The sequence below is a fragment of the Akebia trifoliata genome, chromosome 3 (genome assembly GCF_017979445.1).
Source record: "Akebia trifoliata isolate Shusen 1 chromosome 3, ASM1797944v1, whole genome shotgun sequence".
Taxonomy (NCBI): Eukaryota; Viridiplantae; Streptophyta; class Magnoliopsida; order Ranunculales; family Lardizabalaceae; genus Akebia; species Akebia trifoliata.
The window spans coordinates 36,935,188-37,079,366 of record NC_141377.1 but is presented as its reverse complement, the minus strand read 5'-3'; the positions used below and the strand labels follow the sequence as shown (position 1 = coordinate 37,079,366).

Here is a 144,179-nt window from a genome sequence, read left to right as displayed (position 1 = left end):
ATATTGTCACATCTGGATTATCATTATGCTCATTAATTTCCTTTTTACCATAGGAAATTTTCCTAATAATTACAGGCATTTTTGTTTATTTCAAAAGTGTTACAAGTGTTTATTTATTTTATTTTTTTTTATAAACATGTATCCCGGTAGAGAGTGGATCGGGCCGTATCTAGGCTTTGCCCAGTCCATAGACCATGATCTTGTCCAAGGACTAGTCCCGAGGCACGTGCAACGACCGTACATCACATGCACCTAGTAAGTGAGGGTGTGCTTAAGGAATTAATTCTCATATTGGATATCAAACTCACGACCTACAGGCATTAACCACTAATCAGTTTGGAATTGCCATTGAACCAACCCCTTGGGGTTGTTACAAATGTTGATACTTTGAGAATAATTTGTCAATTGTATGTGGTAACTCTGTCAACACTTGTAACACTTCCAGTATTTTTGAAAAAATCAGTAATTATTTAGAAAATTTTATGTTTATCATTTCTTCAATTTTTTTATTAGTGGCATGAATTTCTTGACTCAATTCAATATTTTGTTTGTCTCTTCATTCAATGTATCTGGAGGTAAATATTTACTAATTAAGAAAGAACCACCAAAAGAATTTGGTGCCTTAACTTAGCATAGACATCATGGTCACATCTTCTCTTTATTAGAAAATTTTGTTCACAAAATTATAGGCATGAAGTTGGAAAGATGGTCTATCTACATTAGCATTGAGGCTATGCACACATGCATCTACATCTAGAGGTCCTTAAAGTTGGGAAAAATGACAATCTATTAAAAAAATTTAGGCTGCCTCTCCACTTGATTGTTATTTATGGGCATATATGTTTGTACTGATATTTTCTATATATGTGCTTGGGGCAAATTGACTTAATATATGTTTTTTTAACAAATTCGTCGTAGGTGATGTTCGTCATCGAAACATCGATGATCCTCAGTTTGCCACCTTTATATATTGACAGGATTTTCCTTTGTAACTGATCTAACAAAGTGACAACATATACAATAATGGAACGAGGGCATTTTCATAATAAAAGTATAACTAAAATGACAACATTGGATCAATCACGTTAGTGTCAAGGAGAACACACTCCATTGCCCAAGCATAATGCTATGACATAGTAGTGATATGCACTACTTTATGATGTAAAGGGAGCTACATGGCGCATCAGGGGTGTGGCTTAGTGGTAAGGCGTAGCAACAAGACTATGCTCCTCTTAGTCGTGAGTTCGAAGTCGAGTGCAGCCTCTGAATAACCTACTTAGCAGGGGTGGGCTCCCCTCTATCCAAGGAGACTTAGTCTCACCAATGTAGGGATACTCCATGGGTTACCAAAAAAAAAAGGGGGAGGGGAGGGGAGGGGAGGGGGGGGGGGGACTACACGCTGAGGCGGGGCCAGGATTTTCTTGTAGGGGGGCAAACTATTCTTAATTGATAATCATATTGAAGAGTTTAAAAATGATTGGTTTTGGGGAGATAATTCATGGGTTTTTGTTAAAAGTTGAAAAAAGGGCATTTAGGTAATTTCTCATTAATCTATGAAAGAATACCTAAGTCGAGGGGTAATGCCATCGATTTAAAAACTACCGTATCTCAAATATTCATCAAAACTCCTAAATGCCCCCTTGATCTTAATATTCTTTAACATATTAATCTAAAATGACTTCATTACCCTCGTCTTCAATCTGAAACAAAAATTCCTTTGATTTCTCTTTTTGAAGCCAATCATCTTCAACTTATTTGGTAACTTTTACCCTAATCTTCAATCTTAGGATTAACATATTTAAACCTTCAAACCCAAAGAAGAATAAAAGATTTTAGAAGTAGAAAATGATGTAGTTTTCTAATAAAAAATATTAGGATTTTCTACTAGGAATGGATTGAAGCTAGATTAAAATTAATTTACTAGAGGTTGAAAAGCTTGAAGATAACTTGTTTAGAAAGAAAATTTAAAAAAAAAATCGTTAGATAATTAAGGTTAGCCTAGAAAATAAGAACTAGGTTAAAGGGAACTGCCACTCCCACCATTGCACCCTTGGCTACACTAAGTCTAAGATGCTAAGATATCGTATTGATGCTTTGGTATGAAGAAAGCATAAAATGAAAAGGCATAAACACCACAGTAACAATTAATTAATATAAAAAGAACAAGTTTCCTTCTTATGTTTTACGATATTATCGTGTTTGCGCCTCTATATTGTATTATTGCGCTACCATATCATAATGTTTTTTTTTTTAAACATGTCTTTTGGTAGTTCATCGTAATACCGTATTTACTTCTTTCTTGTTATCATATTTTTCTACTACAACATATGCCTCAACTATTTTGTATCTTATACTAAAGATAATATGAATAGAAGGCAATAAAACATTATAGACTTGTGGTATTTTATTGTGTTGAAAAAATTATAAAAAAGAAATATAACCTAAGAAACTAATAAAATTAAAAAATAAAACTAACAAAACTTATTGTAGACATGAGATGTTCATTGTTGAACTTCAATGTTACGTTGTTTGGAGTCGTCATCATTCTTTTTTGAAAATGGGTGTAAATGGACATCCAAATCAATTTTTTAGAAAAGTCATTTTTCATTGCATTATAGTGACTTTCGTTCATGAAAAAGATATGATCTACATAAGATCTAAGTAGAGAGGTCCGGTTAGAAGATGAAGAAGGTGTTAAGCATTTCATCATCTCCATTAAAGGTAGTTACCTTGAAACTTGGCCAATTTGTTTTTAAAGAAACTTAATAAAATAAAAAGTGCATGAAAATGCACTCTTGGAGGTGGTATGTGCAATAAGTGAAGATGTTCTCTTTAAAAAAATGTTTTGATGTCAATGTGAGACATTCGGGACATCATATGAAAAATGATGACCCATATAGCTAACATTATTTTTATAAGTAGAAATGTTGGTTTAGAATTTTTAGAGAGATTCCATGATGAAGTTTCATTAATGTCACAATCTTAATGCATGTATGCAAAGCTACAAATCTAGTATTTCAACTCCAATAAAAAGGTAACACATTTCTTCATCATTACTAAGTATATGTAAGTAATTGCATGGTGTACAATATGATGCATAAGATATATTATAAGGGAAAGAAGGCTTCAACCCTTATCATTTCGGCCAAACCAAAGACCAACCAACCGGAGGTGGGAGAGGGTGTGTATTATATCTTAAAGAATTTTTAAAACATAAAAATAAATAGATGGTTAAGAGTAAAAGATGCAAGTACTTAAATGAGAAATCCTAACTTATACCCACCTTGTCCCTTGAAATTCTTGAATGATCTTGAGTTTCGAAAAAAGTAACTTAAGGGTTGAAAACTTTAGTTGAGGATAGATGACTAGAGAAGATGAAGGTTATTGATTTAGAGTTGAGAAATGGATAGGAGTTCTAGAGTTAAGGGTTGGGTTGAGAGAGGATTAAAAAAATAGAGTATAAATTTTTGTAGAGTTTTAAATCGAGAGATGGGGGCTTGAAAGTATGATTTGCTCATAAAAAATTGGGTTATTTATAGAGTTTTTAAAGAATTTTATAAGATAAAGTGATCAAACCCTAAAAACAAATAGAAAAAACATGAGATTTATATTATTTATTTTTAGATTTTTTATTTTTATGAGAATGAGGGTGAAATTTATGAGAAGAAACCCTAAAAGTAATTTTAGTCCTTAATTTTAAAATAAATAAATATGAGAGAACAAAAGTACTTTCGGGAGGGTGAGTAGAAGAGTAACATGTAAATGTAAAGTGGTAAGTAAAAAATAGACATTGGTTCATTTGTAAATAACTTATACAGTAATGGTGGATGTATATTTTTGAAATGACTAATGTGAAAGTTTCATGTATGTATTTGAAAATTCTCACCTTTTGGATATAGGATTGGAAGTTTTCTCAACTTTAGAAATTTTTACCAAAGATCAAAATGTCTTTTTGGTTTGACTACACTTTTTTATAAGGGTATTCTTAAGTTTTCACAATGTTAGAGCATTGAGTATTGGGGCTTATGGGAGACCACCATGTGTCCTCTTTTGGGAGAAAGTATAAAACCATGTGCTTAGAATAAGTTTAGGATGGACTTGGCTTTGAATTTTGATTTTGGGGTTATGATAGTTTAGGTTTGGGTATTTGGACTAAGTTTGAATGTTGACTTGGTATTATGTTAAGATATATATATATATATATATATATATATATATATATATATATATATATATATATATATAATGAATTGATTAATAGAGAGTGGGTTTGGATTAGAGAGTAAGTATGAAATCAGGTTAGTCCATGGATTCGGAGACATAGGCTAGGGAAGTGGATATGAAATTGGATTGGATTGGATTATGGAAGTGGGTATGAAATTATATTAGATTAAGGACAAAGTTTGGACAAGTAAAATAATATGAGATGATGCATGTGTGTATGTATGCATGAAAAATGTGCCAAGTGGCAATGTGGACCAGTCGAAGGGCTTTAAACTCTTAATTCAAATCGACTTGAGAAATTTTGGATTTTTTTAATGAATTCATGCAAATTGGGGTGTCTACATTTGTCATTGTTGAAGATAATGAAAATTTAATTATATGACGGATACATATGAGAGAAATAGAAAAGATATAAAGAGAAGAATAACCAAAGGTGAAAGGAAATGAAATGATGGTAAAAAGTTATTTTTAGGGAACATGATAAAAATTTCTCTGATAATAAATAATAATAAAAAATTGATCCGAAGAATCCGAGGAATCAAGAGAAAAAAAAGGTTACATACAACTCAAGGTGAAAAATCACTTTTTCATATTATTTATGTCTTTTTATAAGAGCAATTGATAAAATCCTTAAATTGGTTGGATGGCAATGGGTGTTCATGTGCATATAATAAAGGATGAGTGAGGATTCTATGAAGTCAAATCCAAAGCCAACTCCTTTATTGAAGTCTACCATGGATGACTACCCACATCTTTTTCTATCTTTTTTAATTAAACTACCACAACATTAAATTTAAAGACTAATGATAATTTGACGCTCTATTTTCAAACTCCCCCATACACTCCCTAACCTAACAATTACAGAGTCATAAATCTTTTTCTTATGTATCCCGAAGCAAAGGATCCATGGTTATGTGATGGGGGCATTTAAAAAAAAAAGTGTTAGATTATCACGACTCAAATTTAAAAGTTGGTTTGCTATAAATTCCACAATGAACAATTTCCTTAGTAAATATCTTTATTTAATAGCATATATTAGTATTTATTTTTAATATAAAATTCATATTATGTATTTTAATTTTGAAAATTTATTATAAAAAACACTTTTTTTTATGAATAAGAAAACAAAGAAATATATCTTAAGTGATGTAGGAAATTGAGCACTTGAGAAGTAGATTCTTAACAAACTTCATTTGGTGGGCCCAACACACATCATCATTTCCAAAGGTCCATCCTCTCTTCTCTTTTCTATCATCAGTTTTAAATGAATGGGCACTGAAATTTGGAGAGAAATTGGTGATGATGATGATTGTCATAATGGAATAGAAGTAAAGAAACGAATCTAAGAAGAGCCCCACTATCTGAGATTGACACGTGCCCTACTTATTAATATAATAAGTCATCCAGTACACGTGGAATAATCTGATTGGTATAATGATTTCTTTGACCAATCATGTCAAGCTACCTCTATTATACAAGAGTAATATATATTAGAGAGACTCCTTAATAATAATAATAGTATTACTGTCTCTTGCTAACATGCACATGGGAGTGATGGATTGCATTGATCAAAGTCTCTAAGGTTACAAAAAGAAGGAAAGAAACGGAAAAGAACATCACACGTGTGCACACACGCTCAAACAACATAATTGGAAAGAGATAGAAGTGGACTTGTGGGTCCCATTTCTTAAAACATTGGTTGGGAAGATGGAGGACAATGGAGACTGATGGAGGACCCCCCAAAGAGAAGGTGTGGTGCGTAGGATAAGAGAGACTGATGAAGGGACCAACAGAGGTTGTGGTGCGTTGGATAACAGAGATATAGAGAGAGAGAGAGAGAGTCCATGGGATAAGAAAAATAAAAAATTATATATATAAAGAGTTTAATTTTGTAGGTATGTTGGGTGGGACGGACCCATCACTTTTTGGTCTTATCAGGGGAAGTACAAAAAAAATTTAAAAATAAAAACGGGAAAGGATTGCAAATCAATGCCACGTGTGATGCAACCTCTCCCCCCCTCAAAAAAATTATTTGAATGTAATCGTAAAGTTTTAAAAATAAATAATAATAATAATAATAATGATGATGATAACGATTTAAAGATGCTTACATTTCGACAAAATCTTCAATTCACGGTAACAGTAACACCAATTTAAACTTGTCTTTTGATCCTGATTCTATTTATTGAGCTAGATAAGGAATTTGTTGAGGAGTGCTTTTTGGAAGTAGATCCTCTGTAGCATAAGTTTCTTGTAACATTTTGTAACAATGTTTTGACGGTTGAAAGAGTGCCACATCAGTAATACGGTAAAATCCCATTTTTGAAAAATTGAGGTTTCACTAGCCATTTATTTTCATACTATGACTCTCTCTCATCCATCCAAACATTGTTACAAGGTGCTACATGAAACTTATGCTACAAAGGATCCGCTTTGGTGCCTCTTACAATAATCAATACCAATTCAACGTAGGGATATCAACAGGTCAGTTCTGATTCTTATAACCACTAATTTTTTTCAATTTCGATTCTGGTTCTGAAAATCAATAAATTCATAATCTTGAATTCATCACAAAAATTCCACTTAAAATAGTTTCAATTCTCGATTTTTTTATGTTCCTAAGGGGTTTGATTCTCAATCGGTTCAATTTCAAAAGATCCAATTCTAATTGGTTCTTCAATTCGATTTTCATTAAATGGGTATTTTACCGACAACCCTAATGCGATCACCAAAACCAAAAAATAAAAGAAGGAAAAGACTTGGAAAAAAGATGAAAAGACCTTGAAGATAAATTGGTCGACTGTTCATCCATCTATTCATACTTGTAAGTAGAGTATGTAGGGCATCTGGTAAGGAATGCCATACCACAATTGTTGAGTCACTCCATTGGATTGGATTGATATATGTAAAAGCATGCCATGCCAAGATGGTGGATAGTTTGACATCAAAGTTTTAGCGGGTTAAATGTAATGTCGTCACCTACTCGTCCAACTTTTAGTGGGATACTTTCAGAGTCATTCTTTGTCAAATTAGGGACGACACATGATGATATTTCTCCTCATGACCTAAATTCGTTTGAACCCTCTTTTAGAGGTATGCTACTCGTAAAGTAATAGGACATGTTAGATGCCAAATATGTTTGTTGGCTTGGTGAATGTTAGTCGCGTCAAGTGTTAGCGAAATGATTTTGTTACCAAGTGGTGTTTGGTGTACGAGGTCCACTTTGTATGTTCAAAATAATTTGGATATGGAGGAAAATATGGATGCAGAGAAAGAAGTAGAAAAATTGATGAAGAAATTGTTAGGTTTCTAGGATTGAATAAGTAAGATTTCTTCAAAATAAATGCACAAAAGGGGCTAGTAAAATCCAAACATAGTACACATGGTGACCCAGTTCTGCATAAGGAGAAGCTCTTTTTTTTTTTTCCCCCAATGGACAATGAAACCCTCATCATACTTAAAATCATGATGTTTGTCGATTCGATGATAGCCAAAAGGACATAAAGATCTGTATGATTGGCATGGAAAATGGGCGGGAAAATAATTTCGCCAAGAACATGGATTTTCATGTGTATGATTGCACATTTTCCTCGGAATTCAATTTCCTACCCACAGCAATTTTCCAAAGTGGGAGGAAAAATGTTGTCCCATTCCTAGGTGCAATCAAATGAATTTGCCAAGCAATTTCAAATTTCCTTGAAAACAAATTCCTTGCAATCATTGATACCCTGAATTTCAACAAAGTCATCCATATATCTCTGTTTTCTTGCCTGCAATCATACATAAAGTAAGCTATATCTCTTTGTTTTCTTGCTAAGCTATTGCTATGCTTTCCTTTCTTTGGTGATTTTTATTTTTTATTTTTTATGAGGTTTTCCTTAACCCAATTTATGAGATCCACTTCTTTTCAGTGGATTTATCATCTCTTTTTTTTTTTTTGAAAGGTGTGGATTTATCATCTTATGCTCTTAAGAGTTCCATATGATTTCCACATTAACAGATTCTTTAGTGAAGTATGAATCCACCTTTCCATCGTCGGACTTACAACCAAGATTCATTGACTATAAGACTCTAATTTTGTTGTTGAACTTCAAATCCATCTTTAACCATTCCTTTGTTAAAAACTTCTTTTCTGAATTCAAACAATGATGGTATTTGTTCAAACATTAGATAGTAAATTGACATCAGTTAAGTACACATGACAAGACTAATTGGAGAACCTTTATTGATAGTATTTTTTCTTGTATTAAAAACATCCCAAGGCCTTCCTGGTACATCTCCTATGTATTCCTCAGTGAGATTTGGTGTTCCAAGTATAAAAAAATCAATATATTGGGCTCTTCCTATTTGGACCCTTATTTTCCACTATTGGATTCTTGTGTCTTCTGAAAGATCTTTCACAATACTAGATCTTTAGGATCACTTCATAGCTATAAGCATTCTTAATCTTCTGTGAGTGATCTTCCAATCTCATTAAAACACTCCCATTTTTTTTTCCTGCCAAAATGAGGTATTGTAAAACTTGGGTATAAGTGGTCGGTATTTCTGACACATATTGGTATTACTATGTGTATTTCATGTTGGAAAAATTAGGGATTCATCCCAATTATTTGAATGGAAGTGAAAGTGGAACTGGTTTTTTGAAAGTGGTGTTGTAAATGTTTTTATCCCACATCAGATAGAAACAAATAAAGTGGAACTCATATATGCAAGTTTTCACATAGTGTAGTGAGAGAAATCGATAAAGCCCACGAGCGCACGAGGGCCCTTGAGTTCAAAGGGATTTGGATCCTTTGGTCCGAAAAAACCTTAGTGCATGTGTGCTCATGTGATGCACGGGTAGGGAGACCATGTGCCCTACGAATAGCCACTTCTAATAGACATTTTTACCAGTCTTGGTGTCTGTCCAGAAAAACCCTTCTGATTCTATAAATTCTCTTTTATTCTCTGTTTTGCATTCATTCAATTTTCAAGTTTTTTACTTGTATAGTGTCTTCTATTTTCAAGAGATTTTTCGTGTCTTTGAGAGTACAAACCACATTACAAGTTCTATTGAACATGTAAACTAGGAGTGATACTTTTGTACATGTGGGGAGCGTTGTGTCCTGGAAGACAAACGTCAAAACACTATTAGCACATAGCAAAGGCGAAATCTGTCTTTAAGGCTATTGTGTCCCATATTAGCCTCGTTCTGTTCAAAAGTTATAATTACATATTTTCGGTATTTATAATTTATTTTTGTAATTTTATTTTGTATTCTTTTATGTTTATCTTCTCTAATCTTACACCATAAGAATAACCCTTCATAATGTATTACAGGGATGCACATAAATACCAATAGTTAGATTTTGTATTTACATGGTAAGGATCATGTGTTTTTAAATGAATATTTTCGTAACCCACCCCTATGTATGAGAAATAACTAGACAGACTTAATCTTATGTCTCCATACTTCCCTTGTCCACGAAGATATCTTCAGTCTCTCCTGGAATATTTTTTCAGTGGCTTTTGAAAATATGAAAACTTAATAATTTCAGTTTAATTAACATGGCACGCACTTGACTTTGATTTTTATATAGTAGTTTTATTTTATTATTTCAATATATGATAGCAAAACCAAGAAAAGAATTCTCTCCTTCTGACTTTACAATGACAAAAGAAAACCTTATCTAGTTAAATTCAAGATGTACTTATGGGTCCCACTCCCACCTCAGAGATGTATAGAAAAACAAAATGATCACAAGTTCACAATCAGTTACCCTATGGAAGCTGAAAATATATGTCCAAAAAGGCTTCAAAAATGAAAATGTTTATAAAACATGAAAAATTCTAAAACTCAAAATAAACATACAATAAATTAGGTTCTGGATTGAGGATTTGGATTGTTTAGATCAATCGGGACTCAATTTGATAAGATGTGAAAAAATATATAAAATTTATTACATATTTTGTTTAAATAAGTTAGAAGTAATTTTACTGTTAACTTATTTTATTTTCTATTTCGGCAGATGAAGTAATTTTTATTAATCCATAGAAATCAATGCCTCAGTCAGTTAAAACAACATTTACTGGTCCAAATCAGAGCAAGATAATGACGAGACAAATCAAAGACAAAGCTCCTCCTAAAATTTCATCTCAATCAACCTGAGATCAGAACATACCAAGTGAAACTTTGAACCATATGTATTGGGCAAGAACAAATTTGACGCTTACATCAAACAATTCATCGGAGCGAACTAGAATTCTATCTCTGCTCCTATTAATTAAATAATAATAATATTTCTTGTTGTCCCCGTGAAAATCATGTGTGGCTCTCTTTTTGTTCTCTTGGCTGATGGGAAAATTTTATCTGACTCAAGTCCACTTGGCGAGTTGGTCAGACAAGTCAAAATATTCAATCAAAGCTCAACTCATTCAAGTTCTAAAACATAGGTTTGAAGTGCATACATTATGTTTAAACGTGGATCTACTTGTTGGAACCAGTATTTTTAAAGTCATATGAAACTTGTACCTCTGAGGCATGCCTCAAGTTAAAAAAAAAATTTAAATGCCCTAAAATGCAAGGAAGACAACATAAATATAGAGCCATTCGTATCAGACCAAGAGGAATCCAAAAGGTGTGTATGCGTTTGTGTGGCTTGAATTTGATTTGATTCATAAATAATTTTTCGCTGTATTTAGTATTATGCAAAAATAATAATAATTGAAAATTATTATTTAATAATATTTTTGTATCTTAGAGACTTTTAAGCATCCAAATATAGAATATTTCTTTTCTGTTAAAATATAGAATAATAGTATTTTATATTATTACTAATGTAGGAGATTAAACCATGAAATTCGGTTACGTGAATTTCAAACTTAAAATTTTTGACTATGTGATTGTTGCTACCCTATTTTTATACTCACGTGAAGCTTACACCTAATGCCTGACTAGTCGGGCATTTGGAAATGATGGTTGAAACTACAAAGAATGTGAAACTGAATAGAGCTACGAAATAAGGATTCTCCTATGATAAATCCAACTACAATGTATCAAAATATACTATTCGAGAATATTTTTTTAATATTGTCATGGACTACTTTTCCAACCTTCAATCAAAAACCTATCCATAATGGGAGGTCACGAGAAAGAAGCTTGGAGAGAGGAACAAATGTGTTAAAAATGTGGAAGAAATAAATTACTATAACTCATAATTGTGAAACATAAGGATTTTCTGGGAATATACAGCCTACCTAGCAGTGTTCATTCCCTTGAAGAAATTGAAGATCATGAAATGAAGATCAGATTGTAATGAAAAGAATTAGAAGAGAAGGTTGTATGTTAACCTTTGATGTTAAAAGATCTTGGAATCAGCAAATCATCTATCTTTGCATAAAGTTTAGGCCTTCCCATCAATTTCATCGGACTCAGACAATCCGCCATGTTTTTGAGGTCTGGTGGTGATTGGGATAGAATGGCTGCGACGCTCTTTCCCACCTGGCTTAGATGAGGCATTTCCATACCAGATCATTCCTACAACTGCTATGATCATACCAAGAACTACGTGTAGATTGAGACCCTCTTTTCCAAAGAAGAAGAATCCCAAGATCAGGACAAGGATAGTCTTCATGTGGCCGAGGACTTGAAAAGACACAGCTGTGAATCTGCCAATGCAGATGAATTGGCTCAGGTTGGTCCCCACTGCAATGGTGCATGACACGATGATAAACAACTGCAGACAACAAGAACCATACAGAATCATTAGTAGTGAGTGCTGCTAACAATACAGATCTACGTGCAAGGAAATGTCTTAAAGTGCCTGAGATGTTGAAGGTCCACTGGGACTGACAAAGATAAAAGCTAATGGACTGGAAACTTCCATACAGTTTGTTAGGGGAGGGAGAGGAGCATATGTTGCGTGATCGATGATGCACAGGACTAACCTCTGGTGCTTACAGTATTACATCATACACAAACACGTGCTCACATAAATGTATATACATGTAGTAGTGGGGGCATACTGCATACATTCAAGTAGGACTGAATCAAGAGCATTTGCCAAGCATTCGAGCCCACATTCAAATAGGTGTAGTACCTTAACTATTCTAATGAGAGAAGGCAGAGTAGGAGTTTGTTAACAACAAAATTTTCTTCCAAAACTGCCACCACAATATATATCAACTTACAAATTATTAGGGTCTTTATGGTCAAAATAAAAAAAATTGCAAATGGACAACTCCTATAACCATGTTAGTTAATTTGTTGAAATTACAGAAGAGTTGTGATAATCTGACGCTCTTTGTATGCTCCCTTCATAGAACCGTAGATCCTGTACTTCAGGATACTCAAGGACAAAGATTTCTGGTTCTCTGAACTGCCGGGTCAGAGAGCATACAAAACAGAGCATCAGTTTATCATGATTCATTACAAAATGTCCTTTTAACCCTCAATATCATAATGAGATAAGGTTTTGATGCAAATTATCCAAACTAATATTTTAAATTACAAAAATATTCTTGCAATATATTAAATTATAAACTATGATATAAATTAGATTATCTACTAAAAAATTTAAAATCAATTATAAAAAATTTATATCCGAACTTTTGTAATAACTGTGCGTTTGCACATGCCACCTACTAGTAGAAAGAAATCATGTGTGAAGCAAAAATGTCATACATTCTATAGTATCACATGGTTGGAAGCTTATCAACCATGGGATTTTGGATCAAATTAGAGATACCCCACCCCCCCTCCCGGCTTTCAAACTAGTGACATGCCCCCCCCCCCCCCCCTCCACCCAAGCCCTTCATAATGTTCTTCCTCAAGGAACTAACAAAAATGGCTGAAATGCCCTCGTCAGCCCTCGTCTTCAACTTCTTGTTATAGACCCTGGATTTTTCTCTCAAAGAACATTGTCTTCGACCTCTGGCCAAAAACCTTTGATCCTTCTTCCAAAATCCCATCATCTTCAAATGCCCCAAAGACTCATCTTGTTATTGAGCTTTGAAGGTTGAAGGAGATAGAATCTTGAGGTCAAAGATGAGAAGTAAAAAAATTAACCTTAGAGGTTGAAGACAAGCATTTTGGTCATTTTTGTTAGTCACTCCTTGAAGACTGAAGTCAAGAGTGGTCTGAAATCAGTTTGAAAACCTGGGGAGTATCTCTAATTTTCACCAAAACCCATAAAGGAATCTCAAGATTACCCAAAGAAAAATCTTGAGTTGATTTACCCATGTACAAACCACAGAAGCATGTGAAATAAACATCGCCATTTAATATCAAACAGCACGTAACCACTTCTGAAAATTAAAATTTACTAGGTACTTATGGTGCTTACCACAGATATAACAGTATAGTTAAAGGTGTCAACTCTTTTGTTTGTCATCCAGAAATCCAGAAAGGGACCTAATAACAGAAGCGATGCTGCCTGGACAGGTGCAGTATGGCCCAATAGGTTGAAAGACCCAAGTGAATACTTCCGTTGAAGGTAATGTACATACTACATGGACAAAATTAGCAGAAACAATAATCAGATCAACTTCGATAGAATTGGGATAAACTGAGAGCTGTCACTTGAGCAAATTTAGAAAGAAATTCAGCAAACAGAACACTTAAGTCCCCAGTTCAAGAGCTTGGATAGATATAAAAGATCTTATGAGCATCAACGGATGACTTACATACTGTTGTAGAGAAGTGCTCCAAACTGCCACTAGGGCAGCAACGAAGCCTTTAGTATTGACACTCACATCAGTAACAGTGCATACAGCAACACCAAGAAGAACCACTACTATGCTAAGTTTTGTGTCTCTGGAGTATCGGATCTTATCCAAGATAACTTCCAGAAAGCAGGATACAGGGATCATACTCAACTTCGCAATCTGGAAAATTAAATTAAAGAAAGCATTTTACTCTGTAACCACTGGTGTGTACTACAATAAAGGAAAGCCAATAACTATCTATGAAATTTCTTATTTTTGCCTGAAAAAAAAAATAACGAACAAAGAGAAAAGATAACCCACAAAACTTACCTGATAGAATCCCACAGAGTTCCACATTAGACTCACATTCATTCCAACAATAGAAAAGTTCGCAAAGATCACAAACTTCAGAAGATCAGATAAAGGTAGATGTGAGGGTTGGATATATCCCAGCCATCTAAGAATATAAGTCATCAAGGTTGTGGTGGCAAAATGTAGACCAGTTAACGTTGTAGCTGCAGGAAATCACAATGACTGAGCATGAGCTCCAGATTAAAAACAGGAATATTACTTCGGAAGTACAATATATAAGAACATATTACTTGACTGGCAAAAATAAAAAAGTAATAGAATGCCCCTATAGCTTGAGTAGTTTCTGATTCCGAGAAGCACACCAATAAGGCAATAACCTTATTTAGAAAAGAGAAGTGGCAGCAGTACAGAACATCTCTTGGAAGAGAAATAATTATCGAAAGAAAGTTATATTCTGATGAAAGATTGTTGGTAACCATTAATTAGGGATCTCAAAACAGCTGTAAATGAATTAGACAAATTGTTATGTAAAAAAAAGGAAAACAAAATTGAATAATAAGAAATAATAGAAACATTTGACACAGCTGATGGTGAATGTAACCACTAATTCAGGATCTTGACACATGTGACGGTTATTAACCTTATTGGCAGGGGTAGGGTTGTCAGCACATCAAAGCATTCATCATAAGAGAAATTAAAACTTGATAGAAAAATAATAATATATCATAATGAGAAAGTGCAGCCACCAGTAATTTACGATCTCAAAACGCAAAAAAGCACGGAGGATATTACAGTATACAAATGACTTGACACGCACTGCTGAAGTAAAACCAAGAAAGAGAAACCAGTTTAAATTTGCATGTGCTACTAATAACATATGGCAAGAATCCCGGTGACGTCCATATTTATCAGTTCTAACTAATTGATAATAGTCTGTTCGAAAAAATTATGTCCACACGAACAGTTTGGTTCCAGAAATGTGTACACTATAAACAAAGTTCTATTTTAAAATAACCTTGTCTTTTTCTTTCTTTATATAAATGAAGTTCATTACTAAATCTTTGCAATTTTGATGGTAAGAATCATTACCCTCTTGCCAGAGCCCCAATTCTGACACTGAATCAAATAAAATCTACCTTCGTATACCAGTCTCAATTTGCATGTGAGACTAACAAGAAACTCCATGACATACACAAATTTATCAGTTTTAATTAAACACAGAGACACTTTGAAAAAAATAACGATGTTCAAGTAAGAACAGGTCAATCTCTTGGATGAGACATTCCAAGACTGAAATTTTAAACCGTGGTTAAAACTTTATCTAGATGGGAAAAACATATTCAAACTGCTTAATCATCTCAAGTTCCACTAAAAGGTGAAATGTCAACCAATTTCCCTATTTGGCTTAAGCACATTCTCTCATATTACAACAGTGAAAGTCCACAATGCAATGAAAGCTGCATTCATATCCTTTGAGTCAATGCTGCCACCTAATTTTTCTGGTAGCTTAAAGACAATCGTGCACATCTTCCTGCTAAATAATCCATATAGTCGAATCTTCTTCTCTTTCTCAAACAAGTGCTGCATCATTGTTATTTGTTAGGAACTTCAATTGCTTCAATCAACTATGGCGCGGCCAGTCCCAGGTGCACACAATATAGTTGTTTATGCTTTAAATGCACTAGTAGCCTTGTGAAGCACCACATAGGAACATTATTGTATTGGAAACAAGCATTATTATAAGCAAGGTTCAGTGGCCCGACATACACACAAATGATGTCACATGGCTAAGCTAACTCCTGCATAATTAACTTGATAGAAGCAAATCAAGTGATATTCCTATATCCTACTAACATGATTTTCATGCCCGACTGTCCATTACACCCATTACATATTTCCATACATCCATACAGCTAAAACATTTTCAATGGTTTTACCTTTACACCTACTACTTTTGTTATATGCAAGTATGATATGCTTGTATGACTTGGCTCATTTGAAGGTGTTAGCTTCACACTCCATAATAGTTTGCCGGTTGATCCCATTAGTGTGGGGAACCTTTAAACAAGTTCATTTTAACCTAAATAAATAAGAAAAATACATAAAATCTTATATATATATATATATAAATACAAATTTTGGCACACTTGAAACTAAAGATGAGAAAATTCCAGCAACCTGGATTTTCAACACACAGATAGATGGAAATCACTATGAAAGCCAGACCAGATTAAATCCAAATGATAAACTATTTTATTGGGATAAACTAGACTTCAAGGGGATTCTTTTAAAAAAAAATTCAATCCAGTTGGAGTTCTAGTTTAGGAGATATGGCCCTCGGGAATTTATAATATTTAAGTTTTTGTTGGCACAGACATGTGTGTTCTCCAAGTTATATCTCCTAAACGAAACTATATTTAGAATTGATATTTGGTGGGTAGAAAATTAACTTCCAAATAGTTCTTCTCCAATTGAAATCTGCTCAAAGGCTTTTCTAAAGAGGGAGAACCATCCATCCTAAGTTGACCCACCATTTTTTCTTTACCCACTATTTTTTAAGACATAATCTCATTGATGTGAGAAATATTCTATGTAGTGATAATTCAAGGAAGAAAAAAAAAAAACAGAAATATTTTGAAAATGACATCAACACCTACACTTTCGATTGAACCAAAGTCCAATCTACCGAGAGTCAGGGAGGGTGTTTATTACATCCTAAGGCCTTCTAAATCGAAATTAAAGAAAGGAAATGAAAAAATAGGAGAGGAAGATTGAGAGGGGAGAGCAAGGGAAACAAAATCAAAATCCTACTCTAACCCACCTTGAAGCTTGAATTCTTCCTCTTCTTTCTTTCTTCTTCTTCTTCTTTAGACTTTGAATAAATGTTTATAAGAGTGAGAGAGAAATGAGATTTGAGTTAGAAAATGACTAGAGCTGAAGGTTTTTAGGGGACTTGAGAGCATAAGTTGTGTTGTGGAAGATGGATTTTATGTAGAATTTGAGAATGATTTTTAAGGGTAAAATGATCCAACCCTAAAAACAAATGAAAATGACATGAGTTTTGTTTTATTTCTTTTTTGGATTTTTCAGTTGTATGAGGGTAAAGATGGAATTTTTCTAGGATTTTTTGGAGGGTGAATGTGTGAGTGACATGCGAAATTTTGAACAAATGAAGACATGATATGATGATATTTGAAATAAAAAACATGGAATGATAGAAAATTGAATTATTGGCGTGGAGGCATGTGGAAGTGATAAAGAATATTTGAAATGGGAGACATGAAATGATGGAAAGTTGAATTATTGGTACGGAGACATGATTTGGGAATGAATTTGGATTTTGGATCTTGGGGTAGGATTTGAATATAAATTTGGAATTGGAGTTGGATTTTTTACTTGGACCACTTTAGGATTGGGTTTAGAATTGGATTGGACTAAGCATTGCATGATTGCATGAGGGAACTTGCCACGTGGCATTTACTATGGACCCATGGGCTAATTAGTAGCCATTAGTCATTTCATTTTAAGGCCCTTTGATGATTTTTGGATTAAAATGCATTTTTGGGGCCTTTCTCAATCGGGCTAGTGCAAAATTGGGGTGTCTACAACTGTCGCTCTTTGCAAGAGTTGTTTGCAATGAGCTGCAAAGAATACGACTAAACCCGCATTTGAAAATTACGCTAACGGTTTTTAGCAATCGTCAATCGGACATTTCTTAGGACACCCTGATGCATCGACAAGTCGTGGAATCAATCTCAACAAGCCAACCACATCAGTTGATCAAGTCCCCGATCAGAATCTCGAGGATGATCCAACATGGCTCGATCGCACTGCAAATCCATTTGATCAGACTGTTTATGAAAGAATCTCTGCAAACCTCAAAAGATGTCACAAAACATATTTGCGACTCGAGAGAAAAACCCAAGTGATTGAATCACAAAACGATGAGACTATGCAATAAACGTGAACTGTTAGAACATTTTCAAATAAAGTAGGAACATGACACAACTCAGGATTGAATTGTTGTCTTATGCTCTTTTTAGCATTTTGATCGTTTCTCATTTATGTGTTCAATTTTCTCGGTTTCATTCGTTTTTAATATGTGTACATGACTTATCATTAAAATCTTGCTTGTGTGACTCCCCTTTTCTGCTAAAAAAAAAATATCAAAACTGCATTTTAAATCCAATTTGTCGAAATACAATTAAAAAACACCAGAATTTCAAAAAGAGCATCCAACTTTCATTAAAATCAAAGATTTTAAAAAAGCTCCTTGCCACGAGATCAAGGAATTTTAAAAGCCAACTCTATCAAACCCCGATGCTTGGGTAGCTACTTTTTACAAAATCCATCAATTCATCCGGTGTTTTTAAGTCATGTTTTGACAAATTCTTTTGGACTCACACAAATAAGGATTTAGTCTATTCTTTGCAGCTCATTGTAAGCAACTCCTGCAAAGAGGGATAGTTGTAGACACCCCAATTTTGAACAAGATTCAAAAAAGACCCCAAAAATGCATTTTAATTCAAATATCATCAAAGGGCCAAAATATTCAAAAATTATTATCTTGCTTAAAATAAAATGACTAGGGGCTATTAATTAGCCCATGGGTCCATAGTAAATGCCATGTGGTAAGTTCCCTCGTGCAATCATGCAATGCTTAACCCGATCCTAAAGTGGTCCAAGTCAAAATTCAAATCCAATTCCAAACCCATATTCAAATCCTACTCAAAATCCAAAATCCAAATCCATTCCCAAATCACGTCTCCATATCAATAATTCAACTTTCCATCATTCCATGTCTCCCATTTCAAATATTCTTTATCACTTCCACATGCCTCCACCCCAATAATTCAATTTTCTATCATTTCATGTCTCCGATTTCAAATATCATCATATCATGTCTCCATTTGATCAAAATTTCACATGTTACTCACACATTTAGCCTCCCAAATATCTTAGAAAAATTATATCTTTACCCTCATACAATTGAAAAATCCAAAAAATAAATAAAATAAAACCCATGTCATTTCCATTTGTTTTTAGGGTTGAACCATTTTACCCTTAAAAATCATTCTCAAACTCTATATAAAACCCCTCTTCCCATAACACAACTCATGCTCTCTAGCTCCCTAAAAAACCTTTAGCTCTAGCCATTTTCTAACTCAAATTTCATTTCTCTCAGTCACTCTTATAAACATTTCATCAAAGTCTTAAGAAGAAGAAAAAAAAAGAGGAAGAATTCAAGCTTCAGGGTGGGTTAGAGTAGGATTTTGATTTTGTTTCCCCCCTCTCTCCCTTTCCTATATCTCTCTTTCCCATCTTTAATTTCGGTTTAGGAGGCCTTAGGATGTAATAAACACCCTCCCCTACTACCGATAGATTGGACTTTGGTTAGATCGAAAGTATAGGTGTTGAAGCCATTTTCAAAACAAACAAAAAAATTCTTGAATTTTCACCACATAGAACATTTCTCACATCAATGAGATTATGTTACAAAACGGTGGTTCAACTTAAGATGGATGGTGTTCCCTCTTTAAAAAAGCCTTTGAGCTGATTCCAATTAGAGAAGAACTATCTGAAAGTTAACTTTCTACCCACCAAATATTAATACCAAATATGGATTCATTTAGGAGATATAAATTAGAGAGCACACTTGTCTGTGCTAACAAAAACTTAAATATTATAAATACCCGAGGCCATATCTCCCAAACCAAAACTCCAATTGGATTGAACTTTGTTTCAAAAGAATCCCTTGAACTCTAGTTTATCCCAGTAAAACAGTTTTTCAATTAGATTTAATTTAGTCAGGTTTTGATAGTGATTTCCATATGTGTGATGAAAATCCAGGTTATTAGAATTTTCTCATCTTTAGCTTCAAGTGTGCCAAAATGTGAATTTATATCAAAAAATAGATTTTATGTATTTTTCTTATTTATTTAGGTTAAAATGAACTTGTTTAAAGGTTCCCCGCACTAACAGGATCAACCTGCCTGATACTTTATTTTTCTTAAATAAGCTTATATGAAAACAAAGGCTATCAAGCCAATACGAACTTGATACATCTTATAAAGAAGATATATGGAGGAAGGTATGGTGTGAGTGGGTGAGTGGTTTCTGGGTGATGGCAACAATAGAGACCCTTTAATAATGTCAGAACTAAATGCACTTGTAATCGTGTTAACCTTTTTTTTTTTTTTTTTTTACAGAGAAGTCAGGCAAGAAGATCCTAAGTTAGGCACCTTTTATATGCTATGGTTGTCGAATGTAAATGAATCATTGAATGAAAAAAAACATCCTCCACCGAATAGGGATTCATATGCTTTGGTTTATGAGTAACCTTTGGTTTATGCGCAATACAAAATTTCTCGTGGCATGCTACCAAAATACGTGTGCACCATGCAAATGCAAGCTAGCACACCCAGGATCAGATGGCTGAAGGATCGAGAGGAGTACTAAATTTTTCATTGCATGGATAATGCCAGGAGATGTGAACAGGAATTTAATATCTAAGGAAAACGAGTTAATATCTGAGGAAGACATAATCAGGGAATAAGTTTTATTTCAGCACGTATACTGAACAGTACAACTACACGCCTCAGCTTAAATGTTTGGAGTTTGACAGTATTAGTTAAGAAGACAACTCTTAGCTAAAGAACCTATAAATGAGAGGATAGTGAAAAGATTAAGGATTTAGAAGGAGATAAATCTCTAGATCCAGGGGCTTTCTTGTTAGCTTTTTAAATGTTAGAAGGTATTAGGCAGGACCTTATGGAAGTAGGCTAACATGATGAATACTTATAATTCCATTCTTATATAAATTTCATTACCTTGAACCCCAAGAACGAGGGAGATTAATGCATTATTGTTACAATGGTCCACACCAAGGTTACCCAATTTGTTAAGGAGGCACCAAACCATGAACCGATTCAATTCAAACCAGTTCGCAGTACAATTAGTAGATTGCGTTGAAGGAAGATGGACTCAACAGGCATGTTCTTAGATGAACTAATAACTATGTTGTCAAACTTACGTCAACATGCCACTCTTGGGCATATTTCACATTGCTCATGGCCATATTATAAAAGAAAACAAAGAAGACAGGCAATTACGTGATTAATGGTATGAAGAGCTCAGGCAACAAAACTTATGCAACAAGTAAAATTGTCGTAGACAATATAAATCGGAGTGCTCGAACTGGGATAATGAAGCATATGGGATCAAAGTCCATGCGTCTAAACTCAAGAAGAGTAATGAAGAAATCGATAAGCCTGATTTAAACGAGAGTGAGATTGACGAGTATGAGACATCATTATTGGTTCTTGAAGAAGAATCTAAACAATTGGAACAGGAAATTGTGGAGCCACTACATCCTTAGCTTTTAACACCGATTTTATTCTATGGAAAATAAAATATAGATAATATTTGGGATAAACTAATGCGTTACATTATTCATGGAGAATTTCAGAGTACCAACTTCAATTCTTGCCAGAAAATTAGAGTCCAATGATTATTTACTTGGTTTGATGATATCTATTGGAGTGTGGAGGATGCATTGATTGAGGAGCAAGCCAAGATCATATTGCACATGGATTACAAGGACCTGATTTGCTGGGGAATTATCACAATTTTATTTTACCAGTGGCGAAATCTTCCCAGACGTGGAGAATTGATGGGGACGTCTCAAAGCTTGAAGAGTAGGGACGCAACAAATGATGAGAAGGGATTACAGAACAACCTCATAAGTTTTCTTCCTGATGATTACAAACACGACAATTTGGTTCTCTAAACTTGTTCAAACCTTGATAATTCAGTTGGTTAAAAAGCAAGTTCAAGCTTGTAAGCTCTTTTACATGGATATACATGTCAATCTATGGCATATGGGAGAATGCATGGTACCAAAGGGATACATGTGGTCGGGAATAAAACTTGAGAAGGATCAAGGTCAAATAAAAGAAGTGACTATAAAAAAAAAATCACCACGATTCATGGCTAAGAAAGGGAGTTCAAATCAAAAGATATTCATGGTTAGTAGGTCACCTAACTTTGTTAAGGTCCAACAACTAGTAATAAACAATAATCATTAGTTGAATCCAAAAACAACAAATCAAAGGAATAGAGAAAACATAAATAGTGGGAGAACAAAGGGTGGAAAGATGCAATAATAATAGGCAAACAAAAAAAGGAAAGAGAAGTGCAAACTATGAACACCAAGACGAATAGAAAGACTTAGTTGCACTAAAAGTGAACAAGGAAGTAGGACCTAGGAAGGTTTCCACAATTAAGAAAAAGAATGAATAACAAGATCGATTGCTATATTTGATCTAGGGAAAAAAGAACCTAAAGGCACCATGTAAAGAATAAGAGGAGAATAATTATTGACCATTCACAAAAAATTAAAAAAAATATATGAAAAGACAACCTGAAAAAAAAATTACGTAATGACAACATGACATTTTTAGGGTTGCTGGTTGTGCCGATATGTGTCAAACACTGACACATGTCAATACAACCAGAGCAAAGCATGACATTGGACAGTTGTGGGCTCATGGCCAAATAATTCACAAAAAAATAAAAAGGAAAATTAGCGATTGAAGAAATTTAAATTCAAAGAAAGAAAAAGATGAAGTAATATGCATTCATTAACAAAATCATGTGTTTTATATTGCGTGTTACCAAAAAAAATTGAACAACAATGACAAAATATCCACATGTCAAATTTCATGTTAGAACTTGGAAACAAACATGTTTTGCTAGCACTCCAGAAAAAGTTCACAATTATACCAATGGAAATGTGTCCAAATCTTTCAAAATTGTACTGCAAGTGTGAACATGCATGACAATGTGATGTAGGGTAGAACACACAAACCCATAATTTATGTTAAAAATCTGGTTGTAGGGTGAAATCCCAAAAACTAAGAGCAATGAAGAATCTCTATGTCAAGCAAAACAGACTAGAAACTTCAATCTAGGTTTGAGATTGATGGAAATCAATCGCAAACACTAAAAAATTAAGAACCAATATTGGGTCTTATGCTCAAAATAAAAATAAAAAAACAAAGAAGGGAAGAAGTCTCTTCTTTTTCTTTTGTTAATCAATCTTCAAAAAATCTAACTTCACTAAATTTGTTTATTAGAGCTCCTTATATGGATAACTCCATTACAACTTAGAAACATTTTATAACACTAAAAAGTAACTTCCTAATCTATCTATAACATATTACTAACCTTCGTCTAATCCTATTAGAACTCAATTTGGACGTTTAAAAAGACTTCTAATTATAACCTAAAGAATAAAAACGAATTTTAAACATAAAACAAATTAAAAACTAACTAAGAAAAAAACTGTCTAAAATTGAAATAGAAACTAAATAGGACTACTTAAGTAACTTAAAAAATAGAAACTCAATAAAAGAAAGATTCCTAAGAGAAGTTGGACTAGGTCTTGTAGACCAGTCAAAGCTTGGGTCGAGTTGCCTCGGTTAATGCTGTTGATTTCATTCTTCGATGCATCTTAACTCGATCATTGGTATTAAGATAAGTGTTCGCAATCCTATCTACATCACAATGTCATTCTATTAGACATTTGGCCATCCACAGTTCTTATGTGTTGGGTAAATTATAAAATTTATGAAAGAACTTTACAAGCACCTCATATAGGTTAAGACTACGAAGCTACACTAAACCATATTGCAAATTCAAGGCACCCCAAATTTGTAGAAGATAAAATAAGATTTAATTTTACAAAACACCATGAGTCTATAACTCGCGCTTAATTTTAGTAGGCAACCAGCCAAATAGTAAAATGAAAACGCAAGAGGAACCCTTCCCAAGTGAGTGGAGTGCCATAATAATCATTCATTGGAAGTTCACTTGAAACCTGAACCCACAGCTTATGTGACATAAACCCAACACAAACATTTGCAGCAGTATAGACCGTTAAGTAGCATAAAATCGTCAACTTAACCTAGATCATTCAACTTTTAAAGCAACCAAAAAATGCAATGTATTAAATAATAAAAAATCAAGAATTGATAAGAGGAAATGGACAAGAGATCTATAAGGCATTTACCAAAACTGAAGCCATATGTTGCCATTAAGGCTTTATTCACAATGATGATTCCAACAGAAGTGACGACATTGAACATCCATGAAGCCGCATCTCCAGCAGCCTTCTTATCAGCCTTGCTTGCTGGAGCCATTTTCATCACTTTATCTCAGGAATTTTTACCTCCCAAACTCCATAAATAAACCTTACGCTTCTACATCAAACAACAATCATTTTATCTGTTAGTTTCCAAGAAGCACAAAAATATAAAGCAAATTAAAAAAGAATTACTCATCTACCATTCTATCCAATAAATTCATCACCATAAGCCTTATCCCCAAGGTTTGGGGTCGGAAAAAATATCTGTGGTCGAATTATAAACCCAAAATTCAAGATCTTCTTACCGACAATTTCTTATTATAGTTAACCTAACAATTTAAATTGAAATTCCCAACATAGTTCTAGTACCTTTAATCACAATTTTCCAAGAACAATTAAAAACTCTGGATGTTCAGCATGTTTGTCCAAAAACTTTGCCGATTTACCACTGAGCTTCAAATACTGGAATGCAAAGAAAATTCATAACGACATAAAAACCAAATACATACAATAATGAAAACTAAAAAGGTATATATATTTCAAAAGTCTTTAGTCATTTCAAATGATAAACTGATGAAAGTACCATAACAAAAAAAAATACCATTGAATAGATCAAAGCTAAATTTTTCACACTAATTTTGGGATTTTCCTAACAATATTTATGATCCATGGGTATTAATAGTTAGTTAAATTCATGAATTGAATGCTAAAAACAAATCTTATCAAAACCAGAAAAAGAGTTGTATGTTAGAGTTTTGTTTATATCCATCATCAACAATGTGATCCAAGCCCTATCCCAACTATTTCGGGGTACTAGGTTTCCATTATATTAGGGGTTATACCTCATGTTAAAGCCAGCCTTCAAATTGTTCCCTGGTAGTCTTATCTACATCATTTTTCCCTTTCATAATCTTTTTAAGGTCTTAGAAGTACACCAATACAATCCTTTTTTCCTATGAAATAAAGTATATTAGTTGAAAAAGACAGATCGAGAGACCTACCTACAAAAGAGCAATAAGGAAAAGGAAAAAAGAAAATGAAGCCCCCCCTTTGTGGAAGTACTTGATCTGCAAGCTATTTAAGTTTGACCATATTTCAGTATTGGAATTCTTTCCTTGAAAATCAAGTCGTTTATTTGCCTCCATCATAACTTTCCCACTCCATCTGGTATGGAAATGCTTGCATCTGACTATCCAACTAATTTTGGCTTGTATCAGTAATCTTGACAACGTTTTCCAACACTTTGTGCATAATTTATGGAGTATAGACCATTGACATCAGAAGAAAGAGTCATATATGTATGAGATTCCTAGATTTGAAGATTTGTGTCAGAGATTAATCAAGAATAGAGAGAATATTTCTAATTGCCTCGTGATTCTTCCCTTTTTACCATTTTAGACATTAGTAACTAAGAAACTGACACAGGATACTACTAGGGGCTATAGCCCCCACTCACCCCTATTCCAGTATTTTTGTTTAGATGTATCATTTAGAGACAATTTTTGCTTAATTCATTTATTTTATTTTATTTTTTATTGCTACTTTTGCTTGAATTCTTACTCGTGAAGACAGAAATTTACCCTGAGTGATCGGTAACCTAATGTTCACATGTAATTAAGTTACACAACCACTGAAAATAACACCAGTAGCGAGAGAAATCGAATTTCTCAATATCTGCAAATCAAAAATCAGATTCAAACTCGCTAAAAAGATTTGGAGATTTTCAGATCAGGCACAAAAGCTAGCTCTGAACCTCCGAATTGCAATGAATCCAAGTAGATCTACATCCATCAACGCCTTTTCCACAACGAGATCTACTTCAAACTCGCAAATCGCAGCAACAAAGACTCTAAATCGCCCAAACTCATGAGAATTCAAGTCAAACAAAAAGAATAATCAAAATTCAAGCAAAGGTAACACAGATCTACTACGTAAACTATCCAAAATCCACATAAATCCCCGCAAAATATAACAAAATGTTTAGATTCACCCTCCAATTTTGATTATTTTAAAGGTTGTGGAGGTGTACCTTACGAGCAGCCGCGCACTACTACAGTAGAAGATCCAGAAATCGACTCAATCGAAGAAGAATCTCTCGCCTTTAAAAAGGAGATCGAAGAGAATGTTACACTTTGACCAGAAATTCTGCACTTGGAGGGTTTCGTTTTCGCCATTTAAGAGAGAGAAGTTACTAAATATTTCACTTTCTCTCTCACCCTTTTTTAGTCTTCTTCACTTCTTAGTTTCACGTTGTTGGATACAAGCGCATCTGCGCATGTTACGGATCGGAAAAGGAAACTAATAATATTCCTCCACGAAGGACACGTGTAACAAACTCATCCAAGATCTAGACCGTGAACTAACCATCGACGTTGAATGTGAATCTGGAGGATAATTCGATCAGGATCTTAGGATGACGTTTACGTATAATATCCTCGCGTGGATGCTAACATTCCTCGTCTGTTACAAAATGTGTCCTGCGTGGTATATATAATATCCTCGGGGGGAATGCTAGTATTACTCCTAATACACTTTTTATGGGAGAAGTGCGATGTGTATTAGAGAGTATAGATTTATGATTCTCAGACTTATCTAGTCAGGGTAGTCGATTGAGTTTGCCACGTGGGATAGTTGGATTACCACGATTCATTATTTAAACATTATATGACAATAACAAGAGAACAGAGAGACCCTTTTCTTACTAAGATAGTGAGGAAGAAGATCTTGTTAGCCTCATCCATCATAAAAAAAAAAAAAAAAAAAAAACTTCAAGATGCATGAAACAAGACTTTTAGATTTGTTATAAATCTTGAGAATTGTTTTACTAATCTCAATGTTCTTTTGATGGTGGATGAGGTTTAGTAAGGACTTTTTTTCTCGCTACCATAGTAACATAGTAAGGCTAGTTGGACTCAAAAAAATGGTGAAGAGAAATCTTCAATTGTGATTTACACGGATCCCAAAGTTATATTTATAGAGAGATTATACATTCAGATCCAAAATTTGATATTTTAAGGTTTATTATTGTGCACGTGGCCATAATGAGTCAAGAAATGATTGTGGACCCGTCTGTATCATGGGTCAACAATGACCTTTTTTGTGGCCTGATTTTAGGAAAAATTACTTAAAGATTCTGATAGGGGGATATTTTTTAATTAATTCTTAAATTTTAAGACTCTTCTTAATAATATATTTAGTAAATTTTAAAACTCTTCTTTCTAATTAGTCTTTTAATCTCACTCTCCACACTTTGCACCATTGAAACTTTGAATGTGTCTCAAGTCCTAACCATTTGACTTCATCGTTTTCATAAATTAAATAAAAAAATTAGATTCTTGACATCTCAATCGAGTTTTTGAGTTTTCATTTGGACGTAAAGGGTTTGTGAAGGAATAAAGAGTTGTTTTCAAAAAAATTAAGCATTTTAAAAATATATGTAACAAATTATGATTTTTTTTTTTTTCATTTTTTGGATGAGAATTGACCAAGGATGATTTTTTGGGTTTAAAATCATTTAGTCAAATCATCATGCCAGGTTTTTAATCAATCTTTCCATATATTTTTGTCAAAAAAAAACAAGTAGGTTTTTTTCATTATCGAGTTCACCAATTTTTATTGCCAAGTTTAATAGTAAATAAAAAGTTGTGAGTTCGACAATAATGAACGATTGTAGAGAAATACAAAATAAAAATAAAAATTGCTAAATAGACTATTAGGCTACTGTCCAAAGTTGAAGGACTATTTAGAAAGAAATCCCTCTAACTAGGTCCTTTAAATGATTTTAAGTTAATTCCAAAACAATAACTGTCAAACTCTTTCATGGTGGTTCATCTCTATTAGAAGAGTAATCAAGGTAGCAAATAAATCTGAAAATGATTTTACCCCCTACTATGAAAGAAAATTATTTCCCATTTAGTGGACTCCCTTTTTGGTGTGTGGCCAATCACACCCGTAAGTATAAATTGGATTAATGTAAGCTACAATTGCCTACAAACATAATCTCATTTTGTATCAATTATAAATATCGTTTAGATTTTTAGGAAAATCGAAACAACGGAACAAATTGAGATTTTAAACCCTGGGGATACATGGATAAAGACAAAAAGTGTTATTGTCAGGTATTTATATGAAAAATAATCATCAAATTTGACAAAATTAGTTGAATAGTAGAATTGTCGAATTTGATGGAGATTTTCAAAATACCACGTGATTGTAACGATATTGTCTGAGTCAATGATGAACTGGGTTTGGCAAACTCAATTGGGTCCTTTTGGAATTTGGATCCGGTTGACTCAGCCGAGTTTCGTAAAATCGTGTTCCGTGGGCATTTTGGTCTTTATACATTTGAAGTGATCCGGTAATATACATTTAATAACGAAGTCAGTTGGTACTTTGTATTCCTCTGGCACATGAGGAGAAAATTTCGGCTCCAACGCGGTGGAACAGTTTGATCCATCTAACATCAACGTGGCATGTCAGGACTCTTTTGGGATAACTGGATGGATGGCTAAGTGACTTACAGCAAATTTGATATATTTTATCACGAGGTACTGAAGTGTCCATTTCAACCTCGTGATGAAATAATAATTAAATCCAATCTGAGTCTGATCAAGCTGATTTTTGGGTGAGAAATTGAAATAGATTGACACCTAATATGGTTGGATGACTTAATTTACACAAATATTAGGCAAGATAGGGATAATTTCGATATTTTTAAGAAGTATGATATGGAATTAATAAATCTTGAACAACTAGGAAAGCTTGACGGGACCTACACAATTATGTTTCACAATCTCCTTGATCTTGGACCCTCCTTTTGATTGGTAAACCAATTTCTAATGAGTTTAGTAATTCAATGCTAACAGGATTTGAACCCAAATCTCTAGTGTCATCACTCAAAGACTTTACCAATTAAGTTAGTTGGCAACTGCACCTTGGATCTTATTAAATAAAGCGTGAAAATTAATTTTCTTATAATTCTTAATTTCATATATTATATTTCGATTTTATCATCTCTTTTTTAGAAGTATAATTTTCATGTTTGAATCTCCCTTTATTAATGTAAAAAATAGATAGAGCTAAGTAGAAAGTATGTTTCATTGTACCGTGGGAAGGTATTTGTTGGTATCCCCATATTCTATCGTACGTATTGGTATTGGAAGAGGAGAAATAATGTTTGAAGACAAAATTATTTCGTATTTATTTAGAAATATTTTTGTCTTTAAACTTGGAGTTAGCAGCATCTGTATGTGTGGTGTGTGTGTGAGAGATTAAGATATGAAAATACTATCTAGAGGAGAGCAATTGGAGGTTTATCTACATCACAATAGTTTAAAGTAATATTTACACTGAAGCAATTGAATTAAGGTAGAGATGATGGATGAAATTCTTGAAAGATTACAATTTTTCACCTTGCTAACATTTGGAGAAAGCGAGCGTAATAGGCCTATGGAGTGTTGATCCCACGAATAAGGATCAAAACTTGTTGAACCCACCTTCACGTATTTATTTTGAAGTTGACAACTTGGTTAGGTAGGTAAAAGGAATGCAGTGTGTCATCCCACGACATATGTTCAAAACTCATTGATCTACCTTCACATTGACCACTAACCACTTTGCTAGCCTGACAAATATATATATACTCATGGCTCTCCAATGTAGTCCAGAGTATGGTCTTTCCTAGTTGGCACCCGGTTTCATTTTATTATTGATAGTTCGAATGTTCTAAAACAATTTTAAAAGAATTAGTTTTATTTCTTTAACCTTCTCTAGTGTAGTATTTTGTTATTAGGCCCCCTTTTCGGCTTTCCTACTAGAGATTGTGTTGCAATGTTGTTTGATAATTCTTGTAGTCAAGAACTAAAGACTACATAACCTTCATTGGTAAGGCATTTGAAGATATCTCCTATTGACCTCCAAGATGTGTTGATGCCTATGCAAAATTTGAGTCCATATTCCTTTTATCATTTTCTAACACATATTCTTCAAATTACCTAGAAGTAATCACTTTTTTGCTTCTTGTTCATTCCACTAAGAATATATTTGGGGACCATAACATTTTTCTATCCTTAAACTCTTACAAAATTCTATTAATTAGGATCATGGTACGCAAAGACTTGTATATATTCAAACTCGATGTGTCTAGATGACTTTTTTTTTTTAACCTTCGTTTTCTAAATACAACCCAAGAGAATTTCATTCCATTTGCTAAATGTATTTAGACATAAGGAGCAAGGGAGGTCAAGCTTCCCTAAATTGTCAATGATAATATCCAAAGCCCTTTGTGAAAAAGGTCACATACTAACCATGTGATGCAATTATTATGTTGAATCATGTTGGAGTGACCTCGAGATTGTACCTCATAACGTACATCCCGACATGAAAGTGTGTAGGAACCATAAAAACTTTTGATTCGTATCTCGATGAAAGTATTTATGGTTCCTACACACTTTCACGCCCAGATGTGCGATATGGTATAATCTCGAGCTCATTATTCTATTATATTGGCTAATGGATCAGCTTCGCATGCATGCATATGACACTTCATCACAAACTTGTGCTTATCACAAGTGTTTTGTGAGCTTAAATTGTGTCCTTTGAAATATTTTTTAGTATGTTACTCTTTCTATTAGAGTATGTTTGTGGATGCAATTTCTTGCACTACCTTAAGATCTTCAACTTTTGTTTTGAATCTGTAATTTTTGTGCTCCTTGGTGTGTCTACAACACAGCCTCTTTGACGCCCTAAACAGATTGAGTACAAAAATTAACAGAGTTTTTGTATGGGAAAAAAACATACATTTGTGTGTCTTCTCCCCCCTCTATTTATAGAGATCACATCATGATCTTTTCATAACCTCTGCTGAAGTCATCTTTCTTTCAATTTGGAGTTTGAATTGGAATGTATTTCCTTTTGAATCGCGTCTAGATTTACTGGACTAATTTTAGCAATGGATTCCACGCATCTAAGATAATCCCTAATTTTTCGTCAATTAAATCTCTTATATTTCAGAGCTTGAATATTTATTATGTTTCTTTGATCTCAAGATCTGACTTCGAGTTAGGTGATGAATTTATCTCTCGTTCTATGTTTCTTTCGGACTCAACTAGATGTGATGTTATCTCATGACCTTGGGACTCGGTTTCATATACTGTCACATGTCATCATGAAAATAATCATTCACAATATGCATTTTTACCTTGGATTTAATTTTCTAACTTCTTATTGTTATTATAATAATTATTTGCTACGTAGGTAAGATTAGTTTGACTTTAACCAAATTGGATTTAACAAATAAAGACGCGCTATTTTGATTTTATACTTTAACACACCACACACAAGAAATAAAAAAGATATAACAAATCGACCCCATTTGAAGGTTTCTAGCAAATTCATTTTTTTCCCCGTTTTCCCTACAACTTTGAAGATTTGTTACCAAACTTGTGAGGACTCATTTCATAAGTTCAAGATTTTGATTGGAAGCCCAAAAGGTGTCATTTTGGAGGTATTTACTATCTTAACATGTACAAGAGATTTCTTAATATTGTTGATTAGAAATTTAGAATTCATGTATTTTTGGTGATGGAATATTGTATTCCAATAGTGTTTTTCTCTTGCTATTTGTATCATCTAGCTTTACATAGAGAAAACTTTTGTAATCTTATTAGAATTGTTCTTAACCGATAAAATGTTCGGATGACGTGGCATGGACACGAAAACATACATTTTTTCTCGGGATACACATCTGCACATCTTCGTAAAAATCAGCACTGAAGAAAAGCGGTAGTGGTTTTCCAGCACATTTTCCATATGTTCGATTAATCAGAAAACATTTTTCAGAAAAATAAATCAACGAAAACGACAAATATGAAAAAAAGTATTATTTGGAAGCTTTCCTCATATAAAAACCGGAGAGAGGGAGAGAGAGTCCGACTTCAAAATTTTGAAACAATCCTCTTCATTACAAGACACGTAGCGTGTTAATTTATTTTAGTCTTACATTATCAAAATTTTAGAATACATCTTTTTTTAAATGCCACGTGTAATCAAATTAAAAGAGGTTCTTCAAATTTTTGATGCAGCTTAGCCGCTTCAAAGTTTTTTCCAGACAGATGTGTGTAGGATAGCTAACATGTGGATCGTATCCACTCAGAGATGCACTTATGTGCATGCGTATGGTATGTAATCTTTAACGTGACCCAATAGAGAATTGTTGTTCACAATTAAAGGTGGTAAGCTGTTGGCCAAATAGAATTCTGCCACCTGTTTATTAAAATTAAAGGGTATTTTAGAAAGGGGCAATGACCGTAAAGACGTATTTTTTTTAAATATATATAAAAATTTATCTTCTAAAAAATATAGACTCTTTAATACCTAATTTATCAAATATTAGTTTCAAAAAGATTTTTGAAACAAAAATACCATAATTACCCTTTCAATGATTTTTGAAATTTAAAGAAACATGTTTATTTAAGAATATTTGAACTATATTTTATAATTAATGGAATGGTCATCTCCTAGAGATAAAAAAATAAAAATAAAATGTATTTCTCTTATCAAAATTAGTATTTTTTAAATCACATAAATGATGATGACTACACCAATGATGCAGATGTAGATGAGTATGATCATCATCAAACTGATTTGATCTATGTATATTGTTAGGAGATTTGTTAAAATATACAAATAATTAAAACATAATTTAAAAACTTGACTTGAATGTTCATCAAATTGATTCTACTAAAAAATTAGTAAGTCGACACAAATGAGTCAAATAAAATTATATTAAATTTAATTTTTAATAAATAAATTTTTATTTTTATTTTTCATAAAAATATTAATAACTAAATAAATTTGTCAAGTTTTTTTATTTTACTTCCTTTATTTTTAGATCAAACACTTTGTAAAATTGTTAAAATGATATTTAAGGTATTTTCATTAAAAAAAATATTCAAAAGATCCTCAGTAGACTAATATTTTATTAAGTGAGACTTAAATGATCTGTATACTTTACTAGGGGATAATTCGATACATATTCTCAATAAAGGGTCCTTCAAAATCATGTTCCCTTTTAGAAATAACCGTTGTAAAGTAAGTGTTATTGTATTTACCCCCTTGCAAAATGCAAGATTATCTTTACTACCTTTGGTAAGTCAAAGTTACATTTTCTTGGTGATTTAAACGGTGAAATTTTGATTTTTTTTTTTCAAAATGTACTTCAAATATTTGAATTACTAAATCAAAATTTGGAAGCAATCAAAATTTCATTGTTAAATCATCGAGAAAAAATAACTTTGACTTACAATCAAGGGGAGTAAAGTTAATCTCGCATTTTGCAATATTGGGTGAACCTAATATCACCAATTTTATAGGAGGGTGTTTTAAAAATGCCCTAAATTAAAATAAGAGAGTTAACATGCATACCTATCTATTGTAAATTTATTTAAAAAACTCCCTTACTTTATCAAGTTTGTTACCCAACAAACCTTTGCTTTATGAATCATGCTAGCACAATAAACTTAGTAAATGTATGATCATAATTAAAGATATTTAATCCATGAATTTAAATGTTTTGTTTATAGTAAATATTTTTAAATGAACAAGAATATATTATTAAAAAAAAATATGATGGAGAATGCTAATGTCCAAGTTTGAATATTAATATTCCTCATTTTTAATTAAGATATATTAAGTAAAAATAATGCTTTTCTAACACCCCTTTTGACATACATCTCCCTATGCCCCATCACAGAATCGTAGATCATTTGCATCGAGTACATAAAATCATAGATCATTTTATTGTGTATCCGAAGGAAATAATCTACGATTCTATAATGGGGGTGTAAGCCAGAGGTGGCGTTAGATTATCACAACTCATTAAGTAAAAATTAGGGTACCAATAACATCACTCTTTCCCCCTAATTAAAATGCAATAAATTCACTTTGATTCTATATCATAGAATCGTAGGTCATTTGCTTCGGGATACATAATGAAACATCTCGAGACAAATAGTTTACGGTTATGTGATGAGAGAGTAGGGTGCGTGTGTCAAAGAGAGGTGCCAGAAAATCATTACACATTCCCTATTTAGCTACACGTGGTAATGTACTGTTGATTTATCAGCAAAATCTGTAAGCCCTATGACCCACAAGAGGTTTTTTTTTTTAATAATTTAATTTAATTTTGGATTGGAATTTAGCAAAAAAAGAAAGAAACGCCATGTGATATGTGAAGGAAAGTGTGTGCGTAGGATAGCTAACCTGTCACCCACTCTGTAAATTTGCCTTCTCCATACGCCATGGTCCATAAACCCCACCGTTTCGTGCTTCTTTTTAGTTTCTGGCTGAAGCATCGAGTGCCGTAGTAACAGAGCTCTCCCTCCATTAGTGTTCTTCAGAGAGAGAGAGAGAGAGAGAGAGGGGTTTTAATGGCGAAAAAGAGGAAATCCATTGCGACGAGTCTCGACGAGGTTGATCGAACCATGTACACGACCTTCCGCAGCACTGCGAATTCTCTCTCACAGCTATACACCCAAGCCATGAATCAACAAAAACTCGCTTTCCAATCCGGAGAACGCCATGCACTGGTTTGATTGTTTCACACACTTGTCGGTTTGATTTTGCTTTCTAGTTTGTGGGTTTGATCTGATTAAAGTTTCTCGATGATTCGTTATTTAATTGGGTTTCAATTTTTTATTGTTTTTAAAATAATCTTCACTCTTGTATCTTCGATTTTGTAATTTTTCTTCGTTTCGATTGATAATATATTGTTTTTCTCAATCAAGAAGGCATTTTTATTAATTTTCTAGACAATCTGGATTTTGCTTATGATCAAGGACATGCGTGCTAGGGTTTATTAGTTTTCGTTAGAGGTGTTTTAGGTCAAATTATTTATTGTTTTTTGGTTGCCAAAGGATGCTTGATCGTGGAATCGAAAAAGACAGCTTGGGTTCAATTTTCAATTGGAAATTAACAATTTGTTGATTGGTTGTTCTTGTTCTCATTGTTTAGGGACAGTTTTTTGTGGATTGTAAATTACTTCTTTTAGTATTCGAAGGCACTACGATTTTGTTAAAATTGACACTTAGATGGTTTATGGGGTTTCAAGCACCAAGTGAACTATGTGGAAGTATAATTCTTGGGTTGTGGCCGGAAGAAGACCTTTTTGAACTATTTTACTTAGAGTCTCAGATTTATTTTGTTAATTATCTCAAGTTACTACTTGGGGCCACCTTGTTCATAACAAGCTTTTTAGAACCATGGTCTATGGTCCAGGTCTTGAGGTATGTTTCAATTAGTTGAAATAGAGATAAACTAAGCCAACAACAACACAAAGTCCCTTGTTTCTCATTCAGGTTGTTATTGAGATTGAGATGTCTGAGTTGAGACATTTCATGACGAAACAGAACTTTTTGCCATGTTCAAAGCTACTAATCACACATCTTGTTTAGAATATAATAATTAGCTTATGATGATGGATGGATGGATGGTGGTCAATTGTATTTTAAAGTATTGAGTTCATGTGATTGGACTTGTGACTTTGGGATACATAGAGTTAATTACTTTTAAATGTGCAAGTTGCTCTGGAATCATTAGTTGGGAATTGAAACTTGAGTCACGCACCTCCTCAATTTAAAATGTTTTAGATTGATGTAGGATGGAAGCCTAGGAAGTAAGCAAAATACCATGTATAGAAAAGAGGGGAAATGAAATTGAAGTTTACTAATAGTCAGATTTTGGTATAGAATCCAGGACATCCTTTGTTTTTTCAATCAATGGAATTTTCCACTTCCAAGATTTGACACCTCACAAAACAACAAATAATAAAAGTGGGGACATTTATGGAGGGATGGACAATGAACTTTAAGAAGTGATTGCATAGAAGCCTACTAAAATATGAAATACACTCGAGAAGATAGATTCCCTTGACTTCCCTAATTTTAGTTGCAGAACTTCCAAAATAGTGTTATATGACAAAACAACTAAAGTAAACTGGAAAATGAACACCTCCTAATTTCTAATCCAGGGGGTCTCCTAAGACTTGGGAGTTCTAGAAACTAGATGCACATTTGGTTACTACTAATGGACTCTATACAAAAATTATGCAATTGCTAACACCTAGTAACTCAAAATATAAAGTTAGCAAATCCTATGTGGAAACAAGTTTTGGATAAGTAATCATCTTTTAGGAATAAATTTTAAACCATTGGTGTGTTGCTTGTATTTTATTGTCACTTCGCTGACAAACTTGTTGCATATGATTTCACGATTGTAAGATGAATCATATGATAAAAAGAATGAAAACAGATTTACTTATCCAAAAAAGGAAAAAAAAGAATGAAAACAAACTTACGTGTAGTAGTCTCCCTAGCAATGGTTGGAATTCATGCATAGCATGCAATAGGTTTTGTTGTTCTCTTGGGGTTGGCCTGGTGGCAAGCCAAGCCTTGATAAGCTCCTCAAGAAGGGTAGGCAAATGTTCGAAACCCCATGAAGGAATGAATTCCTTGGGGCCACCCTCCAGGGTTCAGTCCCGAGGGGGCTGTGCGTGTGACCGTGGGATTAGTCTCACCGTAAGGATGGGGATACCCACGATAAGCAAAAAAAAAAAAAAAAAACTAAGGTTTTGTTCTCACTCTCTCTTGCATATCAACAATAACCTCTATGAAAAACAAGTTTATCATAATAAAAAAGCATATGATTTTTCTTGTGGCTCACATTTGTCTACACTACTTAGATTACACTTCTTGTGCTTCTTTTAACCTATATAAGGTAGCTCCATTGTGGATGTCTTCTTTTATGCTATGGCTTATCCAATTGCATTCATTGATCTATTTTGACGGATGTATCTTTCTAATCTCTCTATTCAATGGTTCCAGCCTGATCCTCTTGTTTTCTGCAGGAGAAACTTTATGAATGGATTTTCCAACAACAGGGAGAGGGATTGAGAGTGACGACAGCTGATATATTTGCTTATCTGCAGGTTTTCTCAGTTTTTCTTTGTTGGTTTTGGATTCTCCATGTTGTCCATATTTTTTATATATATGCCAGTTACTATACTCTGTTATTGAAATAATTAGATCACCATCGTACCTTTCTTTTCCCGTCTTTCCGTTTGTTCTTAATTTTTTGCATACCTTTGTTATTGAACTTGATTGTGTTACTTGCATTTGATATTAAGCTTTTATTTTGTATTCTATTACTCTTTGACTGCTCTTGCTAGATCACTGCGCAATTTACCATGAATTTATTAGGAATGTCTATTGGGGTTAGGGCGTAGATGATGATGATGTGATAATGGCGATGCTATAAATATTTGCTAGAGTGGATAGGGACTTGCAATTGTACTCAATCTTCTCTCCCTCCTCTGAGAGGGGGGGGGGGGGGTCCCTTCTTCTCTCCCTTCCATCTCTATATGTTGTATGGAACAAATCTGTTTCTGCCACCTGTCTACTCCAGGTGACAATTTCTCATGCGCCTTTTGCATGTTTCTTATGGTTGTACTCAGCTGCTAAATGGCACCTCCTCACTGGTGCCACCCTTATACTCTTGGCGTCTGTATACGATCTCCCTACAAGCTCTACGAACGGTTCCCAGGGGAGTGGACTATGTCTGGCTGGTTGGCGGCAACAGGCAGTCAGGCGCATCCCTCTAATGTAATCCGCCTATCTGGCATGCGTGTCTTGCCACATCTAAATGACACTCAAGCCGTGCCCTTTCTGCAAAAGTCCCCTTTGGAGTGCCACGTCAATCCTCCAAGTCTTGTTGTGCCCGTAATTTATGTTGTCTACAATATTAACATATTCCAGAAACAAAATAATTATACATCCATCTCTCTCATAATAGACACCTACTCAGAAAATAGGCCTTTTCCTCAAGGGACTTGAACCATCTAAACAAGAGTACCCTCTGTAACTCAAAGATATGACTCAAACCTACACGGAACTTAAATATATGCCATTGTACTACTTGCTTCTTGATCTGAGTGAAACTCGTAATGGGTAAGATGGAATGGTAATGATCCAACTCTTCCCACTTTTGCCTTGGTTTCGTGAAGCACTCTTCTACAGACATCCCTACTTGGTGCATAGTTGCAATCACAATATAATTCTACATGTGTGCAAATCATCTTTATGGGAGTACTTTTCAGCCATATTTTCCCAAATTTTGTTTGTAGTCCTTATAAATAACAGTTCATGACTAATAGTCAACTGCATAAAGTTGAAAAGCCATGACATTATAGTAAAATTATCCCTTTCCCTATCCTCTTGGGATAGATCTTTTATTGTTGGTTCCCTTTTCGAGCGCATGATGTACCCAAGTTTCCTTTTGACTCCCAATAGATGTTCTGGTGGATTGAGACCATCTCAGATTATTTATTCCATCAATTGTGACCATAGTGATCATCAATCTTGGGTGGTTATGACTTATGACTACTACCCATGTATAAGATTCCTTTATGACTACTTTCAGTCATGTTACTTGAATATTCATCACTCATCTTGATTCAAAGCATAAAAGAGAGTAAATGCCTATAGGTTCAGATTGACCTGATTCATGTGAGGGAAAATACAGCAACGGTAAGGTCTTTTTTTTTTTTGATCGATAATGGTAAGGTCTTCCAACTTCTTCAACACCATTGTATGACCAGTGTTAGGGTTAAGAAGATAATTCAACGACGCTCTCATAACATTTTGTAGTTACATGAATTAAACTAAAATAGAAGAGAATTAGTTAGAGAGGAAGCAAAGAAGATGAGGGAAAGGAAGATGATCCAGAAGAAAGAGAGTAGAGAGTCTGACGTGATTCTCTGTTCATTTTGTTTTATTTCTGATTTTCAATCGCTATTACAAATACAACAGAACTACCACTAAAGCAATGAAAGGATAAAAATAAGTATTCATGCCATTGATAAGTGACAAATACAATATTCCACTGTTAGTTGTTGAGTTATTTATTTTCTAATGTCGAGATCATAGATTCCTCATTTGGCAAAGAATGGATTTGTATGAGCCTAGTTATATTTTCCTCGGTCCATGAATTCATATCATTACTCTAGTAGGATTTCCTTTAGTTTTGGGCTCGTTCGTGGGTCTCCATACCTAATTTCTGGTGTGCTCATGGGCTTAGAATTCCTTAGGTTTATTTGTCTCTCGATCCTTTTGGAATGTAAAAATCACCACAAGGAAGGGCTAATCATGCATATCAAAGAAGGTAAGTTAATCGATTCTATTATGGAAGGTGTAGGTGTTAAGAACGGCTTGTAAAGTAATGAATAGTTGAATTTGGAAGTTGTCCAAGTCAAAAATCAATTCTTCTAAGAAACTTCTATTTTTGGATTAAGCAAATGAAGGAAAAAGGCCTCTTTGATAACCAAGAGGATCTATTTTTTTGATAGATATAACCAAGAGGATCTCTCATTGACTCCAAAGATTGAGTATTGATAAATGGCCAAACTTGTCTTCTTCTTGTCTTCTATCTCTCTCTCTCTTTCTTATATGCATGGGAATGCTAACGTCCAAGACTTCAGGGGGACGTTAGCATTCTCCACCACATTCACTTTTCATAATACCCTTACCCACTTTGTCTTTTAGTGAAAAAGTACAAGGATATGTTGGTCTTTTACATGTTTACATAATAAATACTTGTCTCCTACATAATAAATGCTAAGGGCTTTATAGTCTTCGGAATAAAGGCCCTGCTTATAATAAATGCTTTGGCATTGAATTTTAATCAATAGATTTGATCACAACTTCAAATATAGAATTCGAAGGGATCAAATAGAAAATGATATTCTGAATCATAGAATTATAATGAAATATACGATCAACCAACATTTATCGATTTGAAAAAGAGTCCAAAGAAATGGTTCGATCCTCTTATTTGTCGAATTGAGAGATCCATGAATCGGATCTTGATGCATATAGAATATAAATGGTTCAATTGGAGCAAGAATTTCGAGTAACATTTGCGTTTCTGAGTAGATGAGCTGTTTTGGGCTCGTTCGTGGGTCTCCATACCTAATTTCTGGTGTGCTCATGGGCTTAGAATTCCTTAGGTTTATTTGTCTCTCGATCCTTTTGGAATGTAAAAATCACCACAAGGAAGGGCTATCATGCATATCAAAGAAGGTAAGTTAATCGATTCTATTATGGAAGGTGTAGGTGTTAAGAACGGCTTGTAAAGTAATGAATAGTTGAATTTGGAAGTTGTCCAAGTCAAAAATCAATTCTTCTAAGAAACTTCTATTTTTGGATTAAGCAAATGAAGGAAAAAGGCCTCTTTGATAACCAAGAGGATCTATTTTTTTGATAGATATAACCAAGAGGATCTCTCATTGACTCCAAAGATTGAGTATTGATAAATGGCCAAACTTGTCTTCTTCTCTCCTCTATCTCTCTCTCTTAATGGCTAACGTCCAAGACTTCAGGGGGACGTTAGCATTCTCCACCACATTCACTTTTCAATAATCCCTTACCCACTTTGTCTTTAGTGAAAAAGTACAAGGATATGTTGGTCTTTTACATGTTTACATAATATACTTGTCTCCTACATAATAAATGCTAAGGGCTTTATAGTCTTCGGAATAAAGGCCCTGCTTATAATAAATGCTTTGGCATTGAATTTTAATCAATAGATTTGATCACAACTTCAAATATAGAATTCGAAGGGATCAAATAGAAAATGATATTCTGAATCATAGAATTATAATGAAATATACGATCAACCAACATTTATCGAATTTGAAAAAGAGTCCAAAGAAATGGTTCGATCCTCTTATTTGTCGAATTGAGAGATCCATGAATCGGGATCTTGATGCATATAGATATAAATGGTTCAATTGGAGCAAGAATTTCGAGGAACATTTCGTTTCTGAGTAGATGAGCTGTTTTCAAGGGCATTATTCAAATGGTCCAATTGGAGCAAGAATCTCCAGTCCAACCATAGTATTAAATAACATATTTTCATGAAATGTACCAAAATATTTCCATTTCCAAAAGACTCGATATGAAATTTAGCTGAAATTCTCTTTTTGAATATATTGCAGTGGAAATCACTATTCTTTTTGCAAAATAGTTTGGTGATAGTAAATTTTGGTCTAAATTATCAAATTTCACGAGTAAATAATGTAAGATTTCAGTAGAAATATCTCAATGAACAGTACAATTCAACCAGAATATTATTTTTCTAAGAAAAAGTGATAAAAATATAATTACTTGTTGACAGGACATGTAAATTACAAATAACACTCATTCATTAGTATAAGTGAGTTATGATTTGAAAAATATCAATATAATATCTTATTTGATATATTTTAAGCATGTTAACGCATTTATATAAACTCATTCATGCAATTGTTTACGTTTCAATTTTTTGTGAATTTTAGTAATGCATAACAACAACGTCTTATCCCAAAGATTTGGGATTGGCTAAGCAAATCCTATTCCTCCATTTCAATCTGTCCAAAGCCAAGTCTTGTGTTATTGAGGATGAATTTATACATGCTTTTACTATCTCTATCCACGTTCTTTTGGATGGGGGCAATAGTGTGTGGATGTAGTACTTAAATGTTTTTACATTTAGGTAAGTTTCTTACATATTGGGGTATCTATGGTTAGTATAACATTATTATTCTCATTTCCATGTGACATATAGTTGGTTTGGGCTATAGGGCTCTCAAATACCTACTTTAACATGTAGCGAGATGCTAGTGATCTCATTTCCACCCTCCTCCATACGGTTGTTTGTTGTAGTTTGAAAACTTATTAGCGTGTTTTCATCATAGTATTAAATTTTGACATTATTCTACGAAATATTTCCATTTCCACAAGTTCCGATACGAAATTTAATCGACAGATTCTTTTTGTATATATTTCGGTGGAAATCACTATTCATTTTGCGAAATGTTTCGATGAATAGTGATTGTCGACCGAAATATCAAATTTTAAGCATAAAAATGCAATATTTCGAGGAATAGTAAACTTCAACCAAAATATTCTTTTTTGAAAAAAAGAAGTTATAATTGCTTATAGAAAGAACGTGTAAATTACACATTGTATTTATTAATAAAATGTAGCACATGACATTCATCTGTTGGTATAAATGAATTATGATTAGTTAGTTATCTTACCTATTTCATCTTATTTTAATGTATTCTAAGGATATTAGTAATTCTATATAAGCACGTACACAATTAGCCATGTTTTAATTAGTTGAATACATTAGCAACTTATTCAAAAAATAAGAAATATAATAACACACGAAAACAATTTATTAGTTTCTTCATTTCAATGTTTTACATGTTAAGTTGTATGTTGTTAAGCAACTTATTATTCTTATTTCCTTGTAGCAAAGTGTTGTTGTTCTTCAATGTCACACTCCATATGGTTCTTTATTGTATCTTGATGACTTAACAGGTGTTAATGCAAGTCATTTCCAATAATATGATCAATGAACATTTCTTCAATATTTCTATCATTTCCAAAAATTGTATTAATTTCCACACTGATTGAAATATTTCCGTTTCCAGACTAACTGAAATAGACACCAAAATCGAAATTTAATACCTTGGCTTTCATATTTCCGCCATTTTCATAAAAATTGTATTAATTTCCTCACTGATCAAAATAGACGTCGAAACTGAAATCCAGCACACACAAAAAAAAAAAAAAGAGTTGGGGGGTTGTCCTGCAATTAGTCTTGCTTTACTCTCTTAGGTAATTGTATTTTGTGACGTCATGTTGTGATTTCTTTATTCATCCACAAGACTACTAACCTGGTTGTAGCAAAAATTGTAGTGGGGGATGTCTTGTACTGGTTTTCAGATATTTGGAGGGAACCATTTTCAATCATATAAAAACTGTCTTATCTTGATTATGCTTGGAAGATCCAAATGAGAATTTTTCTGATCTCTGCAGAATGAGCTCGAGTATGGTGGAGAGGAGCCCACAATGTCTCCAAGGCACTCCCAACCCATGAACTCAGGTGTCCAAGTCTCTTCTGGTTCGTTTGGCCCAGCCACCACCACTTTCCAGGGTCCTCGGTCTGGGAACTCTGAACATCAAGCCAAGAACTCAGTCTTTTCTAATGCCTTATCCAGCCCTGTTCGTCGGAGCCTCCAGAACTATCACTTGGATCAAGAAGGCTATTATCCAAACAATGTTATGTCCTCTGGAAATGGAGCCAGGAATAACGAAACCAACTCTCCTCACCATCAATCTCGAGATTCCATCAGCTCCAATGATTCCTCCATGGACATGCATGCAGATAGTCCAGGAAATGATACTTCTTATTGATGTGCATGGGCACATTTTGATTCAGGTTCTCTCATCATTTACTGCAACTTCAATTGGAAAGAAAAGCATGTTATATGGAATAGTTGCCAGCGATGGAAATAAGTATGTTGTTCCTGTTTCTCAGTGTCTGGGCTACTAAATGGAGAAAGAGAATTAGCTAAATAGTTTATGTTTTTCTCATGGAGCAGATTGCAGAGTGGCGAAGCCGCAAAACCGACAACCAATTTGACTCCAGGTTCTCTTTAGAGTATTTTGCTTGTGTTCTAGATATACAATGTATGCATGTTGAACTGTTTGTTGCTTTCTTGGACTATTTTAAAGGTTTGTGACTGATGTTATGTTTTCTTTGAATTTTGCAAATTGCAACAAAATACTCCCTATTTAGTTTTTTCTTTGTCAAGGTTTCAGTATTGGCTGATCAAACAATAGAGGCCCTAAGTTATCTGATCTGAATGGATCGGATTTTGGACTGATAATTTACAATTATCCATGGACATGGTCTTCCCCTTGACTAAGCCTCTCAAAGCAATTTGCTCTCTATAGAGTAATTGAAACAAATTGGAGCATATACTTGATTCCTGTTTTTTTAAATCCTAGGGTTAGGCTTCTATTATCCAATGTCAAAATTAGGTCAAGATTAAGGTATAAAACTGCAACTATTCGATAGATTTTTTATTGATATTCTATTTTCACTAGAACACTGTTCATAATTGATGATCCCTTAAAAAAAATATGATTGAATCCCTTTTGACAAAAATAAATAAAAATAAAAAATACTTTTTTTTTTTGGACTGGGTATCGGATCGTACACTTGACTAGTGGGACCGTGTGCACCAGGGCTTGGACCAAGGCATATGGGTCTTTCCCTTGAGCATGCGCAACGCCCGCACATGACACACACACACACACCAGGTAAGTTAAGCTTCGCCCTCGCGGGTGACCTTGAGGAGCCATTGTTATCGAACACATGACCTACGGAGTCTCACTCTCCGCCTATTGGATTTGAAATGGCCATTAAGCCAACCCCTGGGGTTGTCCCCTTCTTTTTTTTTTTTTTCTAATGAATAGAAATTGAATTTGTACCTTTGTTGTCTGACTTCTCCCACTACAATATACCTCCTCCTCCCCGACATCCTCCGTACTATAAAAAAAAAAAAAAAATCTAATTGAATTCTGTATGGCCATATTAGGTCTAAGATGGGCCCTTTATAAATTTAATATTAAATGTAGGAAGATTCAGTCAAGTCTGGGGATTCTTTCAACAGGTATAGTATAAATCATCTTTCTTGACTCTATTTCTAAAGTAATTGAAAATTTGGATTTTGTAGCACTCTGCCCTCTTCATACTTTTGGAGAAATCCTCTCCTTTTAAATGAGTTCCTCTTCCAACTGCCCCATTGCCCCGCTTTTCCTCTATCTTAGTCTTATAATTAGTGGAAAATGACCTCAATACCCTCATCTTCATCTTATCCAAGAGATTGAAAATGACTATTTTTTTTTTGAAAAGTTTGTTTTGATAGCCTATAAGAGAAGACTGAGGTCAAGAGGAACATTTGTGGTTTGGAAACATTAAGTGCATAACAAATATTATTCACCAAAACGTGAAGCGGTCACATGTCATGTAAAAGAGACAGTTCCTTCAATTCTTTGAATTTGAAGCGGTCTGAAAAATGTGATCTGCATAAAAGAAGTTTGAAATGTAGACGGTGTTATCTTTATTCTAAATATTTAATAATGGGAACATCAATATGAATCACTTCTCATGATTTTGAAACCCAATTTCTAGATCATATTGACACTCATGAATCTTGTCTAACATATTTCGGATGAGTCAAATCTCTCAAAATCAATCAAATTGATTTTGATGTAAATTGAAAAATATTTATCTATTTTAAAGATGGGAAATATTAACGTACAAGACTTCATGGGGATGTTAGCAATGTCCATCACATCTCTTTTTTCAATAATATACTTATCTATTTTGTCTTTTAATGAAAAATATAGAAGTATGTTGACTTTTTATATAATAAATGATTATTTACATTAATTGTCAAAATATTTATTGTAAACCTTAACATTTATTATGTAAAAAGATTAATATACCTTTATTTTTTTCACTAAAATACAATTTGGAAGGGGTATTATTGAAAAAAAATATAATGGATAATGTTAACATTCCCGTGAAATCTTAGAAGATAACATTCCCTTTTATAGATTTATTTATTTATTTATTTATTTTGACAATAGGAGTGTCCTGTTCTGTAGGCCCAACTAGTAGGGGCAAGGCCAATTATTTTGAAGATAATTATTATTTTATTATAATCTATTTTAAGAATATTACAATCATAAAATCTCATTTTAGATTAACTATGAATATGTAATATCTTTCTTAATTAACATACAAAGGGAAAATACGTCAAAGTTCATTGAAATGAATATACTCAATCAGTTTTTTTTTCAAAAAGAGTCATTCTATTTGCACCCACCATTTATGCTCAGTCCATTCACTCGCCTCTGTACACTCCCAAAAAAGTCTTTTTAAGTAGATGCACTATGCACAAATGGTGGGTGCTGAGCATTTCAAGAATTCAGACAATTGGTTTGATTTTTGGATGAATTAATGAGGCAATCGATACACAATTAAAAGTTAAACTGCATCGACGTTCGTCATTCATCCATCGATAAAAAATTATTTGAGTGTTATTTCAAGACAATCATGAAAGAGAAGGGGTGCTTAGTTCAAAAGGTATTTTGAATAATTTACATTTATTTGTAGGTATTTAGTAATCGATAAAAGATTAGGGGTACATATATATAACAATTAAATCTTATACATCAAGGTCTATTAAGTAATTTTCCCATCTCTTTGTGTATGAGTGTAGCTGACGAAGACATGTTGTATCCTCGGTGATTTGTCTAACATGCTACTTGCGGGGTATCCATGGAAACCTTGTAGTTTGCTCGTGATGTCCACACGGTGACTCATCTGATACCGACAATGGATATATAGACTGTTAACTGTAGATGGAAGTCTTGTTTGTATATTTCTCATTTGGCAATATAAATTCAAATATTGGCGTCCTAACTTTTACTTATTACACCCAAATTAAAAAAAATAAAGAAAATAGAGTAAATATGAATGTTTGAGAATAAGTAAAACTTGAGGTGCTAATAGAAGCTTTGTCATTTTTTCATTTTTTTGCTAAATTTTATTACCTGGGTTTAGGATTTTATATGAGCCTATTCATAATTGTTAACAATTACTGAAATTGTTTGAACGAGTGTTATAATGTTGAGATTAAAATTTGAGCCAAACCTTGGTAGTGTTTGAAGTATGTCTTCTAATCTTTGATTGGGTGTGAAAAAATAATTTAAGAAAGTGGAGTGTAATAAGTAAAACTTGGGGTGCCAATAACAACTCTCAAAATTAAAAGAAAAAGAAAATAGATAAAGACTGGGAGAGATGATAGCAAGTGATTTCTCTCTCAATTAAGATGCCATCAACCAAGCCTCGAATTTTTTTAATTTAAGCAGGGGGGGATTCGTTGATCTTGGTTTGGGACCAATCAAGAACCATTTCAATCAAAATTGTCAAACAAGGATAAAATATATATATATATATATATATATATATATATATATATATATATATATATTATTTTTCTCACTCTTTTAACAAATCAGATTTCAAGTTTAATTTGATTGAAGGTGTCGACCTGCTACAAAAATCCACATTTTGAGGGTCGGGTTCCATTAACACAAAAAATAACTAAAGAAAAACCATCAATTGTATATGTTGTAATTCAATGATTAGGATTTATTCTTGAGATAAGTATTGTAGATGGTGCAAAATAAATCATGAGGGCATTTAAGTCATCTTAAATAATTTATAACAAGGGACTAAGGTTAAGGGGGTTTTCCATCTATTAGAAAACACACAAATGTCTCCTAAGGGCATTTAAGTCATCTTAATTAATCTATAGTAAAGGATCAAGGTCAGGGGATTTTTGAGGGATCCTTGTCTTTAAAATCCTTTATCTGAGGAAACCCTAAGGGGGAGGACAATGCTCAGAGACTCATATTCTTCTCTCATTACAAGTATGAACAAAATATATATTATTAGGATATGTATAAATCCTGGTTGTTGGATTTCTCAATGATTGCTATGTGTATTTTTCTACATTAATTGATAGAATATTAAGAGGAATTTTTTTTCAAAGAGCTATTATTGCCACACCAATTCCTGTGTCACCAAAGAATTGCATACATTTTTTTTTTTTGGGGGGGGGGGGGGTTAGTTGAATATGAAGAGGACGTGTTGGCAAGAAAGAGAAGTTTTCTCTCTATTGCTGATGTCATTCATATCACATGTCAAATGTTTGTTGGGTTGTGAGCAAACGCAATGTGGGGGGGCATCAAGGGCATGTGCAAAAATAGCGTTATATTATCAAAATTCATAGATGTATTATGTATGGTTAGATGCAAGGTTTTACACTTGTAAGGATTTTACACCCTTAACCCCCAAAGAGGATGTTCATGTCGTAGGCATTGACGAACCCTAGTCTATATAAGAAAACACACATATTAGGGGATAAATGTTCCATCAAGCTACAATAACTCCAATTTATTGTGTGTCTTTACTCTCCTCCTCCCCCACCTCTTCCCTTTTTCAATAATATTTTTCTAACTTTACTATGTTTCCTCTTTTACCCCTCTAATTCCAAAGTTTTTTTAATAATACCCTTTCAATTTTATTATTTTTCCTCTTTTACCCCTAAAGAGAATGTTTGGCACAGACGAGTTTTAGTAAAAATAATAAAATACATCTATACAATAAAACATAATTATAGGACCCACTTTTGTGTGAGGCAAACTTCCATCTAGTTAGAATAAACATCTCATAATTTTTTTGAGCCCACGAAAAATTCGAGATCTACCAATCATAAGAATTCGCTTGTATTGAATGGCATCCTTAATTTACACAACTACCCTTGTTTGCTTGACGTGGCATGGATCGAAGAGTCCGTGAGCATTGTGAGCAAAGATTCACTCAATATCCCATCCAACCACAACACAGAGTTTGGGATCAAGAAATTGAATGCTACACAAATATCAAGGAGTAGGAGATCCAAAAAATCTCTTACATTTATTATTTATCATCTTTTACCCGTGTCTATAATTTTGTAGGATATAAAGATTGAGACATAGGAGTAGGATCCACATAACTCTATTTTATTGCATTTTCTCTCTTCCACCCTTTCAATATTACCCCTCTAACTGTATTATCCTTTTTTTTTATCCCTTTAACCCCAAAGAAGATGTATGTATTCTAGTAAATTAATAAGTTTACTCTTATTTGGAACTACTTTTCTATTAAGATGGAGATAGAACAATTATTTTAATGAAAAATAATATTTAACAACTCTAAAAGATGCATAAATTTAATATTTTTATTTATTTACAAAACTAGGAAATCAATCCAAACCTGTCCCAAGCCCATTAGTAGAGTTTGGTTTTAGTCGATTTAGGGTTAGGCCCCATAGAGCACTAGAACTCATCTAAGCTACAACCTACGTCTTTAGGGTTCATTGAACCTAATTACATGTATAGTTGGATTCCCTTTTTTATTCGAACTGCTTGGAGCCGAGTTTAAAACAAAATTGAATCGATAGGAACCAAAACCATTAGGATCTATACGACAAGTATTGATGGATACCCAAAAGCGATTTATTTTGTTATTTCTTTTTACACTATAGATGATTTAAGATAATCTTTTATTTCCAAATCAATGCACGTTATAGCTATTCAATTTTTCATATAAACTATGAATTGGAGCTTAAAATGGACTACCTCTTTCAATAATTATTGATTTTAAAGAAGGTAAATTTTAATTTTTGGAAAAAAATCATTAACTTATATCTTAACTATAAAAATTATAACTAAGTTAATAATTTTGCAGATAATATGTTAATATGTAAATTTTTTGGAAGATTTTTTTTATATTAATCGACAAGGACTAGAGTCGAAAAAATATAGTTTGATTAGCCTAACTAAGTTAGTCAGGATTTCACCACCCTTACTAAGAGGCCCTGGGCTCTCCTTGTGGCATACAAAATATGATCTGATGCTTCAGGGTTGTAGAGGACAAAGTTCGATGAACCTTTTTTTTTGTTAAAAAAAAATTATTACCTATTTGGAAGTTCGGTAGTTGTCCATTTTCAAAACATTGGATCAAGTCCAAAAGAAATTATTTTTTAAATGTTATTTTTTATGTACCTTTTTCGATGAAATTTTGAGGTTTGTGGTGTTGGATTTGTAATTTGGTAGAATAGGGATTGGGTCAAGTGTCCTATTCCTAACCAAGGTCAAGTGGCATCCCGTTTTTATGCCACATGGCCTTTTTTGGGACCCATTGACCGTGTAGATATGTGGTCCATCCCTTGGTGAACCTACACTCCGAAAATCGTAGTGTTTGATAACTTGTATCCACTATATTTAATCTCTTGAAAATGAATTTAGATCCAACTACTAGAAATCATTCTTAAAAGAATGCTATTATCAATGGATGCACATCACTAATCAAACTGATATTTTGTTTGTAAATTCAGCAGGGGATGGATCACATATCCATACGGTTAGTGGGTCACCAAAAAGGCCAGCCACCTCACCTTGGTTAAGAACGCGACACCTGACTGGATCCCTATTCAATTTGGTAATCCATTCGAGCAAACCGACTCTCAGTAAGGCTTAAAATCTTACTAAGGAAAGAAAGTCTTTGACAAAAATATAAAGATTGTTGTGGTTATAAATTCCATGGAAATGGAAATAGAAACCGACCTCTTCACACCCAAAAGCAGATCCCATAGCCACTTTTTCCTGTAGCCCTTATGGATAATTATTAAAAAAATCTACACCGCTAAAGTTTGTTGAAAATTAGAGCTTCCATCCATTTTCAAGGTCTTGGATGATGTAAAAGAAATGATGTCAATTTCAATGTTACTCCACTCTTGATTAATTATTAATAATGCTGAAGTGACCTTAAGATTAGATCTCATATCACACACCCTGACGTGAAGGTGTATGAGAACGATACGTGTTTTTTCTCGAGATGTGAGTGAAGAAGCATCTATGTTCCGATCCACCTTCACGTCAAGATGTGTGATATGACATCCAATCTTGAAGTCACTCCAACACTACTATTAATACAATAGGGCTGTGGTGTATTTTTCCGCTCTTAACTGTATAGTGTATAGATAATGCTACAGGAAAATGTTGCCATAGACTAGCTACCTGAGTTCCACGTATAAGAAAAAAATAAAAATCCAACATCGTCTGCCCGTGCAGCAAACCCACTCATCTCTGGTGTGGCAATCCACAATTCCACATGCGCTAATTAAAACGCGTAAAGCAATCAAACAAAAGCAAACTTTTCTTTTTACGTTAGAAAAAGAAAAAAGAAAAAAGAAAAAAGAAACGAAAATGAATGAAAGGAGGGCCCATCGCTATCATACGCCGTCGCGTCGTCATCCATCCACTCCTTTAAAAACTTCGGAACAGACGTGGAAGTTGGAACTCGTCATCTCATACTTCAATTCCTCGCGGATCAATTTTCCTCTACTAAGGTTTCTCTTTCAGTTCTTCTTCCTTACCTCTTCTGGTGGAGAGTGTTGGAAGCAAACGATTCAACAGGATTTAATCGACGATTAAATCACCGAAGAACTCTTACAGATCTGGGAATCTCTCTCTATATATCTCAGGTACAATTTTTCGAGTAATTTAATAGTAGATTTAGCAGAAACTCTGCTGTTTTGGCCAACTTTTAGCAAATCATGGAAGATAAAAGAAAATAGGGTAATTTGAATTGGCGCATAGTTTTAACTAGAAATCAAAATTTCCCAAACTTCTGGTGTTGAAGAAATAAGGGATCTTCATGTTTTTGTATTAGTTCTTCTTCTCCTATTTTTCTATTATTATTTTTTTCGCCAAACAAATCTCGTAGAAGTTAAAAGTATCTTCCTTTGGTGTAAAACGATGATCCAAACAGATTATTGGTTTTTCTCAAATAGATTGTTTGAGTATAAGTAATTCAGGACGAAGAGGGTTTTGGGGTTTTATTGCAATTAAAAAAAAAACTAATTTTACTATTTAATTTTAGGGTCTGTTTTGATCCCAATTTTGGCCTCTCCCTCACCGAAAGGAGATTTTCGGGCGAAGATGGAAATTGTTGACGAAAAAATGGGGATCCAGAGGAGAACCTGATTTCTTTTTTCCTCCCATAAGCTTGTTTTTTCGTTTTCGAGATTTTTGGTGGAAATTAGAATCCCCCTCTCTCCCTCTTTTGTGCCCAAATCTCAGTTGGGTCTCTTATTTTCTGGTTTCATTGAATGTTATCAATTGAAATAATTTCCTCTCAAAACTGAGGGACTGTTTGAATTGGAGAAAGATTTTTTTATTTTTTTTAAAGAAAAGGCTTAAAACTAATATTTTTTTGGAAGCAAATGTGGCGATCCAAAAGGCTCTAGTTGTTTTTTCTTAAAATAAAATTTTAGTAACATGCATCCCTCTTTCTTCAGAAATTTTTCTTGGCATTTCTGGGTCTGTCTCAGCCATGGTATTAAAACTCGTTTTGGCACCTCTTCTCGTCCATGAGATCTAGTCGTCTCGGACGAGTCTTCTGATACGTTTGAGTCATCTCATTTAACAATGAGAAAAATGAACTGTGATTTTAAATCTCGCCCATTATGTTTGACTTGTCTATCCGTCTCGTTCGTGGATGCTACTGAGATGTTTTGGACGAGTTGTCTCTGTCTTGGACGAGATTTAATAGTCTGAAATGTCTCAGTCTCGGCCAAGATTTAAAATCATGCTGTCAGCACTATTCTTCATGGACAACAGAGTATCTCTTATGGTTTTCCGTGACGGCTGACACCCAGCAAAACAGATCTCTCAAAGCATCTCCAACCCACATCTTCAAAATTTTCCATTCAAATTGTCATCTTTCAAATTTAAGGATGGACGTCCCCTCCAACCCATCCCCCTCTTTAAATCACTATTCATTCTTTAAAACACTGTTCATTCACTTAAAAAATGAATTTGGTTGGGGACTACAATGTATTTAAAACATGTTTCATGAAGAGAGAAAGCCAACAATAGCATTTATGAAAAAAAAAGGAGGGTAAAATAGCTATTTAGAAAAGGTTGCTTGTCTACTTGTTTTTGAATAATGCTGAAGTGACCTCAAGATTGTACCTCACATCGCACATCTTGATGTGAAAGTGTATAGGAACCATAGATGCTTTTCATCGGCTCACTGTTTTTTGAGTGTTGGGCCCTGTTGAGGCCATCCTTACATGCAGCGGTTGGGTGCCACTTATCAAAGCCGTAGTAGTTAGACTGAACATGAAGTGCATTCATGATTCAACATGCTGTGTACAGATTTAATTGCTATGTTAAGTCTTGGATGCACCCTGCAAATTTATATTCTTCAACTCAATTGCACAAAACCATTAGATCTTTAGAACAATTGCAATAGAGGCCTCCTGCATTTTTTTATTTTGTTTTTGATCCATATTTCCTTTTGGGTTATCTACCAAATTTCTCTATTACTGTAGATTGCAAGGATTATTCATGTTGTGAATTACCCACATCTTGTTTTCTATTAATATCCACACACACAAAGACTTACTAAATAACCCCATCTCATTTTCTATCAATATATCAAAAAAGAGAAACATGGATGTGATTGTGGGGTTGCCTTTAGTAGAAAATTAGATAACCGAGCCGAGCAGACAGAGCCAAGCGCACGAAGCAGACTAAAAGCATTGATGATACTCAATTACATCGACTCTCAATCAACCAATTGTGAGATTGTCAGTAAGACAAATCAATCTATTCGTTATGTATATTCAGAAGCGGAAGGATCAAGATGTCTTTGTGCGTCTGCTTGCCACTCCGTAGATGGAAATGCTTTCTCAGGAAATGCGGCTTCGAGATACGTTGTTTCGGGAGAAACCAAACCCCTTGTTTGGAACAATACTTTTGCTGAAGCGGACGAGACGGCCTCTTCATATGCAGAGGGATTGGGATCTCTTTTTTCCGGGTAGCTGGATACATCGGGTTGGGAGAAACGCGAGCCGTTGATTCGAGAGGAGTTTTTGAGGACCACCAGAGTAGTTGGTTTCTGGATTTATCTTAATAGATAGCCCTTTTCAAATATGAACCAGCCACAAACTAGCCTAATTATTCACCATAATCTTTGTACCCACTGCTAGAGCCAAGAGCACCAAAAAACACATTGATAAAGAAAACCAGTTTGAGATTGAGACCAACAAGTGTAGGACCTAACAGTACGGTGTCTTAGTGCTTAATAGGCCCTATCACGTAAAGTTGGAATGAAAAAAGCAAGCACTCCTGCGGCCATTAACTAAACCTTATCACGTAAAGCTGGAATGAAAAGAGTAGCCCCCCTAAATGGGGGGGACAAAGACAAGACACTGACTTTTGATAGGGCAACTTTCCTTCAATACACGAGACTTTATGGGTTTCGTTATGCTCTTGTTATGGCCAAAGACTTTATAGGTGTAAGTGTATTAATGTTTTGGGTGTATCGCTATTGAGCGCTCTACTTATAGAAAGCATTGTATGTACCTTAAAGTGTAATTTCATTCTGTGTAGTCATGTTATTGTTAGCTTCGTCGTATGCCCACTCCCTCTGCTAGCTTTAGTATAGTACCGTCAGGTGTCGATATCGCTTTCCATACTTTTGGATTCGGTGAAATAGGTATAGTCACGTTCTTGTTATGGCCGTATCTTGCTCCTTACATGAGAGTAGGATAATGTGATTTCCAAGGAAAAGGGAAAACCACATTTAGATATGGGTTATTCGTTCTACACTTATTTAGAGTTAAGTTTTTCTTGGTCTTTTTTCATCTTCAATCTAATAAAAACCCAATTTTTACTGGGATTTTTTTTTTCAATGCAGATACAACTAACCATATCTTTTGCAAGGCACGGACAATTTTGGAAAATTATGAGATGATGAGTTTTTCTAGCATTGAAAATGGACAAGTTCGGTGTGTGTGCACACACATGCATATGTGTGTGGATTAACTTTAAAGTGCCATAAAAAACATGTTTTTTTTGCCCCAAAAAACGGTTGAAAATATGTTTTCCCAAGGAAAAAATTGGGGCTAGAATAGTTCCTCATCTTTTCCCTTCATTTTATGACCTTTTTTCATTATTTTATACTTCATACCATTAAGCTTAATGATTATATAGGTAACTGTGAGTTTGGACCAATGTATTGTGGAATGAAAAGCCAGAGCCCCATTCTCCGACAATTTGTTACTTTTCTTAAAAATCACGTATCATAATATTTTTCTTCAAATGCAACTTCCTACATTTTTTGAATTTAGATTCTTTTTTTCTGTGAAAATTTTGTAAGTTATTATACCATTCTTAACGGTTTTTAACAGTTAGCAAACTTTACATGTTTGTTGATTCTTTTGTCCCTTATTGTTGCCTTTCAGTTGATTTTGATATTTTACAGCTGTTTCCTGAATGCTTGGTTTATTTTTGCTGTTTATTTGATATTTTAAAATCCTTCTAAATTTATCTATCAAAAAAAAAAAAATCCTTCTAAATTAGCACTCTCAAATATTGCTGCATGAACATTTAGTTTATAAGAAACTCAATTCTAATAACTTAGGTGTGCTACTGTCTATAAATTTTAAAATTTTGGGACCTGTTCCTAAGGGCATGACCAAGTTTAGTTTCTCTACCAACTATCAGCATTCCCTTATTATTTTCATTTCTTTTGCTTGTATTTCCAATAGCCTGCCTAACTGTGAGTTACACTTGGGCTAAGGATTGGTAGCCTGGGTTGAAGGAAGAAGAGAGAGAAATAAAGAATTTTCTTCTTCTGCGGTTCCCAGATGAGCAGAACTGATGTTATTGGCGGTGGAAGGAGGAAGCTTCTTCTCATCTTCGGCTACAGGGTATAGCAAAGGCCTGACTGTTCTTCTCCTGGGTCGGAAAAACGAAGAAAAACCCATGAGAGTTTCACCGTGGAATCAGTACCAGTTGGTGGACCAAGAAACTGACCCTGACCTCCAGCTGGCTTCCGGGAAGAATCGTGTTTCCCGTGGATGCACTGCCTTTATCTGCTTCGGTCGTACTTCTGCCGGAACTGAGGGCCCCTCCCCTCCAAAAGTGGGTCCTGTCCAACAGGACGACGTCTTGACGGACCCTCCTATTTCCGACAAGCGTGAGGACTCTATTACTGATCATGGAGATGATGAGAATGGAAGGAAAGTCTATCTCAAGAGTAGCTTGAAGAGGACTTCTGATTGTGCTCCAATAGTTTGTAGTAATGATGATCTATGTGGGATGCCATGCGGAAATGAAAGCGATGTCCCTATGTGCACTGAAAGGAGGAAAGTGCAATGGACAGACGTATGTGGGAAAGAGCTTGTCGAAATCAGAGAATTTGAGGCCAGGTATTAAACTCTGGATATGAATTGAGAATATGTTGAGTAGATTTATTCATTACTTTATGCAAGATATTCTTTATAAAGGATTTTGTTTGCAATCATGCCTAGGAAATACTTTGTTATTTGTGAGTTTTTTTTTTTTCATGTTCTCTGGTTATCCTTTTGTTCTTACAATCCATAATGCTTTTGGGGTATGCAATTGTTTATCTCAATTCTTCTCTTGTGTAGTTTAGGAATCTGTACTAGATTCATGTTCATTATTCAATTTTGATTTAAAAATTGTAGCTGACTGTCTGCCTTGCATCACAAATTGAAGAGCTCCAGCTTAATTTTTATAGAAGGTATAAACTGTATCTGGATTCAAGGATTGCTTACTGAAAGTTTTTTGTTGTCTTCATTCAAATTTATGCATTGCCTTCATCATTTGTTGCTTCTGGGCAACTCAAGTGTTTGTTGCCATTGTCCTTCTCTTAATGTGCCATCAATCTATTTCCCCCTTTAGGTTAAATGAGTCTTCACTCATCTTGCATGTTTCGTGTATTATATTTTGAAAACATTGTGGTGATTTTCTTTCTATTCTCATCTTATACAGTTATACTTGTCAAGCTTCCAACTTTGTGATACCGAGTAATTTTCATTTTCTTAGATGGTTTAAGATTTGTTATGATTTGGTCTCGTGGTTCATGTGCTCAGTAATATGGACTGTTAAAATGTAAGACCACACCTTGGATAGACTCCAGGCTCTAGCTGCACTGGTTGGACAGTCTTAGCTTTGAACTTTTTCTTTTCTTGACTATTCTTCTATTTGTTATTTTTGGCCATCCAACTTTTAACCCTTGATCAAATAGTTAACTTATCACCCAAATGTGCTACTGAAGGTTTGGGTGAAAAGTTAGATAAAATCTAGATTATGAGTATCCATATTACACACCTCATAAATGGACAGCAGGAATACACGGCTTTATTGAATGAACATGATTCATTGAGCTAACCTAGATATTAGGGACAAGGCTTTTGATAATATTGATCATGAGGGTTATGGGATATCCATGAATATAGATGGTTTGAACATCTTATTTTCTATAATGATATAATGAGTAATCAAACAAAAAGGTTTCGAAGGTGACCAACGAAACTCAAAAAATGTTTAAACAAAAAATTTAATTTTATAAGGCAAGATTTAGTGGAACTACGTTGACAAACAGAAAAAATTGATCGAATTATTCTTTTTTGGAAAATATAATTAAAGCATTGATAAATTTATAAAAAGGAACAAAAAAGATTTGTAGAAAGGACTTGTATATTATTCATAATATTCATTTATTAGTATAAAACTAGAAATGAATTATGACTATATATATCATCTTAGTACTTAATAATGTTATATAAGCATGCATAAGGCTGCGATGATGATGATCTATATATATTTGCAAAATAAAAATATGATAATGCGTGTGTAATACTATTTACTATTCAAGCAAGTATGAAGTATTTTACGTATTAAGGTGTATGTAATTAAATATGAAGGTATTATTCACATTTCCATGGAAAATATAGTTGTTTTTGGATGATTAATATATATATATATATATATAGTTGGTTTTGGCTGTTGGGTTCTCAAATATTCACCCTATAATGTAGTTAAACTTCATCGATCTTTATTTCTACTCTTCATTTCTTCGTTTGTTGTAGTTTGATGACTTATGAGTGTGTTTTCCTGTCTATTTTTCATTTACATAGTTTCAATGAAAATGTAATAACCATTCCTATCAATTTCACAATATTTTGTTGAAAATTTTCCACATTGATTGAAATATTTCTGCGACATATTCCCATTGCCAGGCTGGCTGAAATAGACACCGAAATTTAAATTTAGTTTCTTGATCGGGTGTTTAGCTTGATGTTCAATTCCATGTTAACATCCACAAGCTTTAGTTTCTTATTGCAATGTAACACTAATATACATTTGAAATTGAGATGCATGGGAAGCAAAATTGAGATCCCTATTTTGTATATTTGGTTGGAAGGAATCCTTTTATATATTCCTTTGATTGAAAGAAAACGGGTTTATAAGAGAAGAGAAGGTGAATTCGATGAAGAACATGGAATTGTTCTGAGGAATGTAGGTAACTACTATGTTGTTTTGTTTTATAGACAATAAACTCCTCTCATTCCGTTGAGTGGGACCTATGTTGAGTGGTCCTATTCACTATGTTGAGTGGGACCTATGTTCAATAAGGGAGCCACAACCTTAGTTATTACCACAACCTCATTGGTGTAAGCAGTTTCAGGAGTTCAGGGGAATTTTGAGGATTTCTTGTTTAGATGGAAGCTTGTGCGTAGAGGGTGATATCGCTTCGGTTTGGGGCGGTGCTTGTTTGTAGGTTTTTTGTTGCTCTTCTTGTTTGTTCTTTGTTTCTTTTGTCTCGTTCCCTTTTGATGACTCCTTGTCCACCTTTAATAAAATTTTCGTTATAAAAAAAAAAAACAAAAAAAACTTTGTTTCCCTTGAACACAAATCCGGGGCCCCATTAGTATTTGATAAAGGAGTTTTACATATATATATATATATATATACAATAAATAGGGGCTTTTGAAGGATAATGTGTGGTGGAGGGATCAAATTAGAATGTATACAAGTAATGGGTCTTTTTGTAATATTCTATTCTCTTAGGGTTTCAGTTGTAAATAATTTACTTATCTTGTATGCAATTAATATAGTTTGGTACACAAAATTATATGAGTAATTTATAAACCATGCTCTGTAGCCTAAGAGATCGGATCCACGAGGATTCCACATCTCCTCGGGCAGGGGAGGGGGGGACGTTCAACCATGTTCTCCTTCTCTATGTAAAGAGACAAAGTCCAGTGAGAGGACCAACAGTTTTCTTTTGATTCTAATGAAAGTTAGTGTGATATTCTTTGGAGGCTGTACAAAATAAAATCTAGCGCCCAATTTATATTACATTTCTGTCAGCCTTTGTTTAACTTATGGACCTGGACATTAAATTAGATGAGCCACACACACAATTATGTATAATTTTATGTTAATTTTTTTTGAAAATTTTGAAATTCAAAATTCTGAGGAAGGTATAGGGCGAAATCAGGTCTGTGATTTCTTTCTCAGTATTAGAGAATCACTCTCTTCTTATCCGTGGACACAAATCTTGATGTATTCTATTTCTGTGTGCTCTCTTATTTCTATTCATTTGTGGTTTTCACACATGACTACAATGAATGTATGGTTTTTTGTTGCCTTGTTTATGTTGCTGACATGAAAAGTTGATCTGATGACAGTGATGTAGATACATCAGATGAGGAATTTGATGGAGAAAATGAACGGAGTTGTGCGTGCGTGATTATGTAAGTTGGGCTATCTAAGAGCATCTACAGAGCAGCTGGTCACACTCATACCCCATATTCTTCCACAGTGGAAAACCCAGAAATGCAAAAGCAAAGTCTTCTCAGGTTTTACAAAGCTCTTACCATGTAAGGTCCAAATGATTTCTGGGAAAAGAAAGGGCGGCTTATGAATCCACTCCACCATTGCTGGGAGTTTCTCTTCTTATCCAACCTTGTTTTAGATTTGATTAGTAATGCCTCTTTCCTTAGTTGGGATTTCAATTTTGTTGGTCTGGGCATTGTTTTTCTACTTTAAACTCATTTCATATGTTGCTGATGCATACTTTTTTAATATACGTATTTATTTTCGACTATGTTAATCATCTCTTTCTTGTCTGTTTTATACTCAAAAGAGTTCAGCAGGATCTGGAAATGTAGTTATTAAAGTAAGAAATGTGTCACATAGTATAGTTCTGGAATCCATCCCAGCTTGTAAGAATTAACTTTGTTTACTGTTACCTTAGTTTGGAATGCCAGTTGTGGAGACAGAAATTCTTCCTTCAGAGGATAATGACCTTGAAGGACTAAATTACTGGGCTTGGTAGTCTGGTTCTCCATATATATATATATATATATATATATATATATATATATATATATATATATATATATATATATATATATATTTTAACCTCACCCCGCCCTGTTTCTTATTATATTCTATCTTTGCCCCCCTTCTACAATTTGCCCCTTCGCCATCCCTCACTTTTGCATCTAACCCCCCGAATTCGACTTCTTCTGTGTTTGGAGATTCATCCATTTAATTGAATTTTCATTTATGTAGACTTTCATCTGCTTGGTAAAATTTTGGTGTTAGATATACAATCTTTTTGTGTTTGAAATTCCGGGACCAAGTTGAAGATTCTAAGAAAAAGAACTTGGATTGAGAATTGTGATATTTCAACAGTAGAATATGACTGTGAACCCAATTGAATGGAGTAATAGGATTAGGATTGGTTGACTTCAAATTAGGTTTTGATTATATGACGGCCAACCATTCCATCTATAAACAAATTTAATGTTTGCTCCATCTTCGCCTCATTTTTAGTTATTCCCCTTGTAGGGCATGGTTTTAAAACACATTTTGACGTCTCGTCTCGACTAATGAATGAGATCGAGTTGTCTCAAACGAGATTTAAAAAAATGCCTTGGAATTAGAATAAACCAGGTCTTTGAGACTACTTGTCAACTCGTCTCTTTGGTGGACAATTCGTCCAAATGAGATTTAAAATCATGTTGTAGAGGGCTGTGTGATTTTTAATGATAAAGAATAATCCCATCTCATTACATGTTTTTCTTTTATTTCTTTACCAATCAAAGGCTAGATTTATTTATACAAGTCAATCCACTTTAGTTTTTATTTTTATTTTTCACACTCAAATCCTTGTATAAAATCATACATTTTACTATATATATATATATATATATATATATATATATATATATATATATATGATACACAAAATAGCAGCAAGTTGGGCCAGACATTATTAGGCCCCAGCCCAACCCGGATTTAATTTGCTGGAAATCAGATTTTTAGCCCAACATTACTTTGGCAGGCTCAGAGGATAAAGGACCTAAGCCTTAATTCTTATTGTGTCGGCTGATGGGTTGTAATGGACTGAGGCCCAATTGACAACCTTATTTTGAGCTGTAAGCGCACGTTAGTGAAAACCCTTACTTAGAGTGTGGCGGCAAATTTCATTTTAAAGTAAAGCGCCTCTTTCGAGTTTAGATTGTAAAAATTCTAAATTTTCCATATTCTCCCTCTCTCTGTCTCTGTGTGCTTCAATCGCGAAGGGCGATAAATTTATTCTTTCATTCATCTTGGAAGAGAGGGCTTGTGATTTTTTTCGGAACAATCGAAAGAGGTAAATCTCGATTTTTAATTTATTTTTAAAATCTGACTATTTGGATTTTGGATTCATAAATTACACAAATTGGACTAAAACGCAACTGAATCGAATACTATTTGGTTTAGGTAATTATCATCTGGAAGAGAGAATTTATCTAAAAACCCCTCAGATTCAAATTTTTGTAATTGATGTGTTAACTCACATTCGGGTAACTAGGGTTTCGTCATGTTAACGTAGTTGTAAAATCGTAATCGCTTTCACATATCATCTCTGATCTTCTAATTAGGGTTATTAATGAGTACTTGGTAACAGTTCAACAAATTACCCAAAAAGTAGCAAAAAATGGCAAATTTCATATGTTTGTGACTTGGACAAAGTGAAATTCAATTGTAATTGTGGATGGCGTTCTTACCTCATACTGCCACATAGTGCAAATGATTTGATGTCATCTGGCTGAAACAATCTAACTCAGCTCAAAGGAGATATCGCCCAGGGACTGGGTTTGCCCCGAGGGCTGGATGCCAAGTGTGAGTATGCGGATGGATGATGGTTTGGATATGAAAAATCAATTAATTGTATATTTTATTCCTGAGATTCTCAATTTTCATTATTTCATGCACTTATATCAATGCGTGGAATGCCATCTATGTACGATACATCAAATGATTTATTTATTTATTTTTGTGATATAAGCAAGCATAGACGTTTATACAATGCCTTTTTTTTTGTGTGTGTGCTAGGCATTTGTTTTTACCATTCTTGTTAAATCACCTTTTTTTTTTCTAAAATATTATTGATCAACATTTTGGTAATAATTCTCCAAACTTCTCTAGGTCAATGATTTTTATTGAACATCTCCATGTCAAATTGAACTTCCTTGAATTAATGAGAACTTTAACTGAGTAAAGGTTAGTATTGGTTTTTACCGGTTTCTTCGAAGGCAGTAACTCTAATTGTCCTAAGGTAGAGTTGCTAGTTGTAGAAATTATTCTCATGATGTGGCCTCTTGGGAGAATCAATGATTTCATCTTTAATGCACTGCTAGTACCAATGCATCTTAGAATTTTGAATTGACTAGTTGTAAGTAGCCCCAGGGCTATGGAATAAAGGATTATTGCGGATCTACACGAGTTTTTGAGAACCATTTGAATCAAAGCCTTTCACACCTATATTCAACCTATTGTCATTTATATCAAACTTACTAATCAATATTAAAATTACTTTGACCAATACCATAAACTAAGATCTTACCTAATTATATAGGGTCTGGGCTTCCCCATTTATTACTTGGTAAGGGTCTAGGTCTAGATATTTGATCATTTATTAACTGGGATTTGTTCTAGTTCTCACTTAACCAAACTTTACCTAAGTAGACCCATTTCCATCTAATATGTGAGAGTATTTGGTCTGCTCCAAGAGATCATGCCAAACCTGGTAATGCCTATTTATTAATATCATTGGTATACTTCCTTTAATAAAGTTTTATTATTTTTCTAACTTTGTAGACCCTACTAAGTTAGGCTTCAAAATATAGCTCTCAGTAGGATTTTTTCCCCTTTCTTGTGGATAACCAAGATAATAATATATACCAGAACATTCCAGTGGTATGGATTATTGTCTTTCAAAGCTCAATTTCCCCAACTCTGGGCCCTCCAAAAAGAGGTTTCCTATCAAGGTTGTCAAAGTTCAAATAGGGGACAAGTATTCTTGGGATTTTGGTTTCAGAAGGAATTTCAATGATTAGGAGATGCAATTGTTTACATATCTCATTGATCTAATCTCGCTTGTTCCCATGTTTGTTACGGAGTAGGGTCAGAGGGCGTGGATGATGAGTCGAAATGGATATTTCTCTGCTAAATCTTTTTATGAATCCCTTATTCCCTAGCCTTCATTATTATTATTGATATCTGTAGTGTGGGGTCTTTTAGTCCCATCCAAGATATCAAGTTTTATTTGGAACGCATCTCTAAATACGATTTGAAACATTGATAATGTTATCTGTAGAGGTATCATTTCAGTGAAATTTGGTTGTTATGCAAAGTGAATGGTGGGCTAGCAAACCATATTTTCATTGACTGTACCTTTGTGAGAGAAAATTAGGCTCATTTTTCTCTCTACATATTTATTGGTGCTTTCCCAACATAGTCATGGCCCTATTCCAATGTTGGTAGACCAACACTCTCTATTAAAAAGAAAAGATTTTTTGGCCCATTAGCCCCTTTGTTGTTTGTTGGGAGATCTGGAAAGAAAGAAATAGTTAAATATTTGAAGAGAGAGAGCACTCCGTGCAAGAAGTGTTAACATTGTGGGTTCTTTGTTATTTAGTGTAAGGTTTTTCTTGATTTCAAGGGGAGATTCCTCTTTAGATGGGAGGTAGTTTTGTAAATTGTCAGAGGGGTCTTTTGTTTGTTTGTTTTGATTTTTTTCTTTCTTGTTTACTTTGTTCCATTTTGTAGGAAGGTTTCTTGACCTCCTTGTTTTTGTCTTCAATGAATTCTTTGTCTATCAAAAATAAATAAATAATAAAGCAGTTTTTTTTTTACTAATTCGGAAAAATGTGTCGGCATGTGTCTCACATGTGGGTACAGCAAGGTATTTTAACACAACAAATTCTTAGAAATTGGAGAGTCCTTGTTACATAGATAAACATAATGAGCTAAGGGAAAATTCACACCTACTTGTATGAATGCCTATGTTAATACATGGCATTTGATTATCATTGGCAGCATGGACTCATTTGTATCATTACATAGGACATAAGAACCGATTTGTGTTGGTTATTTGTGCGATGGATAATAGTGCTTGTTCACTAACCAGTAACCACCCATGTGTTTTTTCTTCTGTAAATCTCTTAAGGTTGTCAAATTTATATGAGGTTCAAAAGGGATGGGATTCTTTTTTTTTTTTGGGGGGGGGGGGTGTTGTTGTAGGATAGAATGCCATATTCCAATACACATGCACAAACACACTTAAGCAAAGAAAAAAAAATAGTAAAGAATGGTTCACATGCAGAAAAACACTGATTATCTATATCCCAACTATCCAGAATCCTCTTCAGTAGTACTGGCATATCTGAAGAAGAACAAGTGTGTTACTACCTGCTTTATTTGAACCAAAGGTGGGTTATGCCATTGCAATGACAACTGCACGGCAGCGACGTCGAACAACAGATGAGACTTCTACTCAGAGCAATTTAAATACAGGAATTGGTTGCACCAGAGGCAAAACACCTACAAAGAAAACTTGTGGGCCCCGACACAAAACTGCAGGTGAGAAGCATCATCTTGGTGATATTCTGTTGCCATTTTTGCGCTTTCAGGATGGTTACTTAGGAATTTTCTATTCACCATACATATGTATGTAATGTTGCATTAACTTGATTAAAATTTAAAGTCATTCAATTAGCCACATTAGATTTCATACCACTGACACAGCTATCCCATGTGTCTGAATTTGACTTTGATTACATGGCTTAAGATTCATTTTGTCAGTCCTAGCTTGCTTTCTGAAAGAAAAGAAGAAGATATAGGCTAACTATTTTTGTGTGCTTGACCTAAGTCTATGTCTTCTCTCTATAGGCCAAAGCGATATTAGATCGATTGGAAAAGAGAGTCATTCTTTACCTTCTTGCACAGCCCAAGCATTGTCCGAGCAGCCTCCACTCAATGGAACAAGTCAACCAGAAATTACAAATATTGTGCCTACACTTAAACTGGAGCCTAGACAGAGACTGCAACCTTTTGCAAAGATTAAAATTCAGCTGTTCCCTATAGATGAAGTCACTCGCAAAGGATTGGAGAAGGTAAAGTAAAGAACCTGAGAGTTTTGACCAATTAGAAAAATTCTGTATCAGGTTAGTGAAATTTTTTGAAGGCAATAACTACATCATTCTCATATATGTATTATAGGATGGATATAATCCACACTTGGAGCTTACTTTAAGTGATCGAAAGAAGATAGCCTCAGTGTTGAAGCATCTTAAGAGTAAGTGGGGTAGTTCAAGCACTGCACTGGGGGAGCTCATCCTTTTCCCTTACGACATCTCGCTTGAGAATCTAGCTGGTTGCAGAAGATGGACTTTGGATGACACTGATACCAGTGTAGCTGATGTGTTTGCAGCCATTGGCAGACCTTCCATCTTCCGCTTAAGGTCAAAAGTTTGTTTATTTGCTACTTTTGAGCATTAATAACTACATAGGTCAACTTGCTGACTTGGGTTTCTTTTTCAAGGTATGGATGGTTCTTGAATCTGGAGCTGAAAACCTTCTGCACACCTCTCACATCTTCCTGCAATGAGGGTGGTTCACAAGATGAAAACATTCAGAAAGGTATTACTATGAATGAGGAGATTACAGATGGTGAAAAGCAACCTTACAAGCTAGTTAGTCAAGATAACAGATCAGTCTCTCCAAGTGGTATGCCAAAGGCAGTAGTGGATGAACCCATGCCATTGGATAGAACAGAAAAACCTTCGGTATTTTTCTGACCACAATTCCCTCAATCTATAGTTTGTTTTACATACCTTTCTTTTTATAGGTAAGCTCAACTTGAGTCCACAAGTTTGACCTATTGACATATAGATCCAAGCTCCGTTTTACGTACGTAGTACTTCTCTGAGTTGTGCATATTTTCTTGTATACAGGATAATTCAGGAATCGGCAATGGTCTCACCTTATCATCGTCATTATGGGATGATAGTCTAACTAACTTAAGCATTGGAGGTCTCTTTTCTGAAGCATCCTTACATGCTGCTGCCAAATGTGGTGATCCAATGCCTACAGGAAGTGATTATTGTTTGCAGCAAATTCCATTCAGTTGTGATTCATTCGATGCTTCTATTGCTGCCCTTATACACGGTCGTCCTCAAGGCCTAAATCAACCTTCTCATGGATCACACTCATCCATTTTGGATGCTGAAGAGACATGTCACGCATTTCCAATTCAAAAGTTATCTTCCTCAGGCAAAGAGGTTCTAACTTCATCCAAAAGAGTTTTTGGCTCTTTCAGTCAGCATGTTAGTACCAAGTCTTTCAAATTCCTCATTTTGGTTAAGGTTTGCTTCCTGGTTGATCAACGATTATTATTATTGCAACAAGAAAATCTATGGTACCCAATGTGAGAGTAGGGCCCACCATTTGGATGATCCTTACCATGCAATGTATCGAGTTTTATCTGCTCATAAATCTTTTACTATCTAAAAAGATTATTGGTTAGGTGATTCAGAACCTGATTTACTGAACTTATGGCCTAGGAGTTCTAGTCATAGATGGATTGCACAATTGTGGGTCCTACTTCTCTGTATGAGTGCCACTTCTACCGTTGCCGACGCTAGATAGTTCATAAGGCCTGCTTGATAGGTTTCATAACTAGAATTGAGAAAATATGTGAGTTTATTTTTGCTGTGTTCTTGCAGGCAAACACCCAAGCTGGGATCATACAGGATCATGGTTTTCAAGAAACTAAAGTAGGTTTGCCACCTAATACACAGGAACTTGTTGAATTCCTTTCTATTTCAAATGATTTCCCACTGAAGTTGTATATAGACATATAATCCTATTGTTTTCTTTTATGTCTTTGTACAGTCTGATTCTTTAGGGCCCATAGACCTTGGTTTATCTTCCTATCGGCAGCTTATCTGTGGAGATGGTGTTAGCCTCAGTGGTTTGTTAGCGAGCAGTCAAGATGCATTTCAAAACTACTCACTCTTTGCTAGAGATGGAAAAGCTTGTCCAAATTGAGGATAAAAGAGCTCACAATCCTACTGATAGGATGCTAAGAACGAAAGAAGAGCAATGTCTGTTGAATCCTTGTATCCTTCCATAATACAGACCATATTCAACCATTACAGAAGAGCATATTATTTTTTTTTTGCTGACTTGCCAATAAATAACGAAGAAACATCCTCAATAACCTTTTAATCTTTACTTGCAAGTTCTTGTGCAGAAGTGGTCATCTTTGTTACCTACTTAGTTATACAGTTTCATTATGTTTCTGTCAAAGATATAAACATTTTAAGCAATCATATAGAGGTAAATTTGGGATACAATAGCTGCAGTTTTAAGGCTTCTGTTTCTAAGATAACTTATTATGTCTTCTGGTGTACTTGTTGATATGACCATGTTTTGTGTTCAACAGATTTCTTTTTGACCTGAATAAGGCAGAAATTACAATGTGAGTGCTTGGATTTAATAATAAGGTAATCAAAGATCCAGTTTGGTTAGACTGCTAAAAATAATTCAATATTATTATCATTCAAGCCTAATCCCAATTATTTCCAAACACTTGAATGTATGAAACATTTCTTCTTACCTTTTATTTTTGACCACTTTCAGATCTAAGTTGGGAACATTTTTTTGAATTAAATCAATGTCTTCAATATATGTTCCAACTTTACATTGTTTTAAGTGGATGGGAATGGTATTTAATTTGTTTCTTATAGTTATTTTCTTTTCCATATTCTATCATTATATTGGCCTCATTTTAAAACAACTAATGCAAATGTGGGAGATCTTTTGGGTTCAATTTTATTTCTGCATTTAAGGTTGATAATATTATCGGTTCATAGTCTCAATTATTGGAATGTTGCCTTACCCCTAATGACTTGGGTCATAAGACAACATGTTGAACACGTGCCTTGGCATATTGATTTTCATTTTCTCTGTTTAATTATTGTAGATGGGGTAAATTGTGAATAAGGTCTTAGATGATGTTAATGGTGATGATCATCATTGGAGGTAAGATGGTGACTTTCAAATCAAAGGGGGAAACCACCCAACAAGAGAAAAGGTTTCTTTCAAGTGAAAAGGTTCCTTTTAAGAGAGACTCAAATTAGGGTTCCAGTCCCCTTATTTGTTGCCCTAGATTATTATTTATAGGAAAGCTCCATTGATCTTAATCTTTTGTTATAGATTAATTAAGATGACCTAAAAGCTCACAAGATTCATTTTGCACCATTTAAAATTATTATTTTGTGGAATCATACTAGAATTCTTTTGTCTTGGTACTTAGAAAATTAGAAGGTATGGCAAATTTATTTCATATTTAAGTTCAGATGATTAGAAAATTCTTGATTTTATTGTGAGTTCACAATTGGAGATCATATGTTAATGTTAGTCTTGAATTTTTTGTAATTTTAATTAACTGTGTTGAATTTAACTTAATTAATCCTATTATATTTTCCCACGAGATCTTTTGGTAAGCAGAAAGTTGTACCTTCTCAGCAATTAGAACTATTGATAAACAGACACCTTTTCTATTCAACATAATTAAGTTGAGACGCTTTATCAACCTTAAGGATATCAGCTAAGAGACTTTAGATTGCAAAAGTATTCCATTAATGTTCTATCAATTTATCTGTTTTTATTAAGATTTCCAATATTTAGTGATGCTTTTAGTGGCCACAACTCACTCAATGAGCATTGACATCATAGAATGGCAATGTACTTTGAGAAGGGTTTTTTTTTTTTTTTTTTCAAAATTTTTCCTTTTCTCGGGTTTCACCAATTGAAGGGACCGGATGAGCCAGAGTTGTTAACCAAGGCATATGGGACCCTCACCTAGACACGTGCAATGCCCTCACATCACACGCACCAAGTAAGTGAGGGAACGCGCTTGCGGGTGGCCCCAAGGAAATATTGCTCGTATTAGGTATTGAAACCACAACCTACAAACTCTCATCACTTATTGGATTCGAAATTGCATAGCTGTGACTGTCCAAGCCTTGGTGGATGGAGAATCATAAGTTTATTAAAATTGGTAAATGAGGCTACTTCATACTTTTTAATTTATACACTTTCATATAGGAAATAATTAAACAAAAGTGGAGAGAAACTTTCATAGGTAGTTGGAATCTTTACTTCTTGTCACATCACTCACAATTAACGAATTTAAGGGATATAAATAGAGTTAGCCATCATTTTTTATCTAAGAATTTTTTACTAAAATAGAACAAAACAAAAAAACAACGGAGTGAATTGTATAAGGAGGCTGGCGTGACGTGTGGATCACGTTATTCTCTTGAAGGAGACGTGTCACACACGTTCCTATTAATCTGAGTCAATAATAGCATATTAATTTGGAAATAAATAATATTACTGTTTGAGTATCGATCATTTTTACCAAATTATCTTTTATCAGTCATGCATGATAAAAGAAAAGTGGGTCAAGTGTGTTCAAAACACCCCCACAAAGCAATGAATTCCTTCGAATCACCCTCCTGGGTTTCGATTGATCTCGAATCAACTAGTTGAACGTAGGACTTTTTGAAGGGACAATACGTGTGACCGTGGGATTACTCTCACAATAAGGAAAATAATTTTTATCTTCACTTACATTTTAATTAAGGGAATTCATTGCAGTCTTATACCAATAGCTACGCACCAACATGCATGATAAAAGATAAAAGATAAAATTTAGGAAAAAATTAGATGGCCTCTTAGTAGCCCATTTAATAAACTTTTCTTTTATTTTCTTAATAGTCCCTGGACTTCATCTCCTAACATTTCTCACGATTGAATACTCTAATCGTTCGAACTCATTGTTTTCATCCAAAAAAATTAGACTTTTAGCACCTCAGTTGAATTTTGGAGATTCCATTTTATCAAAAATGATTTAAGAAAGAAGAAACAATTTTCAATGATTTTTTCAAATATTTTGAAGATGTATGTAAAAAATTAGGGGTTTTCATTTTTCTTTCTTAATTTTTTGGATGAAAATCGATTAAGAATAATTCTTTTGGGTTAAAATCATCTAACTGAGCTATTATCTCTTTTAGTCTACTTTCCATGTGTTTTAGTTGAAAAAAACTTGAAATTTGAAAATCGGTGGATTTTACCAGTTTCAAGTTCACCACTTTTTAGTTTAAAAGTGGTAAATTCAAAAGTAAATAAAAAGATTGAGTTCGACAGTAAATAAAAGTGGTGAACCCAACAATAAATAGTAGTAAGTTCGACAATAAAAATTGTGAACTCGACACTAAATAAAAAAATGTCAAGTTCAACAATAAATAAAAATGGTGAACTTGTTAGTGATAGTCACAAAGTCGGAGTACGACTTTAAAACGATAAGGGAAAACTTGGAAAAAACGTTGAAAACGAGAAAACACGATGAAAATAAAATATTAAAAATTATGAAAAATATAAATCTAATGAAAATTCATAAAATCAAGTTATTATCATCAAATCCTATCTTTTTACATTTATGCATCACCAAATTCTATAATTTTTCTTTCTTAGTTTTTGGATGAAAATTGATTAAGAATAGTTCCTTTGGGTTGAAATCATCTAAACAAACCGTTATTTCAAGTTTTTAGTTGATCTTTCCATGTGTTTTTGTCCAAAAAACTTGAAAATTCAAAATTCAAAATCAATGGATTTTACCAGTTTTGAGTTCACCATTTTTTATTTAAAAGTGGTGAATTTGAAAGTAAATAAAAAGCGTTGAATTCCACAGTAAATAAAAGGTGGCGAACTCAATAGTAAATAATGGTGAGTTCGACGATAAAAATTGTGAACTCAACATTAAATAAAAAACTGTCGAGTTTGAAAATAAATAAAAATGTTGAACTTGTCAGTGATAATCACAAAGTTGGAGTATGGGTTTAAAATGGCCAGGGAAAACTTGGGAAAAACGTTGAAAATGGGAAAACACGATAAAAATAAAAGATAACAAAATATTAAAAATTATGAAAAATATAAATCTAATGAAAATTTATAAAATCAAGTTATTATCATCAAATCCTATCTTTTTACATTTATGAATCACCAAATTCTATTATGCATCAAATCCCACATTATAAAAAAAAAAAAGTATTTAAATTTTTTTCCTGTGAAAAAATAAGAATAAAATGATATTTTTTGTTACAAATGAAAAGATTGCGTTTTTTAATTGTTTTAATCATCAGAGATACAAGACACATTTTTTTCAATAATAAAATAAAAAACGTTGTTTATTGTTACTATGTTGACAGTAAATAAAAAAGTGGTGAGCTCACTCATTAAGAAATAAAAAAGTTTACTAAATGTCCTATCAAGTTATTGTGCAAAACTTTGGGATTATTTAAAAATTAATTCCTTTACAAGGGTCCTTTCAGTAATTTTCTCTAAAATTTAAGACTCTTTTTTGATGTCATAAATAAGTGGAACCCGTAACAAATGATGTGGGCCCTGCCTAATCAATAAGCAAAGTGGTTGTTTGTGGGCTATTCAGCCCAAAATGACAATAATTAAATCAAGAGTCGTGCTGACAATGACATTCTTTCACACATTGGTGTGCACAGAACCATAGATGCTTCTCATTCGTATCTTGAAGAAAAATATCTATGTTTCTATCAATCTTATTATTTTCCTTCTCATTCATATTTTGAAGAAAAATATCTATGTTTCTATCAACCCTATTATTTTCCTGAAATCAAAGATTGGGACTTCTTGGACTGATCTTCACTCTACATAAATCATCTCACCATTATTTTTTCTCTTTTCTACTGTAAGAATATTGTTAAGGTGCTAATGAAAAAATAAATTTACTTATAAATAAAAATATTTATAATAATAATAAAAAAAAATTCATTGAACTCAACTTCACCTTATTAACCACCAACCCTTTACTCCTATTAAAAACAATGAAGGATATAGAAATTGACTAATAATTAACTGATTCAAATAGAACCACTTGAAATTCACTCGGTGACATGGATGTGTGTATAGGATCATAGATCTTTTGCCTTGTGTATTCCAAAAATAAAATAAAAAATTCTATGGCTATGTACACATGCCACATCAATGAGTGAATTTCGAATGACTTTTTTTTTAGTCAATTTATTGTGACTCATATAAATTAGAAGAGAGGGAAAAGAGGCTTTCCACCTAAAAATATAAAGAGATCAATCCATCAAAGACCATCACATGGCATGAATAAAATTTATTTACTTTGATTTAATATCCATAATTTTAGTATGATATATATCATCAAAGAGGGATGCCCTAGCTCCTTAAATAGGAATAAAAAGAAGATGAATCTCCAACTAACATAAGAGAGGCTTTTATACCACTTAAAGACTGATTTTCATGGAGAAAAAAAATGATAAAACTATTATAGCATGTACATTGAGATTTGGAAGGCAAAATGACATAACAATTGGAATGAAGTAGAGACTTAAAATATGGAATGAAAATATTTCATGACGAGAGTTGATTGAACATCATAATAACCTCATCCATGGAGGGCCTCTTTTTGCGGTCCTCACTGGTACACAAGCATGCAATTCTAAAATACTCTTCGACATCTGACTTTGGTAATTCTTCTCTCGATATCGTTCTATCAATAATCTCGATTTGTCGACCTTGTTTCACCATTATTCTTGTCCATTGAACCAATCCAACTTCCTTTTTATCGTCCATCTTAATTGGCCAATTCGGTCGCTTACCGGTAGCGACCTCAATCATCAAGATACCAAAACTATAAACATCAGCTCTAGCCGTTGCAGCCATGAGACCTTCCTTGTACTCTGGTGGCATATAACCAACGGTACCCGCGATTTGTGTCGACACATGAGAGTGCGACGATTCGATATGCCTAGCTAATCCAAAATCAGCAATATGTGCCTCGAATTGCTTGTCCAATAATACATTACTAGCCTTAATATCCCTATGAATAATTGGTGTGTCTAAAGTATGTAAATAACATAGTCCCTTAGCCACACCTTTAATGATCTTAATCCTAATTTCCCAAGACAAGGGTGGACGAACATTATCCGACGAGGTAACCGACACGTCATCATCAGATGACGGGTCGTGAATCCATTGATCGAGACAACCTTTCTCGATAAACTCGTAGATTATGACTCGATCATCACCTGATACACAGTAACCGAGAATTCTAACGATATTTGGGTGACGGATCTTGTCCTTACCTAGGGTTTCTATCTCGGCCCGAAACTCGCGAAACCCTTGAAAGGCGTCTTTGCTGAGTTTTTTAACGGCGACAGTAACGTCTTTAGAGAGCTGAGCTTTGTAGACGAGGCCGAAGCTTCCGTCACCAATGATTCCGTCTATGGCGAAGTTTTTTGTGGCGATGATGAGCTCGTCCATGGAGATTTCATTGAGAGATGGATCGAACGATGCGCTTTCGTTTATGGTGGTTGATGGTGTGAGATTATGGTTCGGTGTGGTTCGAGTTCGGGTTTGAGGGGTTTGTTTTCGGGTTTCTTTGCAGAGGAGAAATATTATAGCGAAGATTAGGGTTACGAAGAAGAAGCTGGCAGAGGCACCAAGTACTGCCTGGCCAAATCGATCCATCATTGTGAATGAGATCGATTGACAGACGAATTAGGGTTAGGGTTTTGTTGGATTGGTCTATGTGGAAGAAATGAGGAAAGATCATATTCTGGATTTTTTGAGTGAATGTGGAAGAGAAGAATTAAGAGCTCCATTTCCATTAATGGACTTCGTGCAAGGTCGTCGAGTCTAATCGAAAACGAGTCAAAAATGATTTTGTTGATTCCGTATGACGTGGTGTTTGATAATATGATACTCCCATCTGTGTTTGGTGATGACCAAACTATGGCGTTTGATTATTTATGAGTCTCAGATTGAAAATGGGATGGGAGTATAGGATTTTGATACAGCGTAATGCAGGATGAAATATCAACGGTTCCGCGTTTTAGTTTACAAGTCAACGCCGGCTTTTCGAAGGCGCATTCAAGAACACGTCATCAGAGTGCACCCGTCCAGCGTTTCCGAGTTCGTTCTATTTGCACACACCCGCACTTAAGTGATTCTTGTAAATATAAAATTACCATTTTTTTTTCAAGTCATCTTTAATGTTTACAATGTTTTTTTTTACTTTGTTTTTTATTATACATTTAATCATCAATAAAGATGAACAAAATCAATATTAAAATCTTAAAATGATGATTTTGAATTGAAGATTTTTTTTATAGTTCTATTCGATAGGTTCATACTGAACTTGTTTTAACAAATTTGATAGGTACTTACTGAATATTACCAAACAGATTCGATAAATACCTATTAAATAAAACTTTCTATCAACCATTATAAAATCGATTCGACAGGTACCTATCGGTCAAAATATTTTCATGTGAACGACTTTGACTTTATTGGAAGTGTTTGAGTAAAAGAAATAAGTAAGATTAAAGCTTAAAACCCTTGTTGAGATCTATCAAGATGCCAAAAAAAAAAAAAAAATTGAAAGAGAGAAAGAGGAGAAGATAACAGGAAAAAGATAAGATGAAGAAATGGTTTGGTACTCTTAAGTGTGTGCAATAAGTAATGGAGGTTAAAACAGATTTAATAGGTGTGTTTAAAGAGATATTTTAAAATTAAGGTGGATATCGCAAACAAGTGGGTGAAATGAACTATTTCGGTACATGCAAATAAACCTACCCATAATTTCCATCATTGTTAGCAATTTTGAATACGACAAAAATTAGACAAGAGAAAAATTCGAGTTCTATTCGATTTTGATAAAGGAAAAATATGTAACATATGCTTTATATATGTATTATACACCTCATTTCTAAAATTTGAAAGTAAAAAAATTTGGTAATATGATAATGATATTAATAGTGAGAGTGATGAGGAAATTGGTGATGGTGAAGGTAATAATGAGGGCATTGAGGTTATTATTTCTATTGGTTTATTTAAAAAAAGACCAAAGTCGAGGGATAAATCATTAATTTAATAAATTAAGGTGATATTTTAAATAAATGTAGATGGGCAAGTCATTATTTTAAAAAAATGAAAGGTACATGTATCACCTAAAATGTAAGATTCCTCCAAAATTTTAAAACATGGTCGCTTCAAAGTCAGACTTGTGTTATATACGTTACAACTTACAAGTTTACACTTTACAACATACAACAAATTACACCAATATTTTTTTCGACTGGATTTTATAAAACTTTGTAAAAAAATTTTGTATTTTATTCTTTTTAACTAAAAATATGTGAATTATTTAGAATAATTCAATAATACGAAGAATAATACTTTCTTTGAATGAAAAAAAAAATCGTGAATTAAACGGGGGATTGTTAACAAGGGTTTCCACTAAGCGAACTGTCATAAATCATAATATATGAGTTATAAAGCAGGATCAACAGACAATTAAAAAACCCATGCTTTGTGTCTTATATGGGTTAGAAGTTTCAGAATGAGCTGATTTTTCATGAGGATGATTTTTATGATGAAGAGATCATCCTCACAAAAGATCAGCTTATTCCAAAATTTCTAACTCAATTTACAAGTTGAAGAATCGTGGATTGTCCATTTTTTTTTTCGTAAACCACTTTTGATTGGGTTAGAATTTTCAGAATGAGCTGAATTTTTTGAGGAGACAACCCTCACAAAAAATCAATCCATTTTGAAACTTCTAACCCTTATAGGACAAAAAGCGTGGATTTTTTTGTTGGTTGGCGATCTTTTCCCATGAGTTATATTTTATCCAAGATTAAAAAAGAGAGATTTTGTTGCCACACCAACTTTTGCTAACGCCAATTCATAGGTAAATCACTAAAGAATTAGCACACATCTTGAGGTGGTATTAGCAAAAGTTATTGTTGTAATAGAAGCTCTCTTAAAAAAATTATTCAATTAATACATTTTTATATGGAGTAGAAGTGGTTCGACACCAAAAATTTGGGTTTGAAAAAGGCTTTCATCTTAAAATTTAAACTTAATATAATTAGGATCATAATAGTCAAAAGCCAAGAATTGCAATTCCACAACCCTTAAATCTCGTTAATTTTTAAATAGGGTGCAATTGGCACCCCAACTTTTACTTATTACCCCTCAATTAATAAAATAAAAATAATAATTTAATGGATGTGAATAGTAAAAGTTAATAGAGCCTCTCTCCTTTTTGTAAAGATTTCTAGTTGTTAGGTTTAGGATTTTATGTTGGCCTAATCCAAATTGTAAACAAATGTTCAGGTTATTTCAGTGTGTTACAATGCTTTGTAATAACTTTAACCGAACTTTTGTAATATTTGAATGGTGTGTTTTAATCTTTAATTAGGGTGTGATTAATGATTTAAGAAATTGGGGGTGTAATGAGTAAACCATCCTTTAATTTAATATTCTAAATTACAAATAAACCCTTCAAGAGTTGTGGGTTTGCACATGCCACCTAGTTGTAATATAAAGAAAAAAGAATAATTTATCAAAATAGTACAGTTTTCAAAATTAATTATCAAAATGGTAAATTGTGGGAATTAATTTCGAAAATGGTAATTTTACCATTTTCAAAATTAATATTTTTTACCAAAACTGTAAAAACAGTAAAATGTAATTTTTTTTTTACCGAAAATACCTTTTTTTGTTTTACATATGTATTTACCATTTTAACCTTAGAAATAAATTAAAATCCACCTAAATCTTTCTCTTCTTTTTAATCTTCCCAACACTAAATAGAAATATGAAAGAAAAGAGGATTTTTTTCATAATTTTAGTCAAAAAATAAAAAAGGGTATTTTCGATAAATTTTTTTTACATTTTACTGTTTTTACTGTTTTGATAAAAAATATTAATTCTAAAAACTGTAAAATTACCATTTTCGAAATTAATTGTTACAATTTACCATTTTGATAAATAGTCGAAATGTGATGCATGTTGTGGTAAATTTGCCAAGAAAAAATGTCCCTTAATTTTTGGGCTGTCAATTTAAATTACCCAAAGACTCTCTCTCTCTCTTATAATTTACTTGAATTATTAAGAGGTTTCTACCAAACATTGCAATGATGAACTCGACCAAGTTTTCGTAGACTTGCTCAAGATTTTCAAAATTCTGAGTGAATCATCTTAGGGATCTTGGAGTAGCCAATGTGGGCTGAGATCTTCAAACTGCCAACGAAGTCAGCTTTAATAGACCAATCAAAATTATTTCCAAAGTAGAAAAAAATAGTAGAAACAGAGCCCTGTTGACATTCTGAAAAAGGGACAGGAGTGTAAGACTAGTATTCCTTTCCAAGGTTTTAAGTTGAATGAGCTACCCAAACGAATTGAATATTACTTACCATATAAAAGTTTATTTAAATACTTAATTTAAAATCCAAAGTCCACATTTGATGAGATCAAGCCTGACAGAACTTAAGTTCCTTAAGTAACGGCTATTATTTTAATATTGTTTACAACATAAACCTTCTCCCATTGTCTTTATAATGAAATTTCTTATTTTAAATTTCAAATCAAATTGATAAATTACTTTTGAAATTCACTTTTATCAACAAAAAGAAAATTATTACCATCTTTGGCAGAGCCTATATGCATAAAAGGTGCAATTTTTAAAGAAATCTACACCATTGCACATTTTCCCTTGAATTCAATTTTCAATCCAAAGAGATCTTACCTTGGGTGGAAATTTTTTTTTATTTTTTTACTATGACAATGATTTTCCCATCAACTACCTTCGTTGTAAGAGCAACTCCAACACAAATCGGTATTTTATTGTGGAGAGTGATTTTGCCTATTCAAGGTATCTTCACTCTAACTATACTATTGCCAAAATGACTCCACAAATTCAATTACAATAAATGTTTCACAACTACCATCCTTTTTTACTGCCAAACAGAGGGAGAGAGAGAGAGAGAGAGAGAGACTCTTCTTCTTTTGCCTCTCCCACCTTCTCTCTCAAGAATATTTCTAACTAGAGAGCCAGAATTCGAGTGCGTTGGAATACTTTTGGAGGGCTCTGACTCTATCGAGCACTAATGCATTGGAGTTGCCCCGAGTCACCCTACCCTCAAAACTACAAGCCAACTCTCTTTTTGAAAATTTCCACAGTTCAATCAAATGGTGGAATGCATTTTTACACAACCATTGTGCAAGGAAATCACTCTCTAGAAAATGATTTCCACTGTATACCGTCAAAATGGATGCTTGTCTTTTTCAACTCATTATAACTATCTTCAGGCAGAGTTATAACCCTGGAACCAAACACCCAGTTAGTGTCTTCGATTTAGACATTTTTCAAGTGCAGGCTTTTGAAATCCTTCATAAAGAAGTCTTGGAATTAAATTCTGAGATTCAAATTTTCACACTCATCTGCAATCAATTTCTTTCAGACAAAATCAGCTATCTATAGCTCAATCCTATCATCATCACAAGCAATATAATATTTACATCCAGGTGAAATCATGATCCTTAAAAAAGGGTACCATTTAGCTCGAGATCATGCGACAATGGGATATATTTCAAAGACTATCCAACATCCAAACTAAAATAACTCTATTACTTAATCAAAGGTGCCGTCTCTATATAATAATTTTTTGCCTTTCACCATGAAATTGTTCTTCCTTCTTAGGTCTCTTACAATTTAAATCTAATCAATCTCTATCTTGGCCAATTCCCTCCCATCAGTCATCCACTTTGGTTGCTCTTCCTGTTGTCAACAATCACAATCTTACTGATCTCAAGGTTACACGTCTGAAGATTTTGAATCGAATTTTTACACCCCACAAAAGATCCTCTCTCCTTTACAAACAATCTATTGTATAAATTTGGCCATCATCTAAAAAGCATCGCCTTGAACTGACCATAACCCAAAACCACAAGTATTACAACCCGATCCAATCGATTTTCTGTTTCAGTACAAAATTTTTACTCATCCCAAATATTTTGGGGTTGCAATTTCACATCAATTTCTGCTATTCAAGAGGGTAAACCACAATTCTTAGCTATCTCCACAAAACTTAAATTGATCACTCCACACCCCTGCTTTTATCATTTCAATATCAGAAAGCCCTCCAATCAGTGACCAAAACCTGCAATTTTTTTTGAAGAAAAAAATCAAGATTTTAAATATTGCCAATTTTTCCAAAAGTCTAGAAAGTTTTTTGAAAAATTCTTTGATTTTTCAAGAAATTGCGATTAATTATGATTTTTTTAAATACATTCTTTTTTAAGATTTCTGTACTTCAAAATTTTATATATATATATAATTTATTCGATGTTTTCCTGACTATTGATCTTTTTCCGCAGCTTTCTCTTGCAGAATTATTCCCAAACCCCAACTTTGTCACTTTGCTTCCAGTAATAAAGCCCATGTTCATACCCACATTAAAGTAGAAAGTTCATACTACAGCATCTGCACACTGGTTGCTAACCCTGCCACAAATGCCGTTTTGTAGTACCAACTCCTCTTTGGCCATTGTTGAAAGGAGAAAAATCTTCAGCATCAATTGGTAGGCACAACCACCGATATACCTACACATGTGAAGTAGATGCAACGAAGCAGGGCACCATTCAAAATGTCCCACCACTGCAATGTCCAAAAAGCAGGGGAGGGTGGAGGAGCAACTCATCATCATCAAAGCCTCATCCCAAAGATTTGAGGGCAGCTAAACAAATCATGTCCTCCATTCCATTTTGTTCAAAGCCACATATTCTATTGAATGCGTATTCATATCTTCCTTCACCATCTTCAACCACATTCTTTCGGGTTGTCCTCTAGCTCTTTTAGAACCTTCAACTCAATTGGTCTTTACGGCCAGATGACCATTACATTTACCAGAAATGAGTTGAAGGCAATTCAGATGTAAACAACAGTAATAAAAAATAAAATAAAAAAGATGATCATTACCAACTGTTGGACGTCAAATCCCATCTAATTTGGTTGGGTTCATACCAATCGCTAACACTGACTTGAGGAACTCCAGTTATCGGCCTTTTCTAGACCTGGATTGCCGAAAATGCAAAATTAAAATAAGATAAGATGCTTGTAGCTTTTGTTTCACCAATAGAAATATTCTCCAAATAAAACATTAGGAGAATAACATACCACCATACTCTTCATGGATGTTCAAGTACCATCAAGAAAAAAAATTGGGCATAACCTGCATAGATCTATTCTTATAATCAATGATCTTGTGATAATAATACTCTGTTACCATGCACTCAATAGGCAAGCTTCATTATTGAACTTTCAATCATTACTAAACATTAAAAGTAAGTTCCTGATAAGGGCTTTACAAATAAATGTTTCATAATTGTCCAGTTATAAGATGCTATGTCAACAGAGTTTCCCCATAAAACAAGGGGTTTTAGTGATTCGAGCTCCTAACTTTTGGAAGTTAGGAGTTCAGGCTCAATTTCTTTAGAATTGGTAATTTACCATTCAAAGTAGCCAGATCAGCAAAAAAGTAAATTCCATACCAATACTACCCTTTAACCACTCTGATGCTAAACCTTCTACCACCTTCCGTTGCAGGTGTAATGATTACACCTTTTTATATTCTAAATAATAAATTCTCACGGTCCTTTTTATCGTTTTGTGTAGATTGCAGACCGAAAAAATGAAGAACACATTTTTGAGGTTCGAACTGAGATCAAAAGAAGAAAATGACGTAAATTCAAGACGGAGAATATGTCAATTCAAAGAAGAATATGTAAATGCAGACGAAGAAGAAGATGCAATATTATTTTTTTGAAAATAGAAAAGCGCCTCTTTACAAAGATTTATTTCTTTTATACCATAGCGTAAACCTTTTGTAAAGTGGAGTAGAGGAACATTATCTCGCAATGTGTTTTCAAATCATTAAATATCACATCATATTTGACATGTGTATTCAAATCCCCAAACACATCGGATCAATTTTGAATTAAATTTTAATATTTTTCATAATAGCTCCCTTAGATTTGCATCAACGTATGATAATCATCCTTACTGACCATGGTCAATGGATTAATATGGGTATTATAAATATAGTAAGGACGCCTTTTTGAATTTTCTATCAAATCGCATACAATGTTTACCGCCACGATGGGGAGTTAGAGAAGTTACCAAGTTTAACTAAGGCACATTACTCATTACTCTATCACATCGGTTTTAAAAATTAGAATTAATCTTCGTTTTTTTCATCTTCGCCTGAACTCATTTAGGATTTGAATCGAATTCGAATCAAGTTTTTGAGGGTTTGAATCAACAAGACTATCAATGGACAAAGAAAAGATGAAGAATGACAACCAACAGAAGAAGATAAAAGCAATTTGTAAGAGTTTAGTGCATAGATTAGGGTAGAGAAGTGTTTCTAAGAATTGCTTAGGGTTCTTAGAGAGTTCTTATATAAAGTTATTACGCTTTTGTAAATGTACTTTACACCTAGACGTTTTACAATGAATTGGAACTTTGGTAAGATAGTTTCGCGCTTTTGTAAAATGATATTGCGCTTCGTTATAATCGACTTTCATTTTTTTCATTTTGCAGGGAAAAGAAAACACCCCAAAGCATGTAGCAAGTGCGGAGGGAAGAAGATTGTAATATGTCATAATCGTCTAAGTGAAGAAAAAAAGGCTTTGCTCGATGAAACCATATTTTCTCATTTTTTTTAAATGCCTGAAAATCTTATTTTTGTTGGAGGCATAGTGGATGGTCTACTAAGGATTCACATTGCTCCAAACAAGTTTAAGATTGGAAATCATGAGATTCCAATCACTGAAATGGACATGGCCCTGATACTAAGGCTTAAGTTTGGAGACCACCTCAAGTCCTTTCTTCTAGTTCAAGGAGTGAAACAAAAATTACTCGGAGTCAATGAACCCGAGGACCGATCCACTTGGTAATTTTTGGCAGGGATCTTAGGAATTAAATGACACCAGTCATTGAATCATTCTCCTTGGAATATCATAACTCATTGTGCCGTAATACTTAGCAGCAAGATGATGCATTTTACGTTATAAGGCATTTGGGGGGAGGGTGGTACCTATGTCATCTCTCGATTCTCTCATAGAAGAGCAAGCTTGCCTCTGCGGTAAGAACGTCTTCTTCAGAAACACTCAACACCTCAGAATCTGAGACACAAAACCAGCGGACGTGTGCAGGTTCAGATTGTCCAACAGAGTCTTTGTCCATCACTCTTCTATAAACTGTATAATGCCCACTTCCAACTCTTCCGAAGTGCTCCACAACTGAAACCAGACGATACATGTAACTCTTTGAGGGAAGCAAGAGGCAACTCTTTCTGACCTGCACTCAAACAGAAAAAGAAAATCATACATGACCCAACTGTGGGCATGAACAATCAATCGTCAAGACATCAACGTGCTATTAAATCTTAGAAAACTATCAATACCTCTAACCTATGAGCAATAACACAAGCACATGTCAATGTGCGCGACACCGGAATGAAGTGCCAAACACATTGAGCCCCCACAAAACCAATATGCCAACATGTTCATAGAGTTTATTCCATATGTCAAGAAATATATTTTTGAAATGCTATAGTTCATACAAGTATAAAACACAGAAGGAATGCACTCACATAATCTTATATATTTTAAATCATATATAATCAGGCTTACACCCATGGCTCAGTTGGTTTGACACATCGCAGAGCAACTTTGAAGTCGTGGGTTCAAGTCCAGCTTACCCATGAAAAAAAAAATCATATAACCAGTACATTTATAATAGCTGAAAAATATTTGAATACATTAAGGACCTGATTGGAAGCTTGGAAATTTTGCAAAATTCCAAAATGGTTGAAACTTTCTTTTAAAGGAAATTTTTTTTCCTAAGCTTCCATATTGGGCACACGTGTCTGCAAGTATCTGACACATGGATACGACAGTGTCCATTACAAATTCTACAACTAGGAACGTACAGGATGTTAAGGTCACAATATAACCTAATGCAACAAAAAACACAAAAACTAAGGAAAAGCAAAAGAAGGGGGCTAAAGTTCGAACTAGATCGTACTTGGCAATAAAAGTAAAGCAACAAAAAAAAAAAAAAACACGAACATTAGGTGCATATCAAACATTCCCATCCGGAAATCTATAATGTATGAACATCCCTAACTTAAGTATCCTATACAACCAAGAGCTCTACCAACCTTGCTATCGGATTGAAAAGGCATGCCTGTTACCTCAAGATCAGAGCAATCAGAATCGTGCCGAACAGATTCTCCTTCAAAAGCTTGAACACATTTATCGACAGATGTTTCATTTATAGAGCACCCCAACTCATCCCCAACTAATGTTTCTGGAGAGAGGTGTTCTCCCGCCATACCATATATGCGTCGTAGCATTCGTGTATCGAATTGCATCCTAAGATGTTTGAGATGAGGGATTGATGGTTGCTGCTTCTTCACTTGCATTCTTCCCACTTTATCATCCACGCTTTCTATTCCCACTCCCACTGCATCTTTCGTGAATGGGAAGAGGTCCAAGACCATTGGAAATGAAATATGGCCCTATAAACATTAACACCCACTTTCATCGATTGTAAAACCCCTCATTTTAAAATGCGTGGCAAGAAAATTATCAGAAGATCTTAATCATTTGTCAAATTTTTTTGTGTCAAGAAACTAGAGAAATGATTTCCAATATTTGTAATTTCATAATATTATGACAGTTTTGGGGGATGTTAGATACACCTGTGGCTAGGAAAACTAAAATACCTGAAGTTTGACTAATTCTCCAAACTCGTTCACTGAAGCGCGTTGTAGATGAATGCATAGAATCTGTAAGTAGATGGTCAAACTGAGGGGCATGTGTGGAGTTCAAACTACATAATCACAGAACTAATACACCCGTTAGATTAAGAGCAAAGCATCCAAGTCTAGAAAAGATGTTATTACTTGTAGGGTAGACCTTAAGCAGTCTACTAGCTACGGAACATTAACGCACATGCAAAAGGTCTACATGACCAATAGTGTCGACCTTGAAGATCATGCAGAAGGTCTACATGCCCAATAGTGGTCGACCTTGAAGATCTCTTATCCCATATCTGATCTGATTGGATGACCACAAAGACTTGATCAATCGCAATCATTTCAGAGGTCAAAATACTATTAATGATCCCAGCAAAGAGAATCTTCAGAGAAGATGGCCATACTAATCTGAGTAATGAGAATTACACACAGTTATAGATACAATGGGTAAATTTTGAGCTGGGTGGCTCCTCACCATTAATGGGAATTACACGCAGTTATAGATATAATGTTATCATAAAAAAATTATAACTTTCAGCTCATCAAGTATCAAGTCAATACTGAACCATCTAACAACATTAGATTCAGTTAAAGCTCAGTTCGTCAGGAAGTCAGTTGCACAGTTTGTTTCTTTCAATCTTTGTTGGAAAATAATTTCATCAAACTTAATTGAGGACTCCTTTTAGTCTCAAACCAAGAGATAATACCATGGAACTTCTAAGGAGTCCCTCAAACACTTAAACGCAATAAAAGAATTAGTTTGAATCAAGAACCAATGAATTTGAAGATCGGAAAGCCAGTTTGATACCCCTCATTGCATTCAATTGCACAAGGTTGACATCTTCATGACCCATTGTACTGGCAATAAAATTTTCATGGCAACCTCTAGCTATACAACCAAAACCAGAACGAGCACAATCAGTGTTTATTTTAGTCTGGGCAAGAATAGGCAGTTCCTACAAACAAAACTGATCAACAGTTGAGGATTAGGAAGATTCAGAGACAAACATTCATTGAAACCTTACAACAAGAATGATTATTCTCAGCAACACTGCTGCTCAATGATGTCAGCAATAAGTCCATGCAGATGAGATGGACGTATCATGTCTACAGGTATCATAAGGGTCCAGTTTACAAGTAATTTTATCCCTTGTATATTCATACCTTTGGACAACGAGCAATACGTAATTGCTTAATCGTACGTGAGAAATCATTTGACCATTGCATTCCCTCATGTGGAAAGAGATTTCTGCATTCGCAAGAATCTTGCTCAATACAGAACTTAATTTTTTCAATATGTATCTGCAAAATATGGCAGATGAACCACGTTAGGCATGACATTTCTAGTGACAGATTCAATAGACATCTGTGAAAATGTTCAACATGAATATTAGTGTACAAGATAGTAAGATTAAATTTAGTTAGTTCATATTAGTGTACAATATAGGAAGATCAAATTTAGATACATTGATATGTACCAATATCATATAAATAATAGCGGAAGACAATACTGATCAAAAAATAATTGCGGTAGAAAAAATGTGTGTTAGCATGTGTCCAAGACAAAAGCCAATACGCCTGAAGCCATTGGTTGTAAGCCTTATGAGCATACCCACTAATAGTAGAACAAACAAACATCAGATAAATTAAGCAAAAAAAAAACAAAAGAGAGAGAACTCTAGGGGGAAAAACTTTAATCCGTTGTGCATGGGGAGCATAGATGTATCTGGTGATTTTATTTAATTTAACTACGGGACAATTGAATTGTTTAAGCTACTACAACCTCTGGTAGCGTGTGTATACAAATTGCAAGGTAAACACCTTTGACACAAGGCACTAGAAAAGTATAGAGGACATCACACATTAGCCTTTTCCAAGCCTCAGTGGATGAGCCTTGTGCCTACCAAGCTTTTACACCATTTTATTAAGTGCAAGGCATTTTGGTGAATCCCCCACCAGAGACAAGCCTCCAGGCATAAGCCTCGAGCAGTGTTTAATAAACCAATGTAAATAAAAGCAGAAAATAATATTTAAAAAACTTGAGATATGTTTGAAGACGAGTGTCAGCATATGTATGACACGAGTACAACATACTCTGGAAAATACTTCCAAAATGAAAAGCATAAACTCCAAAGTAATGGTCAGTTATACGTTAGACAGGTGAGGAATCCTAGGTTACTAATTGAGTAGACCACACGAGACAATGTTCTGACATTCAGATACAGGTGGCAGAAATGAATGGAGAAAGATCCATGACAGGTGCATCTATGAACTCCTAGTATAAATATATTTATTAGATGATCCACCACTGATCTAGTACATTATTTTGGAGGATCGTAAAAATAGTGAGTGCATCATGGTTGACACCAGGATGATTGAATCATCCAGCCAGGTGAATCCAAAACACTGCCTTGGAGACATCAAATAGTGGTCACAAGACAATAACTTCCACCATGTGTGTACCACATACAGATATACTACTGTTAATAGATCACCTTAAGTTCTACAATTCCTTCCTTGAAAGACTTCCCATAACCAGAGAAAAATACCTCATTTCCTTCTGTAGAAGATAAATACTTCACCGCAGCAATATGCCAACACCGATTGCAGCGGTAATTCTCTATGAGCTCAGCTGCAGTGAACTGCCTCAGGCAATCCTCAATGGAACATCCATCCATCTAGGAATATATATGCAAAAAAGGAAAAAAGAAAAAAATACCACAAAAAAATATTATCGTGAAACCAAGAGAAAGCTGAAATTAGAACTGAAGCATATAGAAATTGTAAGAGGAGAACCTCAATGAACTTACAGAGGTTTCAATACTATCCAGCAATGATGGGAGAGGCAAGCTGTGGAAAAACTCAAAATCCATCGAGAGCTGCACTCACACATACATGCGCACTTACGCACAACAAAAAGGGTAAAAGAATAAAATGGCTAAAATATAAAAAGAATAGTGATATACATGATGAACGTGCAAGTTGATAGATAACAACATCCAATGACCTGAAGGTCTAGGCTTGCTACGTCGGTAAGGTCTGGGACTGTTGATATCATAACCTGGGTTCAAAATCCACCTTCACCCACCAATTACTAACCCACTAACCCGCTTGCCTACTAAAAAAATAATGACCTCCACCAAGAACTCCAATCCAAAAAAAAAAAAAAATCATATCATATTCTTTACTGCTATTCCATTGATAGAGCACGGCTAATGTTTAGTTGGTAGGTGCCTTAGATTTATTATACATAATAACATGCATGCAATACACGGATCAAAAAAAAAAACATGCATGCAATACAGATAAGAAAATTCTCCCAGCCAAAAAAGAGACTCAACCTGACAGGAGCAACTTCTACAAGTTAAATTGCTGCAAAGAATCCCACCAAATGGTCCAAGGAAGTGTCGTTGCCATCTTTCTCGCTCATTCTGGCCTTCTCTCTTTGGAATGGAAATCCTAGACAGAGGAAAGGCAGAAATGTCTGCTAGTGAACCGTTATGTGGAACGTAACATTCTGAAAATTCCTCTTTTAAAGAAGACAAGAGGTGAAGGAATGCTTCTGCTGCATCCTACATTTTACACAAAAAGACAAATTCAGCACCATGTCATGATGCTTTTTTTTTTCCTGTAAATAATATATGATTGTATTAAAGACAGAAGGTATGTATAAGAAAGCCCCACAAAACAGCAAGAACCCACCTGCTGCTTTGTCAAATTGAAACCAGGAATATAGTGGTCCATTGCAAGCATCACTCTCCGTGGATTCAGTACGACCCTTTCATCACGAAGGATGCATAATTCTGCAGAAGATGCAACATATGCTATAGATACTAGAACATAAAGAAATTTGTCCAAAGACAGGCCTAGAATTTCATTAAGAATAGACACAAACAGTTCTTTTATTTTATTTGATTTTATTTTTTAATTAGTCTATCCCTTAATCAGTACAATTGGTAGGACCAAATGGGATACATTATGGTTTATCCCATATTGCCGCAAGAACAATTTGAGAATATACATTTTGTTCATGTAAGTGGTATTTGTCTATACAGAACAATAGGAAGAAATCTCCTTACCAGTTGTGCCTTAGAATGTGAAGCATACAATTGTGTGTGTGGGGGGGGGGGGGGGGTGAGATCCAAAAAATTTAGTAACCGTTACGGCAATGAAAAAAACTATATCAAACTTTCCTACAAAAGGAAAGAACAGATGTTGAATTGCTACAATTATTTGAACAGCTGTATTGCATTGGGAGATCCACCCCATCAGATCATCATGCCATCTGGCAAGAACTTGATGCTTAGTGCATTGTTCATTTCTTCAAGAGTAAAGCTGACTTGCATTAGAGCAATGAATTAAATTGTACAAAACAATAAGGTATTCAACCATGTATCAATCCATCCGTACTACCAATAAGATGTTATCAAAACCAAATTGATTCAAAGAAGAAAAAAGGTTTGAAAATGAGTATTTTATCTTAAACAACCTAATAAAGAATGCTCATCATGCAGGAGAACTGATGCAGGACAAAGATGGAAAATGGGGATAGGGGAATCTGGTTTGGGATTTCAGGTAAGAATTTGGGCTACAATAGGGTCATTACAAAATTTTCGTTGGAACCCTTTGATTGTTGGCTTGATTTGCGTTCTGCATTAAGAACATCTCAAGGTCCTATAAGATACAACATCATAACTAAAAATAGGCTCGTGAATTGTTTACAAAAGAATCTGCAATTTAAAATGAAATTCATCTCAAATCATAGAAATATTAAAAGAATCCAACCCTTTTGGCACCTAACCTCATGGACTAAGGCGTTTGACGTACTGAAAAGCAATCAATAAAAATACTAATATTGATGCTTGAAACACAAGGATGGAAATCAGAGTTTTCACGTACTTTGCAACCATTGGTTATTACCTTTTAGTAAAGCAAACAAATCAACTGTAAGGGGCATGCTTTCAACCCGCTCCTCGACCGATAAACCATCTTCCTCAATTATATTCTCGAGAAAAGGAAGGAAAAAGTCACAACTGGCTAAGGCCTGAGCAAATTTCCCAATAACAAGACATCACTCGATAGCTTTGTAGATGAAAATTCACAATTTACAAACCACATTGTTCAAAAGGATTGTTGTACCTGTAAAATTACATTTAAAAAACAATTGTTGCCTAGGTTTCGCAACCCAGCTACAAAACATAACTTCTCCGAAGAATCACTTGTCTCGGTCGATGGAGAGCCACTTAGACATCCAGTTTTAAGATCTCTTACAACCAATATCAAACCAGTCACCCCCAAAACACCAACTACAATCTGGGATCGAGAGAGTGAAACCCAATTCACCAGAGAGGGTATCTCGTAGCCATGTTTGAGTCTGTGAATTAGATTATATACGTTTACATCTCCTCGGATTCTCATTCGATGAATGATGGATTCTCTTCTTCAATAATCAATTTTTTTCAACAAAAAAGTACCCTACATTACAAAAAGAACAGAAAGAACGAGAGAATCAACTTCAAGTAAAATAATTAAAAGAATAATAATGAGATTTTAAACAAGACAAGAGGGGGGGGGGAGGAATTCTGAAGCACATAAGTTAACAAAATTGAAATTCTGAAGAACTAAAATTGGAAAAAAAAAAAAAGAGATTGAAAATCCCGAAAAGGAGTCGAATCAAATGTTTTGTCGATTAAGAGAAGACTTACTGATATTTCAGAGAGAAATTGATAGAATAGGGATTTACATAAAGTTCCTTTTTTTATAGAGAAACCCTAATTTTTAATCGACCAGCTTTATAGCGATTTCGCGCCAATACTCAGACAACCCTCCATTGTTCTAGCGGATCGCCGACGACATTCCCTTGTTGATTATTAAATGACCGAAATGCCCTCGCCTTCATTTTTTGTTTTTAATTTTTTGGGGGCTTAAAAGATCATAGTTTTTTTTTTTTAATTATAATTATTAATAGAAGATAAAAAAGAGAAATACACATACAAAACTACTTGAAAATATAAATGAAATGTCCTTATATCTTCAAAAATTATTGCCTTTATTGGACTCTTTGTATTTATATGCATTAGGATGTAGATTCGAGGATCTCTGAGTTTGAGAAATAAAAAGATTGAACTATCATATATTAAGTCAACGATGGTACACATGTAAATGAGTAGATCTTGACTACACTATAAAAGAGAAGGCTGGAAAATCCTATGAGTCGTAACATGATGGTCAAGGGAAAGCTAGGATTTTTGTGTAGGGGGCCAACTATGATAAGGTTGAAGAGCTAGAATATGAATGAATTTGAAGAGAAAATCCAAGTATTTTTGTTAGAGATTAAAGAAAAGGGCATCTAGGTCATTTTATACAAGGGGTTAAGACAATTTTCAAAATGGTGGATTGAAGATGAGGTTAAATGGGTGTCTTAATCCCCATAAACATGTGAATGTGTATCTCGAGGAGGGAAATCAATAGTTCTGTCACATGCCACGTCGGGAGAGTAGAGGGGGAGTATGTCAAAGGGGAGAGTCAGAAAATCATTATTCCTTTACTTGACCAACTAACTTGAGTTATCCGAATTGAAGTATAACTTGTCCATCTGAATAAAATTTGAGTAAACTTACTCAAAATGATTTTTTCCTAGAAATTAATGAGGTTAAATCCGAATATAAATCATATTTGACATGAATACCTATTTACCCTGGGGTAATATGTAAAATTCACTATATGATATAATAGGTTTAATTTAATTTTTTGTGTTGATGTATTATTAATCACAACTTAAGTCTGATATGGATATGTTGTTCAAAATACATGAATTAGAATAATATGTCGAATGAAAATTTGTACATATATATCCTTAGTAAACGAACTAAAATCAGCCCAATCTGAATCAAACCCGTCCGAAGATATGATGCTCGGCCCTTATGTAGCAACCAACCCACTTATCCTAATAAATGGCTCACTTCATATGTAGCAGCCGACTCCCCTATCTAAAAGTAGTCAACACCTATATCGAAGAGATAAGTGACTCAGTCCCTTCGAAACGACGACCCCTATCCAAAGATAGGAAGTTCTGCCCTATGCTCATGTCTTTTTATTCTTTCTCTCACTCGAGCCCTTTAAAAATAGACAACCCTTTCCCTCTCCAAGATGGGAGGCTCAGGCCTTTTTAAATAGTTGACTCTCTCCCTCTCCAAGATAGGAGACTTAGTCCCTTTGAAGTAGTCGACCCTCTCCACCTTCAAGATAGGAGGTTCGTCCTATTTGAAGCAACCAAACCCCCTATCTCTTAAATAGGTGGTTCGGCCCTTACAAATAGTTGAACACTCCCCTTCTCCTTTCTATAGAGCTCAGCTTGTTGGGTTTCACAATCTTCTTCTTATTTCTTTCCTCTTGAACCAAACTAACTCAGTATCTTTTTTATACTATTACTAAGGTAAGGTGAAGGTGACAATGAACTATCATCCTCTCAAATAGCCACGCAAAAAGTGACATATTAAATATATTAAGCTACCCAAGTAGTGATGCACCACAAAATGTGCCACTACTAATTTAATCATCATCTCAAGTAAAGTTACCCAAGTAGCAACATAATAACGAAGATGTTGTTACTAATCTACCCAAGTAGCAACACAACTAAATTACCCCAGTAGGTATATACTTACACTACTCAAGTGGCAACACAATAAAGAAAACGCAATAACCGCCAAAAGCCTGATAGAAATTCTCATTCAAAGGAATTACATGCACATAACTTGACTGAGTCAACTTAAGGAACTGAGTAATCATTGAGTTGAAATAGTTACATAATAAAGATCACTCATTATTAAGTTACAAAAATCATGAAAAATGGGTTTTTGATCATCAAAGCTTAATTGGTCTTTAAAGAAATAATGCAAGGCAACATGGGAGTTGTTACAACTAAGTTTATGCTCCATCATAATGAGTTTACTCTATAAATAGGGAGACTTCTCTCACTCAAACACATAACGCCAAAATTACACAACTCTCTATTTCTAATTTTCTTCTTCTTGTTCAGCAATTTTATCAAGTACTAACTCGATCATCGAAGGCTATTTAGTCAACAACACACTGATGTCTCGAGGAGTATTAGAGTCGAAAAAATCTCATACATTTAGACAAAACATACATGACCTATTGCCAACCTTAGACGAAACAATGACGAAAATTGAATAGTTAATCAAATATTGTAGATCACAAATACTAGCAATTGTAAAATGTTGATCTCAATGATTTGAACTGACCATATCGACAATTTGAACATCAATCTCACAAATTAAAATGGGGTTTAAGGGGGCATTAAGAAATAAAAAGGTTTATTGAATGGGCCATCAACTTAACATGGACAAAATAGGCGAGGGGGTAAAAAGAATCCCCTACGATGCATTAAGTAATTTTTCTTATAATCAAATCCTTCACCCTCTACATATCATTTAAAAATAATTCATTGATTTTTGTTATTAATATAGAATTTATTTCCTTTATTGGTCTTTTGTAATTTGTATTATTATGGATTGTGATGTAAATTGCTAGTTACATTCCGTTCAAAAACCTTAGATCAGTTCATCAAACCATTAACCACCTAATCGGACACCCTATTATACTCAGGATGCATTTTATCCCATTCTATTTCATTTTATATTTGTTGTCATGCATATGAGTTGAGAGAGTATTGACCAATAACAATATTTATCCAAAAATTAAAAAGCTTTTGTTCTTTTATTTATTTTGGAGCGCTATGCCCGACCAAATTTCATTTATTGAAAAATGGTATATATGCATTTAATTTCGTTTATGTTATGGAACTTTGTGAGCACTGATCAAACCGTTCTTTTGATCTACTCATATGGCACGACAAACCTGTAAAAGCAATAACATTATTGTGTTTCAAATAGTTGAATTTCATTGGTATGCATCATTATTTCATATCTTCTAGTTTTTTCACGTTTTGCCATATCACCCTAACTTATAAGTATTCTTAATACTTTTGTTGTGGTGTCGTATCATGTTTAATCTTTGAAATAAGCTACAAGATGATTGAGGGGATGTTGGGGTGTAGAAATAATTAGATTATTATTGTTAAAGTAATTGACATGCAAATGCAAACCACCCCAACATTTTAAATGGTGTTTTCGTGGTTGTAAAGCGACTAAAATCCAGCTTCACACCATTGGATTGATACTCGAGATTTATGCTACACACAATAAGATGCATTGTCTAGTACTAGAAGGTGGTATGTGCAAATGCACATGTATGAGAAGAGCTTATTTGTACTTTAAAATATTTTTGAAAATTACCATTAGATTGGTCCTTGAGATTTACTCAACACACATTAAGATGCATTATATGCTACTAGAAGGTGGGCATGTGCAATGGCAGATGCATGAGAAGGGCTTATTTGCAATTTAAAATATTAATTAAAGATATTTTTAAAAATTACAGGAAAAAATATGTTTTTGCAATTTTGAAAACTAACCAACATGAGAATAGGACCGTGGGATTACAATTTTCTTGGTTTTTGATCAAATGTTAAAAGGTTAGGGGTATTTGTTGTGTCCAACCACTTCTACTCCATCTTTTCTCAGTGTAATAGTAAAGGTATATACACTTCAAAATTTTATTTTTCCTAGAAAAATAATCCAAATTTGATAGTTTTGGATAAAGTTATTGTTGCATTTAATAAACCTTTAAGGAATTTTATCTACACGTCACTAATCTCTAAGGGCCTTCCAAAAGTTTTTAGAAATTAAAAAATAAATTCTTTTAAGGGCACCCCAATTTTCTTCTTCTCCTCTTTCTTTGATCTCTATCCCTTCTCTCTGTTTTTTCTTATTCTTCTTCTCCTCCGATCTCTCTTTCTCCCCCTCTTTGTTTTTTCTTATTTATATTCTCCTTCTCCTCCTCCAATGTTTTGATTTATAAGTGTTTGTGTATCATTATTTTTTCAACAACATCATGACTCAATTCTATAGTTTCGTTTCATTCCTCATGACCATTTTTGTTGATTGTGTCAAAATCAGACATCTGACATGTTTGAATCCATATCAAAATGATCATCTGACATGTTATCATCTATGTCAAAAATGCACATATGACATAAATCGTACCTCATTTTGATTCATTGTGTTAAAAGAGGAGGACGAGGAGAAAAAAGAAGAAGGAAAAAAAGAGAAGAAGAGAGAGATTGGAGGATAATAAGAGGAGGAAGAATAAGAAGAGAGGGAGAGAGAGAAAGATTGGAAGAGGAGGGGGGAGAGAAGAAGAAGAAGAAGAAAAAAAAAACAAAGAGAGAAAGATAAGAGGAGAACAAAAAAAAAATTGAGGTGCCCTTAAAAATAAAATGCTTTTAACAAAATAATTAAATATTTGAGGTGCTCAAAATCATAGGTGGGCCCTTAGATCTTAGTAACGTTTAGATATAATTTTCTTAAAATTTGAAGGTCAAAACTAAGTAAATTTGGAAAGATATAGCGGTAAAGAAGTCATTTTAATACGATTCGATCACAAGCAAACAGAGGAGAAGGGATGGGATATTTTATTTTTATTTTATTTTTTCCAGCCAATGTACCCGGAAGGTTTTCGAAAACATTCCGTAGACTCCCATAATCCAGATTGCCTTTTAGATCGAAAATATTATAAAATAAAAGTAAATAAAACCCTCTCTCTTTCCCATTTAAGAATCTCGAAGAAGCAGAAATCAATTAATCCATTATAGTTCGAACCCTTAGAAACTCGAACTTTCACGACTTTCGATCTGAAGAAGATGAACAACTATAAGTTCCAAATCTTCGATTATCTTCCTTCATAGTAAGGGCAGTCGTTTCTCATGGCCAAGCGTGTATACCAAGTTTGGAAAGGAAGTAATGTAAGATTATTATTTGAATTTTGTAGTATTTATTTATACTCTTGGTGCTTTTCTTTGTTGAGTGTATCACTTGGGTATGTTTTGAATTTTGATGGAAGTTGGAAATTGAATCGTGGATTCTACTTGATTTAGTAACAATTTGGGTTGGTTTTTCTAGTGTAATATAAGGTGGGTTTTGACCGATTGATGGTGGGTTTAGTTAACAATTTGCATTGGGTTGCGTTGTATTTGGTGTTTTGATAGTTTTTTTATCACTTGGACGTGTTTTAGTTCTGTTAGTTTTTTTGTCTACAAAATGGTAGATTATGAATGTTTTGTTTGTTTAATTACCTTAGTTGAATGATGTTTTACTAGTTTTGTTTGAAAAAAAATGTTTTTTGATTGACTGAGCTTGTTAGACTGTTATAGTTAGTTTTTCGGAATTGGGATTGAATTAATTTGTTCTTTGAATGCGATATGTGGTTATGTTCAAGGGATTTTGTTTTAATGTACAAGGAAATATCAATGCCTTGTTCTTATTAATGGTGTCTGGCGAAGCATACACGAGTGTTGGAGTTCATAGGAAGTGTTAGTGAAAGTAGGAAATTGGCGACTATTTTGGTATTCATCTTTCCAAAAGCATTTCTTTATTATAATGGGAAATTCTGTCACTATATTACATTTTATTTGAAATTTGAAATATTTTTTGGGTATGTTTATACAAACTATATCAAATTAGTTTGACACTTTCAAATACAATGAGGATGTTAAAGTTTATTCAGATTTGTTTGTTTGTTTTTAAAAAAAAAAAATATAAATTAGCAGAGCAATTCCATTAAAAACAAAATAGAGAAAAGGGGAAAGGGTACTCAAAATGTAGGTTGAGGGGACCATCTGGGAGGCAGTTTGGAAGAAATAGCTAACAACAATGAAAATTAAAGCAAAGCCAATTGAAAGTATCAAATACCAAAAATGCAGCAAGACCATATGCAATTTTCATGATATAATAAAGTCTTATCTAGAAAGGAAGTCTTCAAATAAGATCCCCTTGGAGTACATTCAGAGCTTGTACCATAGCTGGTCTAGATAGCTATTTTCTTAAGGTTCCCACAATCAAAAGGAATAATAATAGAGATAAAGGATCCTTTTGCCTCAACCCTCGGGAAATCCAGAAAACCTAACAGGGCTGCCATGATAGAGAAAGAAGCAGATCTCATGCACTTCATAATCCAACTCCTCCACCTCCCTCCCACAAAATCTATTAAGTCGTTCGGTCCAGGGGCTTTGCCTTCTTGTCAGATCTCTTCTCACAAGATTTCTCAAGCCAACTAGTGTGCTCCCCACTAATAGTATCAAACATTAAACCATCCAACACTGGCTTGGAGGTTTAATTCTTAGAGTACATCTTAGTGTAGAGGTCCACAATCTCGTTTCTAAAACAGTCTTCTCTTTCCACTTCATTCCTGGGACTTTTATGGCCTAGAGATCCCACTAGCTTTTCTATGAACATTAGATAGTACTGTTGCCCCCTTCCTTGAACCTCTTCACTTTGGCTATTTTGCTCCTAACCAATCTTCTCCTTGTTAGAAATTCATTAGACATTCCGCTTTTGCATTTTCTCATCTCATTCTTTCTTCCATTGAGACACTATCGATTCCTCTTTGCATCTAACCCTTTGATCACCTCCAAAATTTTCCTTCTTCTTTAAATCCACCCTCCAAATTCCTTCTTATTCCACCATCTGAATATTTACCAAGACTATCTGTAAAATCTCCAGTTCTTTTTCCAGCCTAGGTTTCAAATTTGCACTCTCTTGATCTTCTTGTTAGCACTCAAATCTCTACAACTTTGAGTTTTATCCCTCCACCATTTCCTCCTCTTTCCTACCCGACCTAGGTTCATATTCACAAACCATGCTTCTACTATGAAGTGATAGTCTTCACAGTTGAAGCATAGGCTGTGAGGAGGTTTTCTTGCTAACTACTTATCTATGGGTTCATCGTGATATCTATATATCAAATAATGCTCTATAGGATCCAATGAACGTTGAGAGGGACATCACGAGTACCCATTTTTTGTTTGTACTTCAAAAACCTTGTTACACTCATCAAAGCATCTTTATCTTATATTTTGGGACACCTTATATGTATCTTCTAGATATTGGTTTAGATGCTAAACAATGGGTAATTTTCAAAGTACTTTTTCTTTGGAATGTTGGCTAGTAGGGTGGCAAGTCTAATTTTGTTGTTTAAAGCATATGGGTAAAGTTAAGTAATGATTATTGGCCACTTAGAGATGAGTTTATGCGGCTTTGGACGGAGCCTTTTAGGTGAAATATGGTTGTTGTAAAGTTGGTGGAAATCTTTTAGTTCTGATTGTTTTCATGGGCAAAGATTAAAGTCCTTTGGAGCAAGATAGACAAGATCGAATCAAATTTTGAAATCGGAAGGAGTGGGATTCAAATAAAATTGGATTTAAACTATTGGATTGTAAAATTCTATTTTTTTTCTTTGCCAGTTAAAAACATGAAATACCATCCAAAAAATTAAAACAAAAGTTATAATATGATCTATCATTATGAAAATATCATGCAATGAAAAGGTTTTGTAAAACCACTTGCATATAATAACAAAAAAAAAAGGAAGTCTTGATACACTATTTAAAGGTTGTTTTAGACTCATAGTTATCATTATCATCATCAAAGTCTTCTACCAAAGATTTGAGGTTGGCAAAACGAACCCTATTCTCCCATTCCATTTCGTCCAGAGCCGTACCTTCTGTTGAAAGTGTATTCATATCCACTTTCACTACGTCAGTGCATGTTCTTTTAGGCCTTGCTCTCACTCTTTTATAATCTTCAATTTGCATATTCCTTCTTAGGCTGTAATCACTCTTCATTGAACGTGCTTAAACTATCTCAATGACTCTCTCTTAGTTTATATCTTATTGGAGCTATTCCTACATTTTCTTGAATGTGTTCTTTTCTAATTTTATGTTCTTTGTCTTTCCATTCACTTGTTCTCATTGCAATCGGGCTTCATTGCAACACCCTGCCTTTGGGGAACACCTTAGCATGAATTGAGTGAAATGTATGACCAGGATTTGTGTTTGGAGGTGGTGGTTTTTATACACCAATTGCCAACCCGATGCAATCCTCCCCCTTTATCTAGGCTTGGGACTGGCAATGTATTGCAAAGGAAACGTTACACAGGCAGGGTTTCTTGACTTTTTGTTATACAAACAAAAATTAAAAAACAAAAATTGTGTATCATTTGGATATGCATTTATTTTCATCCGCATTTGGTGATGTTAGGTATTTTTTTAAATCACCTATTAATGTTCTTTTATGTAATGTTTAAGGTTTTGGATAAACAAAACACACAAATATAAGAGTCATTATTCAGTTAAAACCTGCTCCATGATTGTATGCAATTCGTAATATTTAAAATCATGAATTTTACTCAAATCATAAGATTTGCACATAAATCATAGGATTGTTATCAAAGGGGTTTAAACATAATATTGGATTCGAAAGATGCCATTTAGCTAAGTTGGTAAAGTCAATGGGTGTTGATACCATGACATGGGTTTAATTCCCATCATCACTGAGTTACTGATCTCATTAAAAGCAAGCTTACCAGTTAAAAATATCAACATAAGATTTTATTGGAATCTCATGTTTTAACATGTAAATCCTAGGATTTCAGCAACATTGCTTTGGAGGGATAAGTAGAGTGACAATCTTCCAATACGATTATTAAATATAGAAGATTGTATGGTGGCTGAACTAGGTTTCAGAAGGATGGGCCTTATGGGGAAGCGTCACATGGTGTTTATCTTCGATATTTGACATGCAACACTTCCAAAGTTAAGGAATGCTTTGTTAGAAGGGATCTGACGTCTCATGACAATATATACTAAGAAGAATCTGGTTGAAGAGGAGATTTTGTCACTTTTACCCCTTTCATCACATCCGAAGGAAATGTGTATCCCATTATTTAGGACTTGGAGATTGTTGATTAGGGGGAGAAAATTTAGCTCTTAGGTTAAAATGCTGAGGTTCTTCTGGCCATGCTGCCCAAAAAATGTTTATTGGATGGGTAGAGAAATGAACATTTTGCAACTTGGGCAATTATTCCGTACTTCGTCAATACTAGTTTTGACATAAAAATCACCTTTACTATTCATTAATTAGTGGGCTGACTTTTAGGATGGCTTGATGCCTATTGGGGTCCTATTGAAGTCAACGACCGATGAAGATAACAAAACTTCGAGAATGTTAGAAGTGGGATTTATTAGCTCAGTGCTAGAGTTGGTCAGGTATCATCTTCAAATTCTAGGATTTTTAGATGGGATATTCGTAGATAGTAAGTTTATGGTTGTTAAGACGCTCAAGTAACTGAAGACAACTAATATATTGTGAAGAAAACGTAGGAGATACTTTTTATTTCATCTTTGTACTTTCATTTTTTGCTTCAAAAATTCAGAAAAACTTCTTGTTTGGATTGGTTCAACTAATGAAGGGCATAAAAGTGAGAGCATATTGAAGCCAACAAACTCAATAACCAAAGTATCCCCTCTTCCCCTAGGAAAACAAGTTCGAATGTTCAATTGTGTGTGTGGTAAAGCTTGATTTAGGGATCATGAGAAGGAGTTCTTTTATTATTGATTTTGTAGTGCAAACTTGGAGGAGGGATTAAGAAAGTTTTTATCAGTTACGTGTTTTTTTATAGGTTTCTCATTTGGTTTGTTTTGTGATGGGCATGAACCTGAGACGTATGATCTTTTAAAATGCATTCTAGGAGGGTGGTTGTTACTTCCTCCCACAATTGTACACGTTAGATAGAGAAAAATGTGAGATTTTGGTGGAATTTCTTTCCAAAGAAATAAGTGAAGGGTATTTTAGGTATTTTTTTTCTAAGACATCTCTATACATCCTTTTCAACCCCATGGTTTTAAAACACGTTAAGTCCATCTAGTTCATCCACAACTATCGAGTTGACTGGTCCAAGTCATCTCATCCTAAAATAGGTAAATTGTTGAATTCATTATATATAATTTACAAATATATAAATTCATAATTTTTTTTTTATTATTATAAAATAGGATGGATTAGAGAATTTCCAGTTACAAGGTCATATTTTTATTTATAAAGTAAATATTAAAATTATTAATTTTTTTATTATAAAAAACTTGATCATCTCAGACGGTTTTATTAATCCATTCGATATGTAGACAATATTGGACAAGTCATACCAGATCTTGGACATTCACGTGGTAAATATCGCTTGTTCCACAAATAATACAAAGATGACTTAGGTTAGGTGAGTATCTCGGTCTCAGACATGTTTTTTTTTTTTATTTAATAAAAAAAAACGATCATGTTTCTAACTCATTCCTTTAGCTAAGTGTTAAAGGCTTGAGGAGAGTTGATTGTATGACCTAGGTTCAAATCTCGTTGAACCCATCTTCCCCTTCATTAACCACTAATCCCCTGCTTGCTTAGCACAAAAAAAACTTGTTGCATCCCATATTGATATTGAGTTGAGTAGCTTAAATCATCTCGGTCTCTTTTGTGAACAAGTGGGATTTACAATGTGTATCGACCTTCACACGACTCATTTGAGACCAATTATCACTCGTCCAATATTTTGTAAATGTTAACTGAATCAGTAAAAATCAGTCGAGTCAACAAGTTTTTATACTTCTATCAAAATTTTCTAAATATTTGGTAAAAATTATTAAACTTTAATAATTTAAATATGTATTTTATAAATAAAAATATGATCTTGTGCGTGGAATTTTCTAATCCACCCTATTTTGTTTTTAAAAAAAACAACACAATTCTATAAATTTTTACGATGACTCAACTGAGTCAACTCGATAGTGATAAGGGAACAAGATGAAATTACTGTGTCTCAGAACCATGAGTAGAAAAGGACGAATAGAGATATTAAAAGGACTGTGGAGATTTTAGAAAATGAAATACCCTCAACTAATTTCTTAGGAAATATCCCACCAAAATCTCAACTCTTTCTCTACCTAACGTGTAGGATTGCGGAAGTAACGGCCACACTCTTAAGAGGAGCCTGGGGCTAGCATTCCTCATTTGGAATATGAGAAGGTCATAGGAAGTGATATAGTTCTAAGCAACTGTGACTATTCTGGTTCAACCAAACGTCTCATAGTTAGTATGGGTGAAAGTTTGCAATTGGAGGTTCATAGCTCAAGGCCTTTAGTAGGTAAAACCATCTTCATCTTTTGAGGGGAAATGGCCTTAGACTCACCGAGGAGATTCAAGGATTAATTTTCCAATCGAGTTTGGATTGAGAGTTGAAGACACACTAGAAGAGGGAAATTCATTAGTGATCAATGATTTTGAGTATAATGTGTTGTAATGTTGGGGTTTGAGCACTTAGGATAGAAGGGTGGCGATCATATGCAGAACTAAGAGCTTTTTGTACAAGGCCTAGTCTAGTCGTATCAACATACAAAATCCTTGCAAATGCCTTAACATCTAGGATGAAGAAAGTCATTGACTCTGTATTTGGATCGGAGCAAAGAACTTTTTTAAGTGGTCGATAGATCTTAAATGCAATACTTATTGCAAATGAATGCATATATTCGAAGGATCAGGTCTGGTTATTTGGAGATCTTTTGCAAAATTGATCTAGAGTAATGATCATGTGATCTGGGAATTCTTAAGCATGGATTTTAGAGAGAAATGGATAGGGTGGGTTATGAAGTGTATGGTCGGCCAATGGTAGTCTAGCGGGCTACTTCAATAAGTCTGGAGGTTTGAGACAAGGGGATCCTCTATCCCCATTTCCATTACTCATAGTAACGTAAGCCTTAAGTCGATCAACATCAAGGGCCATATCATTGTGTCGTTGTTAGGCTTTGTGATAATGGAAGGTGGCTTGCTGATAAGCCATCTTCAGTTTGCTGATGATACTCTAGTCTTCCTAAATGGATCACTAGAGAAGCTGAGATTCCTTAGAGACTTGCTTTACTGTTTTGTGGTAATCTCTAGTTGAAATACCTTAAGAGTCTTGCTTTACTACTTTGTGGCTTTGCGACAATCTCATGATTGGAAACCCATGTGCAAAAGAGTACCCCTTATGGATTCGATAATGTTCCCTATATTCACACACTTTTAAGGTCTTTTGGGTATGAAGCTAGGTTTTTTCCATCATTGTATTTGGGTTTACCGCTAGGTGCACCGTACAAAAGTCAATGCATATGGGATCTAGTAATTGAAAGGTACGAAAGAGATGCTTTACTTGGGAAAAAGGGAAATGAGATCTTCTAAATGAATCCCGTGTTTGGAAAGGTGTTATACGGTTTTGCCTGGTTTCCACTCAAGGCTTTTGGGGTTAGTAGAGGAAACAAGATTAGATTCTAAGAAGATTGGTGGTGTGGTAATTTGTCATTGTTTATATAATTTCCATTTCTATTTTTTTCATTGAAAAAATGCATATTTCAGCCTTTATTGTTTGTAATGAAAGCGAACTGTCATGGGACTTCCGTTTCAGGATGGTTTTAATGATTGGGAGATTCGAGATATAGCTAATCTTATCAATCAATTTTCACACGTCCCTATTGTATAATCAAAAAGAGGGTCAAAGGTCATGGACCAGTAGCCAGGATTGAACTTTTTCAATATAGTCATTTTATTCATCCTTATTGCCTACATCTCCCATGGATTTTCCTTCCATTCGCTTGGGGTCCTAAAATACCATCAAAGGTAGCCTTCTTTGCCTGGTTAGTTGCGTTGGGTAAAGTCCTAACCACCGACTTTTTGATTAAACATGAACACTTCTAATGCCAAACTTTTTGTTTCCTTGGTCGAACTACTGGTGAATCGGTTCAACATATTTTACTTCATTGATTCATTAGGGTGATTTTGGTCTCATTTCCTTTCGTTATTCCATACTCATTAGGTCTTTCCTAAAATTTGGTATAGTATATTGTTTCAACCGTATTTCTCATCTCGAGGCAAGCTCGTAAGCCACACATGCCTCCAAAAACACCGCTTCTAAGCAAATGGGTATGGAGGTTTGGGTGGAGCAAGGAAGCTTTTGGAGGATAATAATTAAGGAGAATTATGGTGAGAGATTCTTTGATTGGGAGAGAAGGGAAGTGAGAGTTTCTTATGGATCCAGTGTTTGGAAAGGTAGTTTTTAGAATTTGCCTCATTTCTGCACAAGGCCTTTCAGGGTAGTAGAGGAAACAAGATCAGATTCTAGGAAGATTGGTGGTGTGGTAATTTACCTTTGTCTATACAATTTCCATCTCTGTTTTCTGCCTAAGAAAAATGCATATTTCTACCTTTATTGTTCGCAATGAAAGCGAGTTGTCATGTTACTTTGGTTTCAGGAGGGGTTTTAATGATTAGGAGATCCGAGATATAGCTAAGCTTATCAATCGACTCTCACGCGTCCCTGTTGGACAATCAAAAGAGGATCAAAGGTAATGGATCAGTAGCCGGGACTGAACATTTTAGTAAAATCATTTTATTCATCCTTATTGCCCACATCTCCCAAGGATTTTCCCTCCATCTTTTTGGGGTCCTAAATACCATCGAAGGTAGCCTTCTTTGCCTGGTTAGTTGCGTTGGGTAAAGTTTTAACCACCAACCTTTTGACAAGGACTGCCAATGCCGAACTTTTGTTTCCTTTGTTGAGCTGATGGTAAATCAGTTCAACATATTTTGATTCATTGTTCATTCGTTACGGAGATCTGGTCTCATTTCCTTTCGTTATTACATACTCATTAGGTCTTTCCTAAAACTGTTCTAGAATTATTCCAAAGCTGAAAATTTCAGTTCTTTATTTTAAGAGAGAAAATCTTGTGGGCATTTATCCATTTTGCATTATGTTGGGGGGTTTGGAAGCCAAGAAACAAAAGAATCTTTGAAGGGAAGGAGAACACTCTTTAGGTAGTGATACTAAATATAGTTGGTCTTTTCTTTGTTTGGTGTATGCTTTTTGATGAGTTTCAAGGGAGCTTTTTTGAGGATTGCTCTTTTAAATGGAACCATTGTGTGCTTGGCAGTAGGTTAGATTGCTCCCCAATGCTTGTAATTATGTCGGTCTTCTCGACCTCATTTTTCTCTTATTTTTATAAAATTATACTTATACAAGAGACACTTGTGGGGTATTTTGATAATTCTACATCTTTCATATTCGTTATTTGGTTGTGCTTGTCTTGTATTCAACTTCCTTTCCTTCTTTTTTGTGCAGAAATTCTTCTTTGGTGGGAGGCTGATATTTGGGCCAGATGCTAAATCACTGCTCATCACAGTATTGCTCATCCTTGTTCCTGTTGTTACCTTTTGTGTACTTGTCGCATGGCATCTTCGCCACGAATTTCCAGCATATAATGCAGGATATGCTATTCTGGTGGTAGCAATCGTCTTTACAATCTATGTAAGTCTCCTTAACCTGTGTTTACTTTTCACTTCATGTGAACAGAAAAATATGTATTTATTTGTTTTTGTCTTCTATGAAATTTATAGATTTTATCGTTCATTATATGTTTCCATTGTTGAGGCATGTTTCATCGATTTATTTTTGTTTGTGGGTAAGCTGGAATATGTCAATCAACTGAGCTATGGATCTAATTCCCTGATTTGTGTTTAGTTAAGATTCTTGTAATGAATACTTCCATTGTTCTATCTTAGTGGTCTTGTAGGTATGCAAATATGGTCATTTTAATCCCTAAAAATGATTGGTCTTTATAGGTATTGGTACTGCTTCTTGTTACTTCAGCTCAAGACCCAGGTATTATCCCGCGTGCTTCACATCCACCAGAGGAAGATTTCTACCATGAGTCCTCGGCATCAGTTGAGATGGGTGGAAGACATACACCAAGCCTACAATTCCCTCGCACCAAAGAAGTTATGGTTAATAGTGTTGCCGTGAGGGTCAAGTATTGTGATACATGTATGCTGTACCGTCCTCCCCGCTGTTCTCATTGCTCCATATGCAATAATTGTGTAGAACGATTTGACCACCATTGCCCTTGGGTGGGCCAGTGTGTGGGACTGGTATGCCATTTAACATGCAGTTGTGAACCATTTTGCTTCTATTTTTCTTTTCCATGGCCATATTGAATTTGTTAATAATTGGATGTCTAACAACCTGTTTTTATGTGCAGCGCAATTACCGTTACTTCTTTATGTTCATTTCTTCTTCGACCATTCTTTGCATCTACGTGTTTTCTCTCTCAGCATTGTACATTAAGATTATCATGGATAACCAACATGGAACTGTTTGGAATGCAATGAAAGAGTCTCCTGCATCGGTGGTACTAATGTTGTATTGTTTCATCTCTCTCTGGTTTGTTGGTGGTCTCACTGGCTTCCATTTATACCTCATTGGCACAAACCAGGTCAGTAGTTTTCTCCGAATTGGACATTATTGTCTATTTCTGAGAATTTCTTTTTTATTTTTGTCTCCATTCCAGTTTGAAATCTGATTACTTAATACCATTTTTTAGTAACTTTCTTTTCATATATACTACACAAATTAATCTATGAATTGCATCAAGTCAATAATTTTCTTTTCATATATTACTAATTACTATTACCCTTTTATATTCAGTTTTGTTTCTATGCACAAAAAAAAAACCTGTTTTTTTAAACAAAACTATTTTTTATTTTTTATTTATTGAAAGCGGAATTTTAGAGGTGTACTCATCTTGATTTTATCTTTTGCATAGATTAAGGATAAGAGAACGGAATAGAATATAAAATACGATTTATATATAGTCATATAGATAAAAAAAAATAGAAAAAAAAGAAAAACATAGAAGAATTAGGCCCCGTTTGATAACACTGTCAACTTTTGCTCTTAGATTCTACTACGACTAAAAACAGTTGTCAGAAACAACTGTAAAAAGCTGGAACATTGAAAAGCTTGTTTGATAGTCTTGTAAAAGTGTTGTGCTGTTTACCAGAATTTAGTAATTATTATTTGATATAGCTGTTGGATTCTATTATATTATGGTAAAATGACCAAAATACCTTTAATGTTGATAATGCATCCACCAAAAATGACTAGAATACCCTAATAAATATATAATTACACTAATAGGGTCAGGATCTGTGTACGCCTATATCTACTCATATATCTACAACGTGTTTTGTCCCATGTGGGCTAAAAGTTTTAGATTGACGAGATCATCCTTACAAAAAATCAGCTAATTGTAAAACTTCTAACCCCATATTTATGAGTTGAAGAATTGTGGACCGTCCATTTTTTGTAAACCACTTTTGACGAGGTTAGAAGTTTTAGAATTAGCTGATTTTTGGTGTGGATGATCTCTTCATCATAGAGATAATCCTCACCAAAAATCCGCTCAATCTGAAACTTTTAGCCCACATAGGACAAAACATCATGTAGATATATGTGTACACGGATCCTGACCCTTACACTATATATATATATAAAATAAATTTATATTAAAAAATTATAATAATTATTATTTTAATTTAAATAAAATTTATAATTTTATTGAAATTTTGGCAACATCTCCTCTTAAAAATGGATGTATGAAATTTTCTTGATAAAGAAAATACCTGCATAATACACAATCCAACATCCACATAACATCTCATTTATATTCTTACATCATTTAAACATAATAACCATAACTAATATAATAAGTAGAACTGAAATAAATAAAAATATGAAAAATAGGCATCCAACAAATGCATGCGTACAAGATATTTAAGGAGATTGACCAACAACTTTCAAAATTTTCATCAATTAAACCAAAATAAATCACCAATTTCACATTAAACCAAATATTGGTGGTTCATTTCGGGTTTTTGATTAATGGGTCAACAAATTTCAGACTCTTTCATCAATCAAACCAAGATTAATACACATTAAACCAAATATTGGTGGTATAGAAAAATTGAATTTATTGAGAATTCTTGGATGATCATTACAAATGCCCCAATAGTGGTATTTATAGACCAACTATCCTATTACAAGAATAATCTAGAACTTCAAGAATATTCTAGAATAATAAACCAACTATCCTATTGTAGAACATTACAAGAATATTCTAGAAAGTTAAGAGTAATCAAGAATAATCAAGAAGAATATCCTATTTTTTGATTCTATGAGATCAGATTTCCGGATTCTTCTACACTCCCCCTCAAGTTGGTGCATAGATGTCAATCATGCCCAACTTGCTTATCAGATGTTCAAAGTTAGGTCTAGCAAGCCCCTTAGTCAAGATGTCGGCTGTTTGCTGACTAGAAGGCACAAACGGCAAGCAAACAGTTCCAGCTTCAATTTTTTCCTTAATGAAATGTCGATCAATCTCAATGTGCTTCGTCCTATCATGCTGGACAGGATTGTGAGCAATACTTATTGCAGCCTTATTGTCGCAGTACAGCTTCAGAGGAAGTTCCACAGTCATCTTGAGTTCTTCGAGGATTCTGTATATCCACAATACCTCACAGATCCCTTGAGCCATTGCTCTAAACTCAGCCTCTGCGCTACTTCTGGCAACAACATTTTGCTTCTTGCTTCGCCAGGTAACCAAGTTTCCCCACAAAAAGGTGCAATACCCTGAAGTAGATCTCCTGTCATTCACTGAACCTGCCCAATCTGCATCAGTAAATACCTCAACACTCCTTTGATTTGTCTTTTTGAAAAACAGACCTTTTCCAGGAGTAGACTTTAAATATCTCAAAATTCGGTAAACCGCCTCGAGGTGTTCTTCATAAGGTGCGTGCATAAATTGACTAACAACACTGACAGAAAAGGCAATATCCGGTCGAGTATGAGATAAATAGATTAGTTTTCCAACCAATCTCTGGTATCTACCAGTATCAACAGGAACACTTCTCTCTTCCCAAAGCTTTACATTGGGATCCATGGGAGTCTCAGCCGGTCTGCAATCATTTAACCCGGTTTCCTTCAAAAGATCAAGAATATACTTTCGTTGAGAGACAACGATTCCTTTCCTTGAACGAGCAACTTCCATGCCAAGGAAATATCTTAGTGCTCCCAAATCCTTGATTTCGAATTCTAAAGCAAGGCTCTTCTTCAATCTCTCTATTTCGATCACATCATCACTTGTGAGAATAATATCATCAACATAAACTATTAGCACAGCAACCTTTCCTTCATGAGAAAACTTGAAAAACAAGGTATGATCAGCTTGTCCTTGAGAATATCCTTGTTTTTTGACAGACTGTGTGAACTTCTCAAACCAAGCCCTTGGAGACTGTTTGAGACCATACAGGGACTTTTTTAGTTTGCATATTCTTGAGCCAAACTTCTCCTCAAAGCCCGGTGGACTATCCATGTACACTTCTTCCTCCAAGTCACCATTGAGGAAGGCATTCTTCACATCTAGTTGTTGCAAGGGCCAGTCCAGATTAGCAGCAATAGATAAAAGTACTCTCACCGTGTTTAATTTTGCAACAGGAGCAAAAGTCTCAGAATAATCAATGCCATATGTCTGGGTGAATCCCTTTGCCACCAACCTAGCCTTGTATCTTTCCACTGAACCATCAGAGTTGTACTTCACAGTGAAGACCCATTTACAACCCACAGTGGTCTTCCCAGCTGGCAATGCCTCAACACTCCAAGTATTGTTCTTCTCAAGAGCTTTCATCTCTTCAAGTACTGCTTCCTTCCACTTTGGAACCTTTAGAGCCTCCTGTACACTATTAGGAATTTCTACACTGGACAATTGAGAGGTAAAAGCAGCAAGAGATGATGACAATTTCGAGTATGATACAAATTTAGACAGTGGATGACTAGTATAAGATCTAACCCTTTTACGAAGAGCTATAGGAATGTCTAAATCAGAAGGCTTAGACTGACTGTTGGAAATAGAAAGAGAATTACCTGTAACAGACTCAGATTGTTGATTCGTCCTTGGTTCAGAATCATGGCTGTGCTGTAGAGTCAATTCGTCTTTCCTTTTCTTATGATTCTTCTTCAAGTAAACAATCCCTTTCCAAGTTCGGTCACCATCCTTGAATCTATTATCATGTTGTGACATTATAGTAGGTTGTTCCTTATTTTCGGTTTCCAAAATTTGTTGTTCAGAATTCTGATTTTTAAATTGTTTTTCAAATGTAGGTCTAGACTCAGGGGAAACATCACTCATAATAGGAGGATTTTCAAGGAATGAATCTTGGCCATTTACTGTAGGTGCAGAGATACTAGACTCAGATTCTTGCAAGAGAAACACATCATCTGAGAGAAAAACATTGCCCGAGTTAAATGAATCTTCCTTAAAAATCTCCCCCTGAAGATGAATATCCTTAAAATATGGTTGTTTTTCAAAAAATGTAACATCCATTGTGACAAAACATTTTTTCGATATCGGGTCAAAACATTTATAGCCTTTCTGAGTTGGGGAGTAACCAATGAAGACACATTTTATAGCTCTGGGCTCAAGTTTTCCAATTTTTCGATGTTCATGAACAAAAACCGTACAACCAAATATTTTTAGAGGTAGATCAGCAGAAAGTCTAGTAGTTGGAAAACAATTTGTGAAAACTTGGAAAGGAGTTCGAAATTGTAAAACTTTGGAGGGCATTCTGTTTATTAAGTACGCAGCAGTTAAAACAGCCTCTCCCCATAGATACTTGGGAACTTTAGTTGTAAAAAGTAATGCACGAGCCACCTCCAACAGATGTTTATTTTTTCTTTCTGCAACACCATTCTGTTGGGGTGTATCGATGCAAGAACTGTGATGAATTATTCCTTTTTCAAGAAAAAAATTTCCCAAGGTCGTGTTAAAATACTCTTTCCCATTATCACTCCTGAAAACTTGTATGTTAGTTTGAAATTGAGTCTGCACCATATTGTAAAAATTTTTAAAAACGCGTTCGGCCTCTGATTTTTCTTTCAATAAATACACCCAGCAGAGTCGAGTATGATCATCCGTAAATGTGATGAACCATCTCTTGCTAGAAGGTGTACTTATCTTATTAGGACCCCAAACATCACTGTGAATAATAGTGAAAGGTTTTGATGGTTTATATGGTTGTGAAGGAAAAGATGTACGGTGGTGTTTTGCAAATTCACATATTTCACAATGAAACATAGATGGATCTTTATTGCCAAACAACTTAGGAAATAAATGTTTTAAATATTTGAAACTTGGATGACCTAATCTTAAATGCCATAACATAATATTATTATTGGAAACAGAAATAGATTCAAAGCAGGAACTTATTTGTTGAGATTGTCGCCTCGATTCAGATCCATCATCAAGGAAGTAGAGTCCTCCACTCTGTTTAGCACTGCCAATCATCCTCCCCGAGGTCAAATCCTGGAACACACAATGAGTTGGGAAAAAATTAGTTTGACAATTTTGATCACGGGCTAGCTTGCTGACAGACAAAAGATTACAGGAAAGTTTGGGAACGTGAAGAACATCGTGAAGAGTGAGTGATGGAGATACTATAATAAAATCTTTTCCTGCAATGGCTGAAAGAGAGCCATCTGCAATCTTAATTTTCTGATTACCTGCACAAGGATTATATGAAGAAAAAAGATTTGACAACCCTGTCATATGATCGGTTGCACCTGAATCGATGATCCAGGTGCGATCAGGGTTGACACCAATGAGAGCTGTTTTCAGGTAATTACCTTTTTGAGCCAAAGAACAAGTAGGATTTTTCTGAGACTCGAGAATCTTGTACAGTTGGTCTATCTGCTCCTTGGTGAAAGGAAACGAATTTGAAGAAGACTGCTGCTCTTGATCCGAGACACTGGCCTGAAGTGCACGCCCCGCTCCACCAGACTTCTTCTTCCAGTTTTGAGGCTTGCCATGAATTTTCCAACAGGTTTCCCGTGTGTGCCACGGACGTTTGCAATGATCGCACCACGGCCGTTCAGAACGCTTACCATCCTTCTTCACCTCCTCCTGAAAATCTCGAGTTATAAGGGCAGAACTTTCTACTTCCGAGTTAGTAGTACTAGGAACCGATTTGTTGTTAAGCATCACACTCTGCCGTGCTTCTTCTCTCCGAACATCTGAGAAGGCCTCACGAATTGTTGGCAGAGGAGTTTTCCCTAAAATTCGGCCCTGCACCTCGTCTAATTCTTTGTTAAGTCCTGCTAAGAACATAAATACACGATCATTCTCCTGTCGTTTCATGAACCGGACACTATCATTCGCACACTCCCAGACATCATCATAACAGAGGTCTAACTCCTGCCACAATGTCATCAACTCGTTGTAGTAGGAGGTTACATCTCGGTCACCCTGTTTCGCGTGCCAAAGTTTGGATTTTAAACCAAAAATCTGCGAAAATTTTTCTAGATCGGAATACGTATCCCTGACTGCTTCCCAAACATCTTTGGCCGTCGGCAGGAACATGAAGGGCTTGCCAATTGCGGGTTCCATTGAGTTCACTAACCACGCAATAATCAAAGAATTTTCTGATTTCCAGGTCTTGAGAGTCGAATCTACATCGGCAGGTTTTGTCACTTCTCCTGTCAGATATCCAAGCTTCCCCTTGCCTTCCAAAATCAAACGAACGATTTGCGATCATTCCGTGTAGTTTTTTCCATTTAGACGGTGGATAATTAATTGGAACGAATTCGTGGACCCTTCTGAACCACTAAATGAGATGGAGGAGTTCAGGTTCGGACTTGTGGTGCTTTCCCCTGACACCACTGAGTCCTTACTAGTCGCACCGGTTAAAGCCGTCTTCCACGGATTTTGACCCGTCATAGGTAATCCCTAGATCAGAACCTAGTGCTCTGATACCATGTAGAAAAATTGAATTTATTGAGAATTCTTGGATGATCATTACAAATGCCCCAATAGTGGTATTTATAGACCAACTATCCTATTACAAGAATAATCTAGAACTTCAAGAATATTCTAGAATAATAAACCAACTATCCTATTGTAGAACATTACAAGAATATTCTAGAAAGTTAAGAGTAATCAAGAATAATCAAGAAGAATATCCTATTTTCTTGATTCTATGAGATCAGATTTCCGGATTCTTCTACAGGTGGTTCATTTCAATTTTTGATAAGTGTACCAACGAATTTCAGATTTTTTCGTCTATCAAACTATAGTCAATTACCAAATTTCAGATTTTTTCATCAATTAAACTAAAATAAACTAACAAATTTCATATTTCATACACAAGAAACCATTGAAGAAGAACATAACTAAAATAAACCAACAAATTTCAGATTTCATAGACAGGAAACCATTGAAGAAGAACATACTTGTAATTCGGCAGTTGATCGAAGTTGACGATGGTGATTGTAGTCGATCCAAGGTATGAATCTAATGGGAAATACGATCTATCAATTTTTGAAGAACATACAGTTAGGGTGCTTAAATCAACATACCTGATGCTTCAAATCGAAAAATATATTAGGGTTCTTCAAATACAGTTGAGATGCATCTTACCTATAGTTTGGCACTTGACCAGAGTTGATAACAATGGTTATTGCCATTAATAGATCTAGTAGTGTTTCAATGAAAAGAGATGAGGAATGAGTTTGATTGAGGAGGGGGATGTTAGATCTGGGATATTCAACATATTTTTATTATTTGTTTAAGGTTATTTTTGTCAATTTACATAAACCGTTTTTATTGTGTCTGCTTCTCCCACAAACGCATATTTTGAAAGTGCCTAATACCCGCTTGATCAAACCATGTTTGAAAAAGCTGAAATTTTACCCATTTTTTTCGTAACAAATGGTAATCACAGCGTATACGTGTGTTTTAAACCCACCAAAAGCACAAAAGCGCAGTTTGAAAGCAGAATCAAACACCACCTTAATGTTTATTCTTTGCAAAAGCGCGGCCAAAAGGCATACGTGTCAGCTGTTTTTATGTTTATTCTTTGCACCTTATGGGTTTTCATGAGGTTACTAGGAGGTGTGCCTTGACTCTTATACATCACAAGCTTCTCTAAAAATAATGATGCTGGCCAGCTGGGGTTACTTATTTGATGACTCTTATTGGTAAAGCTCAATACCTTGATGAGTTGGCAGGTTTTTTATGAATGTTCTGGCCGCCCCTACCATCCCCATGGGTGTCACATTTACTTAAAACCCCAAATTAGTCATTAACCTGTTTCATGAATATGATGGATCTTAGTCATTGTGGAAGGTTTCCTTGAAATGTTCACTACATGCAAGTCTTTCTGAGCTTCCTTGAAAGGGGATGCAACAGCTTCGTGCCAGGAATCTGAGTAACTTTACTATTTTTATTTATTTTGGTGCTTCAATTAGTTTGGTAAACTTCCATTTCTAAGCCAACTGTCAATAACTACAAAACACAGAAGGGAGTTCCGAGGAGTTTCTCTAACCTTGTGGTTAGAACAACATATGTACACTATAAATACCAAGGTAGTATCCATCTAATATCTCTCTCTATGAACACTAAAAGCCCTATTTTAGAATGACTTCAACACTTGTCAGTGTCCGGCTCAGATCCAAGTTGTCTAACATGGCACCTTGGAGAAGCTTTAGTCTCATACTTGTCCATACACATACAAATTTTAGTTATATTAAATCAGAAGGTTTTCTAAAATGAAAACAGGTGAACAAATATGGGAAGTAAAAGAAAACGATTATCAGTAACTTTTCCATATTCCATAGCACTATCCAGTGACTTGATTCAATCCCAACACCCAAAGGAAGGATGAAATTCTTTGGGTATGTACTTTTAAGTAGGTTGTCAAACTCAAAACTTGCCAGATATTCATGTTCATTGGGATCCTTGCAAGATTGATGGTTTATGCTTGGGATAACCTTGGTGAAGCGAGTTGAGGTGGTTTGATAAGAAACGATAATAGAGTTCTTATAGTGAGGTTTTATGCTTACTTTGGGAGGTGTAGAAATGTGGTTTAAGAGTTCAAGCATTATTTGAAGGTGTAAGATATGTGCCAGAAAGCCCGACATAGTGATTGAATTGGATTTCTCTATAGTTGTGATTGCATTAAAGGGCAGGGGTTACCCTTGGACTGGGATTTTGGGTGAATATGGTGCTGCAAAGGTTTGAATGCTTCAATTGGTATATATGTCATGTATTCCATGAATCAAATGGTCCAGTTGATGCAGGGTTTCTATGGGTGTTCACTCCAAATCAAATGCCATTTTTCACAATGCACAAGCTTTAACTGGGAGAGTTTGTTTTTCCTATGTCGGTATTGGTCTCCCAAACTTTCAATTCCCACCAAGCTGTGTCTGTAGGGTGTATGCCTCCGAAATTCTGTGAACTATTTTTAAACTTCAATAATCTTGTGCTTGCCTAGCAAAATAAATAGATAAATAAAAGTAAAGTCATCTATAAAGGATGGAATACACCAGCCTTACTAGAGAAATAATTTTTTTAAGGGGACAAATCACCAGAATAAAGGGTGTCACTGACAGACACTTCGATAATCATATATAATTATATACCAACATGGGGGGAGATAAAATCTAAAAGTGCCATGTTATAGTTACATAACAGAAGGCAGTGACTGAAAGCAAAGAAACTAAAACTAACGCTGCCTAATGTGTGGGGGAGTAATCCTGAAGAACTCATTTAGATGTTTGTAATTTGTAAGGGCTTCCATCTATGAGAATGCTGGCTAAAGCGATGAAGGTTTTTCGGGTCTGGTTGATGGTCCTCAACCGCCTCTCATAGTCATCATTGTGTTGATGGTCATTTTCTCAAACTCCTTTTACTTGCATATGATTTGTGTCTCATCTAGATTGGAAAAGTACCCAAATGTGGAAGAAATAGAGGCATTGAAAAGCAGTAAAAGAAAAAGAAAAAAAAAAATGAGACATGAAAGTTGCTTTGTTGCCTGGGAATGATTTACTCCAATAGCAGTGTTCAATTCAGTCAAATAAATTTTATGATATAAACTTCTTACTATTTTGCATAATCTGCTGCTGACTAGTATTAAATTAGTTTTTACCAATAGGTCTTTCTTTTCTAGAACTATTAAGATTTTTTCAACCACACGATATTCTGCTTGATTATTCTTAAAGTTGCAGCTTTCTCATCAATTGGTACTTCTATTATGTGTTCAGACAACATATGAGAATTTCCGGTACAGAGCTGATAGTAGGCTTAATGTCTACAACCGGGGTTGCGTGAATAATTTTTTTGAAGTGTTCTGCATGAAGATAATGCCTTCGAGAAACAAATTCCATGCTTATGTACAGGAGGAGGTTCAAAGGCCTCACATGGCCCGTACCCGGGAACCGGTACTAGATGATTCAGGTGGAGACCCACGTGCCAAGGTAGAGGATGATCTAGAGATAGGTGGAGATCTACTGAAGATTTCCCAGCGTCGTAACTTTGTTGAAGCCAACGAAGATGTAGATGTACGCAGTAGAGGAAGCAACGGAACACATCATGATTCTTCTGAGGCTGAATTTGGTTTGGGTTCAGGTCAGCAACCATCAGGACAAGAGGCACGCCACTTGAGTTGGGGCAGGAGAAGTGGGAGCTGGGAGATAGCACCGGATATTCTCTCCATGAATACTGCAACCACTCAAAACAGAGGCAATAACCATTAAGATTATTCCAGTTGATTTCTTGCAACTTTCACGTGACGCCAACACACGAAATACTTGAATGTTCTTTTGTGGGTTTGGAAGGTTTAATTCAGGCCATGGTGGAGCATAATGGGCACTTGGTAAGATACAAATGTACCCATGGGAATCAATTATCCTTTTTTTTTTTTTTTGAGGGGGGGGGGGGGGGGGGGGGGGGATGTAAGCTGTTGAATTTCTTTAGGAAGACATTGGGAGTGTGTTGTAATTGTTGAAGGTAGGTGATAGAAGTTTCTTCTGCCTTTCCTTTTCTTGTATTTTTTGTGGGAGGGAGGGACTTGGTGTTGAGTTAACAGTTGATGTTTGAGAATCTTTATTGTTGGCTCTGATTATTTTGTGTAAATCATGATTTAAGATGTATAATGTTTCTGTTTCTCATCAGGTTAAGTACAGTTGATTCAATATGGGGAGGGTGTAGGTCCTCCCTATATTTGCACTGGGTTTCAGTATCTGATCGATCCTCACCAAATATTAATTTGGTGGGCTGTTCTCTCTGTTTCTTCTCAACTGTTTTGCTCCCCATATCTATAAACAAAAGTATCTCAAACAAAACTACCTCCCAAATCCTTCAAAGGGATATAAAAACCTTTCCAATCTCAGTAAAATAAAAATAAAAACAATAGCTAGCAATTGTAGCCAGAAGTGTTTGAAAACTCAAAGTAGCTATAAAAATATAACCAAGAGGAAGCCAAAAACAACAATGCAGATTACATAGGTGCTCTCTTTTACGGTGTTCGGGTACTTTCAGAACATTGTCTTCAACATACACAATTACGCTAACTGATCCTTGGCTATCCAACCGTTCCGAGTTGAGTTATAAAGACACCCAACTGAATTTTAATGAGACTTATTATGAATAACATGAACAATATGTACCAAGATATACTTAAATTAATTCATCTCATTTTATATGAACATACTTACAATAACAGAAGATGTGGGAATATAATTCGTACAACCGACCCCAAATTTTTGGGATAAGGCTTCGAAGATTTCTTCCCATTCTATATTTCAAAATTCAAATGGTTTTTGACATTCAACCATATGTGAAAAACCTTTTTTCTGAAAAAATGGGGATTATCGTTTCCGTCGGGCAGTGGGTGGTAGTTTCTCTGAGGGGCCACAAGGAAGCTTCTGTCCAGTCTCTCGCTCAATTCGACTTTTTAGCTCCCTGAGAATTCGAACTTGGGCAAGCTTCTCTAGAGACAGTTTGTCCCAATAAATTCCTACGGTATTTGCCAATAACTCAGAACAATCAATATCATCTACACAAGGATAATAGAACGGATAACAATGATGACGAAAGTAATAAAAAAAAATTTTGTTTCATGGGTCTCACACCTTGAGGTTTTGGAATCGATGTGTTGGTGAAAATGACTTGGGTAGGAGTGCAGATGATGTCAACTGGAACATCATGAATCAACAGCTTCTCAATCGGAATATCATCCACCAGCTGTCTATCATGCACTGCATGGGGATTCAAAAACCAAACGAAAAGTATAAAACAGGATCTGCTGATGCATATCACATTTTTGTGAAATTTCTAAGGACTTCACTGGTTAAATTTCTTAATTGACTATTCTTCATAATTTTTTTATATAGTATGAATGGTGGGTTTGGGATCCAACATTCAAGAGAATGATACAAATCAAATAATTGTAATCCATGGGCTGTGATTATTATCATTCACCACAAATCTGTTCTGCTTAACTCTTTGGCATGAATGATCAGCTAGGTCGGACCCATCTGTTGGGTGAGCATGTGTGTGTGTGTGTGTGGAAATATACAAGAGGTATGATCTTCTTAGTCAATTGAGAGCTTGTATTCATCAATCCAAGTAGACAAAATAATTATAGACCAATACCAAGTTTGCATATAATGCATCATTGTGTATGCTAATTCAATCCCCTTCAGTTGATTGGTGAGCATGAATTATGAGTGTATGACAAAGAAAGGATCATCACTATTGTCTACAACCCCATTGTTGGAATGGGCAATATGAATCCTATTTATTCATTTAACTCTATCATTGACCATCTCATCAATTACATTTTCCTTATATTTTCTTAACCACTACTTCTCATTGGTGCTATTATTGGTCGTCTTTGCAAAAGCCCAAACCATCTTAAACGAAATTTCCTTATTTTATCTCCTACTTGAATTATTCCTAAATTTCCTCAAATATACTTATTTCTAATTTGGTCTTTCCTTGTCTTACAGTTCATCCATCTCAACGTCCTCATCTCTGTTACTCTTGATGTACAAACAAGTTGTTCTTAATAACCCAATCAGCTCGATAAAACTTGGTTGGCTTTATCGCTGTCATGCAAATAGTTTGATTTGTACGTGCTGATCATATAATATGTGCTTGATGTGGATGTGACATGCATAAGGAAGTGATTCCAAGAAGACTAATATGTCTTTGATTTCAGAGTTCAGTTAAGAATTTTGTGTGCATAACCTCAAGCAAGACTAGTTAGAAAGTAAGGCATGAATATTCTTATCGAACTAAAGTGATTGACTAAAACTTTCACGTTCATGGGACGTTCAAACTCAAGATCCAGAGAAGTGATTTCAAGAAGCGTAATATGCCATCGGGTTTCATACTTCAGTTAAGACTTTTGAGTGTCTTAGCCTCAAGCAAGACAAGTTAGAAAGTCAGGCATGGATGTTCTTATGGAACTAAAGCGATTACTAAAACCTTCATTTTCATGGGATGTTTGATCACAAGATCCAGAGAATCTGAGGGGTAATCTTATCCATGATTCAGCCATGAACTAAAAACTGGTATAATGAATAAAACAGGATCAACCCATACAAAGACTCATCATCATTAGTTGAAGTATATAAATTAGTGGACATCTCTCTTATATTTTGAGTGCTTGATGTGGATGTGACATGCATAAGGAAGTGATTCCAAGAAGACTAATATGTCATTGATTTCAGAGTTCAGTTAAGAATTTTGTGTGCTGTAGCCTCAAGCAAGACTAGTTAGAAAGTAAGACATGAATATTCTTATCGAACTAAAGCGATTGACTAAAACTTTCACGTTCATGGGACGTTCAAACTCAAGATCCAGAGAAGTGATTCCAAGAAGACTAATATGTCATCGGGTTTCATACTTCAGTTAAGACTTTTGTGTGACTTGGCCTCAAGCAAGACTAGTTAGAAAGTCAGGCATGGATGTTCTTATGGAACTAAAGCGATTGACTAAAACTTTCATTTTCATGGGATGTTTGAACACAAGATCCAGAGAATCTGAGGGGTAATCTTATCCACGATTCAGCCATGAACTAATAACTGGTATAATGAATAAAACAGGATCAACCCATACAAAGACTCATCATCATTAGTTGAAGTATCTAAATTAGAGGACATCTCTCTTATATTTCGAGTGCAAGGTACACCAAACCTAGTGTGAAGGAATTTTATGAATCAAGTACTGATAGGTACAGCCTACTACCATGCTTCCTTCCTGAACCTAAATTACCAAAAGAAAGAAGACAAACTAAAAATATTAGAGATAAGGATAAGAGATCATGCTCACCGGAAGTGACGATGGGGGTCGTGTCATCAATGGCTCCCATGTATCGCAACATCCCGTATTCAAGTTCAGCAAAGCCCTGGAAGACCAAAAATGATACTCAGTTATGTGTTAGAAACACAGGTCTACAAGAAAGTATGGTAAAATTATTCCAACATGACTATTGAAATATAAGACAGAAGGAATCAAAGACTTTAATATAGTGAGAGAATGGATGATAATTTCTTGCACTGTTGAGCAGTTGGGTGTGGGTACTTAAGAAAGCCAAGCTCTTTAAATCATGAAAAACATCTCTTTTGGCATTTATGTTGAAATAATATTTTTCTGAAGGCCCTGCTTTAGAGAACACTGATATTTACAAAGTATCAAGAGAAACTGTGAACTCAAGCTTCTCTGTAAGCACAATGCCTTGGTTTTTGGTCCAAACTAGAACTCTCCTTTTTATTATATAAAAGTTTTTTACATTGTTCTGAGTTGTTTTATAATGATATAATGCCATATCCACAACTTCTATTTTTTGGTTTTTTTTTGAGTTTAACACTGTACCCATGTTGGATTTCAACACCGGAACCTGTATCCATGCAAGATAAACCACTGTTTCAGCTCTCTGTTACCTTAAGAATATATAATACTTCTCCCATGAGAGCAAGATACGATGAACTGACTAGCTTAAAGTTGCTCGACCAACTTTTTAGATTCTAAAATCTTCTAGACCAAGTTTTTGACATGATAAAATGTAATAACTTTGACATCCATTTCACATGCATATTCCATTTTTCACACAACAGGGCTATACATTAGCTACATTTATATATGAAAAATCAAGATCTGATTGTACAACGCAAGGTCTTCCATAAGTACCAAAAAGTGTTACAACTGTGTTTGTTTGATTCAATATCATTTTAAAGTGATCATGCAAGTAAGCTCCAATAAAATCCGAACTTTAAAATAATAAAAGTGGAAACAAAATGGAAGTATGGAACTATGGGGATATAGGTTTTATTACCTCACCCTTACCAAGTCGCGCACCAGTCTTTGGGTCGACTGCAACTGACCCAATCACTATTAAATCCACCTTCATTTTCTCATCCAGACCAATGGGCCTTCCATACTTGGCAACCCCAACAGATGTGCAAGCTTCATTGATGGTACCAGGAGCTAACATAAGGGATTTGAGCACGGAGAAAAAACCTGTCCTCAGACGTGGTTGTGGAGTCAATAACTTCTTCCCACCTAATTGTAGATCAAACAAAGTGCCTAGTAATTATATTTACAAAAGAAACTACATTAAATTGAAGTGGAAAAGAACTTGAAAAGATGCAAGCTGGCTAAGTTGGTTAAAGTCTATGAGTGTTGATACCACAACCAGGTTCAAATCCTTTTCACCTGCTAGTCACTGACCACTAACTTGCTTGCTTATTAAAAGGGAAAATTACTTAAAGGACCCTGGTGGAGGGATTTATTTCTAAGTAGTCCCTAAGTTTTGAGCGGTAGCCTAATAGGACATTTATTAAACTTTTTGTTTCTTAATGGTCCCTCATTATTGGCGAACTCAGCACTTTTTATTTACTGTCGAGTTCACCACTGCTAAAACCCACCCATTTTAAATTTTCGAGTTTTTTTTAATAAAATACATGGAAAGATCAATTGAAAACTTGAGATAACGACTTGTTTAGATGATTCAACCCAAAAGAACGATTCTTGATAGATTTTCATCCAAAAACTAAGAAAAAAGTGAAAAAATCCTGGATTTTTTTTTTACATACATCTTCAAAATATTTGAAAATGGCTCCTTCTTCCTTCTTAAATCCTTTCCGATGGAATGGAGTCTCCGAAACTCAATTGAGATGCTAAAAATCTAATTTTTTTTAGATGAAAACGATGAGTTCAAACGATTAAGGCATTCAATCATGAGAAATGAGGGAGATGAGGTCCAGAAGAAAAGAAAAGTTTACTAAATGGACTATTAAGAGACCGCCTAAATCTTAGGGACTATTTAGAAAAAGTCCCTCCTCCAGGGTCCTTTAAGTAATTTTCCCTTATTAAAAAGAAATCAAATACAATTTTCTCTCTCTCAAACAGAAGTAGACATTAGGCTTCACATTTTAAACATAAATGAGAGGGAAGTACAAAATAGGGCACACAAGAAGCCAAAAATATATGTAAAAAAAAGAGATATCCCTTTACTAAAGAGTGTACCAATTGTACTTGCATTATTCAAATTTACTTTTATGCCTTTTTTCCAAGTTCAAATTATTGTCCTTGCTAAGGATATAAAAACAAATCTAAGTACATGCAAGTAAAGCACTAAAAAAATTCATTACCAAATGAATTAGCATCCAAAACAGTATCCCATTCCTATAATAAATGACAGGTGTCGACATGGCACATTTTTATTGGACTTTAAAGCACCTAGGGCTCTTGACCCAGTCATGCACACAGCCCGATGTGTTTGAAGACCAATAAAAATGTGCCACGTAGACACCTAACGTTGTTATAGGAATGAGACACTGTTCTGATCGCAACTCTTACCAAATAGGGGATATCCAATATATTAACATTAAATATTTTAGAAATGTATAGGGCATGGTAATTGTGGTTTCTCACTCATGTTGTTTTCTAAAACACACTTAATAATACTAGCAAAGAGTCATAAACGAATTGTGGATTTTAAAATAGGTCAAAGCCCGAATGGACTCATTCGAGCAAGAACAAACTTAGAGAACATCCAGGAAGTTTGCCAATGTCAAAGGTTCCCTTTCACTCAGCCAAAAACCGGTTCAAATCGACTAGTTTTTTAAAACTAGGCAGAATCGGCCAGTCTGGGTTGGCTTTGAATTGGTTTGGACCGGATTGAGAGGAATTGACTGGATTGACCAGATCAAACCGGATTCCATGTGTACCAATTCGATCCAAAATTCGACTCTGAAAACCATGCAAACAAAATGAATAAATAAACATTAATAAAAGAAAAATAACCAACCTGAAAGGGTTAGGAAGCGAACCTGCTTCTGTGGGGAGTCAGGATTGACTTTCACGCACTCTGCGACTCGAAACACTTCCAATTCACCCAACTTCCAAAACCAACAATACATAAGAAAAAACAAGCTCAAAGTACACAACCCGACCCATTAAGTGTCCCACCTACAATTCTAAATTGTTGGACTCAGATGATTTAAAAACCAAAATCATACGTTTTGACTCTTTTTTTCTTTTAAATATATAACTAATTAATTTTCATGACAATACATGGATCAAACAATCAAAATGCCTATTCAGAAAAAATATCTGCTTAGTTGTAAAATCTTACAAATAAAAATATGTCACTAAATATTGTATCTATTCATGACAGTAAATCAAAGTGATTTCGTAAGAAGAAAGATTCGATGCATTGTAAAATCTTTCCAAAATTGTTTAGTAATAAGTATGATATATTTATTGTATCTATCTGTATATATAATTAATTTTGTGCAACAGTTTTTTCTATATATTACCTGTATCATTCTAGCTAGAGTGGTGCTTGTAGGGTTTGAGTTACATTCTTCTTGGGGAGAGATGGAGATTTCATTCTCGATTTGGTCTTCTTAGTTATTGATCATTGTTCATCACATTTAATATGTCTATCTGATGGAGACTGCATTGTTGAAGACAACAACAATACCAATGGGGGAAACAAAAGTTCCCCTTCTGGTATGCGGTGGTCCATTTAAGAAGTTGTGTTGCATAGCAGTGGAATTAGAAGAAGTCTCAGGGTCATCTCCTCCTTCAAATGATGAGTTTTGAATTTTTTTTCTTTCTTTTTTGCTCTTTATTTTTGGGATGATTTAAATATTTGTCTTTTGGCTACTTTTTCACCAAAAAGCCTGCATTCAACCTTTGGTCGTTGGGGCTTTTTTTTTCATTTGTAAAGATGTTTGTATTACTACCAGGGTAAGCTTGTATCTCATTACAAAAGGAAAGTTGTTATGGAGAATGAAATTTTTAACAATGTCAATTAGGATATTATATGTTAGGAATTATTCATAATTATAAAGTTCTTTATACATATCTTGGTTGATGTAATGTGGATAAATAGCCTGTTAGGGTTCCTTAATAATGATTATCATCCAAGAATCATCAATCAAGTTTGATTCTCTTCAAGACATGAAGGGAGGTTATGAAACCAGATCTATAATATCAATACCCATAAACTTCACCAAACATATGACAACTTGATTTTCTATAATATCAAACCAGATCAGATCATGTTTTTGGATGACATAAGGTGAATGTGGCCAGAAAACTTCCCTTGCTAACTTAGTAAGGATTATTATTATTATTATTATTATTGGCCAAGCAAAGTGTATTTCATTATCACATAGACAGATAAACATACTAGCCTTACATAGTAAGTGTCGTTTTGCCCACGTGGATCACCATATTAAGAATCAAGCACTACATGCCTCTATATGTCAATGAAAAAACAGATTAAAAAAAATATAAATATAAGAGTGTTGATAATATAACGCCTTTTTTGGCGCACGCCCCCTGACATGTTTGTTCATAGCACAGTAGATGTTTGACATGTGGCATGAATGACTTCAGCAATAGAGAGAAAGCTTCTCTCTCTTGCCTACACATCCTCTGCCCACAAATTTAATTTTTAAGATTTCAAATCTTAAAAAGGGTCATTTGGCCCACATTGATCATCATTTTGACAACAACACAGCCTTTTAGATTTCATAAGAATATTCATATTAAAAAAATTGTTTTTTGAGCTTGATCCAAGGTGTTGAAAATGGACGGCCACCGAGAACCCAATTTTAAAAATAAAATTCAACGCTGAAATATAACTATTTTTAAACGTTTATTTTTTTTTTTAAGTTCATATAATTTTGTCCTCTACAACTTCATTGCATCGGATCATGTTTATGAATGTCACAAGATGATCATATGAGAAAGTTTTCTTTTTCTCATTGTGGGCAAGAGAGGGAAATAAATAACTTAATAAGAAAAGTGTTTTGTCTCTCTGGAACTAAAAGTTTAACCATTAATTATTTGAAATTATATTTTATAGAATTAAAAATATATATATGAAGTATGAAAAAGTTCTAGGAAATTCTTATACAAAATGGGTAACTTAAAAAATTCTCAAATAATTGTTAATATATTTAAAACTACGTGTCAAAACGGGTTAAGCGGATTGATGCTTCTAATCTTCACCCAACCCATTTAATAATCGTGTTTAGACAGGTTGACACTATTATGACCCAAATCCAATTAGGATCGTCCCAAACCTACTAATTTTGTGTCGTTTTTGAGTCGTGTTAAGATTACCACCCTAGTATGGCAAGCCCCTTTTTTTTTTGGAACCCCTACCATAGAAGAGCCCATCCCCCCCCACCCCCCCAATAATCGCCTCCCCAAGACTCAAATCTTGGACATGAGGTTGGCTCTGATATCAAATATTAAGACCCAAAACAAATCTTTAAAAATATCTAGGCGTCAATAGAGCGGAAAGTTTAAGTCTTAACCTAAGGATCGTAATAAATTTGTTCCACTAAAAATATGATTTTAAGGAAAAAAATTTCAAAAATTAAAATTCTTTTTTAAGTAATAAACTTTAAGAAGGGATGACCCATTTAAGCTCCAATATTTAATTTATACAAAAAAAAAAATTGAAGAATTTTATATAATATATGTTATTTTTAAAATTTAGAACAACTTTAAATCATGTACAATGTAAAACAAAATAACAAAATAAATCGGTTGGGGTACCCATCCAATAAAATCTAATGGTTCCGGTTCCTATCGGTTCGGTTTCATATTAGACCGGTTCTAATCGGTTCCAATAAAGAAGTTGTCGTCGGAACTGGGGTTTTTGGTTTGGTTCGGTTCCAGATAAATAGGTACCCATTGACCGCAAGTTTTGAAAGTGGGAAAAAATGAGATACCAATCAAAATTCAAAACTCTCCCTTTGTTTTGCCCTAAAATGGGCGAATTGTCCAGAAACTATAGAAGGAATTATAGACTGAGAGAAAGAAAGAGTCGAAGAAATCCTACCTTGTTCGCAGCGGCTGCGGCACCAACGAAATTGGGGATTCGGTGATGAACAGGACGAGGGTTTTGTGCGATGTTCTCTGCCTCCATTAAATCCCAAACCCTCTTTCGAATTCTCCATTTCCAGGCTTTCGGATCGGATATCTCACTCTCGGCCGTTTCTGCCATTGCTTCTCGAGCCTTCGAGTCGAGTGCGAGTCTCTCGGCCTCGAACCCGACCTGGTCGAAGCTTTCTCTGTTTCTGCTGCTACACACTTTGCAGAACTTTCGAATCTGAGAATTCGAGAAACATAGTTTCTCGGATTTCTTCGAAGTATAGATGAAAGAGAGAGAAGAAGAAGAAGAAGATTTGGGGGTTTTGTTAAAGATGGATCCTTTGAAAGCAAACGCAGACGTAAAACGAATTAGACTGGCGTCCATGGCTGTAAAACTTTGAAGAGACTGTTGTTTCCTTCTATAATTAAAAAAAGGATAAGATGTTGACGGATCAGATTTGCGTCGTAACTTAATTAACATGCTACCAGGTCCTTCCTCAAACAACCCCTCCAAATAAAACACGTGTTGATTTTGGATTGACCCGTGTGGACTCAAGTTCAATCTTGCTCGAGTGACACTGTAGTGAGAGACATTTCTGACGTAGAGGTGTGTGGGAACCATAGATGCTTTTCATTGAGATATAAAATCTGAAAATATCACTTGTGCCTCACTGAAAAGCATTTATGAATCCTACACACTTCCACGTAAGAAATGTCTCTCACAATGTTACTCCAATACTACTCTTGAAAAAAAAAAATTCATGTTTGAATGAAGATTAAATTTTTTTTATTGGATCAAAGCCTTATCCCAAATAGAAGATGGGGTCAATTAAACGAATCGTATTCCTTCATTTTCAATTTGTCCAAAGTCATCTCTTCCATTATTGAAAACATGGTTTTTAAACTCGGTATCGCGTCTCGTCTCGTTCAGCTCCGATATCGAGTCGTCTCGGACGAATTTTCCGATACGTTTGAGACGTCTCACGAGATAACTCGAAAATTTGTACATAAGATGTAAAACTCGGTCAAAAAAATCACTTTGTGAGTTGATCTCGTTCAGCTCTGATACCGAGTTAACTCGGACGATACGTCTCGGTCTCGGACAAGTTTAAAAACCATGATTGAAAATGAGGTATTAAAAGTCATGATGCAATATAAGTAGCATAAAAGCATAGATCTTTTTCTATGTCCTTGCCATGTCACTCATGTACAGATCGCATATGAGTCGTTTTTTCATATTTTAATCATGATCTCATTTGTAAGTATCATTTCCCCTAAACCCTTTTCATTTAGAAAAGTGAAATCGTAGATCCAAAAATCATTTAAAACCTGATTTGCTCTTAAACTATACTGTCCTTATGTTTGTATGATAACGTTGGGTTTTTAGGTTCACATTACCAACTCTTGTGCTTTTTTTTATTAGTCATAATGACATTGTTCAATCCCAGGCATGGTTTTTAAACTCGTCCGAGACCGAGACGTATCGACCGAGTTAACTCGGTATCAGAGCTGAACGAGACCAACTCACAAAGTGATTTTTTTGACCGAGTTTTACATCTTATGTACAAATTTTCGAGTTATCTCATGAGACGTCTCAAACGTATCGGAAAACTCGTCCGAGACAACTCGGTATCGGAGCTGAACGAGATGAGACGCGATACCGAGTTTAAAAACCATGATCCCAGGACTCCTTTTATTTCTTTTTTAAGCTCAAAGCAGCTAGTTCCATCCATTATCTGTTATAAGGGTGTCTCCATAAAATGTGGAAGAACTCGCTCATGAAGGTCAATATTGAAGTCGATGCATTAAACAGCTCAACTGTTCTCATTTGTGTGCAAGCTATTCATGGTGTCAGAAAGTAGGGCTCTCAATTGATGGACCATATCAAAAATCCAATCCATTCCAATCGGATAACTCCATGTCTAGATCAAGGATTTCAATTCCAATAAGAAATGAATTATAAAAAATTACAATTTTTTTCCCAAGGAATTTTAGTCAATGGGTGGGTGCATCAGATGTTGTGAAATAATAATGTTACAGTTTTATAAACTCACAAGTGGTGGAAGAAAATAAAATTAGAAATTCAAAATAATTGATCCGTATTGTATTGGCATCAAAATCATCATCTAGTACCAATCCAGAAAACTGGTTTTGGAACCATGTGCTGCACATCATCAAATCATAAACCCACAGGTCCAAATTTGAAATGTATAAATGAACGGGTCTAGGCCAAAGCCTGTGCCCCAGTCCGTCGACACACCCTACTCATGAGCCACCACTTCGCTGGGCCAAGGAAATTAAACTTCGCACCAAGGGGGGAAAAAACCCTCTCTCTTACAATGTATATAGGTAGGTCCTTTTGAGGATGAATGGCCTTGAATTCAGCAGACATTGTCAGAACAATGGTGGGAAGTAACAAATATCACACTAACCTTCAACAAATCTTTGATCTTGGATCCGTAGGGAGACACTAATTTGGGTTGGTAAGGGAAAGTGCAGCTTGAGATATGAGATGCAAGCCATATACTCCACAAAGGAGAAGAGAAAGATACCTGGTAAATAATGGCACAAAAAAAAGCTCGAAACTATCCTCCAGAACCCTTCTAGATACACGACAACTGAATATCCCACAAATATCAAAGAAACCTAGAAAAAAAAAAGGTTAAAAGGCACAAAATTCCCCATAAAATAGAAGTAAAAAAAGACAGGAAAGAGCATTCCACTATTCCTAGATTACATTGATACAATAGGGGGAAAAGGAACATAGATAACCTGCTACCCAACCCATAACCATCTTTCTTAAGATGGTTTGCCATTTAGATGGTCTGCAACTGGGAGAATGATATCCGGATGATTGACCCATCGATGGAAGTAGCATGCTTGTACACAAGAGCCTCTGTGGCCTGCTCTTCAGTCTCAAACAGGACCAATGCCTGCTTCTTCCCATTCGCCTCAAAGAGTTTGGTGTTGACTATGGTGCCATGCTCCTCTAGATGGACCACAATCTCCTCCTCTGTTATGTCCTGAGGGAGGGTGGACAGGTGGATCATCTTGGTTGGGGAGCAGCAGTAGCGGTAGTTCTTCGCAGCATTGCGATTGAAGCGGTTGAGGTTTGAATTCGTGTAGTCATGTGTGTCTGGAGCTGCTGTTATGTTTGGATACTTCGAGAAGTTCACCTCTAATCGCTTCCCAAAAAGCATGGCACCCTATACGAGACGCGAAAACAGTAGTCAGTAACCAATGAAATAGTGCCTCAAATCCAAGGAAAGAACTTATGGGAGAAGTCATGTGAGTGGTTTAACCTTTGGACACCATAGAAAAGATCAACTGTGACAACCAACTGTATTGATACTATAAATAGATAAAATGTCTCATCTCTATTTTCATTTTCAAGAAAGACCAGAGCTCAACACAAGTTTTTTGAAGTTGCAACACATGCCTCGTCCCGTGCACTCTCAACCAAAAGAGAGCAAGTGAATCAATAAGAATACCACATTACCACTCCAAGTTATCTCAGTTCGGATAGAACCATGAAAGGATGAGGTGGGAGGTTGTAGGCAAGGATACACCATCCTATCAAGGATTGTTTCTAATATAAACATTAGTTAGTGGTCAAGGTCAACTAACTCCATTCAAGACCATCCATTAAAAAGAATAACCCAGAAGTTGTTGCCCAAGGCATAGAAAGGCACTAATCTCAGGTCTGCCTCCCATGTCCTTGCAACCAACACTCCTATATTTTTTTTTTATCAACTTTGAAGGATATAGCACCTCACAAACTGAAGAAGAAGAAGAAGAAACTCACATGGATTTTCTCTCAGTTTATTGAATATAAAAAAACAACTCTCGTCTTGAGATTTCTCCAATTGTTAGATATGGTGTGATGCCAAGAACCTTGGTGTGATTCCAAGGTAATTCTTTTATCTTTTCTGTCATCTTTTTTTCATATTTCACCATTATTTTTTCTGTTTTTAACTCATAAAGAATCCATCAAGCCCTAAACCTACACCTTATTGCAAAATTGAGTTTCACATACCTAATTGGCCTTGATGAAACCTTCCACAATGGCCAATAAAACTTTTTGGGCCAATAAAACTTTTTGGGCCTTAAACCTTTTCTTGAAACCATTTCAATAAATAAAAACACCACCACTTAATTAGCCTTTCTTCCACTCTTCCTAAAGTAGAACAAATCGAAAATCGATAAAAACCTAAGTTATCCTACATCAGATTTGGTGTGTAAGGATAGAGTTGGCAGTAGTTTTGGTCTACTCTTTTCTTTTTTATCTTTAATTCTTTTTTCCTTCAATTATCTGTTGGATAGGTCTACTTGTCCTCCCCATCTCTTCTTATTCGATTTTCTAATATTTTTTTATATCTATCAAAAAATTAATAATAATAAACCTCATTTTGAATGTTAGGAGTTAGTAATTGTTCATTGTCTTTGTTTCTATTGCATTATATCCCATCGTATGACATTTGTTTAGACAGATATGTGGCATTTCGATCCCAGGTATGTGGTATTAGCACTTGTAAACTTTACCAACTTACCAAGTTGGCACATTTTTTAATTGTATCACATTTTGTTCTGTGATATTTGAGAATCACTGTCAAACCCCTAATCCTTCCTAGACTTAAGACAGCATAAATATTGATAAGCCATGTTAGAGTGATGGTAAAAGTGATTGGGCTAGCATAGACATATTTGTTTTTTAAACGAATAAAAGATTTATTTGAATAGACAAATATTATTCAACCACTATTTTGTTTCGGACTAAAGTTCAAGTCTTAATTATCAAAAATCAGTTCTGTATAGTTTGGTTCAGTTGTTCAGCAAACATAAAGATAAAGACAAGGCCACTCAGTGTTTCCAAGAAAGTTCTAACAGATTCCATAAAACAAAATTTGATTTAAGAAAATTGATTTCAGTGGAACCTATGCACAATCACTTATTTGAAAACATTGGTACAACTTCCACGACAACTATATCCATGCAATAATAGCAATAAATATCCCTACAAAGCAAGAAGAAAGACAAATGAAGTCGAACCTTCAAGAAATGCACAGCTAATTCAGCCTGGAACCCATCTCCCATCTGAACAAGAGCGTGATCTGGCTTGTTACGAAGAAGTTTAATTCTCACAATGTTCCCATAAATGGAGAACAGGTTGAACAGTTTATCCTCATCGATTTTCTGAGATGTAAGTAAAAGGAGAAGTGGTTGGCTATGAGGTGACAGGAACAGAAAAAGCATCCAAGGACGAAGAAATGGCTTACATCAGGGTTTAGATTAGAAACCAGGACAGTGCACCTTTCATTAGTACCACTTATCCCAGGAGGTAACCCTCCTCCAAATGCAGCTGCGATGGCTGCAGCATTACCCATCTAGAGAATAAACAACAAAGTTCAATGAATGTGCATGTTTCCACAAAAAATAAAGCACAAAAAAAGGGGGGAAAACTTCAATCAATGAGTCAAATCTGCCCTCCCTACATTTGTAGTACTTGTGGGACACATGGCACTGTGGATTAGGACTCCCAACCCCGATGAGATCTCCAGACAAGATTCAATTGTCTTGAGTTACCCTGCCTATCAAATAAATGGACTTACACCATATTTTTTTTTAAGTTCCCCATAGATGGCAGAGTGGATAACTAGGTCCATTAAATAGGACAAATATCTGGCTTGGGACATAACGGAGGTAGGCTATGCAAGTGGTGGACCCAATCCCTGCACATGCGCCACATGTAAACCACATGTGAGGGAGATAAGACGTGAGGACGTCTGGACTATTCAACAAAGCAACCACCAAATAGCACAGTTAGGGCTTAGAACAAGAAAACCTGTATAAAGGTTCAGAACGTAGCCTGAAACACCAACCTGTGGAAATGCCACTGAAACAGGGGAATATAAAATGTGTACATCAGTTAGAGGTTGCAAAACTAATAAACATATGTATATATATAATTCTCACGAAGGAAATAGATAAATAAGCACCTGCCCTGGCCCCAGGAGGTTGAAGTGCATACAGACACCCAGCATCACCATAACCAGACTGTTGCACAAAACAAACAGAAAGAGACTCAGATACTTTAGCAGAGAAAGTCTGAGGAACAAACATTAAAATGATAACCCATAAAGCTTGTAAAGAAAGAAAAAAAGGTTGATGATGAGAACTGCATAGAAAACTTGGGAAATACAATGAAACAAGGGAACATACATACTTGTGAGGATTTGCCTTTCTGTTCAGAAGGCAGATTTGGGTTTGTAAAATCTCTGCAAATAGAAAGAGCGTGGTTCAACAGCATAATCAGGATGATAATTAAAACAGTGTAATTAGAGCAGCAATATTTTAAGATATTGATAGTACAAGAAGCTATGGGCATACCTGGACCGCTCATTATTATAGTTCACTTGTAACTCACTAAGGCTGGAATGTGAATAAAAGAAAAGGTTAAAAAAAATCACTCTCAGCATGGAAAGAAAAAAAACCAATTAAACAATATTGCTAAAGCGCTTGAAGACATACTTTGAGAACTGAATATCCAACTGACAGCAACCATCATAAATATTACGTCCCTATAAATAAGTGGCCACGCGTAAACCTATTATTAAATCAACTGCCAAGCTTAAACAACTCACTTTCAAAGAAATTTTTCAACGGAGCTATATTACATACTTGAAGGGCATTTCTGGCTGCAATGGCACTCTGGCGTGATTGGAACTGGATAAGGGCTTGTGAACCTACACAATTTGCACAAAAAGAAGAGTAAGGACCATCCACTGGGCTCTAGTACATTTTTTTTTATTGGTAATGGGTTCTAGTACAATAGTTATGTAGTAGTACTGGTTCTTATACAATTAGAAAGGTGTCAGCTACCATTCACGAGCTCTTCCAGCACAATTACATTTTTGACACCCCCCCCCCCCCCCACCAAAAATAAACAAATAAATAAAATTAATAATAATAATAAAAATAAAAAAATAATAGACAAGTAAGAAACTATATTTACTAAAGGAACTTTTAAATGACATCTCAAGTGAAATGAATGCACAATCCATCCAACCAATCTTAAAAGCCTGAAAGTCAAATTAAGTGAGACAAAGAGAAAGGGAAGACTGTAATAAGCTGACCAGCTGACTTCTGAAACGTGACGATCTTCTCCACAAATCCATGAGGAGAGAACACTTGATGCAGCACTTCCACTGTTATAGGATAGAGCAATTGATGTATTGTAACTAAGAGAATTCGATTGGGTTGTGTATCCTGAGAGTTCCCGACAGCAAACCAGTATGAACAGGAGAGAAGGATAGAGAGAGTGAATAGAGAGAATAGGTATAAAAAGGAGAAATAACCATAGAAAAATAAAATATTGCATGAATTCATAAGTTATCAAGAAAACAAACAATTAAGCATTTCAGGTTCAAGAAAAGGAAGAAAGCAAGAAAAAGAAAACTAACTAACTTATTCCCATGATTTCCCCCCTCCTATATGTGATTCATAGTATGTCATGCAGTATGGATAGTTAGTTATATGAAAATAAACAGCTGTTCATTAGGAATTCATATATATGATGTACATGATGGCTATAGAAACTCAAATATGCTTTCCCCAAACTAATTTAACTGCACCCGAAAGCAATGGTCAAACTTGGTCGATCCTCCAATGCTCATGTGACTGTCATAACTTCAAACAAAAATTTTAAAGAACTAAAAATACATGCAGTCATGATGCTTGAAGGGTGGGCTTATAACATCTTCTCTAATAGAAAAAGACACCTTTGGGTTATCATTCCTGCGGTTATTGCTTGGGGTCTTTGGAAAGAGAGAAACAACTGGGTGTTCCAGGGCAAGGAGAGCAACTCACATACGGTGTACATGGAGATTTTATGGCTACTGTTTTTGGGGCTAAGTTAAGCAAGGATTTTGTCAGGTTCTCTTTTGACGACTTTGTATTTAGATGGGATAGCCTTTGTAACTAGTAGGTTTTCCTTTTGTCTTTTTCTGTTTTTTTGGTTTTCGGCTTGGGGGCACTCTTGGCCTCCTTCGTATCATTTTTCTCATTTTGTTATTTATAAAATCGTGGTACTTATAAAAAAAAATAAAAAAATACAAGCAGAACGCTGCCAAACATGAATCAAAAGAAGACTTGGGCCTTGTTCTATATGAGCACTTGCTATCACCAGAAGAAAAAAACTAGAGCCTTCTGAACTAAGCATATCGAGAAACAAATATTTGAGTGAAACTGGATAATTCACTTGGAGGTGACTGGAATATTCACAATTGACACCAGAAATTACAGCCCAAGTAGTCAACTACAGCATCCAAACAAGTAAGTTGATCAGGCAAGAGCTTTTATACTGAGCTGACCAGACAAGCACCTAGGCGACTTGACAAGTTCAGGCACTCAAGTTGGAGGTTTGGGGTTTTGCAATCTTAAGCTCATGACTCATGAATGTAGCCTCACTGGAAAAATGGTTGTGACAATTTGGTATTGACGAAAATAGTCATTTGGCCAAAGAAATTCATGCAAAATACCTATGCAACACTTTTGGATGGGGGACTAAGAGCCCGTTTGGATACACATACAAAAAAGTAACTTTTTGACTTTTGAAAGTTAAAAAGTTAAAAAGTCTGTTTAATGCATTTTAGAAAACTACTTTTAAAAAGTAAAAAATTCTTATATTTTGAAAAGCAAAAGAAAACTACTTTCTACTTTCTAAAAGTTACTTTCTTCCAAAGTACTTTATTCGAAGTTACTTTCTATCCAAACGGGCTCTAAGAAGGTTAATTTGTTGTATGGGTGCAGCTATTGGAAGGGTATTCTAAAAGTCCTCCATGAATTACCAATATTAAAAAAAAACCCATGAATTTAGGAAAATAGTGGGTTTCAGAGTTGGCAAAGGTGTTAGGGTGTGGTTCTAGGTGGAGAAGTGGTTTAGTGACACACCTCTTCACTTGTAATCCGTTGCTTTGCTTCTAATTATAATAATAACAAATTTTAAATAAATAAATAAAAGAGGGCCATAGCCTTTCATAAAGGGTAAAAAAGGGTCATTCATGATTTCATGGTAAAGTATGATATAAGATTATCTAGGGACTCTAGTTTTAGGAGGAACTTCAACAATTGGGAGATCTACTTTTTAGCCAATCTTACTACCCACGTTTTTCATATGCCAATCTCTACTTTGATTGACATTGTTCAAGTTTGGAAGAGTAGGACAAAAAGGAATGTTCTCAATAAGCTCTTTTACCAATTTGTTCATCATTAAAGAAGGGTAGATTTCACGGCTTCTATTATTTAGGGTTCTAGAATCCCTTCAAAACTAGCCTTCTCCTAGTTGATGGTCAGGGATAAGGTCCTCTCTGTTGATCATCTGATCACACATGGAATCATCATTGACTTTTGTTCCCTTTGTGAAGCTAGTGGAGAATCTATAGACCACCTCCATATTCATTGTAGTTTTGCCCATGCTATTATGTGTCAATTTTTCCATCTCCTCAATAGTGTATTGATTTCTCCTAATTGTGTATTTCTTTTGTTTCAATGTTCGCAATCCATTCTCAAAGATCTGAAAAGAGAATTTTGCAGTTTGTTTCCACTAGGGAATTGTCGGGGCTTCTTTTGGAAGGAAAACAACATGATGATTTTCGATGAAAATGAGCGGCTAACCACGATGTGATCATTGGTATCTTGACTTCTTTTTTTCTTTTTTCTTTGATATCACAGGGTTTCCCGACACCTCTTTGGGATGGAACTAGTCCTTACGGTCATACACCCTAACCCTGCAAAAGTTTCCCAATGTACAACAGGGTTTATCAACAGACATGTTGCTACTGTAGATAATATATGCACCACTACCTATAAGAAGGAAACAAAAATATTGCCGAAAAGGGGGTTCTTTTATACATCAAACCTCACAACCAATTTTGCGTATACATCACCATTTAACAAGAAAAATACATGAAGCCAACCAACCTGGTCTCCACTTCTCTGTCCTTGAGCATTCTGATCCATTGTAGTCAGTTCCTGATGTGAAGAAAACTGAATGTATACATTCCTCCCTCTGTAATGGCACCATCAAAGTTCAAACTAGGGAGTCTGACTTGTAATAAATATAAATAAAACAAAATATTTTGGCATGAAAAAGACTTAAAGAAATATTTTGTGCTTTACATATCAACGTACCTTACACTTGGCTGGATATTGTTGTAATACTGCAATGCAGTTACAGCAGAAGCCACATCATGCATCTGGAGAAGTGCCTGTTCAATGGGGAGAAGATACAGAAAGAGACCAAAGTATAAAATAGTGTTCTTTTCTATAAGACTACACAACTATCTCTGCCATGGGACATAACATTTACCCGTACAGAATCTACATAAAAAAGAGTGGTACCAATCTACATGGTAGCTTGGCTAGGAAAAACTTGCAGCTACAAACTACAAATGCTAAAAATCCAAAAGCCAAAATGAAAAAACCTGGTTTTTAGCACGCAGCATCACAAGTTTAGTAACAAGACCGAATGGTTGGACCAGCTGAAGCAGATCATTCTGAACAAAAATAAAACAGATAAGGGGGTGTGTTGTTAGAGAGCAAAATGATAGATAATAAAAGAACGAAATTTCTGCATGAAGTAGGAAAGAGGGAACCCCACTGATGCAGCCTTTTTTTAGTGCTAGATTATTGGTCTAAAACCCGGATTAATGAAAAAAGAATTACATCAGGATAGCAGACAGTGAAAAAAAAACATCTCCACCTCTTAACATGAATCTTGATCCTTCTTTCATTCATGGATTTAGGCCCTGTTTGGATAGAAAATAACTGTGGAAGAAAGTAGCTTTGGGAGAAAGTAAAAAATAGTTTCCTTCTGTTTTTTAAAAAAAGTAAAAAAAGTTACTTTTTAAAATTAACCCAAACAAAGATTTTAACTATTCAACTTTAAAAGTATAAAAAAATTACTTTTTTTAGTGTATCCAAATGGCTCTTAGAAAGAATCGAATCGAAGCATATAATTAGTTCCGTTGAGTCCAGATATTTCATTATGAAGATGATGTTGATGATGATGAGATGGGAAAGTGGGAACAGGTATTACCTCGGATATTTCGTGCCCCACATTGCGAACATGAATTACTTTGGAAGGCTCCGCCATCTTAATATAGTAATAGACTGCTGAGACAAAGCAAAACATTGAATTTTCTATCTAATCATGTTGGGTAGAATTTATCAGAAAAAGGAATGCTACCCCATTCGCCGCGCAAATCCAATGGGCGAGTGAGGCAAAGCATTACTTTTTTCTGCTAAAATTCCACATAAACAGGGTCTCCATCAACAAACACTTAATTTCAAAGTTGGAGAATAAATATATGATTTTCAGTAGATAGAGTTGCACAACTGAAATAAGTCTTTCTCATTCAGGTATTTCTAACCAAACAACCCTTTAAATTATGAAACAGTCGGAACAAATTGTACCAGAAAATGGGGCAAATGAGGAACTTTTACCAAATAACTCCGCGTGTCCCGAAATCCTTCTTTTTTTTTTTTTTGGAAAGTAAAATAGAATGATAAAAATCCTTCTTTTTTTAAATGAGCGATCTTGAACTTTACATCAATATAATTTTAACGATGTATAACAAAAACCTATTCGTACTAAGGCCATAATCGATTTCCAATCGTAAAAATCGTATAAAATTGAAGAATTGAGAATAAAAAACCCATCTTTCGAATAAACATTTGAAATTAAGAACGTAGAACGCACATCGGAGATCAAGACCAGAATACGAGATTGAGGAAATAAAAAAGTTAACCTGGAGTGATGCTTTGGGGCTTGGCTGAATTTTGAGAGTTCGAATCAGATATACGGAGATCAATTGGTGGGCATAGTTGAGTTTTCTTGATCTAAATTCCACAACTTGTCTTGGTCATGGAATTTGGAGAAAGAAAGACGAGTTAAGCCCTAGACATGGATTTTGTTTTGGCAAATTTACTTAGTGCACCCTAGAGGAAGGGCTTTTTTCTAAATCCGCCCTTACTTGAGGTGATTAACTTGGTCGTCTTAGATGTTGTTTGTTAAACTGAAAAAAAGAAGTGTTGAATAGCATTAAGCACTGAATTAAAGTGCTGAAAAAGTTATTTATTTAGATGCTGAATCATATATGTTACACATTGTTGAAGCTGGTAAATTGTCTTTGTTATCCTTACAATTATATTATACATTGTTTGTATATTTCAAATGCCTATTTCTTATCAAACACAATAAAATATATTATTTCTTATAAAATTAAAATATAATTTATTTTTAAATAATAAATAATACTTAAATCTTCAATTTATAAATAATATTTTCTATTTATAAAATTAAAATATAATTCATTTTTAAATAATAAATAATACTTAAATCTTCAATTTATAAATAATATTTTCTATTTATAAAAGCCCACAAATTTCAGATTAAAAATAATAATGTCATACAAGTCACCAAAATTTGAAATCAACATTAAAATAACTTAATTTTGAATGAATAATTTTCGATAGAAATAAATGATGTGTAATTATAAAAGCACCTTATGAATTAATAAGGGCAACCTACACCATAACCAATTTTTTGTTGTATTTTATATGGGTTAAAGTTTTTGGAATGAGCACATTTTTAGTCAGGATGGTTTAGATATCATCCTCACAAAAATAAACCATTTTGAAACTTCTAACTCGCAAAAATAGTTTTTTTTTAAATGACAATTTACGGTTCTTGAACTTGTTTTGATAAGGTTAGAAGTTTCAGGATGTACTAATTTTTGGTGAGGATGATCTCCTCGCTGTAGAGATCATCATCATCAAAAATCAACTTATTCCAAAACTTTTAACCCATATAAGACAAAATAATTTAACCATGGTGTGCGTTTATTAATTTGTGGGTGCTTATATATTTATCCATGGGATATAAGAGGTAATATCCTTTTAAGAATAAGGGCATACTTGTCCATGCTCAAAAAAAGAAGGGCATACTTGTTCGTGTCGAAAAAAGTAAAGTGCTTACCGCTTCAACACTTTTTTTCAGCATCAAAATAGTGCTAGATTTTTTTCACTTATTTTCAACAATAAGCGCTGAAAATATAGAGTAAACAAATGTGCTATTTTGACAAAGAGTGCTGAATTTAATTTTTTTCAGCAATAAGCACTGAAAAATAGTGTAAACAAACATTGCCTTAGTAAACTTTATTTCCTTAATGTCACTCACTTACCAAAAGTCTTAGGAGTCGTTTGGAACCATTGTAAATAATTCATTTATAAGGCATATAATCCATTTCGAGTCTTATAATGGTTTATTAGCTTTGATAATGGCGTTTGGTAGCTAGTAACATAAATAATAATCCGAGAAAAATGAAATTTTTCATTAAATTCAAAAAAGAGAATACTTGTTTGTAGTTTTTTATTTAGTTTCGGTCTAGAAGTTAAGAATTTTTCTGAATAGACCATCTAGGTTTGGTTTCGATCTTAAATCATGGATTTGAAGACATTTTTTGTTGAATGTTAAAGGAATAAGAAAATAAGTGGTTGGGCCTTAAAATATCAGAGTTTTTCAATTGTAATCCATTTCGACAACTTGTGACGGTTAACGAAGAGTGGAGAATAATATATTTAACTTTTGTTATATTCCAATGATTGGATCTAATATGTCGTTTATTTACTATTATAAAGTTATCCGAAAATCCTATAGTGAGAAGATCTATTGGCATTTGGAGAGGAACAATGATCTAAATCTGATAAATTACCTCACATTAACCTCTTGGCCTTATCTAATATGTGTGTTAGGGAGGGGGGCTTACCCTTAGTTTCCCCATTTTTTTAGGGACAATTACTTAAAAGACCCTGGCGAACATATTTTTTTCTAATTAATCCATGAGTTTTGAGCACTTGTTTGATAGTATTTAGTAAATTGTTTTTCTTTAGTCTCAACTTATAACCATTATAGGTCATGGGTAAGGAGGTTCGGTTGAGGAACAATGAAGGTGTTAGGCACATTGTTACACTCATCAAGTGATGGTTACCAAAGAATGGGCAAAGTGAAGTTGACAACTTTTTTTTTTTTTTTTTTTGTATAGAGATTTTTGAGGTTAGAAGAGATGAGAGAAGTTAAGAGTCAAATAAACTATAGTTCGATTTGTGAAATCACAAAATAAAACTAATAAGCAAATTAAAGAAGAAAGTTGTTTTCGCTAGATTTTTTGTGGGCTTGGGACTTGAGTGCAAATCCACTTGGATTTCACTCTACCACTGTACATTCATGTACTCACTTGAGAGTTATTTTTTATTGGTTTAATTATTGGGACAATCCACAAATGAATACATCCTTAATGAAACTTATAACCTTATGCATGAAGATATGTCCCTATGAGATTGTTTTTATTGGCGTTGAGAGTTAGGTATAGATTAGGAGGCATCCACCTTTAACTCATAGCCCATTTGAAGGTAAAGAAAAATATGGTGTGTATTTATTGTGCATGCGTGATAAAGTTTTACCATCTACCTCCTTAAATCATAAAATGGATAAAAAGAACTAAAAGAGATTAAACTACTAATTTAAAGGTGTTGGGAATCTAAAGGAATGTAAACTTGTTATTAGAAACTACATAATCTATAGGAATTTATTATAGACTTAGAAGGGGGATATTACCTCACTTAAGTGAAGGATTACTCTCTATATACTTATGCTGTTAAAATAAAATAAACAAACTATTACATTACTAGAAGTTAAAAAGTATTTCAAATTAAATAATGAGAGGAGTTATAAAAGGGGAATAAATAGGGATTTATTACGTAAAACAGAAATGTAAAATTCTTCCTACCTTTGATTTTTTTTTTTCATTTTTCTTCCTTCTTCTTCTTCTTGGTTTTGGTTTCTAGGATGTGTGAGACTATATTTGGACAGGATTTTGGGATATTAGGCTTCAAGAATAGAAAATGACAAAATTTTGGATTTTAAATTTGTCTCCTCAAATGCCTTGGATGGGATATCTATTTATAAGCTCTAGGGAGACCCTTTGGAGTATATTTATCCAATTTTCTTAAGTTCACAATATTCTCAAGAAAACATTAATGAATTACTTTAAATATCTTCCATCAAATTATTCTTGATTATCTTTCACACATCTATGAGTCTTATCGACCATGATCATCAAAGGATAGATGTATCAAAGCACTCTAAGTTCTAAAGAATTCTAATTGAGGGATAGAAGTGTCTTAGTCCTTTGACTTTGGGTCAATCTCAAAAGAACAAGTATTAATGGCATGTAATTATGGATTTGAATTTTGGACTTTTTAGTCATTTGCCTTGAAAAGAGTTTCCAACAAACTCGAGGATAGAAAGATCATTGCACACAAGTTTTAGAGAATTTTTGTGGTTGGATAAAAGAGTTAAGGCTTATTGATCTTGATCAATTTACAAAGAATTATGTAAACTATGCCTTGAACTAAGGATTTGATAAATGGACTTAAGTATAAATCTCCCTAATTGAGTCTCAACAAATTAGGGACAAAAAGATAATTGGGCCTAAGTTGGGGCCAAATGAGACTTTGAGTCAAGATTGGAGGAAGAATTACTAAAAAGCCTTAATGAGGAGATTATGAGAAACTTCATGCAAGGGCATTGTGGGAAAAATATGGGGTTTTTCGGAGGAATAATCCACTTAATGAAGGATAATAATCACTTCCTTAAGCAAATATTGAGCCCACGTGTGCTCATAATTGTCTAATTGAATTGACTTTAGTGAACGAGGGCTAGAGAAAAATTAACCTGCATGCAAGTAAGTGAAGGCCAATGCAAAAAATAACTTGCATGTAAATGAGTAAAGGCCAGGACAAAACCAAATGGCCTCTAGGTGACTAACAGCCAAAGTGTAGGTAAACTTGGACGTTGGTCACTGAGAGGCAAACCAAAAAATGAAAATCTAGCAAAACCAAATGGCATCAAGGTGACTAATGGCCAAAATGTGGGTAAACATGGTTGTTGGTCACAACGAGGCAATCCAAAAAGGAATATATAGATTTTAGTGGGTCCCACTTGATCGATCGAAATTCTCGAGTTCATATTTTTCACTAGATTCGATTGAGATCTCAGACTTGTTTGATCAGATTTGGGTGTCTACATTGAACATTTAGATTGTTCTTTAATTGATTTCGACAATTTATAATAAAAAATGAAGAACGAAGCTGAGATTCAAATTTTTTTATACAATGTTGATCTCACCACTTTTTATTGTTGAGTTTGACAATGTCGAGAAAATCTGTTCATTTTCATTTTTCAAAAATTTTTCGACTGAAATACAAAAGATCAACTAAAAATTGTGTAGTTGATTTCAAGCTAAAAGAACCATCTTTGATCGATTTTCATAAAAAAATTGAAGAAAATAACAATATATAAAAAATTACTCTCTTCTTCAAAATGCGTGGAAAAATCCTTGAAAAGGACTTCTTCATCCTTCTCAAATCTTTCTCATTTGAGTGGAGTCTCCAAAACTCGACTGGGATCCAAAAATTCAATTTTATGGACGAAAATAGTGAATACAAATGATTAAAGTGGTTTCGACGCTTCAATTGTGAGAAATGTCCAGAGTGTGGTTCAATAACTGATTATAAATAATTTCTTTACTAAATAAATTATTAAGAAAATCGCTAAACTTAGGGAATGATTAGAAAGAAATCTCTTACCATGGTCCTCCAAGTAATCTCCCCCCCACCCCTTTTAACTTAACCATGTCAATGCATATACAAGTTTGGATTGGTTACATGCATATCGTATGAGATATAAAATAAATTTGCTTAAGTCAATTTAGGTTATTAATTGAACATAAATTGACCAACTTTGATTGAGTAAGACCGATTCCTGAGATCTTTCTATTCATGACCCCTAAACCATATATCTAGATCCAAGCTTAATTCGTATCCTGATCTAGAGTCAAAACTGATTTTTGGGTGGTAGGATTATGTAACGAATTCAATCTTATGAATTATCCTAAGAAATTATAAAATCATGGTCCATTGACAAAGGAAATCGATCCCATTTTGACCAACCCTAATTTCAAAGAGGGTTCGATCAAAATCAAAACTCCCACAATCTTGAAGCCATACAAAAAAAATGACAGTCGACAAACGAGTTGCAGTGAAATAATGTGAGTATGTGTGATGACCTTTTCAAAAAAAAAAAAAGATGGCATCACTCAAGGTGACTTTGCCTGTGGAATAACACCGCATAACACCCATCTACCATCTTTAGCGTCTTTCACTCATCTCCTTGGCTAAGATCCAACATAGTCGCAATCACTTGTCGTCCCATAACTTTGTTTGTCCCATTTCTAGTAGAGTTGCTTGGCCACCATCACTAGGCACCCCTCTTACACAACAAAGTCACATGTCCATTGGCCATTTTTTTAGTCCATTCAATATGTTCAAACAAAGTTATGTATCTATAATACTTCACGCCTTTAGATCCATTGTCTTTATCAAACACAAATGTAAATGTCGTTTGTTGTCAATGGACAACACACTTGGTCCATTTGCTCTAGTCCAATGGATCCACTAGTTTGATGTCGTGTGTAGCTAATGTCACCTAGCCTAAAAAGAAATTGTATTATTTTTCTAGAGGCGACTACCTCAAAATAGCTAGAATGTAAATTAACTTATAGGTAGGGGTGTCAATGAGCTTGTTAGCCCAGTCTAGTCCGCTTGACAAAACAAGGGTTAGAGCAGGGGCAGAGCTAGTAAGGAGCTGGTGGGGGCAATTGCCCCCACAAAATTTGAGACACCCCTATATTTTCAACTAATTACATGCCCCATTTGTCCCCACTCCCTCACCTCTCTCCCCATTTGCCCCCACACCCTCATCTCCCTCCAATTTTTGCCCCCACACCCTCACCCCCCTCCATTCAAGTTCTTCAACTGTTCCATTAATCATAGTTTGCCCCCACTACAAGAAAATCCTGGCTTCGCCCCTGGGTTAGAGCCTTCATATTGAATCTGCAAAGTAGCATTGAACTCAAAAATTTGCAGTCCATCAAAATCAGTTTGGGTTAGGGCCTAATAGTCTGGCAAGTTATTACATCATTTAGAACTATTCATAAAATATTTAATCAAACAAATAGTTGTTCTAATAAAAATAAAATATATTTTATAATTATAATTTTACTCTCATGTATAATAATTATAAGTTAATAAGTCATTAATTGCAAATTTGATTAGATAATCTTCAAACATGAATGTTTTTTGAAACATACTTATTTATTTTTAAAATTGAGTTATAGTGGCCTGTACTCGAGCCAATTAGGGCCAGGCAAATCAAGATCGGACTAGGGTATAGTCGACTTAGGCCCTATAAGCTTGGTTAGGTAGAACATGCCTTTTTAGGACGGGCAATGATAAGAAGGAAAATCTGCAAGGCACCTTGCACTGGCATCTACATCATAACACCTCACACGAGGTTGTGTTACACGGTTTAAACTATCTGACCCTAGGGTTGAATTGGTGAAGCCATACTATTTATTGTTTGTCTCACAATTTTTTATGTATGAGTGAAGATTGTTAATCCCATGAAGATTAGCATAACACCAAAAAGAAAGAAAGTGGAATCCCACCAAGGCATGGGAATCTCTTTCCCATCACATCTTATCTTTCTGCACTAATAATCCTCAATTGCAACACACTTTGCTTACCGACAAGTAAGATTTCAAAACTTACTAAGGGGTGTTGGGCTCACATAGATTACCACATTGTTTTGGCAATCCAACATTGCAACCGTTTAGATTTCAGGTAAAAACTCATTTAAAATAAGGAAAAAAAATATGTTTTAAGCTTCATCCAAGTTGTTAAAAATATACGGCTATTGATTTTCTAAATTTAAAAATAAAACTGTAGACACCCCAATTTGCATGAATCCATTAAGAATTTCTGAAATTTTCAAATTGATTTTGATTAAAAGTCCAAAACCTTTCAACGGGCCTACGTTGCATAAAAATTGCCACTTGACATATTTCCTCATGCATCATCTCATATTTTGCATACTCGAACCTTGTCCTTAGCTCATCCAATTACAAACCCAATCCCCTAACCCATGAGCCAATCTATTATCCATCTCCTAACTCTACACCAAGCTCAATTTCAAACCTAGCCCAAATATTCAAACCCAAGCTCATGCCAAACCCATTATTTTAAAGATGACACATATTGGTCTCTTACAAGTCCTCAATGTCCAATGTTCCAACCTAATTAGAGGGTCA

General features: G+C 34.5%; 9 protein-coding genes across 24 annotated transcripts; 4 read left to right on the top strand and 5 right to left on the bottom strand.

The window, feature by feature from the left end:
- Positions 1–11,392: 11,392 nt before the first annotated feature.
- Positions 11,393–26,643, bottom strand: LOC147406711 (UDP-rhamnose/UDP-galactose transporter 6-like). Of its 2 annotated transcripts, XM_086434882.1 has the most exons (7): positions 26,397–26,643; positions 24,737–24,829; positions 24,293–24,482; positions 14,239–14,423; positions 13,888–14,088; positions 13,548–13,709; positions 11,393–11,939 (listed from the first exon to the last, which is right to left on the bottom strand). In XM_086434882.1, the coding sequence occupies exons 3-7, from the start codon at positions 24,426–24,428 to the stop codon at positions 11,607–11,609; spliced, it is 1,017 nt and encodes a 338-aa protein (XP_086291008.1). In that variant the 5' UTR covers positions 24,429–24,482; positions 24,737–24,829; positions 26,397–26,643; the 3' UTR covers positions 11,393–11,606. The 2 variants fall into 2 exon arrangements, with proteins under 2 accessions (XP_086291008.1, XP_086291009.1); XM_086434883.1 differs by lacking the exon at positions 24,737–24,829.
- A 7,949-nt stretch (positions 26,644–34,592) lies between these two features.
- LOC147406710 (uncharacterized) lies at positions 34,593–44,042 on the top strand. Of its 2 annotated transcripts, XR_015176565.1 has the most exons (4): positions 34,593–34,953; positions 37,269–37,349; positions 43,285–43,764; positions 43,851–44,042. XR_015176565.1 is itself a non-coding variant. In XM_086434881.1 (3 exons), exons 1-3 carry the CDS (start codon positions 34,795–34,797, stop codon positions 43,660–43,662), a joined length of 618 nt encoding a protein of 205 aa, XP_086291007.1. In that variant the 5' UTR covers positions 34,594–34,794; the 3' UTR covers positions 43,663–44,042. The 2 variants fall into 2 exon arrangements, 1 of the variants encoding a protein (XP_086291007.1); XM_086434881.1 differs by having other exon boundaries at positions 34,594–34,953; positions 43,285–44,042.
- A 7,166-nt stretch (positions 44,043–51,208) lies between these two features.
- LOC147406709 (uncharacterized) lies at positions 51,209–59,869 on the top strand. Of its 4 annotated transcripts, none has more exons than XM_086434880.1 (3): positions 51,209–51,419; positions 55,596–56,159; positions 59,451–59,869. In XM_086434880.1, exons 2-3 carry the CDS (start codon positions 55,609–55,611, stop codon positions 59,518–59,520), a joined length of 621 nt encoding a protein of 206 aa, XP_086291006.1. In that variant the 5' UTR covers positions 51,209–51,419; positions 55,596–55,608; the 3' UTR covers positions 59,521–59,869. The 4 variants fall into 4 exon arrangements, with proteins under 4 accessions (XP_086291006.1, XP_086291005.1, XP_086291004.1 ...); XM_086434879.1 differs by having other exon boundaries at positions 51,210–51,419; positions 55,538–56,159; XM_086434878.1 differs by having other exon boundaries at positions 51,210–51,419; positions 55,529–56,159.
- A 1,579-nt stretch (positions 59,870–61,448) lies between these two features.
- Positions 61,449–67,149, top strand: LOC147406708 (TSL-kinase interacting-like protein). Its single transcript, XM_086432562.1, has 8 exons — positions 61,449–61,938; positions 64,458–64,680; positions 64,990–65,213; positions 65,320–65,561; positions 65,642–65,885; positions 66,054–66,425; positions 66,825–66,905; positions 66,994–67,149. The coding sequence occupies exons 2-8, from the start codon at positions 64,548–64,550 to the stop codon at positions 67,147–67,149; spliced, it is 1,452 nt and encodes a 483-aa protein (XP_086288688.1). The 5' UTR covers positions 61,449–61,938; positions 64,458–64,547.
- Positions 67,150–72,313: 5,164 nt separating this feature from the next.
- Positions 72,314–73,977, bottom strand: LOC147406707 (phytosulfokine receptor 2-like). The gene has a single exon (XM_086434876.1). The coding sequence runs from the start codon at positions 73,705–73,707 to the stop codon at positions 72,586–72,588; it is 1,122 nt and encodes a 373-aa protein (XP_086291002.1). The 5' UTR covers positions 73,708–73,977; the 3' UTR covers positions 72,314–72,585.
- A 4,158-nt stretch (positions 73,978–78,135) lies between these two features.
- On the bottom strand, positions 78,136–89,725 carry UBP27 (ubiquitin-specific protease 27). 10 transcript variants are annotated; one of them, XR_015176559.1, is made up of 14 exons: positions 89,555–89,725; positions 88,989–89,324; positions 88,770–88,893; positions 87,552–87,652; positions 87,191–87,421; positions 86,660–86,728; positions 86,399–86,527; positions 85,014–85,151; positions 83,817–83,879; positions 83,250–83,609; positions 82,122–82,384; positions 80,201–80,265; positions 80,003–80,097; positions 78,136–79,901 (listed from the first exon to the last, which is right to left on the bottom strand). XR_015176559.1 is itself a non-coding variant. In XM_086434873.1 (12 exons), the coding sequence occupies exons 2-11, from the start codon at positions 89,265–89,267 to the stop codon at positions 82,127–82,129; spliced, it is 1,752 nt and encodes a 583-aa protein (XP_086290999.1). In that variant the 5' UTR covers positions 89,268–89,324; positions 89,555–89,725; the 3' UTR covers positions 78,136–80,097; positions 82,122–82,126. The 10 variants fall into 10 exon arrangements, 4 of the variants coding, with proteins under 4 accessions (XP_086290999.1, XP_086291000.1, XP_086290998.1 ...); XR_015176561.1 differs by having other exon boundaries at positions 78,138–79,184; XR_015176558.1 differs by having other exon boundaries at positions 78,136–80,097.
- Positions 89,726–94,379: 4,654 nt separating this feature from the next.
- On the top strand, positions 94,380–115,655 carry LOC147406705 (protein S-acyltransferase 8-like). Its single transcript, XM_086434871.1, has 5 exons — positions 94,380–94,734; positions 103,959–104,144; positions 104,459–104,764; positions 104,875–105,108; positions 114,765–115,655. The coding sequence occupies exons 1-5, from the start codon at positions 94,696–94,698 to the stop codon at positions 115,254–115,256; spliced, it is 1,257 nt and encodes a 418-aa protein (XP_086290997.1). The 5' UTR covers positions 94,380–94,695; the 3' UTR covers positions 115,257–115,655.
- Positions 115,656–116,163: 508 nt separating this feature from the next.
- On the bottom strand, positions 116,164–125,379 carry COG0212 (NagB/RpiA/CoA transferase-like superfamily protein). The gene is made up of 6 exons (XM_086434869.1): positions 124,880–125,379; positions 121,820–121,910; positions 119,843–120,069; positions 118,840–118,915; positions 116,634–116,759; positions 116,164–116,518 (listed from the first exon to the last, which is right to left on the bottom strand). The coding sequence occupies exons 1-6, from the start codon at positions 125,294–125,296 to the stop codon at positions 116,370–116,372; spliced, it is 1,086 nt and encodes a 361-aa protein (XP_086290995.1). The 5' UTR covers positions 125,297–125,379; the 3' UTR covers positions 116,164–116,369.
- Positions 125,380–127,419: 2,040 nt separating this feature from the next.
- PTB3 (polypyrimidine tract-binding protein 3) lies at positions 127,420–136,878 on the bottom strand. Of its 2 annotated transcripts, none has more exons than XM_086434867.1 (15): positions 136,719–136,878; positions 136,007–136,080; positions 135,393–135,464; positions 135,100–135,176; positions 134,890–134,977; positions 132,045–132,177; positions 131,590–131,654; positions 131,440–131,489; positions 131,299–131,340; positions 131,135–131,186; positions 130,908–130,965; positions 130,791–130,804; positions 130,188–130,295; positions 129,961–130,104; positions 127,420–128,117 (listed from the first exon to the last, which is right to left on the bottom strand). In XM_086434867.1, the coding sequence occupies exons 2-15, from the start codon at positions 136,061–136,063 to the stop codon at positions 127,728–127,730; spliced, it is 1,350 nt and encodes a 449-aa protein (XP_086290993.1). In that variant the 5' UTR covers positions 136,064–136,080; positions 136,719–136,878; the 3' UTR covers positions 127,420–127,727. The 2 variants fall into 2 exon arrangements, with proteins under 2 accessions (XP_086290993.1, XP_086290994.1); XM_086434868.1 differs by having other exon boundaries at positions 136,007–136,083; positions 136,719–136,868.
- Between the last annotated feature and the right edge of the window lie 7,301 nt (positions 136,879–144,179).

Coding starts and splice junctions, on each gene's coding strand:
- LOC147406708 (XM_086432562.1), top strand. CDS start 64,548: ATGACAACTGCACGGCAGCGACGTCGAACAACAGATGAGACTTCTACT. Junction 65,886..66,053: donor ATAGAACAGAAAAACCTTCG/GTATTTTTCTGA, acceptor TCTTGTATACAG/GATAATTCAGGAATCGGCAA. Junction 66,906..66,993: donor CACCTAATACACAGGAACTT/GTTGAATTCCTT, acceptor GTCTTTGTACAG/TCTGATTCTTTAGGGCCCAT.
- LOC147406710 (XM_086434881.1), top strand. CDS start 34,795: ATGGCGAAAAAGAGGAAATCCATTGCGACGAGTCTCGACGAGGTTGAT. Junction 34,954..37,268: donor CCGGAGAACGCCATGCACTG/GTTTGATTGTTT, acceptor TGTTTTCTGCAG/GAGAAACTTTATGAATGGAT. Junction 37,350..43,284: donor ATATATTTGCTTATCTGCAG/GTTTTCTCAGTT, acceptor TGATCTCTGCAG/AATGAGCTCGAGTATGGTGG.
- LOC147406711 (XM_086434882.1), bottom strand. CDS start 24,428: ATGAAAATGGCTCCAGCAAGCAAGGCTGATAAGAAGGCTGCTGGAGAT. Junction 14,089..14,238: donor ACTCTGTGGGATTCTATCAG/GTAAGTTTTGTG, acceptor TTAATTTTCCAG/ATTGCGAAGTTGAGTATGAT. Junction 13,710..13,887: donor GCACTTCTCTACAACAGTAT/GTAAGTCATCCG, acceptor TTGTCCATGTAG/TATGTACATTACCTTCAACG.
- LOC147406707 (XM_086434876.1), bottom strand. CDS start 73,707: ATGATGGATCGATTTGGCCAGGCAGTACTTGGTGCCTCTGCCAGCTTC.
- UBP27 (XM_086434873.1), bottom strand. CDS start 89,267: ATGAGAATCCGAGGAGATGTAAACGTATATAATCTAATTCACAGACTC. Junction 88,894..88,988: donor TTTTAAATGTAATTTTACAG/GTACAACAATCC, acceptor AAATTTGCTCAG/GCCTTAGCCAGTTGTGACTT. Junction 87,422..87,551: donor TCAATTTGACAAAGCAGCAG/GTGGGTTCTTGC, acceptor TGTAAAATGTAG/GATGCAGCAGAAGCATTCCT.
- COG0212 (XM_086434869.1), bottom strand. CDS start 125,296: ATGGACGCCAGTCTAATTCGTTTTACGTCTGCGTTTGCTTTCAAAGGA. Junction 121,911..124,879: donor CCGCAGCCGCTGCGAACAAG/GTAGGATTTCTT, acceptor TGGTTTTGGAAG/TTGGGTGAATTGGAAGTGTT. Junction 118,916..119,842: donor CGCGACTTGGTAAGGGTGAG/GTAATAAAACCT, acceptor TTGGTCTTCCAG/GGCTTTGCTGAACTTGAATA.
- PTB3 (XM_086434867.1), bottom strand. CDS start 136,063: ATGGCGGAGCCTTCCAAAGTAATTCATGTTCGCAATGTGGGGCACGAA. Junction 135,465..136,006: donor TGGGGCACGAAATATCCGAG/GTAATACCTGTT, acceptor ATTTTTGTTCAG/AATGATCTGCTTCAGCTGGT. Junction 132,178..134,889: donor GACAGAGAAGTGGAGACCAG/GTTGGTTGGCTT, acceptor GGGAACTCTCAG/GATACACAACCCAATCGAAT.
- LOC147406709 (XM_086434880.1), top strand. CDS start 55,609: ATGTTATTGGCGGTGGAAGGAGGAAGCTTCTTCTCATCTTCGGCTACA. Junction 56,160..59,450: donor ATCAGAGAATTTGAGGCCAG/GTATTAAACTCT, acceptor ATCTGATGACAG/TGATGTAGATACATCAGATG.
- LOC147406705 (XM_086434871.1), top strand. CDS start 94,696: ATGGCCAAGCGTGTATACCAAGTTTGGAAAGGAAGTAAT. Junction 104,145..104,458: donor CAATCGTCTTTACAATCTAT/GTAAGTCTCCTT, acceptor TGGTCTTTATAG/GTATTGGTACTGCTTCTTGT. Junction 104,765..104,874: donor TGGGCCAGTGTGTGGGACTG/GTATGCCATTTA, acceptor TTTTATGTGCAG/CGCAATTACCGTTACTTCTT.